This window comes from Liolophura sinensis, chromosome 2, assembly GCF_032854445.1.
Source record: "Liolophura sinensis isolate JHLJ2023 chromosome 2, CUHK_Ljap_v2, whole genome shotgun sequence".
Taxonomy (NCBI): Eukaryota; Metazoa; Mollusca; class Polyplacophora; order Chitonida; family Chitonidae; genus Liolophura; species Liolophura sinensis.
Genome location: NC_088296.1, coordinates 6,975,871 through 7,097,766, shown reverse-complemented (window position 1 = coordinate 7,097,766; position 121,896 = coordinate 6,975,871). Strand labels below are relative to the sequence as shown.

Here is a 121,896-nt window from a genome sequence, read left to right as displayed (position 1 = left end):
GTAAAACCATGACCCCGATCAGTAAATTTGTGTAGGTACCGGTATATGTATCTTGAAAAAGCAATAGATGTTCTCTGTAAGTTAGATTATCTCAGTAGGTTACATAATCTCTGTAAGTTAAATAATATCCCGAACTTGTCTTGCGTTTGTCATTAACTGACTTAGATGGAAAAAAGCTTTACATTTTCAGTTGCCAGCATTTGTAAAATAACATACCTTTATACCTAACTTTGTAGAAGTTGCTTAAACATGTTGGGAACGTGCATGTCATGATATATAGGTAATATAGGTGGAATACATATCAAAACTTTAACTTAAATGCCACATTGAAGGAAAGGTTTAGGTGTTCAGATAACACTGACTGTAAAAGGGGAATCTATCCTTGTCTGTCATATACAAATTAGTTGATTAGATCTATTCAAACGGAAGTACGTGTATGTTGTTTAAAATGTTTAATAATAGAGCTAAAAGAATCGGGGCTGGGGGTGGGGTATATTTTCGGTGAAAGGTGTTTATTTATTTATTTATTTATTTGATTGGTGTTTTACGCCACATTCAAGAATATTTCACTCATACGACAGCGTCCAGCATTATGGAACGAGGAAACAGGACAGAGCCGGGGACAAAACCCACGCCATCCGCAGGCTGCTGGAAGATCTTTCCTCGTACGGCCGGAGAGGAAGACAGCATGAACCGATTTTTGACCTTGACTTGAGCGCTAAAGACTTATATCACTGTTACGAATGTAGCCACTCCTTGCAGTTTAAGTGAAATTAAATACTTTGGCTCACAGCAGCGGGAAGGAACCGCTAAGATGATTTTACATTTGCGGGTAACTTTTTATAAATGCTATTATGTTTTGCCTGTTTACATATTCAAGTAAATGTTTTATATTTGCGGGTAACCAACATTTTACATCTTGGGGTAATGTTTTACAAAATTAGGTGAGTTTACAAGTCCTGGGAATTTTCGGGTGATTATTCATCTTCGGATAGCACAAAAAGGTCATTTACCTGAAAAAATAACAGCTTTCAGATGATTTCTTCCTTTCACAACGACTTTTCCTATCGCTGTGCTGCAGATAGATCAATCCACACGTCTCAGTTGGTCGAAACCTGAACTAAAACGTTGATCCAGATAGCAACTTGACGTCACAAAGGCTGACGTCACAATCACGTCCCCGCACGTGACCGTAAGGTCCAATTGAAACGTCGGTAACGTATTCCCGCGAAATTCATCGCGATTTGACGTTCATAGCCTGGATTACCTCCCTCTTCGCCTCGCCATAAAAATGAGCCTAAGGGTATTGGGCTATCACGTTTGTATAGCAAAAATTTTAATTGATTTGAAGATAAATAGATTGCGATACAACTTATTAACGTCAAACTGTCATGACGACACATGCGGTAGAGATACGTTGTCTTGGTGTATCAGTCACTTGTACTTGAAAACTTTGCCAGATCCACCTGATAATATTATTTAAAGGTCTCTATCAGGTTTGTTAATGGTTTTGTAACCAGTGATTTGGCCTCCATACTCCATGCAAACCAGCCTGTGTTCCGTTAGCGGCCAAAAGGTTTTCATTTACCAATATACTGAATGGTTGTCTCAGGCTTCCCCCATGCTGCTGTTACTTTTGTCAGACAGAAGATTTCGTACCAAACATTAACAGATCATCGATTCTGATTGGTCAATGGATCTTTCATATTCATATTCCATTCAACATCTGGCCAATGACTGTCCACGTAAGGAATGATCTAATCCAGGTATGCAAACAATATCATGTTCCCTCAAAAAACAATCTGTTGAATTTAACTGTTTAAGTCTGTTATCTGAGTGATGCTAGATTGTATTCTGTTATTGTAGCAGATAATTCTGTCAAATATAATACACATATTCTATTAATTCAACATCACAGTTCTATTAGACTAACAGGGTATTATGTTGAATATGACAACATATTGTGTTATAATAACAGAATACAGTCTAGCATCACTCTAACAACATACTTTCTGTTTAATTCAACAGATTATTTTTTTAGTGTATCTGTAACAGTTTGCGTTTGGTTCGCCCTGTTAGACGTGTTTTAAGAGTGAACACTTTTGTTGCTAAAGGAAAAAAAGACCTTTTGTATCGTGTCACTTGTGAAAAAAGTCAGACCACTTTTGTTGACATTAATTTACCGATCACCTGTCTTTCCGTACTTCAGAGATACAAATGACCCCTATTCCTATAGGAACTACTGAAGTTTCCACAAACATTCAGCTCCTGAATTTTCTCCACCGTTTGTCTACTCCAAATATAATAGATAAATATAATCTTTTCTGAAACTTTTATACGCACGCCCATGCGATTAAATATATAATCAAAAATAGCCGCCTTACAAATAACATTTCTGACTGGTCACACGGTACCGTTGGACTTTTCTTTACCTTTTGCGATTAAAGAGTATACTAACTCGAATCTCACTTATTACTGCACAGGCCGTGCACTAAAATAAGTGTGACGCCTCAACAAATCAGTAAAAAAAATTTGTGAATATTTTTTTTATTTCAGAGCATGTTAAGACTAATTATACAATTTGTACAATGTTTGTTCGGTTTAGAAATTGTTAAGCATATATTAGCGCCATGTGGTTACACGTTAACACCAATTTTTGCATACCAAACTCTTTCATAGCAACATGCGTTCATACACATTTTCAAATTGTAATGCTTTACGTTAGGCATTATTGATGTATTTATTTTTTTTAATGGTGTTTTAAGCTATACTTGAGAATATTTCACTTATACGACGGCGTCCAGCATTATGGTGGAAGGAAACAGGACTGAGCCCGGGGGAACATCCGCTGGTTGGTGACAGACCTTCCCACGGCCGTAGAGGAAGCCAGCATGTGCTTGGACTTGAATTCACACTGATCGCATTGGTAGGAAGCAACTGGGTCATTGCGCCGGTCTGGAGTGCTAACCTCCTCGGGCCCGTGGGTCATTGCGCCGTTCTGGCATACGACCCCTCTCGACCACCGTCATGCATTAGGGTCAGTCAGCACAACAACAGTTGTCTGTGGTACATTAATACATAAGCTGTACAGGCAGGCCTATTTCCCAATCATGAAATGTTCAGATATTATGTGTTGTAACAAATGAAAGCAACAGTCATGTGACGCTTTGTTTTCAACTATTGTTCACGAATTTTAAAGCGTTCTCCAGTTAATAAAAGTTTGTGAACGTGAGAATACAATGGTAATGAGGCAAGAATCAAGGGTTTTTTTTAATGCAAGCATGTAGCCATTACTTTAGTACATGGAAAATACGAAACACAAAGAATAAAAGAATTAATTTTCACAGATAATGTATTACAGGAAGAACACATTCAGATAAAGAAATAAAAAGCTGTTTCTTTATATCCTTCATGCCAGGAAAACCCATATATATATATATATATATATATATATATAGTAATTCATATTGCGAATCCTTGAAAACATGGAAGCACAAAATATCAATAAATGTGCCGCATAAGAGTTGCACGTAACTTTTTACAAGATCAGCTCTCCAAACAATACTCCTTATGTTTGGATGCACATTATTATGCATGCACATTATTATGCATGCACATTATTTTGCATGCACATTATTTTGCATGCACATTATTTTGCATGCACATTATTTTGCATGCACATTATTTTGCCAAGTTTATTAAGACAATAAAGTAGTATTGTAAAACTACCAGGGTAAAGGAATAGAATAGTTGTTTAAAAATGGTTTGATTTACAGGGTAAGTAACTAAAATATTTTCAAGCAAAATGGTCAATTGAAACGAAAACAATGGGTTTCAACGTAAAAAAAAGATAAGATACAAGATTTGGTGATCTGCATGGGTTATTACTTACGGTGATAATTGTCAAACAGAGACGTACATAGGTCCATTCAAAATAGCGGTAGAGATCTTCTTGGTTTGGAACTTGTTACGTGGAGCTCAAGGTTTGCAAGAGAAGATAACTCTTCTTTGGGATTTATTTATTTATGGTTTGACACTATCAAACATTTTCAGGGATGGTGGTCAGTCTGATGTGGTGCGTGAAACAGGGCTTGGAATGCCTAGGGAAAACCACCGACCTTTGGCAAATTAATGACGAGCTTTTCCACGTATGACGTAGATTTGCGCGCTATAATGGTTTGGAAGATAAATGATCTTCAACGAACGTTAGACTGCGCAAGCGCAAACAGACACCTGAGCTAAACCGAGTGTTTATAAGCCAGATAGCTGTTTCTATAGGTGCATAAATGCGCATGAGCAAACGAGTCATACGTGGGATAAACAAAAGTACATCGATGCCTACGCTACAACATTACAGACTTGGACAAAAAGACAAATATTCAGTCCAAGTCTAATTTGTATGTGTATCTGCCTGATTTCAATGTGAAACTATGTTTCAGCCCATTTAAAGTCGTTGCTGTCACAAAGACTCGCATAAAATGCACGAAACTTGCTGAAATGTGTGTGACTGCCGAGAGTTATATTGCTTTAACCAATGGCCACATGGCCTTGATTGTCCCACAGCGAAGAAATCTCGGCCATGCGCACTAAATATAGCTACCTGGCTCACTGTCACCAAGGTCCAACGAACAGTGAGATCTGGGAAATCTAAAAGTCAGAGCTATAAATCCCCAATAGAAGATAACCCCGCATCCTGAACAGACCTATAAATATAATCAAAGACGTACAGCATGGAGAGTAAAGCCAGAGTAGTTACGACAGTGTGATAGGTTGCAAATGGGCACACGTAACCGGTGAAATACGGCTACAGCATAGACAGTAAAACCAGAGCAGCGACGACAGTGTGATAGCTGGCAAATAATCATACGTAACCGGTGAAACACTGTCTCAACTTACCTCTGTCAGGGTTTTATTCTAACTGTTCATGTAAATGCATAAATAGCAGCAACTTACACCCCCGCCCCCCACCCAGGCTCAGTACCAAGGCTGAGACAGAATTAGGTTAAAAAAATTAGGTCTAGCAATACTCAAAAAGAGGTCACATTGAAGTATGTACATATGACGTGGGCCTAACAGTACCTAAAAACATTGTAAATGTACACTTATATACTTGTTTGAGTATTTATCATTTAATTGAGACAAAAAAGTAAAAAACAAAATATATCTCATAGAAATTAAATTATTCAAAATGTATCACCAACCTAGAACAAAGAGTTGCAAAAAAGTTTGAGTAATTTTTCACCGTAACGGGAAACTGCGGAAGAATAAATGTAGTACGCCGCATTACACAGCTATTATGAGATTATTCCGTCGACAAAATTGAGCTACATGGCCTCTTTATAGCAACCTTGTGAACTGAGCAAAATATTAAACAAAATGTTTGAAAACGCACACAACATAAAATCTGGTCCTAAATTGAACACTGTAAGTAAACATTGCAAGGTAGTTCCGTTATTTAAAATGTACATTTACATCACTTTAAACTTTATTAAATTCTAAATAGTCGATTCACTTTTTACGTAGTCGTTCGGTACAGACTTCATTGAAAGTATATACAGGCCACAGCAGTTGTAACACGGTGCGATAAGCAGTTCATACCTCCACAGCTAATTCGTGATCTTCACAGTTTGTTTTTCAATCTGGTCCACAGTTACTTGCCTTTTACAAGTCCAGACTGCTTTGATTTCCCGCCAAAACCGAAATCTCCTTTGATAAAAGCTTGAATAAGAACAGATCAGCATGAGCGAATTGGGGAAGGTGTATGTCGTAGAATGCCGACCAGTTCTCAAGACTCAAACTGGAGATAGCATTATAGTCTGACTTCTGGGGTTGACTTTCTAAGTTCTTCCCTCTCGTGATACTGGATGTGTGACGTAAAATGTTTCCCTGGCCTGTGCTGCACATAAACAACTTTTTTCCTGTTGTCTTTCTGCCTGTGCTGGATGTGTGATGTAGAATGACTCCATACTCTATATCGATGTGTAACGCAACTCTGCTTTCCTTGTCCCTATGCCTATAATGGTGTGTGATGCTAAATATTTCCACATCGCCCCATACTGCCTATACATGATGTACGACGCAATGCTGTTTGCCTGTAATCCTTCTGCCTATAATGGAGTGTGATGGTATATACTTCCACATCGGCCCATACTGCCTATACCTGACGTACGACGCAATACTGTTTGCCTGTAATTCTTCTGCCTGTATTGGAGTGTGATGGTATATACTTCCACATCGCAACATACTGCCTATACATTATGTACGACGTAATACTGTTTGCCTGTAATCCTTCTGCCTATAATGGAGTGTGGTGTTAAATACTTCCACATCGCCCCATACTGCCTATACACGTGCGACGCAATACTGTTTGCCTGTAATCCTTCTGCCTGTAATGGAGTGTGGTGTTAAATACTTCCGCATCGCCCCATACTGCCTATACATGATGTACGACGCAATACTGTTTGCCTGTAATCCTTCTGCCTATAATGGTGTGTGATGGTAAATACTTCCACATCGGCCCATACTGCCTATACATGTGTGACGCAATACTCTTTGCCTGTAATCCTTCTGCCTATAATCGTGTTTGGTGCAAAATGATTTATAGGCTTGTACTGTCAATGGGGTCCTACATGACGATTGATACAACATTGGTTTCCTGCGGTCCATCTGTCTGTAATGGTATGTGATGCAATATACCTCCATACCTGCCAGTACTGCCTTGATATGTATGGCGCAGCGTTGCATCCTTCTGCAAGTACTGGACGTACGATGCAAAATCCTTCAATAGGCCTAAACTGTCTATATATCCATGTGACACGCACCATTGCTTTTCTTATTCTTCTGCATATACTGCACATTTGATGCTAAATATTTTGTTAGGCCTATACACTGATGATACGATGTATGACGGGATATTGTTTTCCTAGGCCTGCATACTGCCTGATTTCCGAAGACCAGCATCCTTTCAGCAATGATTCGTTGGGTATTAAGATGTGTGTATTTGAGGTAGAAGACGAATCACGTGATTTCAGGAGAAGCATTGTGACTATGTTTGCAGTCAGAGGTAAGTTTAACATTCCAGAAATGTCTTACTCTGCAGACGAGATTCAACGAGATAAAACGGGAGTGAAGTTATCAGTCAGCAGAGTTTCACAGATGATGGAACACTTTTGAATGATCGAGGTCTAATTACCAGCATTCTCCCTTACAGAGAACCGTCCTACAGTGCTTTCTGACCTAAGCAAATCAAAGTCATTATTATATCCTGTGCCATCACGTTGTGCAAAGCTGATTTTAGAGATTCCAGTGCTTGCGACCAAGAGATATTTTACCACAACTAATTCTGAGAGAGATTAACTTGTCGTTTCCAAGGGAGTGAACTGCTGATGCACATTTGGGGATTCTCTCCCTTGCTTCCCTGCGTTCTTCAGCCTGCACAGCATGGTTCTGTCCCGACAGAGAATAACTGTATTTCCGGTTTCTGCATCGCGCACATGTATTGGCGCGCGATAACCGTAAATTTCTGGTCGACAGGAACAACCGAACGGTGTAAAGGATCCGGAAAAGCGGACTTTCATCTCCCCTTGATCCTCAGCGCTATTCTTGCAAACTACCTCTTCGGGCCAACGAATTCCTGGTTCGCGGAACAACCCATCTGCTGTCCAGTGGATACCGTGGAAATGTTTATCGTTCGGAAAACGAGTTTTCAAATGTAAATCTTCCATAATTCCGGGATGCACATTCTCTTCCATCACCGCGTCCATTAACGCTGATTCGTTGATGACAGCATCCGGGGACTTCATGTAATGTAAAATGGCGTGGATGGCGAATTTCGCCGCTTTCTTGATGTCGTCTGCCCCAGCCAAAATAGCCAACTGGTACTGAAACGCCTCGGAAATCTCTTTGCCGACATTTTTGACAACAGCACCGACGCTGTTATCACCGCCTGAACGGGACAAAGTGCGGTAAATTCCCCGCGCTTTGCTGTGCTGCTTTCGCCCAAGCGTCATGTCGTATAGCTCTTCAAACGCCGTGCCTTCTTCCAGAGAAATTTCCTCGCTTTGTGGGGAGGAGTTGGGATGCGAAGAATCTACTGTGTCTGAGTTACGCTTACTCTTCCTCAACAAAGAATCGTACTTTTTCCTGTGAAGCCAAAACTCCTCCTGGAATTTTTGACGGAAAAGCTCTTGGTTCTCCCTGATCTTGGACTCGTCCGGAAAGGTTACTGCTGTCGACATTTTGGTGTATTTGACGCCAAAGACTTCAGCCCTGATTCTGTAACCTAATGAGCTAGTACTAGATTTTAGTAACGTCCAAAGTCTGCTCATAAAGAGTCTTTCACGGAAAAGGCATCAAAATACTGCGTCTCCGACTAAAGTTCGATGTCCAGCACATGAAAATTTAGGCGCAAGTGTCATTTAGCTAAATGGTGATTTTAAAACTTTTTATGGAATCACAAAAGATATCACTGGTGGCCTTGGGTGATTTTACTATTTGACTTAAGTATTGTGGTAATTTCGCTATCATATATATACACAACAACCCGGTTCAGATTACTTGAAAATATCAATTTAGACCATTTTTCAATGTCAATTTGTCAACATCACATTACTTTAAGATACTAAGGATAATGCGCCAGTAGTTACATATGATGTGAACATACATTTGTCAACAGGCATTCCCGTAGATATTCCGGAACAGGAACTTTCTCCAGATGCTGTCCGTTAGGGAGCACGTGACATTTATCAGAATCGCCAGACGAGTTCTTGTCATGTGTCACGTGAGTCCCGTGATTTTCACCCTGCTCCTCCGCGTCGATAATGGCAGGCAACTTGTCTAAGCTCTCCGCGTAACTGTAAAGACACAAGAAATGTCTAAAGGAACTGATTTACTTAAGACAATGATGTTTGAAATTGCTTTTCACTAACTAAATGTGGACGGACAAAATATTTGGTGATTTGTCTCTTAAGTCAAGTAGCCAGCAATCGCCCTAAATTTCTCGGCCTTTCACGGAACATCGCAAGACGCCAATTCGTCAGAATATTCTTGATGTGGAATCGAATTAAGTCATTTGTATTGGCGCTACCTATTGCCATAAATTAATTACTGTATGTCATCAATAGGTTTTCAAGCATACCCAAAATAAGCTATTTTTAATGAATTTATTGTTTAACGTCACAGAGATAAGAATTTCTGACCTAAACAATGCAGTCAATTATATACACAGAGGCAACAGGAGTGCCTGGTGTAAACCACCGACCTCTGGCAAGTTAGTGATTAACTTTCCCACGTCGGAGCTATTTCTGTGCCATAATGGTGGAAGGTAAGAGGACGTCAATGAACACAGGGCTGTGCAAACTGTCACACGAGCTCCGTCCATCGCTAATTGTCAGCAAAAGCATGCATAACAAACCGTCAAAGTGTGGGAAGGTGGAACGGTCTGCAACAAGCTGTGGACGGTCGTGGGTTTCCCCCGGGCTCCTTCCACTATAATGCTGGCCGCCGTCGTATAAGTGAAATATTCTTGACAACGATAAATAAATAAATAAATCAATCAATTCCTAGTGCTGGGGAGAGGTTGAAAACTCAGAACGTGTGCCGCGTGCATGGTTACGTCGTGCATTTTTCATTTTTGGGCTACATTTCCAAACAGAAATGCAGTTCTATTCCTTTCTTTACAGGAGTCCGGCAGCAACCTGCGGATGGTCGTGGGTTCCTCCCACCATAATGCTGGCCGCTGTCGTATAAGTGAAATATTCTTGAGTACGGCGTAAAACACCAATCAAATAAATAAATAAATCTTTGCAAGGTATTTGAGAATGGTTCTTGAGAGGAGTCGAACAGAGGGGTTTCAAGTTTGAAATATTTTATCCTTGTGAAGGTAAACAAAAGGTCCTGCTGTATCATGTGGCAAATATGTTAATTGGCAACATTTACTATAACATCAGGCGTGTGAAAAAAGTTCACAAAACTCTTTTCAGAGTAGACGAAGATGGAGAAAAATGAGGACCTGGACATTCCTGAAGGAAAGAGGTGTCATTTGTTGCTCCGAAACACGGTGAGTCAGGTGATTGGTATCTTACTGTCAACAAATTAGCCTGACATCTTTGACATGTCCCATGATACAGTAGGACTATATTTACCTTTCATGTCAAAAGAGTTCAAGTTCGAAATTTCCACAATCCTACGTGGATTTCCTACCTCTCGCTCAGGCTGTTTGGACGGTCGTTTCTCGTCCGACATAAACGGAAAGTCGTCGCCTTGAGAAAACTTAAGTCGTCAATTTGACTAAATTCCTGGAAATAAATATAAAAAAAATCAGGCGTTATAATATCTACTGACAAGGACATAGTGTTTTTGCGAATTCATCTGTAGTTTTTGAGACAAACACAATGGCGCAAATTGCATGAAGCAAAAGCGATATCCCTTCTCCTTTCCGTTGCGACTTCAAAATGTTTGCCAAAGGTCGGTTGTTTAGAACGGTTTACTCCACCTATAAATCTGATCGCCGTAACTGTAGTAAAAAAAATCTTGGGTAAGGCGTTAAACAACATTTAATCAAATCCGTCAATCAATCAACCGCAAATTTAACAGTTTAAGTTCATGTGGCATTAAAGAATAAACATCGGCTACGTGGCAATAACGATTAAACAAAGTTCACGTGGCAATAACGATTAAATACAATTCGGGTGGCGAAAACGCTTAAATACAGTTCGGATGGCCAAAAAGATAAAATAAGTCCGGGTGGCAAAGATGATTAAACAAGGCCCAGGTGGCAAAGATGATTGAACAAGGCCCAGGTGGCAAAGATGATTAAACGAAGTCCAAGTGGCAAAGACGATCAAACAAAATCCAGGTGACAAAGACGATTGAGCGAAATCCAGGTGACAAAGACGATTTAAGCGAAATCCATGCGAAAAATACGACTACATAAAGTCTACATGGCGAAAACAAATTAGGTAAACATACCTTCTTAGTTTTTTTCTTTTATTCAGTGTTTTTGTTTTTTTCTCCGTTAAAGAGCATGTTTTGTCACTGGCCTTTACATTAACTTGCCAAAACATGTAACACGTTAATTAATTCGGTTCTCCACATTCATCCACATGTGCGATATATGAATTGTCTCCCCTGAATTTTGACTTACCAAGGGGTCGTCCCGCCTGTAACCGGTCACAGCTATGGACGGGTCTGCCAAAGGTAACGCCACAGATGACTGTCTCCGCCTCTCGCTCTGCTTAGGGGTTATCGCGGGAGTGGAGTCCGAATCTCGTCTGCAGCCGCCACACTGAGGGAAGAAACCAAGGATATGATTTTGTCAGTTTCAGAAATATGGATCCCTGGCGCTTTTACTTATTCATTTATTTATATATGTTTTGGATTATTGTTCACCGTCATGTTCAAGAACGTTTCACATACGATGGCGGGAAGTTTTATAAATGGACGGAGCAGGGTTGCATGGCGTAAACCACTGACCTTTGCAATGTAACTGACGAAGTTATATTTCCACACGTGAAGAACAGATTGGCGAATCATATTGGTTCAAGGCAAGTGCATGGTCCAACGAAGTTTAAACGCAAAGAAAATACTAATATGACGGACGTGTAAGATGCAAGACCGTTAAACATTGTCAGCGAAATTTGATTTTGATTTATTACTTAGAATATTTTTCGACCGAGTAAAATGAGTTTAAAACCTTGGATCCTACTGTGGTCTTTTCTGACCATATTGGGACCAGTGATGTCACTTCAGCTTTTTGCCACTTGACACACATAGACTGCTATATTTCATCATTCAAAGTGCATCTTCATTAAGAGCTGTAAATGGATTTTTAAAAAATGGACCTTGAAACGAACCATTTCAAGCCAAAAATGTTGCTGTGACGTCACTGATACCCTCTGGGTCCCAACAGACCATCATAGAATTCTACGTTTTAATAGATTTAAGTCGGTTAGAAATATTCTAAAAAAAATAAACTATTTTCCCGGGCAATATTTAATGTTCTTTCATCTGATAAATACTTCATTTCAGTGTTTTCCATGCCTTTAAACTGTTGTCCGCCTGCTCGTGCGACCAGAGTCCCACGAGCAGGAAGTGAGAGCGAGGAATCTACTAAATTCCCTGTCCAGTGCCGGGTTTGATCCCGCAGCTCATGTGTCCCATCTGTTGAAAGGCAGGCGCTTCTTACCACTGGACCACGGCGAACAAAATGGCAAAGATATTTCCAGGAAGGGGACTGAATGTCGCGGATAAAACTAAAACAATGGAGTGAATAGTTCTGACTTATTCATCATAGTGAAGGTAGAGGAAAATTACAAACAAAGCGAAAGTCCAGCGTTTTCCTAACAAAATTGGCTGCTTTTGAAGAAAGTGGGGGATTGAAGCCAATTTACCATGCCATTTTTTCATTTACTTGTTTCATTTACACACGCACTGGCGAGAAGTTGGTAGATTTGTAGGTCTATAGCTTGTGCAATGTGTAAATCGAGATTGCACATATTTAGAATCCAGTAAATATACCATATTGGCCTATGTATAAATATTATGTATTTCTGAAATCTTGCGCCTGGAAATCGATTCTTAGGTTTAATACTGTGTAAACAGTTCTCGAAAACATGCCACGAAATCGATAAGCCGCGTTCAAAGAATGAATGAATAATTATGGCTTAACGCTACATCGGCAATTTTGCAACCATGTGGTGGCGACCGCGTTCAAAGAAAACCAGACGAGTGGCCTGTGGTAACTAGGTGTGGCACGTGCATTTTTATGCAGGAATGACGTCATCTGATAGCAATACATGTGGTTAACTAATGGCGGCCAGCAGACAGTTGTTCAAAGTGTATTAAAGTTAAACCAGGCTTAAATTTTAATACCAGTCTTATCCTAATTAAATACCAGGCTAAAATCTTAGCACAGTTTTGAAGGGAGAGGTAAATTTCAAAACTTTTGAACATTAGAAAATTTATTTCAATCAATCACGGCTTTGGTATAGAAAATGTAAGTCGAAAGCATTTGAGACTACTAGTATGCAATATCACAACAAAAACTGCGCAATATACACATTTTTACAGTATTTTATACGACAGTTAAAAGTACTGGGGTAAATCTAGAAAAATTACTGTATTGACGTATAGCCATATAACATGCAACGACTTTACCTGTAACTTTAAATTACATTGCCTATTGGTGTGTAAAATGCGCATCAAAATACGTGATAATCACATTAAGTTCGCACACTAAACAAACGGTACGTGACACAACTTATGTACAAAATTTTATTGCCCGCAGTTTGGGCTGAACCTTTACCGTTACAAGGGGGAGACAATCCAATACGCTCAGGTGCGCAATATGTACAAAGCTATCATTCACTCTGCAGCCTCCAGTTGTAAAGGGCCTGGATATATATTGCACGCGCTATCCTGCATTAATTCTTAATGTCCTATATAGCGCCTTATACATCGCATCTATAAACGCCATTGAACTAGATCGCCGCGTTGTATGAATGAATATTTGCAATCAAAGCGCACCTGAGATACATATTTCATTGCTGACAACTGACACGCTTACAACACTGATTTCCCCATTCGCCTGGAACATACCTCAAACATCATTGAAAACTGCTGACTGCTTCTCTTGGCATGATTCCGGTGTAATTTCATGCTTTATATACTTACTTGGTTCTTTGGTAGTTTGCGTTATACGTCGTTTTGGGATTATTATTATTTTGTGATTATTGACCTGGAACCTTCTTACTGGTTGACGGTTGGTATACTAATGTCTGTTTCGGCGCATAGATTCTATCATTGCATCGAGCATGTGTTTATAGCTTAGCTTGTTTGAGTACCTAAATCATTAGTCGCACATTGGCGTTACTGTATATATTGTACACAGTTACTGTGTATATATATATATATATATATATATATATATATATATATATATATATATATATATATATATATATATATATATATATATATATATACAAAATCTGCATGAAAACTATACATCTCGCGTTCATATATACTGATCCCAGCTATATGACTCTTCTTCCTTGATTAAAATTATCAACAATTACTATCAGTTTACATAATAAATTGATAGATTTTATCACTGAAGTAGTATGTGGTTCAAACCGTGAATGAGGAAGTATTGCAAACGTGCGTGTATATGTGTATCTGAACATCAGTGTTATCACACTAGCACAGTTGTGCAAACACAGTAAAAACAATGGTACACGCGTGGCCCCAGGGATCAAGAAGCTGTCTAGCGGATACATTAAGAGGTACTATAAATCGAAGAGTATGGTTTCAAGGAAAAAGAAGCAATATAAGAAAAAAAAATGAGAAAAACAAAAAACATTCTTAAGGCATATTCTATATTTCTTATTACCCCTCTATTTAATGTATGTTTTCCGTCACTTGTGGAAATAGTCGGAAATGACGTCATCCGTGGACATACTGGTAACGCCAGACCAGCTTAACGCCACCTATTGGGCATCTCCATCAACAAAGTTTGTGTTGACAGATTTCACCGTTTACGTCACCAGAGCAGGCTACTGTACACTTAATTTCCGGACTGACTGCACGGGGCCATGGGAAAACTGTAGTGTAAGACATTGTTTCGCACCAAGAGGTAAGCCGAGAAGCGTTCTTGTACTTTCAAGCAAACCTAAAAACCAAAGCGTTTCTTGTATACTTTAAATCAGGCTTTCGCTTATAATCTGTTGTATTATTTTCTGGGCGAAATTAATAAAATGTCCCATTCTTGTTGTAAAACAGATACATATACGTTATATATGTAAAGATTTAGCTTGGAACCGACTTGTGTAGGCGGGATATAAAGAGCAACCACGCCTACTAATTGCATAGGTCTATGGTTCGAATCCAGCTCTCGTTGGATGGGCCGTGGTAATGATCGTGCTGATACATCAGCCCCAACCTCACAATGACTGAAACATTGTTAGATACGACGCTCAACCCCAAACATTCATTCATTCATCTATACGGTGCACGATTGTTAAACCTAAAGTTGTATGCAATGATACCCACGGCCAGAAACCCCCGGCCACATACCCACCGCCAGATACCCACGGCCAGATGCCCATATTTGTACAGTACCAATGATGATGACCTTCAGTGGGCAATAGATAATACGGCTATATCAGGGATTAAAATCGTCTATCTTAATTCCACGGCTATTTGACCACATGTTAGATAGGTCACATAATTGTGGTCAAAAGGTGTTGATTCAATGATAGTTCATTGGCCTATACATGTCTTATGGTACGTGACTACACTATATATATGCCCGTAATCAGAATTATGGACTCACGGTTCCTACATACGTCCATGAGTTTATAGCCTATAGAAGCCTAGAAATATAAGCAGTGTTCATAACCGTGATACGGCCATCTTCACTATACTTCGTCCCCAAAAGATCAGTTCAACTAAGCCTTTTTTGGTACAGAACGTAAAGCTGCTTGCATGAAGTCCTTAGGCCGAATGTTTGTGCATGCTATATAATACGTTCAACAAAGCCTACGTGTACATGGCTGGCATGACTCGGAGTGTGTAAGTTGTCCATGGAAATCCACAATAAGCCTGATTCTTCATTCAACTCAGTAGCAGAACCTGTACGTAGTTCAAGAACAAGTACGTACTGACCCAGCGTGTCCAAGCAGTGGACATTTGCACTGTACGGTAACAAATATTAAAGGGTCATGAACATCTGTATCAGTCAGTGCTGTCCGCGTAGAAACCAGCCATAGAGAGTGAAGAACACTTGCATGTAGCTTAGCTTAGCTTAGCTTACATCGGCACACTTTAACCTCCCACGGACGAGTATGTGTCAGAGTCACTCGATGATTAATTTATGCGTCCAAAACTCAGTGATTCTTGGCAGACACAGCCTGTACGCTGGTAGACTAATATATAGAAAAGCTCGATGTGCACCGCTTAATTCGCAATCTTGGGCAATGCCCCCAAAACGGCGATGACAACTTACCCGCTTGTAAATCAGGCTTGTTTGCCGGCCTCTTTGTCAAGCCAACTGCGAACACAACGAAGGATGAAGGCAAAGATGACCTTGGCTGCTGAAGCAGATTAGCGGAGAAAACGAGAGTAGAAGGAAGGGCCAACTGAATATGATACTCGGAAAGGGCGCACGCGATCCCAATGGAAGATTTTCTGTGAGGCTCTATTGGAGGGCGAACTTGACCCGCACGAGGCAGAATTATGCGAATGAGGCGCTATTGGGGTGAGGCATATCGATTGACGGGAAAATGTGACCTTGTGCCTGGAATTAAACACTGCACAGAATGCATACAAGTGAAATGCATTAGAATAACAAGTGCGTAGATGAGAGATCGAAGCTGTCCTTTGAATGAGGTCACTTGTTATGCTACACTGGGCTCGATCCACCAGGGTCAGTTTGTTATGGTGATTTATTTCCGTAAATACACGTATGTTTACACTAGGCCTATATATATGTATATACATATGCAATTCATTACCAAGGCAATTAATTGGTGAATGCTAGAAAAGGTCATGCGTTGTTAGAGGCCGTTAGAAGCGTAAGTAAAATAATGACTAAGTGACACACCACGCTTCAGCGGTACACAGACTGATCCCTCTGCATTGTTTTTATGCTGTGTATGAGGTTGACGATGTGTATGATATCATGACGATTTTGATAATGCGCATGATATCACGACGATTCTGATGATCCGTATGATATCATGACGATTTTGATGATCCGTATGATTTCACGACGATTCTGATGATCCGTATGATATCATGACGATTTTGATGATGCGTATGATATCATGACGAATAACACAGCATTAATGTTGAGTAACTTTGAGTAATTGTAGACAAGTGACATCAAATAAATTGCAATTAACATCACTGTATACATTAATTTAACCTTCAGTTTTTCAACAAAATCTACTTAAGTCATGGTGCTATAGGTGGGTGTAAGTTACCATTATTTACAAATTTAAATTAACAGTTAAATTAAAACCCTAATTGGGATAAACTGACACCGGTTACGCGTGACTATTTGTCAATTGTTAACTGTCGTCGCTGCTCTCGTTTCACTCTCAAAGCTGTAAATACTGTGATATTTTGTGATGGTCTGTATTATATGTTGTGTTAAACATATGTTTCAAGTGGTAGTTAAATCTCTTCGTTATTAAGCTTTATTCGTGTATATGGTACTGACAGCATTTACTCAACTTACAGGTAAAAATTCAGACCAACTAATGGTTATGTTCAAACGGGGTCTATATCGTTCTTAACTAATTAAGTCTAAAATATACTCCTTGCTATACCATTTAATCAGCGTAGGTCTAAACACAACTCAGATTTTAGCTGGGATCTGAACATGGCGTAGTAGCATTTCTGTCCCTCTGATACCAAGATATACTCGCGAAGAAACGTGCAGAAATAAATTCACATTAAATGTCTGTCTGTCAGATTCATATCACTGTTTATGCTGACGCTGATACCTATATAGTATATATCGTGAAAAAAGGTAAGAAGTGACATATCGGTATTATAAAACGACTTTCTAATCCAAACAAACAAACAGTCAGAAGTATATGAACTTTGCAACACATGAATCAGAGCAAATCTCGCCTGATTTCTATTAATTAGTTTATTCGGTTGGTGTTTTACGCCGTACTCAAGAATACTTCACAAATACGACGGCGGTCAGCATTATAATGGGAGGAAACCGGGTAGAGCCCAGGGGAAACCCACGACCATCCGCAGGTTGCTGCCAAACCTCCCCACGTACGGGCGTGATTTATACAACACCATATTGCCTGACGAGAGCTTAATGTTGGGGTTTACTGACTGAAGAAGCTGTTGTTAAACCTGTTGCCCAGTGACCCAGCTAAAATCAACAAGCGTCACATTATTGTATTGTTAATATGGGTGACCTGCCCCTGATACCCATTGTGGCCCTGAAAGTACAGAATCAATGTTTATTCGATAAGGAAACAGACGTATACTAGTATATAGGATCTGTAGTGTATTTATCCGCGCCATAGGTAAACTGGAGATACGGATATATACTGAAACGCCAAGCATTACACTCAAAAAATCAATCTGATAACAGAAAGTCTGTTGTCTGAGTGATGCTGGAATGTATTCTGCTGTTACAACAGATTATTCCGCTAAATATAACACACATATTCTATTAATTCAACATATCCATTGTATTTGACTAACAGGATATTATGTTGAATATGACAGTATTATGTTATAACAAAAGAATACATTCTATCATCACTCACACAACAGGCTTTCTGTTAAAATTAGTAGATGATTTTTTTACTGTACTCCGCAAGCAGATAATAAAATTGTAACTTGTTTTGGGCATAAATTTATTTATTTATTTATATATTTGATTGGTGTTTTACGCCGTACTCAAGAATATTTCACTTATTTTACACAGGTTGCTGCAAGACCTTCCCACTTACGGCCGGAGAGGAAGCCAACATGAGCTCGACTTGAACTCACAGCGACCGCAATGGTGAGAGGTCCTGGGTCATTACGCTGCCCTAACCAACTGAGCCACAGAGGCCCCGTTTTGGGCATATAGCCGTCAGTGTTTGAGTATTAGCCATGAGAGCACAACACTAGGCCTAATAATATAATATACAGGGCTGCCGATGCCCATGTGTACAATTCATCAGTTTGGGCTCAACACTGGTGGTACTACATTTATATCAGCTCACATATATAGTTATACCTAAACGAAAAGATTTATTTATTCATTGTTTGCATGACTGATTGAGTCAATTCGCTTTTTAAGTATGCACTTCATGCGCATATTTGACATATTTATTTATTTGATTGGTGTTTTACGCATACTCAAGAATATTTCACTTATACGACGGCGGCCAGCATTCTGGTGGGAGGAAAACGGACAGAGCTCTTGGAAACCCACGACCGAACCCACCCCAAAATAGACAAGACCACACAAACGTACATGTTTATATGAATCGATAGAGTATGCCACAAGGAGTTTAAAAAGCATTCTATATTATTTTTGTAATGTTGCTTAGTCAAGATATCGCAGTTCAAAGAAAGCAAAATTGCAGACATTGAGAAAATCAAAAGTTCCTCCATGTTATCAGTTTTGATCCAACCAGGCTCGAGTTATCTCGACAACCTGAGAACGCAGCTGTTTCCGCTTACGTCACCCGCAACCTCTTTTTTTGAACCATATGTGCGTGCATGGGGTACGAGTCACGCGACATGTGTTTCCGGTTGCTCTAATATTGCATATCGTAAGGCCTTGCAAGAATTCCAGATTAAAATGTATTTATAACGTCAGCAAGCGCGTCACAAAAAATGTCTGTGACTGTATGGCTTGTTAGCTACATGTTGGCCCCGCTACCGTTTGTTCATCATATTGATGATAGACGTCGCACTAATATAATTTCGAGGCAACACATGGGTTATAGGTCATGTAAGACGTCGGTGTATAGACTATCGTGTGGAAGGGGTATAGGGTTGTGATATGGAAAGTGGGGGGGGGGGGGCTGGTTGCACCAGTACTTTTATGAGAAACAGTCGACTCAACGAGAGCTGGATTGAACACGCGACCTATATAGTTAACGTGTGTGATAGCTCAGCATTTCCCACCTATACAAGTCGGTTCCTAGCTGTCTATAAAAACACATCACATCTGTTTCTACCCCTGTTCCTATATAACTCGATTAAAAGTCAAAACAAAGTCCTCGTGGGCCTACACTACTCTCTAAAAGCGACTAGGTACAAATTTGCACACTTACATAGACATGTATGCACTCAAAAAATTAATCTGTTAATGTTAACATAATTGTAACATAATACTGTGTCATATTCAACATCATGTCCTGTAAGTCTAATAGAATTTTTATGTTGAGTTAATAGAATGTAACATAATACTGTGTCATATTCAACATAATGTCCTGTAAGTCTAATAGAATTTTTATGTTGAATTAATAGAATATAACATACTACTGTGTCATATTCAACATAATGTCCTGTAAGTCTAATAGAATTTAATTAATAGACTATATATTTATATTTCACAGAATAATCTGTTGCAATAGCAGAAGACGTCGTAACAACACTCTGACAACAGACTTTCTGTTAAAATTAAAGGATTATTTTTAGTGTCCTCTCTACAAGCGATCATAGGTACAAATTAACACCAAGACATGTACATAGTACACGATTTGTAGAGCACACTTGTAATGTTGAAAACTGTCCATTTTTGTGTAGGCCTACTGCTGGTGAACAAAATTATTTGCGTGTACATTTTCGCTACTCTACTGTGTACCACCCATACATGAATACAGGGGTAGTTTTTAGAGAGTAGTAAAATGAATGTATAGCCTATAACCTTTGACATTTGTATGAAACTCGCATGTGTACATGTACATATTGAACCCTGGCGTCATTGTCGGCCATTGTATTCATGTATATTTTGCGTGCATTTTTTTCCGCTTCAGGAAAGCATTGTTAATCACTTTCTAAGTTGTGCTATGTAAGGCCGGTTACAACCTTCTTAACACAGCCTCTATACGTGTGCATATGAATACTGTCGATGTGTTTATATATACACGTTTAAAACACGTTTAAAACAGCGGATCTTGATATTCTGGATACACTCAAAAAAATCTGTTAAATTTAACAGAAAGTGTGTTGTCTGAGTAATGCTACAATGTACTCTAAAATGAAATTACAGCAGATTATTCTGTTAAATATACATATTTAAGACAGTCGACATGGGCGACTCTTCAAAAGTGAGTGTAAAAATATGTGTACCAATTTGCACAAATGGAAGACGAGTGGTGCTTTGGGATAAAAAAAAACACATCTGAGGTAAACTGACTACAAGCCGTACTTCGATTCGCTCGTAGTACGTGTGACCATTAACCAAATATCAGACTCTCGTGGCTACATGCTCTTGTTTTACTCTCTATGCTGTACAGTGTTCTGTATGCTGTGCCCCTGGTACGTCATCATTATGTAACTACACTTTTAATGTTTACCATATTATGTTCACATCGCGCACTACACAATCACATGTGTAAAAACCGGTACATATATTTGCTTTTTGAAGTAGGTGCATATACTACCGTTTTAGAACTATCAAATACCTCATCGAATATCTACTATATGCACTCCAGATATTGGATGATACCGTTATCAATGAGACAGTATCTACTACATGCAATCCAGATATTGGATGATACCTGTATTAATGAGACAATATTTACTACATGCAATCCAGATATTGGATGATACCTGTATTAATGAGACAATATCTACTACATGCAATCCAGATATTGGATGATACCTGTATTAATGAGACAATATCTACTGTATGCATTCCAGATACTGGATGATACCTGTATTAATGAGACAATATCTACTACATGCAGTCCAGATATTGGATGATACCTGTATTAATGAGACAATATCTACTATATGCATTCCAGATACTGGATGATACCGTTATCAATGAGACAGTATCTACTACATGCAATCCAGATATTGGATGATACCTGTATTAATGAGACAATATTTACTACATGCAATCCAGATATTGGATGATACCTGTATTAATGAGACAATATCTACTACATGCAATCCAGATATTGGATGATACCTGTATTAATGAGACAATATCTACTACATGCAATCCAGATATTGGATGATACCTGTATTAATGAGACAATATCTACTACATGCAATCCAGATATTGGATGATACCTGTATTAATGAGACAGTATCTACTATATGCATTCCAGATACTGGATGATACCTGTATTAATGAGACAATATCTACTACATGCAATCCAGATATTGGATGATACCGTTATCATTGAGGTTTTAAATTCTTCGTTGCTTGGTATCAATATACGTGACAATAAAATCGCGTCGGTTACTAGTATGTTCACACATACACGACTGTGAATCCAAGAGTGAGAATCGAATCTATATGCGTCGAAATAGACATTCGGGTACTCGCTGTCAACCAAGATGGACGTTCTTGGTCAATATCCCTAGGGCCAATTCCCAAAACGACGTATAACACAAACCACCAAAGAACTAAGAAAGAATATGAAGTACAAAAACAGGACGGAATCATACAAAGGGAAGCAGCCAACGTGCAGTTTTCCGTGAGGTTGGAAAGACGCAAGGTATATTCTAGCCTACTGAGTGAAATCAGTATTCAAATCGTGTACCACGCTAGAATATAAGTTGTCGATAATACAATAAGTATCTCAGTTGCGCTTTGATTGCAACTGTTCATATATACAACGCGGCGATTTAATTCAACACGATGAACATACGGCCTCTAGCCCCCAGTAAAGCGGAAATGGACACAATGATGAAGATAGATTAAATTGTGACGTTGATTCAAATTGTCATATGAGACACAGGATCTAACAAATGCTGTCACACGAAATATGTACACGTCATGTGCAGGACACTTCGATATATTGCTGTCCATGTAAGGATAATTTACAATCACAAAATTAAAACTATCCCTCCTGGCGTACAGTACGTACAGCGTACACGTATAGGCCCCGACCGCCTGGAGAGTCTGTGGTTTCCTTTCAGTCTAGCAAAGGTGGATATATATCGAAGGAATTCAATGTAGTTGAGGTTTATTGATAAAACACTCGGAAGGAATAGTCAAACCTCATTGTTGTATAAAGACATTTTTAATGAATTCATTGAATGGATTTGTCACAGAATCCTTGATACCTATATCTACGATTCAGCATACATCTGTTAACTTCCACACTAGTCAAATTTTATGCCGAAAGCGACGTATAACGAAAGTCAATGGGTCAGGTAACACACATAGATTTATTTATTTTTTTTTATGACTTGTTTTCCTAAAATCCCTCTTTTGGGAAAGAATATCAAGATTCTCCGGAACATTCTAGACGCTTGCAGCGTGAATTTTTTTCTTTTTCCTTTGTTTTATATTTTCACAATATACTGAATGTGTGTCTGCATTTCACGACACAGGAAAGTACCGCAAATATTTCATAAAGATAAATGGAGTAGGTCTTAAAAAAAACTCTTACAAATAGATCTTACAGATCGTACAAATGCAATATCTGCTGTGGGTTTACGAGATTGACCTACCGTGCATAATATAGATGTAAATTTGCAATCATGGATGTTGTATATTTAAATGGATTTCCACATTTGAGCAAAAACACCTTGCCTATGTGCAACCAAGCAACTGGATGTAACTTTAGAGTAAGAATTGGTTATCTAGAAAAAAGTTCACTGTCGCGCAAACTAATAGCAAATTTTGCTATACAAAAACATATTTGTTCTTACACCTTAGGCCTTACATAATGGTTGGTCTTTAGTGTGTTTTTTTTTCTCTCAGTTTGTTTCGAGGCATAAATTACACAGCAATGAGGTTTGGCCGTTCCCTCTGGAGTATATTGATGTGTATGATCAGGGCATATAAGAAGGGAAAATAATAATACATAACCTGCCATATACATGTAATAAAAACAAATACAAAAACTAAAAAAGGGAAAACAAAAGTAGCATAACAATATTGGTGTAAATGAGGTTTTTATTAATATATCATGGTGTTTCCCCAGGTGATTTTTTTATACATAAATATATACAAAATGTTAATATTTACAAACAATATGTATATAACAGTACTTCTGTCAGCTCTCACAGATGTTGCCGATACAATCTTGAGACAAGACAGTATTAAGAGTTAAAGATATACAAATGTGGTTAGGAACATTTGCAATATAACAAATACAATAAATGATCACAACTATCATGATTAAATGAAGAAATCAAGATCAGCATTGTTTTTATAAAATAAAAGAGTCAACCTCCTAAATTCCATGGATAAAATATTTTTTTAATCAGCTGAAAATTGATGCTGTCGTGAGGAAGTTTGAAGCTGGCTTTTACCAGACAATGCCGCATACATTACCTTTTAATAATAATTGTTTATTTAGTGTACACTGCAAGATGTCTTCCATTGATTATTATTATTAAAAACAGAAAATACTAAAAATAAAAGAGAGAAGATAAAAGGTAAGATGAAACTGAGGCAAGCTGTTGGCAGAAGCAAATGGAAGATTTTGTTCTCCAGGATAGTGGCTATGTTCGATTTAATGGATTTAAACACAACGCACAAATTCCCCCCCCCCCTCCCCCCAAAAAATCAACCACACCAAGTCATGTGAAAATACACCACCCATGCGAGATCCAGCGTCAACGTCCATTCAGATGAGATGAAGCAATGCCATACGTGAATTCTATACATTCACATGCATGAACCACTTTGATTTTCAAAAAGATAACACATCATAAAACACATTTTCTTCAAAAAAACACGTTCTTCTGCACGCCAGGTATCAAGAAATATTCATCTTTCTAAACATTTTGAGATAGAGACAAATTAAAATACCACAAATGTATTTAATCCCATTATCAGGGGGTCAATACTTTAGTTCATCACATGTCACGGTTGAGTAAACATGACTAGTGGATTATATTAACAAAAACTATCAGAAATCATGTACACTTTACAAAAATGAACTCGTAATTATACATATATATTTTGGATGCAGAGTAAAGACCCCTTTCAACAGAGACAGTATAGCGTGACTGGCTATACTATGCAATTTTGCAACACTATATTTATGTCTTTGCAATTATATATTTACCTTGCAAATGGATTCTCCTCTCTGCAATGGTTTATGTGCATTTACACAGATGGGAAACATGATTTATTGCAACGTCCATTCATGAGTAGTTTTCTTGTTTTTCATCAAGAAAACAGCATAACAGCAGCCTTTTCTGTCAATGGAAGCAGTGAATCCACTTAGCAAAAAATCTTTAAGTAGACATAAGAAAGTCAATCTTGTCCCTCAGTATCTATTCCCTCAAGGGAATTTTCCTTTTCTTTTTAAATAGAAGGCTCTTCAACTTTTCTTGTGACAGAGAGACTTTTTACACCACAAGACGTTTTTTGAGAAAAAAATTTTTTGGCTACCCAGAACTCTTGACACACGAATGCCCTATCCAAGTGACTTCACCACCTACTTGTATGTTATACGTGACTTCGCCACCTACTGGTATGTTTCAAGTGACTTCAAAATCTACCAGTAGGCCAAAAGTGACTTCACCATCTAACGTTACAATAGAATACAAGTTACTTCACCAGTAGAGCCTTTCTTGTCAAAGGTGACTCCAACATGTAAGATTTCTTCAGCAAAAGCAACTTTTCAAGAACATATTTGCTACGTGTCTACCAAAAAACATTCTTTCTCTCCTGATATTTCTATTCTTTTTGTAACAGTTATTGCAACTTCTTGTGTTCCTTAAAAAAGTCACTCTTTGTGAATTTTTGCACAAACAGATTTCCCACAAATTAGGGAACAGAGTCACGAAAATATAGAAAACCATTCTTGTGAATAAAATTTTCCAGAAATTATTTGAATTATTTTCGTAAAAAATTCACCTAATATCGTGTGAAACGATACATAATCCACTTCTGTAAAATTTTAGACAGATTAGTAATGCACTGTCCTGAATAAACATGTTTTAAACCTAATAACAATACATATGTAAAACTGAGCGTACACTGATGCGATATAAAACGAGACAGCAGTGTATAAAAATGCATAGCTCACAAATATATTACACCAAATAGCACTTTAAAATGCATAGCTTCCAAATGTACATAACATTCCATACACACTGAGAAAAAAAAAAACTCTTTTTTATACCATACAAAAAAAAAAGACATACACACTTTATAATACACATTCACACATGCAATCCCATGATATTATACATTTATAGCATTTTATATTGCATTTTATAAGAATAAAAACGATGCACAAAATGAGAAAACAGAAATGCTGAATTATCATTTCAGCATTTCTCGTGAATGCTCCAAAACTCCCAGTAGCAATACTGTGTCGTCTCTACCTCCTCTGAGACAGAATGGATTTGTCCACTTTTATGTTTATACATGCATATTACATGTTGCTCTCAGACCTTCCATTTGCTTGTTGTGGGTGGAAGGAGCTGCTTGTGAATTCTTTTTCTTTGAATGCTGAAAACTCAGTTTCCTGAAGGTAAAAAAAAAACAGTAAAAAATAATCCATATTATTTTACCAAAACAATAAGAACATTATAGCAGGAACAATGGTAAATTGTCTTCTCACTTCATCCCTATTATTTTTTTATCTGCCTTTCTCTGGGTTCAATATTGTTCCAAAAGATCTGGGTGGATCACAAAAGTGGTCTTCTTGTATTAGTCACAGGTCACATTGCAGACATATCTATTGTGCTGCCTCCATAAAGTACCATGTTAATGACACCTCACATGACACCCAAACGAGTCGCAATGACATCAGACATGACCCCTCGCCAAGTATACTGATATCAGACATGACTCCACACCCAGTCAATGTATGTGAATGCTGACACCAGGCATGACACCACAGCTAGTCACTGCACACTCTCACTAGACATGACATCACACCCAGTCATTGTATGCTGACACCAGACAGGATACCACACCAAGTCATGGTATACTTACACCTGACATGACATCCCAACTAGTCACTGCATAATGACACCAGGCATGACACCCCACAGCACACCCTAGTCACACACTTTATCCCAACACAGACATGATACCTCACTCAATCACTCAACATATGAGTGCCAAGTGATGGAAACACCTAGTTTGTCAGTTACAGTTTATCCCTTAAAGGCAAAGATTTCTAAAAATCACAGTATTTATCACTGAATATATCATTTAAAACTATGCATAAAATATACTTCCATTTACTTTTTTTCAGATTTTTGTGAAAAAAGTTAAAGGTGTTTAAACATTTCAATTCTAAGGTGGGCTTTATGGACCATACCACCAGGGTTTTGGAACACTGACATCACACGAAGTTTTTCCACTTCTATTCACAACCCTGAAGGTTGGAATAACTCTTTTTACCCATGAATAAAAGATTACTGAAACATTGTTTCCAAAAATTCCTTCCTTTTTTTTAACATTAAAAACAAAAGGTCATGTGACGTCAGAGTTTCTGGATACCGTTAGTATGGCACATAATGGCCACCATAGTATTAAAATATTTGAATGCCTATCAACACTCTTAAAAAAGATCTGAAAATTAAAATGAGTTTTTTTAAGGCACAGTTTTCAGCTGTCTGTACCATGAACTTTATTACAAATTTTAGCTTTCTTTTACTCTGAGATCAAGCTTGTGATACCAAACAACAGAGGATTGACCAAGGTGACCATTTTCGTATGTTCAGGATAAACCACCGACCTTTGGCAAGTTACTGACAAACTTCACCACATGTGACACAGACATGCACACCATACTGATGAAAGCCAAGTGGCCTTATGACAAACGTAAGACTGCACAAACAGCCACACGAGCGTCATCTACTGCTCATTGTCACCATGGCCCCACAAGCAGTAAGAACGGAGGAATCCACAAATTCCCTGCCCATGTTCCGGTTTTGAACCCTCACCTGGTGTGTCCTAGCAGTTGAAAGGTAAAAACCTTTATTAACCACTAGGCCACGGCCCACTCCCAATATGTATAACAGAATATAACAGAACCATATCAGCAACATTTCCATTCCATGTATACTTACAGCATGCAACAGTCCCATGTAGTTAAGATCATAAAGAAGTAGTTTTATCCTAGGGAAGCAAACAAACATACATTGACGTAAGACAAGAGGCATGCGTGACAAAAACAGGTATGGACATAAAAATACCACATACCACAAAAAACATGTATACACATACAGTATTAAGCTCTGGGTCTACGGTTCAGTGGTTAGGATGAAGACAACCCAACTCTGAATTAAGTGTCACCAGTAGGGTCTTAAAAACATGTCTTTTTCCCAATTACATGTACAATGTATATCATTTACTCTTTTTCCCAATCACACATACATGCATGTCTTTACCCTTTTTCCCAACCACACATACATGCATACCTTTACTCTTTTCCCCAACCACACATACATGCCTACCTTTACTCTTTTCCCCAACCACGCATACATGCCTACCTTTACTCTTTTCCCCAACCACACATACATGCATACCTTTACTCTTTTCCCCAACCACACATACATGCATACCTTTACTCTTTTCCCCAACCACAAATACATGCATACCTTTACTCTTTTCCCCAACCACACATACATGCCTACCTTTACTCTTTTTCCCAACCACACATACATGCATGTCTTTATTCTTTCTCCCAACCACATATACATGCATACCTTTACTCTTTTTCCTAACCACACATACATGCATGTCTTTATTCAAAATGTACCTGTAACCATGTTTGAGTGCAAATGCACGTATATGTTGTTACTGATTAATAGTAGTAATAATAGTTTTACTCTTTCTACAAACAGCCAGGGTATCTCTACTGTTGTTTATCTCTACTGTTGTTTATCTCCCCTCTTGCTTGTCTCTACTGTTGTTTATCTCCACTGTTGTTTATCTCCACTGGTGTTTATCTCCACTGTTGTTTATCTCCACTCTTGCTTGTCTCTACTGTTGTTTATCTCCACTGGTGTTTATCTCTACTGTTGTTCATCTCCACTCTTGCTTGTCTCTACTGTTGTTTATCTCCACTCTTGCTTGTCTCTACTGTTGTTTATCTCCACTCTTTCTTATCTCTACTGTTGTTTATCTCCACTCTTGCTTGTCTCTACTGTTGTTTATCTCCACTGTTGTTTATCTCCACTGGTGTTTATCTCTACTGTTGTTTATCTCCACTCTTGCTTGTCTCTACTGTTGTTTATCTCCACTGATGTTTATCTCCACTGGTGTTTATCTCTACTGTTGTTCATCTCCACTCTTGCTTATCTCTACTGTTGTTTATCTCCACTCTTGCTTGTCTCTACTGTTGTTTATCTCCACTGGTGTTTATCTCTACTGTTGTTCATCTCCACTCTTGCTTATCTCTACTGTTGTTTATCTCCACTCTTGCTTGTCTCTACTGTTGTTTATCTCCACTGGTGTTTATCTCTACTGTTGTTTATCTCCACTCTTGCTTGTCTCTACTGTTGTTTATCTCCACTGATGTTTATCTCCACTGGTGTTTATCTCTACTGTTGTTCATCTCCACTCTTGCTTATCTCTACTGTTGTTTATCTCCACTCTTGCTTGTCTCTACTGTTGTTTATCTCCACTCTTGCTTGGCTCTACTGTTGTTTATCTCCACTCTTGCTTGTCTCTACTGTTGTTTATCTCCACTGGTGTTTATCTCCACTGGTGTTTATCTCTACTGTTGTTTGTCTCTACTGTTCTTTATCTCGAATGGTGTTTATCTCCACTGGTGTTTATCTCTACTGTTGTTTGCAAATAATATTCTAGTATTCTAATAATTGTCTAGTGTGTTTTTTAAATTCAATTATAATGCAATTTCCAAAATTTTCCCAAACGAAACACAAAGAATAATTTTCTTTAAAATTTAAATCTGTTCCAAAATTCTTTACTCATCTGTTTAAATTTATTTATTTATTTGATTGGTGTTTTACACCGTACTCAAGAATATTTCACTTATACGACTGCGGCCACCTGTTTAAAAGGTGTATTTTTAGAAGTAAGCTAAGGTTATCTTAGAAAATTGCTAATGACAAGTTTCAGAGCTAAAGGGGCATAAGACAAATTTTAAAATTTTGTAAACTTATTTTGAAAGCCCAGCATGAATGCTATGTATATTTTTGATCAATTCAGAGGTATTTTAAAAATTTTGGACTAATTAAATACAACAGACAACTTTGGCCAACTCAATCAAATATATCAGCTGAAAAATATCTACTGCATGTAAGATCGCTCAACATTTCTGTGATTTTCAAAGGATGATATTGCCGTCACTGAAAGGATGATATCATTTTTTTTTTAACATTCTGTTGTCGAGATATAACCTACATACTGCATGCTTTAGTAGGCCGGATCGCACTTCTCGTAGTTTCACGCCTCAAAAACTTATCTCTCCTTACATCACAGCTGCTGTCGTATAAAAGGGAGGTAATTCAGAGCAGGCCTATTTACATGTTAATATGTAGACCCCTGGACCAGCAGGATATATGGTATTATCTTAGAACAGTGTTTATTTAACCATCCCCAATCCCAGACATTCAATAAGACAAATCCGCATACCAAACAAAAGCACACAAACATACAGCCATGTTAACATCGTGCGATTTGTTGAAAGAACTTGTTGAATTGTACAACTGGAATAAAAATAGGACAAGTCTAGCCACGTTCAGAGAATGCGATTTGCTGAATTCTGCAAATGTAGCACAAGTCCTATTTTCATTTGACTGGTCGAATTCGGCAGGGTCAAATACAATTGCAGTGTAAACATGGCAATCCACAAGGAACTGTCACAGTTGTGAAACAAACTTATACTGTGCTCTCTGCATGGAGCTCATGTTCACAAGACTTGATGAGGATTTGGCTATAAAGTCTGTTTGTCACTGGTATGTTTGGTTGTCAATTATCCAACTTTGGCTGTCATTTGACTCATTTTGATCTTCATTTTTTCCATTTTGATTTCCAGTTATCCCATTTTGGTTTTCATATGTTCGTTGTTTATTATTTTGTCTCACACTGTTCCTCATTTGTACAAGTGCAGCTTTTATTTGTCCCATTTTGGTTGGCATTTGTCCCATTTTGGTTGGGATGTGTCTTTTTGTTTTTTTTGGTTGACATTTGTCCCATTTTGGTAGGCATTTGTCCATTTCCAAGTGTCACTTGCCCTACCAATTACATGTATATTGTCATCTGTCCTCTTCTGGATTCCAATATTTATTAAATTTTGATTTTTCATTGGCACTATTTTGGTTTTTCCAAGTCCCATTCTGGCAGTTTTTCATCCCATTTCTGTCACTGCTTGTCCTATGTCGGTTGTAATTGTGTCCTAAACGTGTATCTTGTCGCCAAATCCGTCATCTCAAGAAAGAGAATGCACATGTGTATAGTACTGTTTGCACTCAACACAAATCAACATCAACACAAATCAACATCCAACACAAATTAACACTCAACACAAATTATCAGCAATCATCAGCTCCATGCAAGTGTAAACAGATGGTACAGAACCCTGACATTTAAAACCAAGACAAAGCAATTATTATATCACTGCAATAGAACTAGGAGTGACCATAACTGATGACCATAACTGATGACCATAACTGATGACCATAAGTGATGACCATAAGTGATGACCATAACTGATGACCATAAGTGATGACCATAACTGATGACCATAACTGATGACCATAAGTAATGAAATCCTTGAGACTTACCAAGTCACCATTTCGTTTTCCGGCCTCAACATCATCATTTACATACATCCCTTCATTTATGTACGATAATTCTTCTCCACGTCGCAAGTCTTCTGAAGGAACTACTTTATTGGTGTTGGTATCAAAGGTACTGTCCCCATTGGCGGAAGGAGACGGACTATCAGCCCAACTACGTCTGTACCCAATGTCATCTGGGTCAGTGACGGGCAATTTGTACTTTTTATGTGTTCCTCTCTTGCAGCACTGTAATATATAGAGAAAAACAGTAGCTTTAAACTATTTTTTCACTTTATTGCAATGCCACATATTTTGTTAGCACCAATGAATTTTAAAGAAAAACTGACGGAAAGACAATTCTTTTTTATTTCAATATGACCCAATTATCACTGCAATAACATCCACTGATGACAACACAACAATGACATCCACTGATGATAACACTGCAATAACATCCACTGATGACAACACAACAATGACATCCACTGATGATAACACTGCAATAACATCCACTGATGACATCACTGCAATGACATCCACTGATGACAACACAACAATGACATTTACTGATGACAACACAACAATGACATTTACTGATGATAACAACAATGACATCCACTGATGACAACACAACAATGACATCCACTGATGATAACACTACAATGACATCCACTGATGATAACACTACAATGACATCCACTGATGATAACACTACAATGAGACCTACTGATGACAACACAACAATGACATTCACTGATAACACTGAAATGACATCCACAGATGACAACACAACAATGACATTTACTGATGACAACACAACAATGACATTTACTGATGATAACAACAATGACATCCACTGATGATAACACTACAATGACATCCACTGATGATAACACTACAATGAGACCTACTGATGACAACACAACAATGACATTCACTGATAACACTGAAATGACATCCACAGATGACAACACAACAATGACATCCACTGATGATAACACTACAATGACACCCACTGATGACAACACAACAATGACATTCACTGATGATAACACTGCAATGACATTTACTGATGATAACACTGAAATGACATCCACTGCTGATAACACAACAATGACATCCACTGATGACAACACTGCAATGACATTCACTGATAACACTGAAATGACATCCACAGATGACAACACAACAATGACATCCACTGATGATAACACTACAATGACACCCACTGATGACAACACAACAATGACATTCACTGATGATAACACTGCAATGACATCCACTGATGACAACACTGCAATGACATTCACTGATAACACTGAAATGACATCCACAGATGACAACACAACAATGACATCCACTGATGATAACACTACAATGACACCCACTGATGACAACACAACAATGACATTCACTGATGATAACACTGCAATGACATCCACAGATGACAACACAACAATGACATCCACTGATGATAATACTACAATGAAACCCACTGATGACAACACAACAATGACATCCACTGATGATAACACTGCAATAACATCCACTGATGACAACACAACAATGACATCCACTGATGACAACACTACAATGACATCCACTGATGATAACACAACAATGACATCCACTGATGATAACACTGCAATAACATCCACTGATGACATCACTGCAATGACATCCACTGATGACAACACAACAATGACATTTACTGATGACAACACAACAATGACATTTACTGATGATAACAACAATGACATCCACTGATGACAACACAACAATGACATCCACTGATGATAACACTACAATGACATCCACTGATGATAACACAACAATGACATCCACTGATGATAACACTGCAATAACATCCACTGATGACATCACTGCAATGACATCCACTGATGACAACACAACAATGACATTTACTGATGACAACACAACAATGACATTTACTGATGATAACAACAATGACATCCACTGATGACAACACAACAATGACATCCACTGATGATAACACTACAATGACATCCACTGATGATAACACTACAATGACATCCACTGATGATAACACTACAATGAGACCTACTGATGACAACACAACAATGACATTCACTGATAACACTGAAATGACATCCACAGATGACAACACAACAATGACATCCACTGATGATAACACTACAATGACACCCACTGATGACAACACAACAATGACATCCACTGATGATAACACTGCAATGACATTTACTGATGATAACACTGAAATGACATCCACTGCTGATAACACAACAATGACATCCACTGATGACAACACTGCAATGACATTCACTGATAACACTGAAATGACATCCACAGATGACAACACAACAATGACATCCACTGATGATAACACTACAATGACACCCACTGATGACAACACAACAATGACATTCACTGATGATAACACTGCAATGACATCCACAGATGACAACACAACAATGACATCCACTGATGATAATACTACAATGAAACCCACTGATGACAACACAACAATGACATCCACTGATGATAACACTACAATGACATTTACTGATGACAACACAACAATGACATCCACTGATGATAACACTACAATGACACCCACTGATGACAACACAACAATGACATCCACAGATGACAACACAACAATGACATCCACTGATAACACATCAATGACATCCACTGATGACAACACTGCAATGACAAACACCGAGACAACACAACAATGACATCCACTGATGATAACACTGCAATGACATCCACTGATGACAACACAACAGTGACATCCACTGATGATAACACAGCAATGACATCCACTGATGATAACACTGAAATGACATCCACTGATGATAACACTACAATGACATCCACTGAAGATAACACTACAATGACATCCACTGATGACAACACAACAAGGACATCCACTGATGACAACACTACAATGACATCCACAGATGACAACACAACAATGACATCCACTGATGATAACACTGCAAAGACAAACACCGATGATAACACAACAATGACATCCACTGATGATAACACTGCAATGACAACCACTGATAACATTACAATTACAACCACTGATGACAACACTGCAATGACATCCACTTATGACAACACTGCAATGATTTTCCAACAATCTTTTTTCAATTAAAATAACTAACTATTAATTCAGCTAGAGTAATAAATGTTGAGACCAATTTTTAGCTAAAATATTTTTTTCACAATGTATCCTTTTGTGTGTTCCATTTAGTAAATCTGCTGCATTTTCATACACTACCTTCTAAATTATCTGAAAGAATGTTGGAAAATCAAGTTACAAAGATACTGGAAACAAAAAAAAAACATTTTGTGTATACCCAAAGTAACTAAATAATTATAATCTGTAAAAGAAATGCTGTATACCTGAACGATTCAGAGAATCAATGTACACAGTACAAAAATAAACACAATCCATCATTTGGTTTGTGTATTCTCACAACAGTAAATACCCATCAAATACAGTATTCCATCAGTGAGTGCAATATATATACATGAATGCACAAAAAGTGAAATACATAATAACAAAATCAAAAACAAACAATGGAATAAAGTATTAAAACAATTTAAGTGTTAGTCTAAACTATTTAAAACAAACAAAAAAGGCTTTCAGAAGTAGGTAGAACTTTATGGTGAACGCTGAAAGGAAAGCTACAAATCTACGGTGTTGTTGTTGCACAACTACAAACATGTCTCTGGGAGTGATCTCCCTTGGATCAACATAAGTGATCTCCAAAGACGACGTTAATATAGGCCTCCCTTCCCAAATACAAATGATGTCATTAAATCTATAACTTGTAAAACACTGTTTTTTTTTTTTTAATTTCAAAAGTTATGACCCTCAAAACTTTACACATATGTGAGAAAGTGTTCTTCTTTGTGTTAACTCATCGTTAGGAATTGAAGAGTATTAATGATAATTGACATCAAGCAGTTTTGTCAGCAATAAAAGTAATTGATTAACAATAATAGTACTGGGTTAGCAATAATAGTACTGGGTTAGCAATAATAGTACTGGGTTAGCAATAATAGTACTGGGTTAGCAATAAAAGTACTGCATTTTAATAACAACAAAAGTACTGCAATTCCAATACATGTAGCAGGGTACAGGATTTTCAATAAAAGTAATAGATTAGCAATACAAGTAATAGATTTGCAATAAAAGTACTAGATTAGCAATAAAATGATAGTTCTGAACTATGGTTAAAATACACACAGGTATATTAGGATAAACTTATTACTGCTTATATGTGACTGGCGAGTTAAACAGTTAAACAAAAAAAGTTGTTACTTCTAATAATTGACACTGTAATTCTTCAACCTTTTCACATGTTTGCAACATGTTTATTCACGTACATTTCACAGGGGGGATTATTCTGTGTACACAAAATCTTACTTTTTCTGAATCCCCGAAATTTGACTTACCAGCTAATGTAGTTTTGTCTTCGAAATCAAATTAAAAAGGTGTGTAAACTGCACTGAAAGTTTCCCATTCATGTGTGAAAAGGTCAAGGAATTAAGGTATGCTGTGTTATATTAGTGTTATACTTTACTACTGCTATCTCACAACTACAGCTCTGCTTGACTGTAAGCTTATTGGCTGAGATCAAGTTAGTGGCTTTGGGGTTAAAGTGGCTTAATTCCATGACAAGCACTGAGCATTTGAGGCGTTTTCAAGCAGTGAAAAGCAAACTGCTAAAAGTCATGAATTCATTAAAGCCACTGACCTGTTGTCAAGGGGAACATGCATGCCACACCTCTTTAAAGCGATTTATCGCGAAAATTCGCGCCTTTTGTTTCCAATTTTCACGCCTACATGTACTTATGCTGACTTTAATACTCCAGGGCATATAATTTATTTTCCACAGCAACCATGTTACCATTATTCCGGATCAATTCTCGTTTTCTTCAAAAATACTTTTATATGAACCAAATTTCAAATATATCTTCTTTGGAATGCATATGATGAAAGCATCATTAAGTGCACATGTACCAGTATTACTGAGTACACATGTACTAGTATTACTGAGTACACATGTACCAGTATTATCGAGTACACCTATGATATTACCAACAGCACAACTTTCTCAACAATTATGGTGCATCTTCAAAGCGGAAAAAACACTTTACTGATAAATTTTAGCATCACACTGAATTGGATTCAATTACCTATTGCCATGATTTGCAAAATATATATGTATGATCATACTTTTGTAGAATGTATGAGAAGGTGTGACAGCAGCCTGCGGATGGTCATGGGTTTCCCCCAGACTCTATCCGGTTTCCTCCCACCATAATGTTGGCTGCCGTCGTATAAGTGAAATATTCTTGAGTACAGCACAAAACGCTAATCACAAAAATAAGTAAATTGCACAATGTAAACATCAACTGGAGTTAGATCCACTCCCAAACATGCAAATTAGTATCATGAGAACATAACAGTAAATTATCATATTACTGTGTGAATGGGTTATTGGGTTTATACATACACAGTGTTTCATATAAAGGTGTTTTGATTATAGTCCAATACTGTTATTAATTTTACAAGTCTAGCAATTTTAATAATTATTTTCCAGCCATGATATTCCTCTCCCTGAACTTCCATTGAGGAACAGGGGCTGATTCCACAAAGCTATTTCAAAACCTCGAAATTTTGAAAGCTATGTTTTTGGTACTAGAAACTGAAACGTAGACACATTTGCCCTGAGATAACAATGAGTTGACAAACAAAATTTTTAGGGTCTAAAAATTAGCCCTAAAGTTGGAATCGAACCCCTCGGTTTTATATTGTTTTATCAAGAACACTGTGTTCATTTTCCTTAATTAATTAAGTGCAACAGTTTTACATCTATACTTAGTCAACGTGTGTTTTAAACATATCTATAGATATGCGTATGTTGATTTAAATCCACAAATATACAATTCTGATGTATGTGCATCAACTACACTGTTGAACAAAGCCCTTTGGGTCTGCAGCAGTGAGATGGATGTATTTATGTGGTGGATTGGTTTTTTACCCCATACTCAAGAATATTTCACTTATATGACAGAAGCCAGCATTACGGTGGGAAGAAACCGGGCAGGGCCTGGAGGAAACCCACGACCATCCACAGGTTGTTGCCAGACCTTCCCACGTACGGCTGGAGAGGAAGTGATGGCAGTGCACCCATTACATGTGAAGTGTACAGTAAATATGGTACAGATAAGTGTACATGTACACAAATTACATGTGAAGTGTACAGTAAATACAGTAGAGGTAAAATGTACATGTACACAAATTACATGTGAAATATACAGTAAATACAGTTGTACAGTAAACACGGTACAGGTAAAGTGTACATGTACACAAATTACATGTGATGTGTACAGTAAATACAATTGTTCAGTAAATACAGTACAGGTAAAGTGTACATGTATACAAATTACATGTGACGCATGCAAACATTACATGTGAAATATACACACATCACATGTGGAGTGTATATCCAGTACATGTGAAATATATACAAATTATGTGATAAGTGTACACAAATTACATGTGAAGTACACAAGTTATATCTCAAATGTACACATTGTGCATGTGATGACTTCAGCCCAAACAGCACAAAGTTGAGAGCTTACACTGCTGCATTAAAGTGTACCAATACATGCACTGTATCATGCTAAAGGCACAACCATGCCACAACTCATGGCGGCGACAGACAAAATTTGCAAACAAACATTGTAGGTAATAAATGTAATAAACAATGTGACAAAATGAAGCACTGTGCATTATAAAACGACAAAAGAGGACAAAGTGGCATGAGTTTCAAACTTGAAGAGTGCATAACACAAATGTTGTTTTCTCACCATCACATCACCATTTTCCTGTGTCGACATAACCTGATCAAAAATCAATGGTTGATTACTTTCTTTGTGTTTCACTACTATTTTACCTGCTTTCGGTCTTCTAATGTCATAAGCATTATTGTCATAATGTGAAATATTCTTGAATACTGCGTAAAAAACACCCATCTAATAAATAAATTCAACTACAGTATGCAGGTATGCCTGAGTTTTATGTCGAACTTGGCATTTTTTCAATCATATGATGACGAGGAGTCATCAGGTGTGTTTGCACATACTGTGTTTTCCTGTGACAGGGCGATTCCATGCCGCCAAAGTGCTGTGGCCACTGAACTTCCATGCTGAAGACACCAGACATGACACCTGTCACATTATACTGACACCTGGCCAACCAATCCTGTTTCCTTGCTCTAACCTGCACGTGTTGAGCACCAAGTGAGGCACCAGCATGTACTATTTTAAAAATTTTTGGTCTGACTTCGGTAAGCTATATTTTAGACGTTAACATGCGAACATATACGAACAAATTTTCACCCATGAAATATAGGTATATATCAAAACATTTAGATCTATATATGAATAAACATGAGGACATAAATTGGAGCATATGTGAAACAAGACCATATGTGAACGAACATATGTAAACACGTGTTTTATATGTGAACACGTGTTTTATACGCGAACACATAAGTGTTTTACATGTGAACATGTGTGTGTTTTATATGTAAACATATAAGTGTTTTACATGTGAATATGTGTGTTTTATATGTAAACACATAAGTGTTTTACATGTGAACATGTCTGAGTTTTATATGTGAACACATAAGTGTTTACATGTTAACATGTGTGTGTTTTACATGTGAACATGTAAGTGTTTTATATGTGAACATGTGTGTGTTTTACATGTGAACAAATAAGTGTTTTACATGTCAACATGTGTGTGTTTTACATGTGAACACATAAGTGTTTTACATGTCAACATGTGTGTGTTTTATATGTGAACACATACGTATTGCACATGTGAGTCCATTTGTGAAATTTGTGAAACACAACTACATAACACCCAACTGGCCATATGATCACAAAGATATGCAATTGAACAGTTGCAAAATTGAAACTCACTGAAGAGACAGACAATGGTTCATGTTACCAACTGGAATGTTTAAAAGTGAAATATTTCAGAAAATTTAATCTTTGTTTTTGGAAGTCTTAAAGGTGGAGAAAACATAAAAGTGACATGAAGTTCAGATGAAAGTGTGCGAAAAGTTATTCCTAAATGTGGTCAATTTTTTTTCTGATTTTTCCTTAAGGAGAAAAAAACACTTAACAATAATTTTTGTATGGTGGATATTTGGGACCACCTTTACGTATTTATAGCTTTTGTTTAATAATTTCATAAATGAGGATGTAACACGAATTTAATAAATATTTTTGCACTAGAATTTGTTTTTTTCAGCTAACAAATGTATTAAACCTCAATTTGGATCATATTTATATTTTTAATGTGTTCATAAATATTGTCCTAATTTAGGTTAAATGCATATGTTTCGATATAAACAACAAACTTACATTCAAACAAATTTATTAGACAAGCATCACATCCTTATTTAGAACATTAGCAACAACAATAAATACCAAAAGTTGGTCCCAAATACCCACCATACAAAAATATTTTCAAATACCCTTTTCTCGTGAAAAAAAAATTCCAAAAAATATTAAAGCCCATACATGCAAATAAATTTTGACGCTCTTTCATCTGATTTTGGCATCATTTTTATGTTTTCTTCTCCTTTATTTATATTCTTGGAGTTATTGTAAGGCTGAAGTTCACACAAATCATCGACTTAAATTCAACCTAAACACGCTACAGTTTACATGAATTGCCTATACATGCATAAATTAAATATAAACAAAACCAAATATCGAAAATCTCCATCTAAAATCCTAAAACAGAGGACAGAAACGAAAACGAAGAAATGATAGAAGAGGGAAAAAAACAAAAGACAAAACACACAAATATTTTAGAAGAACTCCTACGGCCGTACTTACCAGCATGACGATGAGGTAAATGAAGAAGACAAATAATATGCAGCTGCAGACGATGACAGCGATGGCCCATCCTGGTAACCATGACGACTCCTCCGCTGGCGCCTTTGTGGTGGGTGGAAGAGTTGAGGCTGAGAAGAATAAGAGACTAATCATCAGTAAATATGGCCAAGCCTCCCACAATATTAAAACCACTTACAGTTAATATACATTACATTCATGAAATTTCGTGGCCCCTGGCCTTGTGCCCCGTGCAGAAAAAGCACAGGTTCACAACTTCCACCTAAAAGGTCGTCGTATTTCTCCACCAGGTGGCGCAAGCCTCTACATATGACATAACATGTGTAATGTGCCATGGAGATTAGGTATAGGGAAGTTGCATACTTCTAGGTAATGGACTTCTGGTATTAGCAATTTCAGTAAGCATTGTTATCTCCCCTTGAGGTCCACACAATACGTACTCTTTGACACAAGCTACACAAGCAAATTTCAATGGATGAAAATTCGCTGATATTCTCACCTGTGTAAATGTCACATCTAACAGAGCTTTAAAGTAAAAGAAAGCTAAAATATGAAGAAAGGTTCATCTTATAGACAACTGAATATTATGCATAAATATACTTTCATTTATTTTTTAAAGATTTTTGGAGAGTAATAAAAGGTATTCAAATATTTGAATAATATGGTGAACATCCATAAGCCATACTGACAGTATCTAGGAACTCTGATGTCACATCACCTTTTTTCCTGATGTTCACAAGAAGGTAGGAATTTTTGGGAACATTATGTCAGTAATCTTTCACTCATGAGTATATAAAAATTTTTCCAGTTATTCCAACCTTCAGTGTGGTTATTATAGTTGGAAAACTTCCTGTGAGAGTTCTAGACTTTGATACTATGGTCCATAAAGCCCACCTTAGAATTCAAATGGTTGAAAGCCTTTGACTTTTTTCACAAAAATCTACAGAAACAAATGAAATTACATTTATGCATAGATTTATGTGGTTTATTTCGTCATGCCTACTTCAATCTTTAGGACTGATGTGCATACCTGTGATTTACCTTGGACATTCTGCCTATAGCTGACTGCCATTGTGTAAGCGCAAACGTTCTGGAGAGTGGGGATCAACAATAAGATAAATACTGCCTTTTTGTGTGTAAAATGACCATTAATTTCTTAATGGCCATGACAAAAATTGGACATTGAATAGGCCATTAATTTATGCTGAATTAGCCATTAAAAAAAGGCCATTAATCAGGCACAAGTCCCGGGGCATTAATATCCCTCATTCATGGGTATCAAGATAAAACTGATGGCCATTATTTTTTTTCATGCCCAGAACTCTTGCAGATTACTCATGGCCATGATATTGACTTTCATTCCCATGAATAAACCCACAACCATTATTAAAAGGCCATTATTCAGCTCACAATATGGGACAGCTTCATGGCCATTAAAGTTTAAGTGACAGTCATGACCATGAATTCTGTCCATTACCACAAGTTAGGGTTATTGATAATGAATTAATGACTATGAAAACAATTACAGGACGCAGCATTGAATACGTATATCAGTTTTTTAACCTGGCTAAACAGCCACGCCTTTGGGAATTGTTTTTCTGATGGAATAAAAATTACGTCAATAAGGAGTGTGACCCCTCATTAGCATCAACAACAGCAGCACATCTTCTACCCATGCTGTTGAAAGACCGCAGATGAACCTCCAAGGAATGTTATCGTAAGTGTCAACGACGCCTTGTTGCAGTTGTTGCAAGGTAACTGGCTGCATGAGCTGATGGCGAATGTGACATTCAATTTCATCCCACAGGTGCTCAATAGGACTTAAATCCGGACTAACGGCTGGCCATCCATCGTCTGGATGCCATAGTTCAGTAGAAATGTCAATCTTGCAACGTGTGCTCTTGCATTATCTTGCTGTAGAACACGATTGTGTCTTCGAGCAAAAAATGGAACGACTACAGGCCTCAACACTTCATCGACATAGTGCTGCTTCGTGAGGCCTCTACCACTTCCCTGTCCATTGTTTTGGAAGCTCACAGACAGAACGTGATGTCCCCAGTTGATTGCCCCCAGAAGCATGACAGAAGGCCCTCCCCAACGGTCATTCTCCAATATACATGGATCACTGAACCATTCACCTCTATGTCGCCATACCCTCACTCAGCCGTCAAATGTGTAGATGCAAAATCGATTTTCATCCCAAAAGACGATGTTCTGCCATTGGCCCACTGCGCTTGTTCCGATGACCTGTGGCCCAGTTAAGTCGAGCGCATCTGTGACATGGAGTCAAACGTGAACCAACATAAGGTCAACGGCAACATGAACCGTTGTTTGAGTAGGCGACTTACTTTATTGGTGCTGATGGGTTGGTTTGTTGTTCCAACAGTGTTTCGAGCTGTAATGGCTGCTTTCAAAAACTGATTCGGACGATGGGAATTGACAACGAAACGGTCTTGACGGTTTGACATCACACGAGGTCGACTCCTCCGAGCACAGTCATTAACAGTGTTTGTCTGCTGGTAATGGTCAAGCAGTCTGTGTACAGTGGGCTGATGAGTACGATAATGCCTGGCGACACATGAGACGTTACAACCTGTCTCAATGTTGCCTCAATCAGCGCTCAGACGTGGCATGGTCACTGCTGCATCAAAATGCGAATGCAACAGTTCTGCGATTTGTGTTCCTTAAGAAGCATTCTCAGACCAAGAATCTTGTGAAAACAAAGCACATTCAACTCAACTAGCAAACACTTCACGAGGAATATGAAAATTAAAACCAGTACAACATTGTGCTGCCTGACACCACGGTTGCTGAGTTTGCAGAAAATTCTCATGATCTTTAAAATTGAAAAACACTCTCTGGAACATCCATTACATATCTACACACTTTTGATTACTCAGAATGTACTTCCAATTTGACATTGGAAAAATTTGCGTTTCTTTTAGAATTCAGAATGTTAGAATTTTACATGAATCCCCAACCACAGATCGGTAAGTAATAAAATAAGTAATTAATAAATATCTAAAGAATATCAGAAATTTGGGATATTCAGAACTTAATTACATGTTCAGTTAAATGTAAAAACTTATCCAAATCTGAGAGGACTGTACAGGTGAAATGGTTAAGGATTTGAGAAGTAAGGAAATACGTAGTCAGAACAAACTGCAACATTATATAAAGTGTAAATTGAATATTTTATTAATTTTCTTCTGTTTTCAATTTTATCTGTCAAAATACAAATATATAAACTGATACAGTTCAAATACGAGATTTTGCATCAAAAAGTACACGTACTTACTTACATGTAATAATCCAAGGGAATTCAATACCTTTAACAAGTCAGTCATCAAGCTTCTGCTATGTTAACAAGTGTTAACATTTCAGTGTACAATCGTCAACATGCTTCATGTTCCATTACAGCAAATTAACACGTATCAAATACACATCCTACACATGCATGCGTGTAATTCTTGAGAGCATGGTTAGTCTGCTCCTAAACATTTGTCCTGAACTCCAGTGTATCAGCTCAACATCAGCCAAGGAGTTTGCTTGACCTCGTGTCCTTGACCTCTGATGAATGATACACCTCGCTTGTCCTTGACCTCTGATGAATGATACACCTCGCTTGTCCTTGACCTCTGATGAATGATACACCCTCGCTTCCTAATTCAGACAGGTGTGGATCTGCGGATCAATTTCGATTACATGCGTTACTGAAATCACGAATGTCTCCATTCTCATCACTGAAGGACAGTGACATTTTCCGTTGGCTTGGACATTCCAGTTCTTATGATTTCCGCAGTTTCATTTTCCTGTGGACCAGCTTCATCTCTACGGGAGCACTGGATGCCATTTGAGAAGAATCCATTTTCCACACTCCTTGTATTTCAGATCTTTTCAGCGATTCTGTGAGTGCTTTTCTAGACTTTTCCAAAATATTTCATCACAGCCTTAGTTTCAACCATGCAAACAGATGGTTTAAATTTATCTACAGATCTATCTTTTCTTCAAAGGTTTATCGGCGATTAGCTGTAGGGTTTTCTTCCACATCTTGGCCTGAATAGCTGTATGGTTTAGCCCTCTGTTGAAGAGCCTGTGTGGGCTTGCCTTTTTGGCGCAGCAAAATCTCATGGAAAGGAGCTGCATAACATCAAAATTGTTTTTGAAATCATTGTGAAGGTTGTTGGATTCCTCTTTTTGCGTTGTGTTTCTCCGAGTCTGGATACACCAACTTGCAGCAATTTGAAAGACAAAAAAAAAAAAAAAGAGTGAGAGAAGAGAGCTTATTATTTACTTTGATTATTACTGCTAAAATCATTATACATATATGTATCTACATCCCAAACTATAGATTTCACCTCAATTTCCAACAAGATGTTATACAAAAAATTCTTGGTCAAATGTGCAACAATGTAAAATGTTAAAGTTCTTTCATTTCAGGGAGATGGGACATGGCTTTGGCAACTATTTGCCTTAAAATGTGCATGTACAAAAGAGGAAACTGTATGTCATACTCATCATTTTGACATTTTTAGCATTTCTGAAGTAAATTCTGAACATTTCTCTGATGCATTTTTTGTATAAAGACAAATTCCTCCAAAAAGAGCACAAATCTCATGAATGAAAATGAATCGCTTCAACCCTAAATCAGAAAAGTGACACCACGGTCGCGCCAGCTCAGTTTTGTTTAAAATAATTTTCTCTCAGATGAAAGACTGTTTCTGTACAAACCACAGGAAATTAATTAGGCTAGTTGAAGTTGTTTAAAATTTCAAGAGAACACTGTTAAGAGTCAGAAAAAAAAAATCTTAATGTCTTACACATCTCAAAAATCTTACTAGACAGCCAGCCACATGTATGGGTAGTAGCTTGATTGTAATATTAGTACGGAAGCTATCATTTTCTTATTCTCTGGGTTTATTGCGTTTAACCATGAGTTATCTCCCTTTATATTAAGTCTTCTATGTCTGCCAACAACCTGCAGAAGGTCATGGGTTTTTCCAGGGATGTGCCCGGTTTCCTACCACCATAATGCTGGCCGTTGTCATATAAGGGAAATATTCTTGAGTACGGCATAAAACACCAATCAAATAAATAAATAAATAAATATATCAAAACAACAAAGATTTTACTCAGACTGTGTGGAGAATTGGTAATATTCGAGAACATTTTTTTTACAGAGAATACTGACGAAATCAAACTGAAAGAAAATCAGTACACGGTACCGTAAGGTTATACTGGTACATTGGCCTACAAGTCAATAGTCAGAAAATTTATGATTTTATTTATTATAATAATAATTGTATATATACAGTATGTATATGGGGATATATAACTTCAAGATAAATAAAACAATTTCATGCTTACTCAAAACACAGTGTTTAATTCGCGCATAACTTACCTTTTTTTCGTAGCAGAACCTCCATATCCATCAATGCCGATCGTCGGCTTGTGTTCGCATTATGCAATCATCACTGGTAAACTGTTTCCTTCTCAACTGTTTTTCCCCCGCAGACAACTGCCTCACGGCACACACGAGAAAAAGGCGCGTTTGGTCGTGCACGTAAGTGGGGTCAAGATGTTGACCTTAGCATTTATTTCTTTATTTCTTTATTTAAACCCCTATATTTATGTGAAAATTTATGTGAAAGGGAAATTTCCAAAACGACAAATTCAAGGTCCATTTAAATCAATTGTTTTCTTTTTTTAACAGAAGCATTGGTGATAAAATATATGACTTGGGATAAAATGACTCATGCAAACAAAATTCAGTGGTTACAGTTGAATTCAATGGACGGCTATCCAAAAAATTAATGGTTAAATTCATGAAAATTCATTAATTAACACATATTTAATGGGATTTGAATGCATTTTAATGGGTAGTTTATGGGTAGTTTATGGGTAGTTTATGGGTAGTTTATCCAGTTGAAAAACAAGAGTAACATTTGATCTGCATAAGTCTAACATAATTCGTGAGGTTCCAAACCAGTGTGAGTTACCTTCATGTCGCACTGAGTCCACATCAATGGTGTATTTGCCGAGTTTTTTCCCATCCACAAGACCATTAAGGAATGTTTGCTGAACATCTTCAGCTGTTGCGGACATTGAGCTGTTAAAATTGGCTTTATACGACACTGCCACGCTGCCTTGGCTGTAGAACAAGAAGAGGGATAGAGCGGTAATGCGAAATTCCATTTTTCCATGTGAAGTGACATAGCGACCAAACTTGCACATTATAATTGTCTGTACATGTATGTTATCAATTTGGGATCTTGAAAATTTACAGGCAAAACTTTTTCAAGTTTTCAAGTTTTACAAAAATGCAGTGCCATGGAAGTATTTGATTCAGAATGTCAAAGGTTTGCTGACGAGTTCAAGCCCGATTCTTTTCTCACCTGAAAGCCATGTTGTTAATTCCAAGAAGAGGGTATGTAGGGCTATAGATATCTGTCAGCTAGAGACACAAAAAGATAAAACAGAAATTTAATAACTGATCGAATGCAATACCTGATCAAATATAATAACTGATCAAATGTAAACACTGATCATATGTAAAAACTAATTGTATGTAATAAATGATCAAGTGCAATAAGTGATCGAGTGCAATAAGTGATCAAGTGCAATAAGTGATCATATGTAATAACTGATCAAATATAATAACTGATCAGGTGTAATAACTGATCAGGTGTAATAACTGATCAAATGTAATAAGTGTAATATATAAACGAATGTTATAGCTTATCAAAAATAATACCTCTTCAAATGTAAATAATTCATCCCAAATGAAAGGTTTACTTCACACATACACCTATTTGTTTGATACCACATCTGACTTCACTTTCAACTTGAACATGCAGACAGCTAAATTTGTAGAGTAAATATTCTTGCATCAATTTTCCATCCACACGAAATTCAGCCGAAACATTTTATACCTGGTTTACCCATCTACAGTGATTTACAGTGATTTACCAAATGAAGGGAGTCACACAAAAGTCGGCCTCAGCCTCTTCAAGGGTTAACGGTCTAGGCCAGCTTGCACGAAGCCTTCTTAGCATTATGACTACTGTACCATGGCCACCAGCAATTTAGGCATTACTTCACTGTGATCGTTCCATGCTCACAACGTTATGTAGGATTCATACAAGTGGGCACAAGCTTCCAGCCAATATTACTGACGGACAGCCACTAAGCTTCACCAAGTTTTTCATTGGAAAGTTTTTTGTAAGTCTTACCTCTGTGGTTAAGTTATTGTTAAGAGTTTTATAAGCTGTTGAATCTTCACTACTCAAACTCTCCTCCCAAGTAGCTCCTTCAACGATACGAAAAGATCCCAGTATCACCACCTCCGTTACTATGGGAACGGTTGTTGTTGGTTCCACAGTAGTGGTAACTGGGATGACCACAGTTCCATTTGTTGCCTTGGTTGCACCAACAGTTGTCAAGGTGACGGGAATAATGACATCAGTGGTAGCGTTGGTACTTGCTTCGGTGGTTGTTTGGGTTACGTTAGTTGTTGGGATCACATCTGTGACATTAGCAGGTTTTTCTGTAGCATTAGTAGTGGGTGCAGTGGAGATTTCAGTGACATTTACAACTGATGTCGATGTTATTTCTGTAGCATTTATTACTGGTGTTGTCATTTCTGTGGCATTTGTAAACATTTCTGTTGCATTTGTAAACACTTCTGTGACATTCATTACTGGTGTTGTCATTTCTGTTGCATTTGTAAACATTTCTGTTGCATTTGTAAACACTTCTGTGACATTCATTACTGGTGTCGTCATTTTTGTTGCATTTGTAAACATTTCTGTTGCATTAGTAAACACTTCTGTGACATTCATTACTGATGTCATTACTGGTGTCGTCATTTCTGTAGCGTTTGTAAACATTTCTGTAGCATTTGTAGACATTTCTGTTGCATTTGTGAGCACTTCTGTGACATTCATTACTAGTGTTGTCATTTCTGTAGTGTTTGTAAACATTTCTGTAGCATTTGTAAACACTTCTGTGACATTCATTACTGGTGTTGTCATTTCTGTGGCATTTGTAAACATTTCTGTTGCATTTGTAAACATTTCTGTAGCATTTGTAAACACCTCTGTGACATTCATTACTGGTGTTGTCATTTCTGTAGCATTTGTAAACATTTCTGTACCATTTGTAATCACTTCTGTGACATTCACTACTGATGTTGTCATTTCTGTTGCATTTGTAAACATATCTGTTGCATTAGTAAACACTTCTGTGACATTCACTACTGGTGTTGTCATTTCTGTTGCATTTGTAAACATTTCTGTTGCATTTGTGAACACTTCTGTGACATTCATTACTTGTGTTGTCATTTCTGTAGCATTTGTGAACATTTCTGTAGCATTTGTAAACACCTCTGTGACATTCATTACTGGTGTTGTCATTTCTGTTGCATTTGTAAACATTTCTGTAGCATTTATAAACACTTCTGTGACATTCATTACTGGTGTTGTCATTTCTGTTGCATTTGTAAACACCTCTGTGACATTCATTACTGGTGTTGTCATTTCTGTTGCATTTACAAACACTTCTGTGACATTTATTACCGGTGTTGTCATTTCTGTGGCATTTGTAAATATGTCTGTGGCATTTGTAAACACTTCTGTGACATTCATTACTGGTGTTGTCATGTCTGTTGCATTTGTAAACATATCTGTTGCATTTGGAAACACTTCTGTGACATTCATTACTGCTGTCGTCATTTCTGTTGCATTTGTAAACATATCTGTTACATTTGTAAACATGTCTGTGGCATTTGTAAACACTTCTGTGATGTTCAACACTGGTGTTGTCATGTCTGTTGCGTTTACAAACACTTCAGTGACATTCATCACTGGTGTTGTCATTTCTGTTGCATTTACAAGCACTTCAGTGACATTCATTACTGTTGTTGTCATTTCTGTTGCATTTACAAACACTTCTGTGACATTCATTACCAGTGTTGTCATTTCTGTTGCATTTGTTAACATTCCTGTGGCATTAGTAAACATGTCTGTCGCATTTGTAAACACTTCTGTGACATTCATTACTGGAGTGGTCATTTCTGTGACATTTGTAAACATGTCTGTTGCATTTGTAAACATATCTGTTGCATTCATAAAAGGAGTTGTCATATCTGTTGCATTCATAAAAGGAGTTGTCATATCTGTTGCATTCATAAAAGGAGTTGTCATATCTGTTGCATTCATAAAAGGAGTTGTCATATCTGTTGCATTCATAAAAGGAGTTGTCATATCAGTTCCATTCATAAAAGTTGTCATATCCGTTGCATTAAACAAAGGTGTCACATCGGTTGCATTTGATGGCATTTCTGTTGCATTCACAACTGAAGTGGTAAATTCTGTTGCATTCACAACTGAAGTGGTAAATTCTGTAACGTTGCCCTCAGGGGAGGCAGTCACATTCACACGGGTAACAGCCGAAACTGTTTCTGTAACAGTCACAACAGCTGTAGTCCTTTCTGTGAAGTTATCTGGTACTGTGAAGTCAGGAGTGATCAATGTGGAAGTGGTGAAAACATCTGGCGCTAGAACAGAAAAAGAAAGAGAATGTATGTAATGAATTTGATATTATAAAATAAATTGCGCAAAATTCCCCTCCACATAGTGTTCCCCTCAAGTGCATGATTCCCACAAGGAGTCTAACTCAATCAACACGCTGCATGGCGCAATAACCCAGGAGCCTCTTTACAATGCAGTCGCTGTGAGTTCAAGTCCAGCTAATGCTGGCTTCCTCTCTGGTCATACGTGGGAAGGTTTGCCAGCAACCTGTCAACAGTTGCGGCTCTGCTTTGTTTTTTCAAACCATAATGCTTGTCGTCATAATATAAGTAAAACACTCTTGAGTAGGGCGTAAAACACCAATCAAATAAATAAATAAATTAATCAACGTATAACACAATACATGTACCTGTCAATCTTATAGGTAGCTGACAAACTGTACCTGCTTACAAACTGTGCCTTCTTACAAACTGTACCGGCTTACAAACTGTGCCCGCTGACAAACTGTACCCGCTTACAAACTGTATCTGCTTACAAACAGTACCCGCTTACAAACTGTACCTGCTTACAAACTGTACCTGCTTACAAACAGTACCCGCTTACAAACTGTACCTACTTACAAACTGTGTCTGCCAAACAAGAAATGGACAACCAAGACTGACTCCCTAAGCTATTAGGAACAGCACAACTTACGTATGAAAACCGTGGCGGTGCTGTTCATTACATAGCCCCCGATGTTTTGACTGTTATTTGTGCCTTGCTGAAAAGCTTTCACCAGAGCTTCTAAGGTCACATTGGCTGATTCTGTTAATTTGACATCGAAATCTACAATCACACTGCCTTCTCTGAAATAAGAAAGGACAACAGCGTTTTACAACACTGACTGTGACATTTTCCTGCTTTTTTTCCCTTTCTATTCATTCATTCAGTTTCATTTTTCTACAGTGCTTACGTGCTTTTACAAAAGTTTGTTTCAGGAAAAGTTTCGGAATGGCACATTCAGTTTCTCACACCACAGGCACATTCAGTTTCTCACACCACAGACACATTCAATTTCTCACACCACAGACACATTCAGTTTCTCACATTAAAGACAACAGTTTCTCACACTAGAGACTCCCAGTTTCTCATTAACACGTAACACATTCAGACTCTCACATTTGACAATTTCTTAAAAGCTTGAATTTAGAAATATGTGCAGGTTGTTGCATTCATAAATGACAAGAACGAGAGCTTACCTGAAACTGGTGATGAAAATCTCATCCACACTTTCACTGACATCTGATTTCCGAAAAATGCTTTCAAGCTGGAAAACATAGAGGGTAACAAAATGAATAATCATAGAAACTCCGGAAAAACTTAAAAGTGTTTTTAAGCAGATTTTTCTTCACCAAACAATTTCTGGTTATTTACAACACCCATCCCCTGCTATTTGTTTATTTATTTTTTTGATTGATGTTTTACGCCGTACTCAAGAATATTTCACTTCTACGACGGCAGACAGCATTATGGTGAGTGGAAACCGAGCAAAGCCATCTGCAGGTTACTGGCAGACCTTCAAGCGTATAGCCGGAGATGAAGCCAACTTGAGCTGGACGAACTCACAGCGACCTCATTTACAAAATTTTGGCCCACCTTTAACCCTGTAGGTTTTGGTAAATCAATATGGTTTCCATCAGGCCATCATCAAAAAAATTCTGATAGAAGTATTAAACTCAACCGTATCAGATGAAATAGCGTACAAGTAAGTAAGCAGGAGATTTATGTTTCATTATTCTGGCAGGTTAAAAAAAACACGAATTTTACATCAAATATAAAAAGGACAAATTTCACACTGCATAGGTTGAGGAATAAATTAAAATACATCTTCAGGGTTTATTTCTGTGTTCTAGAAATCAATAATTTTGTCAATCTCATAAATGTTATTTTAAGGCAAATGTGTCCAAATTTCAGCTTCCTGTACCAAAAATTAAGCATTTTGACGAGGTTTTAAATTTTGACTGAACTCAAAACTTTGTGAAATTGTCCACTTTACTCAACAGTGTACTCACCTCTGACGTTATATTGGTCGACAATTCCCTGTACTGCGTGGAGTTGTCGACTGCATATTCTGCTTGCCATTCCAATGAAATTATCTCAATCTCAATGCGTAAGGAGTCATACGGATATCGTTCATACACAGGAATTTCTACTGTTGTTGCTTCAACTGGCCTCGTTGGCTGCACAAATTCTGTTGTTGCATTGTACATTTCTGTAACGTTCGCTACAGTAGTTTCGACTGGCCTTGTTGGCTGCACAGATTCTGTTGTTGCATTGTACATTTCTGTAACGTTTGCTACAGTAGTTTCAGCTGGCCTTGTTGGCTGCTCAGATTCTGTTGTTGCATTGTACATTTCTGTAACGTTCGCTACAGTTGTTTCGGCTGGCCTCGTTGGCTGCACAAATTCTGTTGTTGCATTGTACATTTCTGTAACGTTCGCTACAGTTGTTTCGACTGGCCTCGTTGGCTGCACAAATTCTGTTGTTGCATTGTACATTTCTGTAATGTTCGCTACAGTAGTTTCGGCTGGCCTTGTTGGCTGCACCAATTCTGTTGTTGCATTGTACATGTCTGTAACGTTTGCTACAGTAGTTTCGGCTGGCCTTGTTGGTTGCACAGATTCTGTTGTTGCATTGTACATTTCAGTGACGTTCGCTACAGTAGTTTCGGCTGGTCTTGTTGGCTGCACAGATTCTGTTGTTGCATTGTACATTTCTGTAACGTTCGCTACAGTAGTTTCGACTGGCCTTGTTGGCTGCTCAGATTCTGTTGTTGCATTGTACATTTCTGTAACGTTCGCTACAGTAGTTTCGGCTGGCCTTGTTGGCTGCACAAATTCTGTTGTTGCATTGTACATTTCTGTAACGTTCGCTACAGTAGTTTCGACTGGCCTTGTTGGCTGCACAAATTCTGTTGTTGCATTGTACATTTCTGTAACGTTCGCTACAGTAGTTTCGGCTGGCCTTGTTGGCTGCACAGATTCTGTTGTTGCATTGTACATGTCTGTAACGTTCGCTACAGTAGTTTCGGCTGGCCTTGTTGGCTGCACAGATTCTGTTGTTGCATTGTACATTTCAGTGACGTTCGCTACAGTAGTTTCGGCTGGCCTTGTTGGCTGCACAGATTCTGTTGTTGCATTGTACATTTCTGTAACATTCGCTACAGTAGTTTCAGCTGGCCTTGTTGGCTGCACAGATTCTGTTGTTGCATTGTACATTTCTGTAACGTTCGCTACAGTTGTTTCGGCTGGCCTTGTTGGCTGCACCAATTCTGTTGTTGCATTGTACATTTCGGTAATGTTCGCTACAGTAGTTTCAGCTGGCCTTGTTGGCTGCACCAATTCTGTTGTTGCATTGTACACTCCTGTAACATTTGCCGTTGTCACTACAACTGGCACTGTAGTTAAAGTTTCATTCATACGACTTGAAACTGTTGTAATAGGTTGGGTTGGTGGAACAGAAACTGTTGTTTCATTGCGAGGAGAGGAAACACTCGCTGTTGTCTTCACCGCTGAGGAAGTTGACAGGGATGTCAATGTTGTAGAACGAGGGCTGACCGTGGTTGCTTTTGTGGTTGTCGTTGTTGTTGTAACAGGAACTGGAGCAGCTGACAAAAATACAAAAATATTTATGAGAATCAACTTGTTTTTTGAGTTTTTTTTTTTTTTTTTCGTAATATATATTTCTTCAAGAAACAACAATTAGACCATTAAACATCTAAACACTGGGCAATATTCTGCTTATATTTACTGCACTGTTAATATCCCACACTAAAGATTTTCACCTAAACGATGGTGGTGAGGTTTGTGGATGAAAGAAACTGGTCATGATTAAAAACCCAACACAACTAAACCGAGGTGTGGAATCGAGTTGTAAGAACACATGTACAATGCATGCACAATAACGATTCGTCAACCGAAATTGGAGCTGTAGTTCAACCTGAAAGTCAAACCCACATAGGCAGCTCCAGGGTTCAAGTTGGTACGACCAGCTGAGTAGAGCTGATGAATATAACATTGTAAGTAGGACTTCATCTTTGTTTTTAGAGCAGGTGTGTGACCTTCACAGCCCATGAAAAAGACCAGGGGCCGGTTTGCCCTTAACTACCATGACAACATACGTTACAGAGATATAAAGTGCACCTAGCTAAGGGCAACTTAACACTAAGTTAGCCTCAAGAGACCGGACCCAGGAATTGAATCAAGCGTGACATGCACACCTAAACTCATTCTCCCCTGAGCTTTGATTTTGTCAGGTGTCGTACTAGCACACCGAGACTTTGTTTTAGGAGTGCACTAGGTGTGGTAGTTTGCTAGCACACCTCAAATTCGAAGGTTTTTTGTATGCTCATTCGCAAGGGTCCAACTCAGAACAATCAACTGAGTTTTGAAGAGTCGTGTCTTAAGCTCTTTTGCCTAGAATATTGAAATCTGGTGCTGCACGCCTCTGTGTTTCATGCTCACCTTCAAAAGTGGATGTTGCAGTGTCCAGCTCAAGTCCCCCCAGCATCTTCCCATCCTGCGTGGCATTGCTAAATGCTTCAGACACTTGGGTCAAGGTCACACCTTTCTCCGGATGTAACTCAAGGTTGTAGTTAGTTATGATACTCCCTGGGCTAAAACAGAAACAGGTGGACTTTTACAAAAAAGATTTACCTACAGTCTTCATATCTAGTGGACTTTTACATGAGAGATTTATCCACAGCCTTCATGGCTAGTGGACTTATACAAGAAAGATTTACCTACAGCCTCCATGGCTAGTGGACTTATACAAGAAAGATTTACCTACAGCCTTCATGGCTAGTGGACTTTTACATGAAAGATTTACCTACAACCATGGCTAGTGGACTTTTACAAGAAAGATTTACCTACAGCCTTCATGGCTAGTGGACTTATACTAGAAAGATTTACCTACAGCCTTCTTGGCTAGTGGACTTATACATGAAAGATTTACCTACAACCATGGCTAGTGGACTTTTACAAGAAAGATTTACCTACAGCCTTCATGGCTAGTGGACTTATACAAGAAAGATTTACCTACGGCCCTCATGGCTAGTGGACTTATACAAGAAAGATTTACCTACAGCCCTCATGGCTAGTGGACTTATACAAGAAAGATTTACCTACAGCCCTCATGGCTAGTGGACTTATACATGAAAGATTTACCTATAACCATGGCTAGTGGACTTTTACAAGAAAGATTTACCTACAGCCTTCATGGCTAGTGGACTTATACAAGAAAGATTTACCTACGGCCCTCATGGCTAAGTGGACTTATACAAGAAAGATTTACCTACACCCTCCATGGCTAGTGGACTTACAAAAAAGATTTACCTACAGCCTTCATGGCTAGTGGACTTTTACATGAAAGATTTACCTACAACCATGGCTAGTGGACTTTTACAAGAAAGATTTACCTACAGCCTTCATGGCTAGTGGACTTATACAAGAAAGATTTACCTACGGCCCTCATGGCTAGTGGACTTATACAAGAAAGATTTACCTACAGCCCTCATGGCTAGTGGACTTATACAAGAAAGATTTACCTACAGCCCTCATGGCTAGTGGACTTATACATGAAAGATTTACCTACAACCATGGCTAGTGGACTTTTACAAGAAAGATTTACCTACAGCCTTCATGGCTAGTGGACTTATACAAGAAAGATTTACCTACGGCCCTCATGGCTACTGGACTTATACAAGAAAGATTTACCTACAGCCCTCATGGCTAGTGGACTTATACAAGAAAGATTTACCTACAGCCCTCATGGCTAGTGGACTTATACAAGAAAGATTTACCTACAGCCTCCATGGCTAGTGGACTTATACAAGAAAGATTTACCCACAGTATCATGGCTAGTGGACTTATACAAGGAAGACTTACCCACAGCATCATGGCTAGTGGACAAGACTCATACTGTTTAGAATTTTTTTATGCCCTACTCAATCATATTTCACTTATACAGCGATGACTAGCATTATTATGGGAAGAAATGGGCTTCGGAAACCCATATAGTGCAGGTTGCTGACAGACATTCTCACACACATCCGGAGAGGAAGATACCATTTAACAATAATTTATTTATTTATTTATTAATTTGATTGGTGTGTTACGCCGTACTCAAGAATATTTCACTTATACGATGGTGGCCAGCATTATGGTGGGAGGAAACCGGGCAGAGCCCGGAGGAAACTCACAACCATCCGCAGGTTCCTTGCAAACCTTCCCATGTACGGCTGGACCCTTTAATATTAAAGTGCCCATTGTTACAGTAATACTGACCAGTGATAACTAAATAAAACCAATGAAAATTTCAAAATGTACAAACGTTATGGTACAATACTGAGTAAACTTGGGTAACACACATACAAAAAAATCTAACCTGAAACTTGTGATGTACACTCTGTCCACGTGTTCATTAATCGCTGATTCTCGAAATACGCATTCCAACTGCAAGTAAAACAAATACAATAGTCAGACATAAGTCAGCATAAACAATCACCATTGGTTTGTTCCTACACTGTAAAATAGTGCAAATGTCCTTGTATGTCTCAACTTGCACATAATGACAAGGACACCACGACCAGTTAAAACACCCTGACACCAGACAGGACACCACACCCATTCATATCAGTCTGACACCAGACATAACACCTCTCAATTACAGTCTACGATACCAGACAAAAGTCTCTAATCAATCTCTGGAAATATGACCCCGCTTCCCCCCCACCTTCCAACCCAACACATCAAAGTAGTGTTACATCAGACATGACCCCACCACACAACATCACAGTAGTAAGACACCAGACATGACATCCCTCACTCCACCACATCACAGTAGTGTGACACCAGACATAACACCACCCCACCCCATCACAGTAGTGTGACACCAGGCATGACTCCACCCCACCAGGTCACACCAGTGTGACACTAGACAAGACCCCACCACACCACATCACAGTAGTAAGACACCAGACATGACACCCCCTAACTCCACCAAGTCACAGTAGTGTGACACCAGACATGACACCCCTCACTCCAACGCATCACAGTAGTGTGACACCAGACATGACACCAACAATCTTTGTACCTACATGAAGCATGACACTGTTTACAATACATATGTTAAACCTTACCTCTTTATACACATACGCATATATAAGTAAACTTTGTACATGGAGCAATTAAAGTCTACACAGTCTACCAGATTTTTAAAAAAGTAAATATTTCTGCTCTGTAGAAGAAGGACATGTTAGAATTTCATTTAAGTCGGTCAAGACAGACTTGTGGATTCAGCTATTTCGCATTTATTTGGCTGTACTTGTACATATATATGCAGCTTTCCAGCCCTATGCTGTTTGTCAGTCCCCAACTTAACAGATTTTGTACAGACGTTTTGTACAGAGGTTGGCCTTGGGCTTAGGACCAGTCCACTCAATTTTGGTTGGTGATACAGGTTGAAAGTTTTTTTTTTTAACAAATCTGAATTATTAAGAAATTGGACAAAAATGCAGATTATTATCCCTTTGTCTGTAGAAGGTGAGGAAATTGTTCTTTTAATACGATGACTCAGGAGCCTCCTACCAATGTGGTTGCCGTGAGGTCAAGTCCAGCTTATGCTGGCTTCCTCTCCCGTCATGGAAAGGTTCTCCAGCAACCTACGAATGGTTGTGGGTTTCTCCAGGCCAGTTTCCCCTCCACCATAATGCTGGCTGCCGTCGTATATGTGAAATATTCTTGAGTACAGTGTAAAACATCTGATACATCAATAATCTTTTAATAGGAGCTAGGTTTGTCTATTCAACTGATGCTTTACCACAAAACTGGGCAATAATAATAATATGACCAAAAAATTCCACCACAAAAGAGCATTTTTGGAGGCAAATAAATTTCATGAGATATTATCCCTGTGCCAAAAATTACATTTTCCCAGGATGATATCATTTTCCAAAGACCTCTCAAAAGCACCTTTCTAAAATCACTACTGCTGAGTAGGCAGCCAATGTAAATGATAGAATGTCCAAGACAGGCAGAGTAGTTTGCTGCAGATAAGAAAGAAAAGCAAAAAAAAACACAAAATGGGTGTTCTGATGTGGATAAATGGTACCAGAAAAACCATGAAGCCTTATCACTTTCGAGGGTGAACAAGACCCAAAGACTACATCTTCAAATGCATTTTAAAAGTTGTGCCTGAGGTTTTAATAAAATTAGAGGGAAATATAAATTCAAAATGACCCCAACAAAAAATGTAATATACTGGTCCTATGGCCCTTGCAACCTGTGCACAAAATTTCCTCCAATTACATAACATTTTCTATAAAGTTGCATACAGACACACAGACACACAGACAAATAAATGCTGGCAAAAGCATAGATACACACTGTATTTCAGCTCAAGATTTGCCTGTAAACATGCATTTTAAGAAGAACATAAATGGCACTTTGATGTCAATTATTATTATAGTTATTTTGATACGAAATTAATCAAACATCATAAAAACATTTGAAGTTTTAAATTTAAAAGCGACATGGTCTGACAGTTAGCAAAAAAATTTTACTTAGAAAAAAAAAAGTAAAAAACACTGACACCACTTTCAAAGTGTTAATTATGTTTTTGTTTTTTTTTTTGTAATATGTAATAATACGTAATTATATAATATTTTTTTGCTCACCAGATAAATGACCAATTATAATTATGTCGCGGCACACAAGATCTTTGTTAAGTCATCTGTACGACTTATGACCGGAAATCAAGCTGGCATGATCTGAGCTTAAACTCACAATAACTGCCTTGGTGAGAGGCTCCTCAGTCATTGCATCGCGCTGGCACACTAACCGCTCAGCCACGGAGGCCCCCGCAGATGTTGCAGAATTCAAACTGAGGCTAATAAAATTCTGTATCAGAATTCAGCAATATCTTACCTCCTCTGTCAAATTTGTTGCCAATTCTTGAAACAACGGTGATGACTGATTGGCATAATCTGGAATCCAAATAAGGGAGACAATCCTCAGCTTGCTACGACGTAATTGAACAAAAGTGCCTCCGGTGTTGCTTGTGACACAGTAGTGTCTGTCATCGGTGTGCCAGCCTGGAGCGTTGTAGTTGCAGACGTCAACGGCTCTAAGGGATCGGTGGATGTAACGGGCATGGCTGTTGTCCTAGAGGTCACCTGTGTCATCCTTGTTGTGGCCGACTCTGTTACAGTTGTGTTTTCTTGCGCTGCAGATGTTGGGATGTTACAGGAATAGTAACTGGTGTACCTGGAGCTGAGAAAGGCAAGATTTAAAATTAATATTAAAATTGCTTTTAATTTGTGAAGGACATCACTTGAAAAAAGCTAAACTTGAGTTGAAATGCAGTGTTACCAGCTGTCTGGCCTAAGCAGAGTCAAGGCTGATCCACATCCTTGGTTCACAAGGATGTTATACTAATTTATTTAGTTGATAGGTGTTTTATACTCTACTCAAGAATATTTCACTTCTTCAAGGCTGATGATCAAGGTATTTGTTAAATTACCTGCAATTTTAAAGTCTATAAGCAACATGCCCCTTTTTTGCTGTTTTTTTTTTTTTTTCGGGCCTTTCACACACAAGTACACATAACACATACGTTGTAATGTAATAAAAATGTGATATACATGTAATATCGCAGCGCAAAGCAATTAAACTACATGTACCAAAGGTAAAGGGGTTTTATCGGGCACCACCCAATTTCCTATTCAAACAACTTTATGACCCAGATATTCTCTCAAGTACTTCAATAACCATATTCAGTAATACCTACACAAAAAAATTAATAATCTTTCAAAACTTTTGAAATTAATTTACACACATTTCCATTCTCATTTAATGAACAAAATACCATCTTCAGCAAGCTTCAAATAAAAAAAATTTTGGACAGGGTGGCTGTTTAGTTGGCACATGTAGGTTGGGGGGATATTCAAAACCAACAACTTTTTGGATAGGGTGGCTGTTTAGTTGGTACATGTAGGTTGGGGGATATCCAAAACCAACAATTTTTTGGACAGGGTGGCTGTTTAGTTGGCACATGTAGGTTGGGGGGATATCTGAACCCAACAACTTTTTGGATAGGGTGGCTGTTTAGTTGGTACATGTAGGTTGGGGGATATCCGAAACCAACAACTTTTTGGATGGGTGGCTGTTTAGTTGGTATATGTAGGTTGGGGGATTCTCGATACCAACAACTTTTTGGATAGGGTGGCTGTTTAGTTGGTACATGTAGGTTGGGGGATATCTGAACCCAACAACTTTTTGGACAGGATGGCTATTTATTTGGTACATGTAGGTTGGGGGATATCCGAAACAAACAACTTTTTGGATAGGGTGGCTGTTTAGTTGGTACATGTAGGTTGGGGGATATCCGAAACCAACAACTTTTTGGATAGGATGGCTGTTTAGTTGGTACATGTAGGTTGGGGGGATATCTGAAACCAACACTTTTTGGATAGGGTGGCTGTTTAGTTGGTACATGTAGGTTGGGGGATATCCGAAACCAACAACTTTTTGGATAGGGTGGCTGTTTAGTTGGTACATGTAGGTTGGGGGATATCCCTATCCAACAACTTTTTGGATAGGGTGGCTGTTTAGTGGGTACATGTAAGTTGGGGGATATCCAAAACCAACAACTTTTTGGATAGGGTGGCTGTTAGTTGGTACATGTAGGTTGGGGACATCCGAAACCAACAACTTTTTGGATAGGGTGGCTGTTTAGTTGGTACGTGTAGATTGGGGGATATCCGAAACCAACAACTTTTTCGATAGGGTGGCTGTTTAGTTGGTACATGTAGGTTGGGGGATATCCGAAACCAACAACTTTTTCGATAGGGTGGCTGTTTAGTTGGTACATGTAGGTTGGAGGATATCCAAAACCAACAACTTTTTGGATAGGGTGGCTGTTTAGTTAGTACATGTAAGTTAGGGGATATCCAAAACCAACAACTTTTTGGATAGGGTGGCTGTTTAGTTGGTACATGTAGGTTGGGGTATATCCAAAACCAACAACTTTTTGGATGGGTGGCTGTTTAGTTGGTACATGTAGGTTGGGGAATATCCGAAACCAACACCTTTTTGGATAGGGGTGGCTGTTTAGTGGGTACGTGTACGTTGGGGGATATCCAAAACCAACAACTTTTTGGATACGGTGGCTGTTTAGTTGGTACATGTAAGTTGGGGGGATATCCGAAACCAACAACTTTTCGATAGGGTGGCTGTTTAGTTGGGAGATACCCGAAACCAACAGCTTTTAATTTACGCCTGGTACTCTTACCAGAGAATGAAGTGAAGGCAGGGTCGATCGTGAAATCTCCTAAACTCTCGCTACCCCAGTGTGATTCACGAACACTTCCTCCAAACGTTCTGCTGATACTCTGTTAGCCGGGTTCAACATGACAGTGAATTGTACAATAACACCCTCACCATAGTTCTGAAAAACACACAATTTATTTATTTATTTCATTTGCATGACTTCCGGCAGCATGGACAGGTGGGAAGGAAACTGGCAAGGGATACATCAACCATTCATAGGTTAAAAAACTTAAAAGAAAAAGAAATTAGAAATTTCTAGATTAGCAATTCTCTGATTATTGATCCTATCTTCTCTATGTACTGTATCTCCCTTCAAAATTCGCTCATAAAAGTGCAAATTTCAAAGCAAATATTAAAGGTCATGACATATAATTTCTGGTGCCAGACCCTGTATTTTTAGAAATAGAATAGAATCCTGCCTTCTAGGAAAACCTCAATGCACATTTCTGAGATCAAATAGAGCTCTCACAATCGGATAAAAGGAGTAATTTCATCATGCACAAAACAATAGGCCAATAAAGGCTATGCAACTAAGAATCAACCCTATAGCTCTATATGCAGATAACTATAAGGTACATGGTTCCTATCATAACACATGCATCTTTATTTGAGACTGTGTCAGTTTCAAACTAAAATCCCTTTCTGAAATCATCCTTCTTCTACTAGTTTTAATTGGGATTTTGATAAAATCTTTTTTTCTCCTTTGGATTTAATTTTAAAGTTAATTTCTTTAAATGCCTATCTTTTCCATTTGCCGAATTGTGATGAAATTAATAGACATGCATCATGTCTTCATTTAGAACAAGTTTTTCAACTACAAAATATATCAAATGTTCCACGAAATGGTACCAAATACCCATTATACAAACATTATTTTTAAATATCCTTCTTTCCTTTCAGGGGAGATAACTGGTACTTACCTGAACCCGTTAATCATCACATTCACTACACTGTCATTAATAGCAGATTTTCTAAAAACACACTCCACCTAAAAGAAGAATGATAGATCCATTACAATTTGCCACATTAGAAAGATGTAAATGAAACAACAAATTCATAATATTTAAAATTTCACAAAACACTGTCAAAATATTATGATAGCAAGTCATAAATTCAGAAGAAAAAAGCTAAAAAATCCCAGTATCAAAATTTCGCTTCTAAAATTTAAAAATAAATTTGTATACATGACACTAGTGCCTAATTTAGCTTACTGGAACCATGAAGATTAGCGTACAATGTCTGATGGTGACAAATGGTGACATTTATAATGTAAGCTTGTCAAGACTATTTAGTTATATGATTGGAACTTTAACACTCAAGAGTTTCTCACTTATATGAGTGCCTGCTGTAAAACCACTAACTTTTGTCAATTTACTGACAGACTTTCTCACATGTAGTGTAGAGATAATATGAACACCATATACTGGTGGAAGAAAAATGGACATCAAAGAACATTAAGATTCCCCGCAGATGATCATATCTGTGTCAATGACGACTTTATATTGTCACCAAGGCCCCCGACAAACAGTGAGTGTTGTGAATGCACAAAATCCTTATCCAAGGTAGGGATTGAGCCCGTACCTGGTGTATCCTAGCAACCAATGAAAGACATGAGTATCAAAACAAAAGTGATCAATTTCTTACCTCATCCGTCACGTTGGTTGCGAGCTCCCGAAATTCTTGTGATTCGTACATGGCCAGCTGTGGTGACCATGGCACTGAGGATATGTGTATAGCAGCCAATACATAGTCGTAACTAACTTCTGATGATGCAGACGATCCATTGATGTGGTTCTCTACAGACGATGATGAGGATGAAGGGGGAGCTGATGAATGAAATGTTGTACTATCTTGATGGCTAGTTGTTTGACTGTATGGCTCTAATGTTCCTTCATCTAAAGCATTGGGATCAAATTGTGGGTCTCCTGAAAAGACAAAAGAAAGAGAGAGAATATAGTCAATGAGGGCGCATATCCTATCACTGTTTTATAATTCACAGCTTTGCAGTGATGTTACTGTCATAACTGCTCTGAGCCTAACATCAGTATGTTCTTAGGTCACGTGACTAGAGTACTAACGGTGAAAACAAAGTGAATCTAGCTCAGGTCAGGTAGGCATTGAAGAAATTAGCATAAAACATGAAAAACATAGCTTTCAGGTAAGAAATTTCTTTCTGGAAACGTAATCAGAGTGTATATGGCTTTTAGCTATGATAGTTTCAGTGTCGTATAGTACTTTAAAGATTACGATCGAATCAACAAAAAATTTCGCCAAATTAGCTTCACTTTATCACCACCTGGTCCTTGCGAGGAACCCGGGTGTTCGAAACAGCGAATCCTTAAAAACGACTTAAAACTCCATTTTTGTGGGTGAAATAGAGTAGCCCTAAACAAGGGCAAACACTGAGGGTTATTTGCAACAATAGAGATATTCAGTTAGAAGTTACAAGTTGTAACTTCTAACTTGTAACTTCAAACTGCAATTAGTTAACCTATTCTAGTTTGAAATTACAAGTTATATGTTGAACTTGTAACTTCTTACTAAAGGTCTCTATTTTCTGACATTGCAGGTAAATATCAGAAATTGTTGAAAATCAACCTCAACGTTTCATTTAACTGAACAAAGGCAAACTGAAATCCAAAGAAAAAATCAGTTATTTTACGATAACTATTTTCTTGTGCTTTCGTTTGTTACTTGCTGCCACAAATACTGAAAAGAAACGATACTAAACCAAAAGCAAACACCTATTCCTTCCGCTATAAGCCTTCAAGGTCTGCCCATCAATCAAAGTGAAACTTTGTAATACTGTTTCTCGCCTTCAAAAACAGAAGAGCGGTGATAACCTGGACTACTTCACATCTAATTCTACAATAATTCATTGACATGCTGATAATGCACCGATCGAATTCTACCACAATTCAATGAAATGCCGAGAGTATAAATATTTGATCTCCATAATGGGGATTGCTGTTGTGCAATTTTCATCATGAAGGAAAAATTCAAGGTGTTTTAGAGCAAGTTATTAAACCTGCATCGACCTGATCTGTCCAGAACTTTCCTTCGAAAGGCCACTCAAGTACTTAACAGAAAATTACCATTTTAATTTTCAGATAAAGATTTACATTAAGAAACAGGCCAACACAGCACCCCTATCTATACTACATGCTAGCAAATACATGTGAATTAAATATCTTTTTAGTCCTCAACTCTATTTTTTCTCGCCATCACAATTTCAGTAATTCTGAAACGGTCCCCTTTATATGGCGCTTGATCTCTAACGCCGAACATGCCGGTTTAACACTGCATAGTCGGCAGGTCATGCCATGTGTGCGTTTCGCGTTTCTTTCAACACCATGTGTTTATTTTTGTTGTTTATCCACACTTTGAATTTCTGGTGGCGTCAACTCAGTAAATTTGCCCCTTGTGTCTCTTGTTTGGGACAGTCTGTATATCGTTCAACATAAAACTGCCCTCCACTTTTCCAAGAGTTTTGTATGCAGCCGAGCTACAGAGAGAAAACCTTTTAGGCTCTAAAATCATTGTTTCCTCGAATTACTGACGTTATTTCTCGTAAAACGTTCTTTGAAACTGTTTTATTTGATTTTACTGTTTTTAACGCCACATACTCACTTTTTTTCCATTTAGGCCTATAAAGACGATGGGAGTTAGTTTTATGCAAGAATGGGTTAAAAATAGCTAATTAAAACCATCGTCCTGTGACGAATTACTGACAAACTTTTCCACGTGTGACGCAAGGAAAGATAACGCAAAGGGTCACACGTACCCGCGTCGTCGACAGTTTATCGTCACCAGGTCTTCCAGCAACTTACGGGTGATCGTGGGTTTCCCCAGGACTGTCCCCGGTTTAATTCCACCCACCATAATGCTGACCGCCGTCGTCTAAGTAAAATATTCTTGAGCAATGCGTAAACACCAATCAAATAAATATATAAACAAACAGTAATTAAGAGTGGTATATAGTCTGCTCAACTTCTATAAATAAAAGCTCTATAACGAAAATATTTCATTTATACGACAGCAGCCAGCATTGTAGAAGAAGGAAATCGGACAGAGACATAGGAAAACCCACGACCGTCCGCAGGTTGCTGGAATTCATCGTGGGGATATGTTCTAAAGATACAAATACCATGGAGGAGTACAATATTCTACCTTCATGAAATGACTTTAAAAGTGATCTTATAGTTGGTTGAAAGTAACGGTATCAAAGCTTGCGAAGAGGTATTTTTTCCCTAAGGCCTTAGTGCAATGTTACATGATTCAGGCGCTTGTGGCTTTATGCCTGTGTTTGTCGTTGAACTAGTACAGACAAATGTTTGACGTGTCAAACCGAAGTGTTTGTGGACCAATGTACTCAACGGCAAGCCAGTAAAAGCCAGCAAAGTCGAAGCAAATAGAACCTTGACTCTGAAAAGGTTTCCGTTGTTATATATGCATGCGTGTTGGCGTGGGTTTGTGGGGGGGGGGGGGGGGGAATGCGCCTCAGTTTTATATTGTTGAAGCTTTTAAATCCCTAAAAAAGCAGAGCGTCTTCAATTTAATTCAATATCTTTAGCGGTCATCTGGGAAGAGCTCGCCAAAAAATCGCCAGTTGTATTTATATTAAGATAGATGCCTGCCCACCGTGTTTGTTCGTTCAATACTAAAGGCTCTGCATAGAACAGCCGAAATGCTGCATTCTCTCCGTACACAGACAAAAACGAGGAAACTTCGGTATACGTTCATGATGACGGATTACATTTTCGTCGCCCAATAACGAATTAATCCGTTCCTGATTACGGGTTAGATCGTTATCAGAAACAGATTAGGTCGTAATCACTAACGGATTAATTCCTAATCAGAAACTTACTAATCCCTTAAAGGGATAACAGAGAATAGTAAATTTGTCAAAATACAGAGAACCTCTACAAAAAGTGATGTACATTCCAACTACCTGATATATGTTTACAAGATTGACTTACCCTCTAATTCCATGTACATTCATTCTACCTGTAACTTTACATCAAGCTGGGTGCATTCTGGATTAGTGTTTATACATTCACAGAACTTTGGCTGCGAAAAAGCACCAGGTGAAGTGCATGGAACATTTAGAATATAGTAAAAGACGTGCAGTACAGAGAGCAAAACTAGAGCAGCGACGACACTGATAACTGGTGTATTGTCACACGTAACCGGTGAAATGCCGCCGCTTGTCTACCTCAGTTAGAGTTTTGTCTTAACTGCTGATGTAAATGCTGAACAGTAGCAAATCACACGCCCCTAGCACCATGACTTAAGTAGAGTAAGGCACAAGAGTGCAGTACCGTTAACTGCACTAAACAAATTGCGTTTGTGAACTGCTCAACGTAGGGTAGGGTGGGGCAAGACGCACACCCTAAGCGCAAATGGCTCTGTATCCACAACATCTCTGCTAAATGAAAAACCATTCCACACAGAGATAGCCTATAGCGTATCCTGTACGTGCCCAATGGCATATAGGTAATAGCCTTTCTTTAGGCGGTATAGAGACCTGAACATTATCAACACAAAGTGGGCGTTTTGCCTCAGGTGTTGAGGCAAAACGCCCGCAAGCTGGGGCAAAATGCCCACGGTGGGCGTTTTACCCTTCAACACCCCAGACTGGAATAATCATTCATCATAAGCATACCACTCTTGTCGGATACAATACCAGTATTTTTGCTTTATTCAGAAATCCTCAGGCATTACAGGAAATTGTATCTAATGGCGGTCTTGTAATGACAAAACAAAAAGTACATTCAGTTCATCCAAAAAAACCCCCAAAAACTTGTTGAATCGACTGAAAACATTCTGGTTAAATTGGCTGAATCTCGTTTAATCACTTGAATCTTCTGAATCCTGGTCAGATTCACAGTTCGGACATAAAAACACCTTTTCCCCGTTTGTACATTCTTCATGTGCCCATTGCAGACATGTTACACACCTCACCCAAATTTCCCTTGATTTGGAATTGGAGAAAGGCTCCCCACAAATCAAACAAGGCCATACTTCGTCTTCGTTGCTGCTGTCTTCACAGGCGTCCTTTGTCTTTTCCACAGTCCCTTTTCCCTTCACATTTCCCTTGCCATTCTTCTTTCCTGAGCTATTGACGGCAGCTCTCCTACCCCTCTTACCCTTGCCATCTTTTGAAGATGGTTTCTCTTCCAGCATTGCCTTGTACGGAGATGAGGTTAACAGTGCCGCACCTTCAGCTTTCCTCTTCCTTGCTCGCGAGGTTGCTAGCTTTGGAGTCGGTGACAAGCTTCGAATTAAGTTCTGCAGTGCTGTTGAGCCTGAAATAAACAAAGGCGCCCATTCACTCTCAAGACAACAATATAACTTTCAACAATATATGAACCAGACAAATTAAGTATAGTTTAGAATAGAAGACTCCCTGTATGTTGCAAAACACAGTCATTTAGCAGGCCTACACACTTAGTACAAAATACACTGTCATAGAGGTTAATTACCAGGTACATCTTGAGTGCTGGGGCCTGGTACAGATGGTGGTGGTAACTGTGTAGCTTCTTCACTCGAAGAACCAGAAGTTTCTTCCTCGCCGATGGCCGCGCTCGGCTGTTTTTCGGTAGAACGGACAGTCCCTGTCAATTCTGTAATGGGTGTATCCTGTCCATTAGCTGTCTCTCTCTGGGGTTCAGGTTCATCTGTCACTGCAGCTGCGGCGAACTCACTATCTGGAAATATGTTCTCATCAAAAGGCCATATTCCGCAACATGCGAACCCCCCAACAGCCTTTTCAGGTGTTGCCGACTTCAGGTAAGCCTTGCCAAATATAGCAGCCATTTCGAAGAATGAAATTCGCTTCCCAGGGTTGGCAACCATCCACGAGTCACATGCTGCATTACACCCACTCTTGAGGGATTTGAAGTACGTCCTGTCTAACGGCTGCATCTTGTGTGTACTGTGGGGTGGCAGAGTTAGAAGATGCAAGCCATGCTCCCGTGCGTAGGTAACTGCCGCCAGTGTTTTGTGACTGTGGTGACCATCAAGAATAATTATTTGCTTAACATCTTTTGAAGCATTTGTAAAGTTCACAAAATGCTCCAACCACCTGAGAAAAAGTTCTGCGTCAGTCCACCCATTTGGGCTTGCATAACCGACTGCTTGCGGAGGTGCGCCGGCCATCAACGCATCGACCATCCTCTTTCGGGGGAAAATAAGCATAGGGGGTACATACATGCCTGCAGCATTCATTCCACAAATCACAGTCACCGTCTTGCCACGCTCTCCACTTGTCATCCGGCTCACCTGTTTCACGCCCTTGGTGGCAAGAATTTTCCCTGGCTTATGTACGCTTGTTATCCCAGTCTCATCCATATTCCAAACACGGGCAGTTGTAAATTCCTCAGATTGAAGCAACTCCTTGTACACACCGAAAAACTGTTGAACTTTAGGTTTGTTGAACCCAACCGCCCTGGAGAGATTAGTTCCTTGAGGTTCTCTAATGCTCAAATTTTGATGGCGAGTGAGAAATCCTGAAAGCCAGTCCTTCCCAGCCATTTTGCGATCATGACTGAATGGGTGTTGCAATCCAACTGCCTCAGCCAGCTCGTAGGCGAGTCTTCTAACGTCTTGTGTGGTCAGTCCGTAGAGAGACTTTTCCATATACTGAATGTGGTCATTTAGTTCTTTCTCGAGATTTTCTGTGAGGATAACACGATGTCTACCAAGACGTGAAACACCCGGATTGGCCACCAGTCGATCCCTGTGGCGTCTTATGGTCCTACGGGGAATATCAAATTCCTTCGACGCTCGCAGGAGTGGCATACCCCCTTTCACTGCTTCCAAAGCCAAAGTAAGTTGTTGGTTCCCGTATTGTCCCCTAGTGGATTTACGTTTGTATTTCCTCACCATAGTGAAATCTGAAACAAGCGTGAGAAAATATTTTCCCATTATAAGCCGTATCACACATCCCAAAATACATGTTATATATATACACGTATACCATAGATAGATTTTATTAGACGGAAAAGATGCCTTTGATACCATTTCATCAAATTCAAAACAGTTTAGGCTTTTTTACCAATCCTCGCAAACTAGCTGCCCCGTTTTATCACAAATGTCATCCAACCGTAGAAATTTGTAAATATGTACATAGATGTATATCCCTAGGTAGTGGTTATACATTACAAACTACTGGTATTTACTACACATATTATTTGCGCTAACGTTAAAAACTTATTAAACTGGGAATACTGTTGATGGGGCAAAACGCACATGCACTGGGGTAAAACGCACACAGTGGGCGTTTTAGCCCCAGACACGCATGGGCGTTTTGCCCCAGCCACGTGGTTCAACATTTTTTTCAATTTGCGCAAGGCCAGTCAGATATTTCTTGCTGTGGAGCAGCTGCGTGCGAAGCATAATTACAAGGGTTTATTGCACACCAAGTGTCTTGTTAATTGGACTTTTCCTTCAGTCTGTATCTCGTAATATATCATGCTATGTTTTTACAAAAAATGTGTCAATTTTCACACTCACCGTGACGAAGGAAAACTACGCCGCCTTCAAACCTGCCGCTCCATGAGACTTTCAGCCTTGACGACCTCACTTGACCTGAGCAGTTCGCGGGCTGGAGGATGACGTCATTACTTCCAAATGTGGGGTGGGCTTTTTGCCTCGCCTGGGCTTCTTGCCCCGCCCTACCCTACTGCAAATTTACAGCGTAAAGAGAACTGCTCATGTACATAAAATGCCATGCACATAACATGCACAGCATGTATAACGGAGGAAAACAAAAAACAAACACTGTTTGTTGTGACAGACTTGTAGTGAAGACGATCTCAGTGATCGTACCAAATCTGCTTTGTTGAACACGGAAATACCATGTGGGATATATCATAAAGTTTCACACGACATGAAAACAAGCCCCAAGCCAAAGGGCTAAGCAGCAAAGAAAAAAAGAAACAAAGAAAAAAATACACGACGCTTCATAATTAAAAAAATGTCAAGAAAAAAATCCATTCATTTTTGGCGTTATATGCAGAGACAGTTATACGTATATTAATTTAGGTTTGAGACCTAACGTTGTTCAAGGATGAATCATATCTGTTTGTGTGTCAATGGTCTTTTAATCTTGGGAACAGTAAACTCGCTTAACAAAGTTTATGTGCAACATTTACATTGATTGGCCTAGGCTGTTTGATTCGGCGTAGTGAGAAAGGAGCAACAGGTTGACTTGTTTTTGGCAGAGTGTCGCAATATTTTCACCGGAAGTCATAACATTTGCACGTTATTTTGCAACAAAAATACGAAACTGTGGCTAACATGGTGCAGAATGCCATCTGTGGAGAAGCAGGGTTGAACAAAATGTTCGAAATTCCGGTATTGTCTGTTAATGTAATTTCTGATGCGATGTTGAAAAAAAGGACACCTAGTGAGAAGATTTTTGAACAAAGATGTGCTTATTGAAAAAGTTAGACTTCTCAGGGTTTCCTTAAACTGTTATCTTGACTCGTACTTGGCATTTGAAAACAAAAATGATCGACAGATGTGTTCTCATATAAAATGGCTGAGGAAGAGAGAATAATAAGAACAAGCTGTTGCAGTGGGAATTGAAAACATCCACGAGCGCTACACTATATAGTAAGAAACGGATTAGCATTGTTTGGAATGCCGAAATTCTCAGCAATTTCGAACTTCGAACTCTCAAATCAGTGTGAACAAAAAAAACAAGCTTTGCATAAAGAAATAGGCAAGCAAGCATCCCAAGATATACTCGAATTTGGAGGCAAGACAGCTTGGTGCACTTGGCAGCATATTTCCTGCTTCACGTACATTTATGTCATTCCACGTTTATGGAATTGTTCATTTGAAAATGTAATCAGTCATTTGACATATTCTTTTGTCATCTGTGTTTTGCTTTTCTATCTGGCCTTTCCACCTGTTCTTTTAGTGACAGATGATATGGGTAAATGGACTCTTGTCCAAAAGCATGCCAACTTTCAACAAAATGTGCGCATCACATTTCTAATGTCTGAGCATGCGCTCCCGAGCACACAGATCCAGCACGCAAAGGCGGCCATATTTTATCCTCAGTCAGGAAAATTAGCATACATCACTCGTGACTTCAATCGTCCTCGATCGCCCTGTGGGTGAGAAGTATAAAGCGTGGGAAACATAAATTCCTGGGTCTCGTATTTCAGATAGAAGCAGCAACAAACTAAGCCTGTATCAGGTTCAGGACCCATCTGGGCTAAGCGAGTTACCAGCGGCATCTCTGCCACAATTGTAAGTCATTTTGGACGAAACGTTTATCTCCAAACCACCCAAAATGCCAGTCAAATGACCGTCATTGTCACCAGAGTTCGTTCTCATTGCGACCATGTCCTGTCGGGCTAGAGTGCTTGACCAGTTGACCGGCGTGGCGTCGTTCCGGACAATACCTTGATGGCCTCCAAGGTCCGAGGGAGTGAGTATCTCGTTAATGTGTTTACCTTTGGCTTTAGGATCACAGGGTCAATGAGGTACGGGCGGGGCTAGCAAGCTTACCACTTGTAGAATTAATACACATTCACGATAGGGGCAAGTTGCTTCCGAAATGGGAACGAAAGGCTACAAATAAGGGACCGCCACTGTTGCCAGTATAGAGATTTGGCGTAAAATCGTCAACTAATTTTACGTTCTAGACACAGATTCCACAAAGCCATTTCTGTCTTACGTCGAAATTTAAAAATTCATCACAACGCTTATTTTTGAAAATGGCAAGTTGAAATTTTGACAAACATTTCTTACTAAGCATCAATGAGGTTGTCAAAATTTTAGTTGATGTATAAATGTAAGTATCTCTAACCTTCTCTAGTCATAACCGGCTTTGTGCATAGTGTCAGACATTGATGAATAAGTTGCGTCCAACAGTCCATCACTCAGGTTTACTCAGATGTCTACACTCTAAAAACTAATCTGTTACAATTAACACAATATTCTGTTGTCTGAGTGATACCAGGATACTTTATGTTATTGCCGCACCATACACAGTTACACCAACAAAATATTCTGTTGGAATAACAGAACAAGACTGATAAACAGGGTTTCTCAGAAGTTGTGCACCATCCTGATTTTCATTTTTTCTGTGTTTCAGATTTAATACTGATTTTAATTTTTTTTCTCTCTTTCAGAGTTAATTATGGCTAATAAATTAACAGTACAAGAAAGAGATGAATTGATTTTTATGTTTGAAAGAGATGAATTGATTTTTATGTTTGGAAGAGATGGGGCAACACACCACTCTGTAGCTCAAGCATTCAACCTCAACCTGGATGGTGCGAGACTTCTGGGACACTCTGTATAACATAATAATTTGTAACAGTTACAATCTATTTTGCCATTGTTCAAAAACATTTTATTCTGTCCCACCACAATGCTGGCTGCTGTCGTATAAATGAACTATTGCTTAGTATGGAGTAATTGAAACAAAAAAAGATAAAATTTGTCAGTTTAACTGTTTTGCAGATTAGTTTTTGCAGTGTAGTTAGCATTCCGTGAGAATGGACATCAGAAAACGAGCTGGACACTAGAGTACAGGCCAGAGGTTCTTGGGCGGCAGACCAGACACGGTTTATTTGTTTAAAATTTGCAAACAATTCCGTGTCTTAAACATAGCCGTCTAGAGTAACTCTTGGACAAACAAGGCTGCCCTGAAGGCAAGGGCATTTTTTTCTTCTCTTTTAGGATTGGAGGCCCAGCCTAGGGATATTCCCTAGGTTGAAAAATCGCCAAATTCTAAAGAACTCGTCAGAACGGATTCTAGCATTCTTTGTCTTCAATCAAAAGGATGATCTCGTCTTAATTCTCGCGGTCAGCGAGATCTATTTGACCAGCGAGGGCATTCAGCTTGAGTAAAGCTTGCAGAAAAGTGAAGATAGCGTATTTGCATATTGTCTAGATGTAATAAAATGTATTGTAATGTAATGTATGATATATATGTTGTCTTAGCAATGGTTCTGTCGTCACACAATCATGATTTTGACAACGGAAAGAATTTTGTTTATCCATAAAACATGACGCATTTCATTTTAAATATAAAATGCAGAGAAATGCAGAGTAAGAAACTTTGAAATAATTTGAAACAAAAAATATTAGTTTGTATAATAAATGAAAAGAATATTTGTGTGTAATAAAAAAACGTAATATATACAAATATTTACAGAAACGCTGGAGAAATGCAAACAGCTAATTTCCTCATTACTTAATTTGTGTATTAAATACAGTTATGTAATTTTACCCCCCCTCCCCCCCCCAAGCCACATTGTAATCTTTGACCAGGGAAGGCCATGTTAACACATCATCCTTGGGGTATGGATCTTTGGTCGCAGTTTGGAGTGCATTTCTCAGAATGCGAGTGCCAAGGTAAAGCTTTTCGCGGAAAATGCAAACTTTCCAGTCAACATGTATTTTGGTCAGCATTACGTACATATAGCTATAAATTATCTTCGATTGAGACATAGATCCAAACACAGGGTTGTTTACAGTGGAAATTCTTGCAAGCAGCTTCAAATAATGTGAGCAATGCGAGGAAAACAAAAAAATGCGAAATCTTGGAAGCTCGTCAATGTATATATAATAAACAAAGACACACACACAAAACAGAGGATTGAAATTTAAATTTTCTCCTTAACTCTCTTCACTAAAGTGATTTCTACGCGATTTTGTGTGGAATAAAAACTTATAAAATAAATAAAATAAAATCAGTCTCATTAAAATTCAAACTTGAACAGGTGAGCATCATGAGGTCATTGAGTGCAACTTATAAGGTCAAATTCCTTTTAGAGGTCAGTCGGTTGAATGGGTCCTTCTTTACGTGATCCAAAAGATGGCGACCGCTATATGTACCTACATTCTGCAAGTATGTACTCTTCAAAATTAAATAATGTAAATATGTAGGTATATATTGTCTTTTATTCCCGAACGCTGAATGTAATTATTTTAAGGCTAAAATCCGCCCGAGGGTTCGACTTAAAACTATCATAGGGACCATACTCACACAAAATGTACGCCCAAAGTTAAAGGTAACCTGTTCCTGTTTACGCATGTAGTCTACCTTTCCACAAAAATCTGTTTTATATCACACCTTTTTGTCACGACAGTCTCAAAATAGGTGACAGGTAAACGCTAAACGCGTATTTGATTCCTTAAATAAAACGACTTCCTTTGACTTCAGCGACGAATTGATTGGGGTGATCCTAAAATCGCATACCAAGGAAACAAATTCAGATATCACGGAAATGTTAATGAGTTTAATTTCTATGGAACGACAGAAGGGTATTCTTGTCAAACTTGGGAGTTGTTTGGCGACTCCCGCAGGAAATTGCACAATTTAAAGGATACATGAAAAGGTACTACAGAACAAAGAGGATGACTTTAAAGAACATGAAGAAAGATATAACAATTGTCCGTCAAAGAGTCTGTCCAAAACATCTTCCAGGTGCATTTATAGGGGCTGGGTGGTTATAGAAAAAAATGGTATTTTTTAGGAATATCAACTCCTGTGTTTAAAAACTGGTAACATTTCGATGTTAGTCCTAATACCATTTAAAATTCAAGTGAATAAATGTCTTAGTATGCGTGCACAAAGTCGAAACGTTACTTTTTTTTTTTACTTTATTTCAGAACTTACATACGAAGCCCAGTTACACACCTGTCTGCTAAATGCTATAAGAATCAGGTATATAATGATTTTATACTTTATGGATTCGTTCCAGAAAGGTCGTATTGATTTATTGATTTATTTATTGATTGATTGATTGATTTATTTATTTATTCTATTTGTTTGGTGTTTTACGCCGTACTCAAGAATATTTCACTTATACGACGGCGGCCAGCATTATGGTGGGAGGAAACCGGGCATAGCCCGGCAGAAATCCACGACTATCCGCAGGTTGCCGCCAGGGCAAAATTAACTGTGGACATGTACGAGTAGCTGTTCTGTGCACTATTTATACCTTCAGCGCTAGAGAGTTGGTCGATTTATGTGCATGAATATACAGGGCTATGAGCTGAGAAGAGGATTGTTTACGTATTTGTGGAATGTTGTCAGTCCGGACAAAAACAATAGGCACAAGTTCCATTATGATGCAAGCCTGACAAACTAAGAATGACAACGATTCATGCACCGGAGCTATAATATATAAATATAATAATAACGACATGCTGGGGCAAGCTTACTTACTTAATCTATCTACTCAAACAGAACTACAAACAGGACTACGTTCAGCCTGAAAACTCATGTATATTTCCCACAAACAGGACTACGTTCAGCCTGAAAACTCATGTATATTTCCCACAAACAGGACTACGTTCAGCCTGAAAACTCATGTATATTTCCCACAAACAGGACTACGTTCAGCCTGAAACTCATGTATATTTCCCACAAACAGGACTACGTTCAGCCTGAAAACTCATGTATATTTCCCACAAACAGGACTACGTTCAGCCTGAAAACTCATGTATATTTCCCACAAACAGGACTACGTTCAGCCTGAAACTCATGTATATTTCCCACAAACAGGACTACGTTCAGCCTGAAAACTCATGTATATTTCCCACAAACAGGACTACGTTCAGCCTGAAACTCATGTATATTTCCTACAAACAGGACTACGTTCAGCCTGAAAACTCATGTATATTTCCCACAAACAGGACTACGTTCAGCCTGAAAACTCATGTATATTTCCCACAAACAGGACTACGTTCAGCCTGAAAACTCATGTATATTTCCCACAAACAGGACTACGTTCAGCTTGTAAACTTCTACATATACTTTGCACAAACAGGACAACATTCAGTTTGAAAACTCCTCGATATACTGCGCACAAACAGTGGATGAAAGTGTGCCACCCGAGAGCATCAACCGTGCAAGATGTTAGAGGTTCTAGTCGTTAGTGTGTTTTCATTGTCATCTTAGACTTTTGAAGCCGCTTCGTTCGCATACAGCCTTAAACGTTTCTTGAATATTTATAATAATGAAGTCGAGGTATCACCACATGAATGTGAAAGGCTTCACAAGCTTTCGACCCACACCTGATAAAATCCCGGCATGTGGATCGAAAGCTTTTGAAGTCTTTCATCTTTACCTGGTGATTGCCTCGACTTCATTATTGTTAATACTAAACCCCCACGTACGGTTATGAATCTAAACCTGTAAATAATTTCTAAAACAGGTATATAGAGCACGTATCTTTCTGCACCATTGACCACTGCGGCTTCGCCATACCGGCTGGTTAATGTGACTGCTCTCCAATGCAGTCACACAGGCTGCAGTCATGCAGGCATGTGTGGCATACCTTCCGTTGCAATCACGTAAACCTTGTGTAAATCCGTTTGATTTAAATGGCTTTTTCTCCAACCATAACAGTGTCTAATTGGGAATATAGCAATTAGACTCATAGCATGACGTCGTAAACAAGTTATGGTAAAATGACCTTAATTTCACCCATGGGTAAGCTGGAAAGTTTGCTTGATTCTAAGAGCTCGCTTCCTCTACAAACAGTCTGTAAATGTTCCTTTACTTCAGGAATTCTGGGGCGGCTGAGGTCATTTTTGTGCGTACGGGGTCAGATGCATCTTGTCTCTTTCGTTGATCAATATCCGATACCCTTTACAGTGTACCTACACATATTACTGCAACCCGCTTATCTGTGTGGAAAAGGGGCTTGTATCTGAAAATTCCACGGTTCACTATTTTTGCCTACTATAGTAAACTTCCTAGTCTTATGGACATTCTCGTGGCTTCATTACAAGTCATATTTCCACCACGCGATGTGTTAGTATTGCGCATGCCCGAGGGCATGCAATTTCGCGGGGTGATAATGGGCGGGCTAATAGGAAATACTGCCCATTCAATATTTGTCTGAAATACTGCCTATTCAATATTTGTTTGAAACACTGCCTATGTGGCGTCAAATCCCAGTCATTCATTCACTTATCTAATCACTAGTTTAAAACTGTTGAGGTACCAGAACGATGCTAAGCCGCAACTAGGCACTGCTATTAGTGACACACAGGCCTCAGTAACAGTTGCTCATTAAAGTGCATTTGGCGATATAGCCGATATGGTGTATAGAGGAGAATGAGCGTTGTTCCGTTTTCCACCTGAATCGCATTTGTGGGAGCAGAGAGGCGAGCTTTAAAACCTAACCTGTCATCCAGAATAGCGCTAAGACTGATGTCAATACACGGTTTTCACTTTTATGAAGCTGAGAGATCCGCCTTTGCAAAGGAATCTCCGAGATTCTTTAAGTTCATATTTTAAAAGGTCGCGTTGAGACTTTCAAAAGCGTTGTCAAACATCCATACACAGTTTTTTGTATACAAGTATCTATCATCCTTGAATATCCAAGAGGCTATGTCGAGTGGTTGAAAGCGTTTGACACTGTACACCGACAAAGGCCACATCACGCATATAATAACACCGTATTAATACGCGTGAAGTCCGTGACACATTGCTGTCGTCTGCTACTCTCTGGCAAGCTGCCAATTCTGCATTGTATCGCTTAGTTCACGCGTCCCGAATTCAAAAGGGTTGTTTTTCTTTTGCACTGAACCTCGCCTATCTTTTGAAGACTTGAATGAGCTAGGCGTAGGCTAGGCCAATATCCATGCAGATTTTATGAGATGTTTGGTAAGTAATATAGCGGCAATCTCATTTACGTTCCTCAGTAAATGTTATAGCTTTATATTTATCCGCACACACTTGTACACAACACGCGCGACGATGCGAGACGACAGTTACTTTCTCACTCTCACGATTTAGAACCATGAGTCTTTATTTTTTTAACCATTCACCAATTCCTTTTGAAAAATCCATGCCAAGCCACATTCTGGGCTTATTAGAGTTCATGAAATTACAAAAGGGTGAACGACCATAAAAACGGGTGCTTCACACAAAATTCTTGTGTGTTAGAAAACAGCCACTGGATTACAACACACTTTCTGGCACCAACTACATTCCTTTTAACCCAAGCGTCAAGTCGGACATGTATATACTACTTGAAAGCCACATATGGGGTGTTCCAAGTCGATAGTGACAGACCTAAGGTCAACCTGGAATCCAGTCACGCCTGAAGTTTTATTTAAAAAGTCAAAAAGTATTATTCATGTATCAACGAGATGAATCATTCCACCAATCTGCACAAAAAACCACTGCCAAATACCAAGGTTATTTCTATTTTGATTCTTTTTGATTTGGTATTTTGCATCAAGTTATAACGTGCATGGTTGAGTGAACAAACTTGAAGCAGCTGAACATATAAGAAAACACCTGCGTACAAATCTGAACGTCTTGCCGCGTGTTACATAGCCCTGCATAATATACTAGTACTGCGTAATCAAGAATACGTAATTCACTTCGATGCAGATCAAGTTTATGAGAGAAGAGAACAGGGTGGCCGGTTCTATACCAACTGAGGTTGGCTCTACAAAGCGTGTGTTGATATTGTCGCGAGCGTAACTGCTGGAATCACATGGAATAGTGTCTTCTGTTTCTTACATACAAGGGTGGGTTTCTTACATACAAGGGTGTGTTTCTTACATACCAGGGTGTGTTTCTTACATATGTAGCAAACTCTTGACTTAAATGAATACAGAATAGATTCTGAGTGGCTGACGTGAGAGATAGCGAAGTCCAGGCCATGTCTTGCCTTATCTGAATTTAGGGTATCGTACATTTCTTCAAGCGTGACCAAAGTTGTAATATTTTACCCAGGAAAACTTACCTCCACGGTTAGCCAATCAGTATTCCTTTATAAGCTAAGGAATCAAATACACAAGGTCACACGCATACATATAGGCCTTTGCATGTACACGGACATTTTATGACAGTCAGGCCGGATATATCTATCTATATATATATATATATATATATATATATATATATATATATATATATATATATATTCAGATATGCTCCTAAAAGCATGAAATGACATATTAAATTTTTCTCCCTTTAATTCATTTCGTAGATTTATTTTTATGACAAATTGCGCGCATGGGTGATATTCATTAATCGTCAGAAATTCTCAACAAAGCACTTTAAAGGCTATACAGAACTCTGAGCATTCTTCATCCTGCAAGGTAAAACACCACGCCCGATAAGTGAAAAGGACAACCACAATTAAGTTTGTGCTAACAATGAAACTATATATACCGCTATTTTCTTATATGTTTTTCTTTCTTTTTTCGGGATGTATACATTTTACTCCCAATAAGGCCCGCATTAAATCACTGACCGAGGTGACTGACCTTGAGACGTTGTACAGGATGTGGTACTAAATCTCATAGATGTACGTCACTCTCCGGCCGTATGTGGGAAGGTCGGTCAGCAGCCTGCGAATGGGTTTTCCCCGGGTTCTGTCCAGTTTCCCCCCATCATAATACTGGCATCCGTCGTAAAAGTGAAATATTTTTGAGTACCGCATAAAACACCAATCAAATAAATAAATAAATGTACGTCACTGATCTATTTGTTTTATTATTTGATTGGTGTTTTACGCCGTACTCAAGAATATATCACTGATAGAACGGCGGCCAACATTATGTAAAGTTACATTATGAATCCAGCATGAGTTGGATTTGAACTCACAGCGATCGCATTGGTAGGAGTCTCATGGGTCATTCCACCGCGGTGGCGTGCTCTCCCCCTCGGCCACGAAGCCCCGTGTATATGTATACTGAGAGGCACCAACCTGCATGGTATACAAATACGACTCTATTTTGCCAGAAAAGCCTTAATCCAGGGCCTTATGCATTTAATAGATCTGCGGTTTGCATGGAACCTTACCGACAATGAAAGCACCACTGACCTTGGCGGTGCTCAATATTTCTGTACGAAATTTGCTAGCGGTAGCGTTGATGTACGGCTCATGCACTGTGAGGAGTATGCACAGGACCCACAAAATCAGCCTCCATCAGTGTATGGCGGCGACGGAACTATACTGGGTGTGGAGACTGGTTTCGATTTGAATAAAAGTGTCGCACAGTCACTAAGGACAGGCTGACATGATGGCACTGTAGTCACCACAGCTTTTAATAGACACTGGCCATAGTTTGTGCAAACAGACAGGGGTTTTTATTAAAAAATACGAGTATGTTTACTTTCACGGCTTAAGTTTGTTAAATAGCCCACCTGTCATACCACTTTAACATTCGCAACGTAATAAGGGAAAAGACAGAATAATTCAACTGGAGACATATGTACTCAACAAAAATACAAACGCACGAAACAATTTTATATTGTTTTCTCTCGGTATTGAATAACGTGTTAACAAAAGAATTCGTTATCAATTGTGGTTTCAATTTCCAACATATTTTCATATTTTAGGGCAATATTCCAGAAGCTAGGGCAGTGTGAGAACAGAGTGGTCGGTATAATCACAGTTCACAGTTCACAGCAATCAGTACCGACTGTGTCCACCGTTACCATCACGATCAGGGTGAACTGTGAATACCGACTACTCTTCTTTTACGCTGCCATACCTTCTGGATAATTGCCCTAAAAATATGGTGGAAAATGATGCCACAACTGAAAATGAATACTCACCCTATTTTGTTGAGTAAATACGTCATTTAATACTGAGAGAAAACAAGATAAAGTTGCTTCGTGCATTTATATTTTTGTTGAGTGTATATATAATTTCTTAAATGTCAAGTTAACTTTTCCTTCATTTGTTGCAACCATGTCTTTTCTTTCAAATAAATCTCCACAACACAATCCCTTCGGACAAAAAAAGTTCTCTGCACAAAAAGCTTGTGACAGCTTATACAGAGCTTATGTTACGACAACAGCAGCCCTGACGCCACGTATTGTACCCACTTGTACACAGTCTGCTATAGTAAGGGACAGGAGCATATCTCTCTATTCTGTGTGCTTTTGTTGTTCAACAGAATACCCGAGATTTTTGTGACGTAACCCAAAACACACAACCGTGAGAACATTCTAAGCGAAACCCGACGACTCGTTTCCGAATGTTTGCTAGGTTATGTAACTGAGTCTTTTTGTTTGCCGAGAGCACGAGCGTGTGTTGTGACGAGCATGATAATGACGCCACAGCGTGTGACGCCTGACGAGCATATCACGCCCTTGAACGGCTTGGGGTCACTTGATACGCTAATAATTCAGTATAATATAGTTATTCGCAAAGTATAAATAAGACAACGTTACAATCTGACGCATGCTACAGGAAGCATATATATATATATATATATATATATATATATATATATATATATATATATATATATATATATATATATTGACTGACTGATTGGCGTTTCTGGTGGATTCTGCTGGTGGACTAAGCATCCCTGATGCCTAGTCCCTTCGCTTTGTTTTAATGCGATTGCATAGTAAATGTAGTGAAAACACAGCATTTTGAGGAATTCCGGACCAGTCACGTCTAAAATATTGCAATTAACATCATCGTATATGTTTTCTTTACCTAATTGTGCTTAAGCTATTGTGCTAAGAATCGAGTAATTGGTTACGTATTTCACCGGCTGTACATCTATCACACTGTCGTCGCTGGTCTGGTTTTACTCTCTGTGCTGTACGTCTATCACACTGTCGCCGCTGCTCTGGTTTTATTCTCTGTGCTGTACGTCTATCAAACTGTCGTAGCTGGTCTGGTTTTACTCTCTACGCTGTACGTCTTCAGTTATATTTAACATGGCTTCCCACATTATTCAGTTGCAGATCTGATGGGCAAACGCCTGTGGCCAGGTGGAGCGGATGTGATATCGCGAGAGTTTGGCATTTCAGCGTCAATAGCCGCAGACGCCCTCAACAATACCCTGTTACCCGAAAGCAAACCGCGTTTCCATGGAAACCGTACGCGGAAGTCTGGCGGGATTATACCGGAAGCTGCGGCAACATGCGTTCGCTAATCTTAAGACAATGTGAACAAGGACAATTCTTTTTCCTTTTCTCACTGAACAGTGAAAACTGAGGACAGTTCAACATGTATTACTAGAAAACCAGGCGGGGGCATGCATACGTCCTCAGATTTGTGACCAGAGGTTGAATCTGACCGAGATATAACGAAGCTGGTGTTGTTTTGGTGGCTATCTTGGAGAGATTTTCCACCTTTTTTGGTAGTACCCACATTCAAAGCCAACAAAATCATAAAACTTTGTTATAGCATGATGAGAGAAATTCAAGATAATGATAATAAAATAGAGCGCCCATTTCAATGGATAAGCTGTCTTTGCTCCCGGATTTGACCAATCAGATACAAGATCTTGGGGATGCTCGTGCGGTTCAAATTTGAAAGCACTGAGCACATGACGTGACTCTTCATGCACGCGAACTCCTTAAGAGGAACAAGATTGCCATGTAAAATGCGAGGGTCGACGTGTCAGGAAAGTCAGAAGGGGGATGATCTTTGCGATTGTGAAACCAAACGCACTTGGTCTGCACGCAGGGAGCACAAATAGTTAACATTGGGACAGATCAACTGTCTCTGTAGCTTTAACCTATATGACATGCACCAAATTAGTCTGATGTCATTTGGTTTTGTTGTTCGTTGACAATGGTGGCAATATCATGCAGGTCTGGCGACGTTTCAACTTTATACATGAATAACAGATTGTATAACCTCTATTTTCCGAGTCGGCACACAGCAGCGACTGCACAAACATTGCTATGAATTAGGATAGATGACCCTGGTTATATACCAAAAAAATATTGTCTCCGGGAAAGAGGAGTCTACAGTATTCCGTCGTGCCTTAATATCTTATATGCTTTGTGAGCATGACTGTAAAAATAAAAAGAAAGACATAATGTGCTATAACACATTGCAAATACGCTATGTAAACGCATGCAAAGCATCATTAAACTGCAATGTTGTCCGCCTAATCCTCTGTTGATGCGAAAATCTTCAAAGGCAAATTTATTCCAAGCAACATATCTTCACACACTACATGCACAGTGCATCCGTGCAATGTTTTGTATGCACGCTGGACCCTCTGTGTGTGATACAACGCAAGTGTAATTGAAATGCCTTCACGCTGAGTAAAGCAGAGCCATTGAAAACGGACCCTGGGATCAGGCAGGGTGACTCACTTATCCTTGCTTTTTTGTATGTAAAAGAATTCGAACATGTTTTTTTTTTTCTAATTTTTTTTTATCCTTTGTCCATATAGTGTCATTGTTCGTACGAATGTTCCTCTTAGCTTTACAAACAATTTCAAAGAACGTGTTCGCCTTATATTCTTTAGCGGCGTACAATTTCACTTATTTCGTGCAATTTCGAGCTTATTTCACTCTATGTCACCGGAACCAAGCCTTATCCAAAGAAAACTGATGAGGCATAACTTTATTTTGGTGACAAATCTTGCATTTTTGGTATCATTTTAACAAAAGCGACGGGATCAATTAAAAATCTCTACATGTAAAAGGCACCTTGCGATCTTTAAACACAAAATTCCAGTGTCGTGTAAAGCTAGTATTTACACTTTCATGACATTCAAGTGAAGCTAATTGGCAATAAGCTACTTAACCTGAGTTATCAGAACTACCCAACTGATAACCTGTTACCTGCTACAACGGATTTAACGAAGAATACATTTTACCGCAGTATATGTATAAGATTCAAACTCCGGGTTAAAACGGTTCCTAATAAAGGCAAATATCATGTGTAAACACTGACTAGCATTGTCACACACATTTGTGGCGCAAGGCTAACGCATTGCTCCCGGTATTTCTACCAGCCTTTTACCCCCAGGAAGACATAAAAAGCCTATAGCCTATCCTATATGTGCCAATTAGATTTAACAGTAGGAGCAAGTGTCCTCTTACAAACACGTGTCATGTAGAGATGTCTCGAAGGGTCAATCATAAACAAAGGACCCGTTCTTTCAAGTCTTGTTCCTTGTTCGTGTCTGACATGCTGCTCATGGGGAAGTCGTTATGTAACACTTTTTGCCAAAATAGTTTAACTAAGTGCAGTAAATATCTTTAAAAACACGTCATCAGGCAGTTTTTTAATAACCACCCGCACGTATATGGCACAACGGGTTGATATCCAGAATTCCAATGCTCAACCTAAGTTTTTTTTCAGGAAATCTACATCTAAAATCTAATCTAAAATTTAAAAGGTTATCAGAGGAAATGGGGTGTACGTACAGACTAAATGTTGCCGCCCAATGTATAGCCATTTTCTATCAAATGACAGCATCGAAAGACAAATGGCAGGGTTCAAACCCAAATGGCAATCTTGGAAGACAAATGGCAAGGTTGGAAGACAAATGTATGATCCAAAACGTTACACTGTGTGCAATTCAAAATGAATACACCGTATGCGACTCAAAGTGTGTACATCGTGTGTCACTCAAAATGTTACACCGTGTGCCACTCACAACGTTACACCCTGTGTCACTCACAACGTTACACCTTGTGAGACTCAAAACGTTACACCGTGTGTCACTCAAAACGTTACACCGTGTGTCACTCAAAACGTTAAACCGTGTGTCACTCAAAACGTTACACCATGAATGTCGTATCATGAGCGATGGGGTACATACAGAGGGCAGATAATACATACATGCTGTCTGTACTTAGTGTCTGAACCCTACGCTATTTGCACTGCTCGCCTGTTTGCTGTAAATTAATTAAAAACAACATTGTTTCAAACCAACCACGTTTGTGCCGTGATATAGGTCCTAACGCATTTAATTATCACTCAAGCATGACGTTAAGAAGGACCGACAGATTTACCTAATGTGTTGAAGCAGATGACCTTACTAATGAGATTTATTGTTTGTTTAAAGGTGAAGTTAACAACGATAACGGATTCCGGGTAGACATTTAAATACAATAATGTATCAGACTAAACTTGACAAAAGCGTTCATAGATAAGACAGGAATGCGTATATTTATATATAAATAGGCAGACAATGAGACAAAATAGAGAGGTAAAAAACGAAAACATACCTGTGAGTTAACTTTGTTTACAATTAACATTCGCACATTTCATATGCCTGTGCAAAATGACGGTTAACTTTCGTAAATAGTCGTCTAAGGTCATTCTAAACACGCGTTGTAGGACGAGAAACAGTTGCTGTACCATGACACTTTCGTCGCTTGAGGAGAAATAGGCCTACTGTTACAATCGTTGTTTGTGCACAGTTTGAATAGCTGACGCCTCTCATTGAAATCCATTTTTGCTTTTTTTTTTCGACCATTTGTCGTCAGCTTTAGTTTCCGTTATTTTGCATAACACATACTCTTCTAGTTCATCAATTATATTCGTCAAATCGGATTATATTTGTCATTATTAAATATATTCACCAATTACACAAACAATTCACATATGCACTACTTATATTTCCCTTAATATCCGTATGCCAGTGCCTCGCTTTGCATTTCCTAAAAGTTAAACCACCATGAAAGCCTAATGCCAGACATGGTCATACTGACAAATCTCTCATCATGTGAACAAAAGATGCCTTTTATATTTGTCTCAGATAAAGCATTTTTTCGTGGGCTGAGGGGGACTCGAGTGTTTGTCAGAGATCGGGTATTCAGCAAACGTCTATGTTTTTTTTTCCTTATTTTTCTACTTACTTGTCAGGTCATATCTGATGCTGCATAATTATGACGAGTTATTCAAGTGCAAAATCTTTCAGCTTCTCAAGGGAACGCATGCTACCATGTAGGCCTATGTCTATGCTTCAATGAGAATATGTTCCACCATTTGCAATTAAACCAGGGATAAGGCTACACCGACAGTTCATTTACTTACATCTGTATCTGTACTGTCATATTGTTTGGATACAGATCAAACCAGCAGACTACACTAGTAGCACATAAGCTTTCAGTTCCCATCCTATCAATATTGTCGGGCTGTGTGGAGCTGAAAGTGTTGTATGTTTGAAGACGGCGAAACAACAGTTATCAAATGAAATGAAATGAAATATATAGCCAATGATCCATCTATATCATCGAGAAATAAAGTATTTGATGACTATGTGTTAATTCATCCTGAAAACAGACATTTGCAACGTGTTTTTTGAATATGAAAAGAGGAGATTTTACCTTCGTGACTGGAGAGTTCCACGTACTGGTAAATCGAAGGATCGACGGGTGGCTATATTCACATAGGTAGGGCAAAACGTTTCATTCCAACATGTAATACATCTTTATGTTACCCAGAATTATCATCAACACGCTATTGCAAAGATGAAATCTTCCCCCCAAAACCCCATTAAACATCTCTGTGGCCTAAATTGTCGCATTTTAAAATCAATTAACTTGCAATTTGCATACATTATTCATGCATTCCGCAATCTAAACAGGAAAAACTGCCGCGTATGATACGGGGGTCTCATTTCAGCGGATCTGTTAGATGTTACCGGTAAATTGATAATGGTAATGCCGGTATTGCCGATTAACAGACACAAACACAACAAGCCTGATATGCAAATGAGGTGAAGATTGATTAAATGATACGGCAAGTCTGTGAATGCAGACGGCGTGTAGGATTGCATACAGGTAGCCCAGCATTTACTAAAACGAATGGAACAAAAGCACGTGAAATCTTAAGGGTTGTATTCTAAATGTAAAGGGCCTAAAATTTCGTCCATGACTTTCAGTTGCACATTGTACCCAATTCTTAGAATTCTAGTGAATTCTATTGAAAAGAAATGTCTTTTGATTTATATATTTATTTATTTGTTTATTTATCTGACTGGCGTTTAACGACGTAGTCGAGAATACTCACTTACACGACGGAGGCCAGCATTATGGTGGGAGGAAACCGAGCATAGCCCGGGGGAAACCCACGACCATCCACAGGTTGCTATCAGACTTTTCCACGTACGGTCAAGAGAAAGGTGGGGTGATATCTCGCTTTAAAGAGTGAAGTTTTAACCCCAAATGTAATTATTTATGGACATTTTGGGGCATTTGCCCTATTACTGTCTATCACGTATAAGTACCGTGATTAAGTGCTGCAAAATGTCTATGCATACACCAGACCACACCTTACTACGTTGCATAAATAGTACTGTTTTAAATAACGAAGGCGAAGTCTGCATTTACATATAGACTATTCTGATTATAAAGTGATATGAATGAAAAATATTATATATATACATATATACATACACACACACACATATATATATACATTATATATATATATATATATATATATATATATATATATATATATATAGAGAGAGAGAGAGAGAGAGAGAGAGAGAGAGAGAGAGAGAGAGAGAGAGAGAGAGAGAGAGATAGAGAGAGAGAGAGAGAGAGAGAGAGAGAGATGATCCGAGATACACGTTGATGATCTAATTAATACGAATTATTATATCTCCAGGGCTATGAAGATTAAAGATCAGATTAAGAGATTAATTTATACTTGTTAACTGTGAGTAATCTTGCACGCACAGTCATTATGTGAGCGCACTGGCTGAACTGTACATGCGATCCAGTGAAATCCCATGGGGCTACAGGTGATCAATACATGTAGCGAATTTTATGCCTAATCCAATGTACTCAGGAGCCAGTTCAATAAATGAATGGTACATGTAAAAATATTCACAGTGAGTGAGTGCTTGGGGTTTAACAATTTTTCAGTCCTATGACGACGAAAGGAATCCTTAGAGTGCATGTGATGTGCCTCCTTGTTGCAGGACGGATTTCCACCCCTCTTTTATCTAGTGCTGCTTCACTGAGACGCTTTACCGGAGGGAAGTAAGCCGTCCCGCCCGAGCCATTATACTGATACGGGTCAACCAGTCGTTGGACTATCCCCATCATGCTGAACGCCAAGCGAGGAAGTTACAACTTCCTCTTTTAAATTCTTAGGACTAACTCAGGATTGACCATGGATCTAGAGCTCCCGGAACGGACGCCCTACCAACTGTTGTATCGGGGCCGGTCGAAAATAGTAATATGCCTCCTATTGATAAGCTTGCAAAGAGTATATTTTAACCTTTTGACCAATACCTTCACATGTATAGCTGGAAACATCTTAGTTTCCAATTCTGCTATCCTGTATAATAAACCACATTCTTCGACAGTTTATATGTTGTGGTATTTGAGGTTCCGCTTAAGATGTTGAACATATCAATAGTTTCGACTGCTTAATCAATTATGTGAACAGTCAGAATAAAACCCTAACTAAGGTAAAAACGACAAGACGTCTGACTTCATTCATCGGTTCTCATTTTCCTGCATGTCGCCATGGAAACCAAGACAATTTGTTGTGTACGCATTAACAAAAGGACCAATCGAAAACGCAATGCTACTTCTGACTTTGGCCAGAAATGTAATTTGTTGAGAAATTAGAAACGTTGCTGTAAAGTCAGATTGGTCATTGGCCAATCTGTGACCAATGCGCTTGCGTGTAGCTCAAGGTGCCAAATGGCGGTATCCCAAACGTTGCTGTCGTTATTTAAAACAGTACTATTTATGCAACGTAGTAAGGTGTGGTCTGGTGTATGCATAGACATTTTGCAGCACTTAATCTCGGTACTTATACGTGATAGACAGCAAATATTTTCAGCTGTCTATAGGTTTGGTGGGAAAGGATATTTTGACGCTATACAAAGTACAGGAGACCGTACAACTTAGCCCTAGAGTGTCAATATGTCATCTGTGACCAATGCGCTTGCGTGTAGCTCAAGGTGCCAAATGGCGGTATCCCAAGGTGTGTGCTGTATTTGGTAGCCATCTTCATACAATTTAATACACATCTTTGACAATGTCTTTCTTCCATATATTTTAATTGATTTGACTGGTTATTTATTTAAACCACAGATCTCAACTATAGGTAAATACCTCACAAATAATGCCTGGCTTGTCGCTCAGCACTGAGAGGTTAGAGCAAGGAAACATGGCTGGTTGGCCCGGTGTCAGTATAATTTGACTGGGTGGAGTGTCATGGCTGGTGTCTTCAGCACGATACTCCAGTAGAGGCAGCACTCTGACACCATGGACTCACGCTGTCACAAGAAGGCACAACATATTTACACAATGAAAAATTGTAAAGTACGACATAAGAACCCAAGCCTATATACAAAATGCTTCAAAGGCGTTTCTTTAAACAGAACTACCACATAGTTCTACATGTCGAGACTGACCAATCAGGTGCATGATAAGACCATTTGAATTTGAAAATATGTAGTTTTTTGACACAAGCTTTCTCTGGACTACTTAGCTGATGAATGTAAGTAAGTAAGCATAATGAATCGGTCGCTGTCTCAACGTATTAAGCAGTATGGTTCGAGCTATATTAGGATGGGGAAAGGCATAGGGTCAATGGGTCTCTAGCCAATAAACAACCAATGAACTTTAGAGGTCTTTAGCCAATGATTTTGACCAAGCCTGTAAAAACTCAGTCTACATAAAGATGTAAAACGATCAGACAATACCCGATATGAGAATTTTGTCACCACAGCGCCGGGGGGTACAAAGGGAGCCAAAAAACTGGCCTCATTAAAAACAATAACGAGGAAAAAGCCAAGCTGCATACCCTGGGGTTGGTCTGGGTAAGCTGCGTGTATATTGTATATACATGTACGTACACAGATAAGTTTTGCACACAGCCTTATGACTCAGTCAATTTCTAAACTTAGGCAATTTGGGTCCTGCAATAATTCATTCGTGAACAAAGCTATCTTTGCCCCAGTTATCCATTTCAGAGCCTTAATCTGAGGGAGAGGTTACTGTTCACACAGGGACATCGTATAACGTACAGTATTGTGTGACTTAACCGATAGCAGTTTAACGCCCTATTGAAGCATTTTTTCACTTACACGATGGGAGTACGTTTTATGGGTGGAGGAAACCTGGAATAAACCACGGACTTTCGGCAAGTTTAGGCGGGATAAATTCCTGATTTAACATTAGTTTTCTCATCCAAGAGCTTTACAGAGGTTCTTCGCGGCTGATATATAAAATACCGCATTTCAGCAAAACACACTGTTCACCGCCATTATAACTTTAAAAATCCACAACATTGTAACACGTACACTTTACACAATCGTTCTATGGTGGTTGTACCCGCCTATATACGGCGAGAAGGCAAATCCCATTGAAATGTTTAAATCTAGCCTGGGATAAAAATAACAGATAGATCATTCATGTAAACCAACGTGTTGAAAATTGCAGTTTATATGTCCAGTAAGACAAGACATATCTAAGGACAAAATTAATTTACGGTAAGAAAAAGCTTAAATATTGCAGGTGAAAATTTCCTCGGGGCTGCCAATTTTAAGTTTATTGTTTTCCAAGCTAAACATAATTATTTAGTTTTTAGGGACGTTAACTCAAACATGCCTTTTCAACGTTAATTTTTTTTAACTTTCCAGCACTTTTAGCGTATTTAAGAATTTGTATTTTCAGGAAGAAAAAATGACATACTTTGTAAACGCTAAGAATTCTAAGCTCTGCAGTGTTGTTTTGTGTTATAATAAAAAAAAGTGCTGCAAGACTGAAAAAAAATTCCCTCCATTCATTACAACCGGCGGGGCGTAGCGGTGCATGTCACCCTAAAAGACGATGGAAGGCTGTAAAAAGAAAACAGAATGGTGGCTGACTGTTAGAAGTTAGATTTATGTCACAAAATATAGCCCAATCTTTCTAGACCTCACATCGAGAGAGCAAAAACACTACCCTAAACGGCAAAGCTAAAATGGACAAAAATAATCTTATTTAAACGTAATGTATGTATACAGATTGGATCAAATCATTCATGTGTAGCGCTATATCTCATACAGAATAACAGCATTGTCAGCAAAGTTCATCTCTTGGAGAAAGACGGCAGTAAAAGTACGATCTGCGCCAGATTTCAAAAAACCACTCAGCTTAGGAAGCGTTGTACATTCATCACAAAATAGCGACCCAGAGACACTGCGCATGTCAGTTGCAGCTATGAAACATCGCGCGTGATTTGTGACTAGACCAATACCATGTGATAACGTCACATACGTCATATACGTCATCAACTCGTACAATAAACGTCAATGCCTTAAGACAAGTCCGGTATATATCAGGATGTACACATGGTGTGCATCTGTATTTCAAAGTTTAAATGAAAACTGTAAATCCTTGATAAAAGTGTGTTTTTTTTGGACAGAAAATATCATTGTCACCAACTAGGTCATCACATCCGGACAAAAATAGATCCTTTAACTACTGGTCACCAAAAATCCGGTACCTAACAGAATGCAGAGAGCGTGTATTTTTGAATTTCAAAACTTAAATGAAAATTATAATATTATTATAATCATTGATAAAACAAAAAAGCCCTCGCCTTATGATAAAAAACTGACCCCACGTCCGATCAGAATGCACAACATAAATACAATTCAAAACTTAAACTATGAACCCTTGATAAAAAAATTTTTTAAAGAAAGTTTCTGTATTGAAATTATATCTTTGTTTATCGCGACCTTAGCGTGTCCTGACATTTTCGCTCTAATAAAAGACTGAAGTCATTACGACGGACTATTTTTAATCGCGTAGGTGTTGTGTAAAGTGAAATCCTGAGCTCACACCACACATCTGAACTTTTCAGACATCACGAAGACATTCGACGAGAAAACATTCCCTATAAATTCTAATCCTATTAAAGGTCTCAAAATCGGAAGCCATGTAAATAACACCTTTCAAAGAAAGAAAGCGGTGCTTCCGGTGCAACGGGGTTCACTGCTAAAGTGGAATACCCGGTAGTCTGTACAAGGATATGCCGGGAGGGATTCCGATAACGTAACACAGGATACGAACTTTTACCACTGCTTGAATGCTCGGAGGTATTCAAAAGTATACATATACAGCCGAAAACCCTACAATATTCCTTTGTAAAAGATTTAACAACGATATCTGAAAATATTTAAAGCAACCAAATATAAATAAAATAATTTATATATAAAAATATATGTTGTCATGTTCTCCGACGACTGTGTGTTATGTTGTCATGTTTTCCGCCGACTGTGTGTTATGTTCTCGTGTCCTCCGCCGACTGTGTGTTATGTTGTCATGTTCTCCGCCGATTATGTGTTATCTTCTCGTGTTCTCCGCCGATTGTGTGTTGTTCTCCTGTTCTTCACCGACTATGTGTTATGTTCTCGTGTTCTTCACCGACTGTGTGTTATGTTCTCGTGTTCTCCGCCGACTGTGTGTTATGCTGTCATGTTCTCCGCCGATTATGTGTTATCTTCTCGTGTTCTCCGCCGATTGTGTGTTATGTTGTTATGTTCTCCGACGACTGTGTGTTATGTTGTCATGTTCTCCGCCGATTATGTGTTATCTTCTCGTGTTCTCCGCCGATTGTGTGTTATGTTCTCCTGTTCTTCACCGACTATGTGTTATGTTCTCGTGTTCTTCACCGACTGCGAATTATGTCCTCGTGTTCTTCACCGACTGTGTGTTATGTTCTCGTGTCCTCCGCCGACTGTGTGTTATGTTGTCATGTTCTCCGCCGATTATGTGTTATCTTCTCGTGTTCTCCGCCGATTGTGTGTTATGTTCTCCTGTTCTTCACCGACTGTGTGTTATGTTCTAGTGTTCTTCACCGACTGTGAATTATGTCCTCGTGTTCTTCACCGACTGTGTGTTATGTTCTCGTGTTCTCCGCCGACTGTGTGTTATGCTGTCATGTTCTCCGCCGATTATGTGTTATCTTCTCGTGTTCTCCGCCGATTGTGTGTTATGTTGTCATGTTCTCCGACGACTGTGTGTTATGTTCTCCTGTTCTTCACCGACTATGTGCTATGTTCTCGTGTTCCCGCCGATTGTGTGTTATGTCATCGTGTTCTTCACCGACTGTTTGTTATGTTGTCATGTTCTCCGCCGATTGTGTGTTATGTTCTCATGTTCTTCGCCGACTATGTGTTATGTCCTCGTGTTCTCCGCCGACTGTCTTATGTTTTCGTGTTCTCAGCCAATTGTGTGTTATGTCCTCGTGTTCTCCGCCGACTGTGAGTTATGTTGTCATGTTCTCCGTCGACTGTGTGTTATGTTCTCGTGTTCTTGGCCGACTGTGTGTTATGTTCTCGTGTTCTTTGCGGACTGCGTGTTATGTTCTCGTGTTCTTCACCGACTGTGTGTTGTGTTATCTCTTTTCCCCCACCACCAATTTGCCTACATATAGATACAGACATGATAGGTCACATGTGCAACGATGCCACCAGAGTTGCTAGGAGTAGAACCTACAAAATCACATGCAAATCACGGACTACGTAATTTAATTAAGAACGATAAGAAACTAGATAGTATACACTTTCATCAGGTGAAGCTGACATTTCTGATCATGACGGAATTATCAGCCCTGCCTTCCGCTGACATATAATCTGTCATTTATCATCAATAATTTATGCACCCCTTGAAATCAAATTATGAGTAAATTATTACAGCATTATGGTACGAGGAAACCGGGCTGTTTATTGACAAATGACAGTAACCTTTTTATGATTGATCAAGTTAGTTGGGTTTTTTTCAGTATAGGCCTACATCACTTACGTATATCTGATTAAGATATTTATTTGATTGTTTATTTCATTACTCAAGAATATTTCACTTATACGACGGCGGCCAATATTATAGTTGGCGGAAACCAGAAAGAGCCCAATAGAAACCCACGGTCATCCGCAGGTTGTAGGCGGACCTTCCCACGCATGTTTCTACGTATAAGGTAGGTCTGTCAGGTACCTGTACAAGATAAGCCACGTGCGTACATATACTTGTCAAAGAACACGTAAACTTGGGCAAGCTTTACATTTTATAATGAAAGAAAGCTGGTCGACAGAGAACTAATGTCCTAACAGGTGTCAGAAAATTCTCTGGTTTCAATGCAATAATGCAGTAATGAATGGCAATCGGAAACCAGATTAAACACTCCTATCAGATCTGGGCTGTATGTCTCCGACTACTACACCCGATTAAACGGTGAGAGGTTTATTCATATGATTAACAGTGTATGTATGATGACCTTTGTTTGTCTTTTCCAAACACACCTCCAAATTAACTCAGAGAAGGAATGCTGACAAATCGTGTCCAAAAGTTGTCACTGTGTCGTAAGCCATGAGGTTGTCAAGCAAGTTGGGTAATGTTGACTTTGACGGAGTTCGGAATAAATTTCCCTGAGCAGACGACACTTTGACGCGCGTAGGCACTGAGTATTCGCGGTCCATACATCGTGAGATCATTCGAGGTTCATATATCGTGAGATCATTTGCTTTAGTACGAACCGTATCGATCTGTTTACACAGTCGTCACTGAAAACATGTGAACAATGTTAAAACACGGAGGAGAATGGATGTACTTTGATCCAATAATTTGACCCACACTGTCAACCAGAATCTGACAAGTACTTGCGGTCACGGGGTCACATAGATCTCAACAATTCTAACACGAGGCTACTGTATAGAATAAGAGGACCTCCATGTACGTCTGACAGCTTCAATACGTTAGGAAATATAACATGCGGTTTGATGTTATTTGTATAGTATTTGAGAATCTTTCCATTCATACGATCATTTCCAATGTAACATTTGACAAATTTAAGCATCAATTTCCGACAATGGCATACTCTCGAGAAAAATAATCTGTTAAATTCAACAGAAAGTCTGTTGCTTAAGTGATGTTAGAATGTATTCTGTACTTGCATCAGATTATTCTATGAAGTATGACACACCTATTCTATAAATTCAACATAAGGATTGTGCTAGGCTAACAGCATATTATGTTGAATACGACAGATGGTTATGTTATAATAACAGAATTCATTCTAGCATCACTTAGACAACAAACTTTCTGTCCAAATTAACAGGTCATTTTTGTTTAGTATATAGCACTTGTTAACCATGAATCGGCGTTCCAAGTAGCATTTGATTTTTTTTTAAAAATGATCCTAAATACAACCATGTCTGGGATCGACTTCAGTCTGTTCAGTGATATTATAAAATGCAATTGGGCCTTAAGTCTTCAGGACAAACAAGCTATCAACTTTCCCACGATGCGAAATCTATCTTTGGAGCAATATGACAATTAATCTTTTTTCTAATTAATTTAGAATTAAATAGGAAATGTGACTCACGTACCATCTAGTTACCAATTTGTCTCCAACGCCACAGAGGAAGTATTGAGCTTACAGGCCTGTTGACTCACAGCACAGACATGCTAGTGGTAGGTATGTTTGGCTGAGGCAGGCATATAGTAGGCATGTTTGGTTAAAGTAGACGCGTGTATAGTATGCCTATTTTCTTAATATGGGCAAATAGTAATCCTGTTTGGTTAAGGCAAACATATACTAGACATGGTTGGCCACGGCAGGCATATAGTAGGCCTGTTTGGTTAAGTCAAGTATATAATAGACATGGTTGGCCACGGCAGGCGTATAGTGGACCTGATTGGCAAAAATTGGGATATAAAAGACATGGTTGGCCACGACAGGCGTATAGTACGCGTATGAGGTCAAAGTGGGCACAGATATAGTACGGTAGGCCTTTTTTTTCTTAATGTAGGCAAATAGTGTTCCTGTTTTATTAAGGCCTATCGGGCTATGATAGGCCTATAGTTGGTGTACAATAAGCTTAGCTGATTGGCTAAGGCATGAGTGAGTGAGTGAGTGAGTGATAGGGGATTTAACGTCGTACTTAACAATTTTTCAGTCATATGACGACGAAGGAATTCTTAGAGTGCATGTAATGTGCCTCCTTGTTGCAGGACGGATTTCCACCGCTCTTTTATTTAGTGCTGCTTCACTGAGACGCCTCACCGAAGGCAAGCACGCCACCTCGCCTGAGCCATTATGATGATACAGGTCAACCAGTTGCACTATCCCTTTCATGCTGAACGCCAAGCGAGGAAGTTAAAACTTAAGTGTGACTCGACCCAGGATTGACCCTGGATCTACCGCTACCGAAGCGGACACTGGCTAAGGCATGAGTTTGAACTATTCTTACGGCTCTCAAAGAATATCTGGGGCGTGCTCAACGGTAGCAGAGACCACCAGAATCGCCAGCGACGACCATCTTAAGTTCAAAATTATAGGGTGCAGAACTTCAGTTTTTGAATCAGATTTTCTCTGATGTACCGCACAGTTTTTTTTTGTCTGTTATGGTCAAAACCTATGATTAATGTGCTGTATGCCCCGTTAACCCCTATCCCCAGCCCCACCCCACCCTTCCCACAATATGTGTATATGTGTGACACTACTTACGATATGAGAGTCTATGAAAGCACCCCCTCATCCAGCCGTGACGGACAGTAGGCGTCCCACAGGTGAAACCCTGGATAAGCCCACTGACCGTGCTACTAGTGTACTATTAGCAGTACCTACGCACTACCGTAATCGACCTAAAATTTCGTACATATCTAAGTTATTCATTTCGCCTAGTTCGGAGAGCTCAATAGATCGCAGAAAAATGTTTTAGGTCTGGCTAGAAGATGGGATAGTATCCTACTGGAAAATGTATTGTTCAGTAATAATGGTAATATTCTATGACATTTATTGGCCTCTAAAAATGCACCCATTGGGTACATTCTTGATTAATGCACTGTGGTTAGCAAATGACCAGACGCACAAGATTAAAAACTTGATTGGCGTGAAATGCATGCAGCCGAAGTAGTGCCAGCTGGATTCGAACGCGCGACCCCATTGGTCATGGTCATGACAATGGCAACGAGGAAGTGTTTTAACTGCGTGAGCCAGTGAAGACCGGATACTTTTCAATACGTTTAAATAGGTATGTGATAATACATGTGTATGCTTTAGTTTATTCTGAATGGGATTCTGCAACATAGACAGCCCCAGTCCCGATACCTACACCACGTGATGGGCGTGTATATCGAATCCGGCGTGTATTTCAGTCACGTAAGGTTGATGTCTTCTTATAGTTTTTAACTTGTTACTTAAGGTCACCGGTTAAGTACCTGCACCCTTATTAATATAAAATACTACAGTACAGAATAAAACCAGAGCAGCGACGACAGTGTCATACGTAACCAGTGAAATACACCCTCTTGTCTTTTAATCTCGGTCAGGAATTTACCCCCCGAGAGAAGTTCAGGATCTGACAAAAATTCGAATCTGACGAAGTACAACGATTATCACATCTAGATTTACAGTAAATGAAACTCGCATTCACTCGCTTTTGCATACTGAATACTGTATTACGAGCTTGGACTTTGTGTGGTTCTATCTACAGCTTTATCATTTAGAATATGTTATTTATTTTGTGTAGGCGCGTGCTGTACTAACCTACTTAAGTTCAAGTGATCGTACATTCATGCACACATAACGATACTTCTAATCGTATCTCAGGTTTATTGTGGATTTGAATTTCACTTGCTTTTTGTCTCTTTCTCTTTTGGTTTCTAAACCTGTTAACTGTATTTCACGCTCAAGATGTTCATTGTATAAAATAAACGAATGTCACCCCTAAATTTTGCTGGCAGTACGGGTGACAGTGCATTTCTCTACAGAGAGAGACAGCTGCTGTAAATTTACTGTAAGTGTGCATGATTTTCCGAAGCTATCTGTGCTGTGAAGGTACAGAGCACAAGATGAATGTACACCTAACTTGATGTACAGTTACAGCTAAAACGAGCCTAAGTGTGAATCGATGGAATGTCGATAGAACGTCGATAGAACGTCGATGGAATGTCGATAGAATGTCGATAGAACGTCGATACTGTAAGCCAACATCATGTACTTGTTCAAAAATGGTACTTGCTGCCGCCTCGCTGGGCGCTCATCACTGTGAGTTTAGGGCAAGGAAACAGACTGACTGGCCCTTTGTCAGTATCATGTCATTGTGTGTGTGTGTGTGTGTGTGTGTGTGTGTGTGTGTGTGTGTTGGAGGGTTGGGGGGGGGGGGGTCATGCCAGGTTTATTTATTTATTTGATTGGTGTTTTAGGCTATACTGAAGAATGTTTCACTTATACGGCGGCCAGCATTATGGTGGAGAAAACCCACGACCATCCGCAGGTTGATGCCAGAACTTCTCACGTACGTCAGGAGAGGAAGTCAGCATTGTGAGAGGCTCCTGGGTCTTTACGTTTCACTAGCGCGCTAACCAACTGAGCCACGGAGGCTCATTTGCCCTGTTTGTCTTTGTATAGTACTTACAATACCTTTGTCGTAAACTGCAGAAAAACATTGTGTACGTATACAGGGGTTTGGTTTTCTTAATTTTTGTACTCCGTGGCTCGTTCACATGTATCACCCCCCTTGAGTCGAGGGCGATACTGATAACATACCATAAGTCATGACAGAGGTCGCTATAAATCAACAACCCGCCCAATCCTTGGGGGTGGGGGGGTGGGGGGAGCAAACGTTTAGTGGAAACCAGGCCCATATGCCCTTAAGGTAACGATCAACATGGCTGCCGATAGACTTCGGGCTATCGGACACATTCAAATGTTATCTGTATAAGATAAATTCACTGATTACTGAGTCTTGGGATTGCTTGATGACTCGGAATCTGTAACTGGTCGCTGTATTTTTTCTTTTTTTTTTTATCCAGAAACCTTATAGTACGACATAAATATGGGTAGTTAAACTAATATGGCCATAGGTGTTGACCACACCTTCCACGCTGCTTGAAGTGTGAAAAAAAAAATCAGATTCATAAGATTAAAATCTGACCGGAAACTGTAAACCGTTCATGCTCCATAAAATTTATTATTAATACTTATATATTTTATTCTTAACTTCCTCTACATATTCAAGAAAGAAAAAAAAAATAAGACGACGACTAAGCAGTCACGCATGCTAGGGATTAAACCTTCACCAACTTCGGTCAGATAAAAAGGAACATGAATTTGTATAAATGAGAAAAATTACTCGGTAATACCTTTACAGGTATAGTCAAAAATGTGGCCAACGTGGGGATCGAACTCCCACCAACATCTGCAAGATAAAAAGCAATGACTGGACAAACATACCTGTTGATTCAGGCCCAAACCAGACACCCACGTGTACATGTAAATATATGCTACATGTAGAGGGAAACATGATGAATTGCACAGTGTTCCTATGAACAAACTGGCTTTTGTTCTCTTTCTTTTATTATGGATATAGACAGAAAGGGAGAAAGTCTTAAAATTCACCCAGCTTCAAAATCAACGGCATCATAAAGCCACGTGCGAATCCACTTCCGGAATTTTCGGATATGGGTTTTGCATACACCATGTGTTGTGGTGACTTTGTAATATATCTTCAAATGTTTAAACATTTCTCTGCGTATAATGTTTGGAGTTTAAAGGAAAGTTTGACAATTTTACAACAGGCCATTTGAAAGAAGTTAACATCCATGTTATACAGAACTGCAACAAGGGATTCATTGTCTCCATGGATTTTTGATACAGATTTCCGGAAGCAAAAACGTCTAGACAAATTGACACAAGAGGTTTTCTAACACACTAGGATGCAAACGACGTTTGACGGAAACAAAGCAAAGCCAGAACTAAAACGATCCGTAGCCGGATTTTAATGTTTCACATTTGGGCAATGCTGGGTTATGCTTTTGATTCTGTCGAGATCCTCTTTGACACCGCCGAAAAAATTGTGTCAAGGAAAGTTATATAGGATGACACAACGCCAAAAGTTTCTGCTACACATCTTGACTTTGTGGTAATGTTCAGAGCAAAGATTTATCTTTGGTCCAAACAAGCTGACAACAATTGCGAATCAAAGTTTTGTTGACTGTTCTGATATGTGATAATGTCGAGAATTCTTTGTTGATGACAGCTAAACTTAAGTAACTTTATAAGAAGCAAATGCATCAGAAAAATATGTCACACTCTTAGCGCCATCAGAAGAATGATTTCGCGCCAAAATGTACGTTTTAGCGTCAAGAAACATTTTCTACCATCAAAAATAGAGTAAAAACCGAGTTTCCACTACAAAAACCAAGTTTCAACTACAAAAATCGAGGATCGAAGTCCAGGCTTATCGATTATTAATTCTTAGGTGAGTTTGGTCACGTGACATAGCGGCCATCTCGAAGTTTGATCAAAGCCCTTAAAAATCTTTTTATCAAGAACCAACGAACGGATTCTTTCAAAATTTTGTACACTTCTAGAGTGATCCCAGTTTAAAAAAATTTTGAACATGCATGCTCGCCACTGGTCGAACTTGTCACGTCATAAAAAGTGTCTTAGTGTGATAATGTCTTGATGTATTTTGGTGTATTTGGCAACGCTGATTCCGAATCTCCTTCCTGTTTTTGCCTATCTTTGTAACTTTTTGGGATATGGTCGAATGGTGAAAAACTTTTTTCAGTCACTTAATTCCAATGGCATTTAACTTGAGAACTACGAAAGCTACATATCTGAGCCTTCCACCAAATTGTAGCCAAAGACGTGTAGTTTCTGGTGCATGCCAACGGATTTGAGCTACGATCTCTAGCTCTCTCGTCAGAAATATTTAAATGACACCACCCTACTTCAGAAACAAAAATATAAGCCTGTGCATTTAAACATAGACTTTGGGGGTAACTGTGTATTATAGTACATGTGCTGCAGGTAACCTACACCATAGGTCGGGTGCCTGTCACTCAAACCGAGGAATGAACAATCCTGCCTCCTCTCCACAGCCATCAACGGACAATTTTCAATGTTTGCACGTAAAGCCAGCCCTGTCCGTAATGCATCACGGGTAATTCTCAACAATCCCGACGATATTCCCCCATATCCCAGTGCTGTGAGGAATGTAAGTTCAAAGCCATGGCAAAATATACGAAAAATGACTATCTAATGTTATGTGAACCACATAACCTATAGTCAGTACACGACCAGCAGCTCAAAAAAAGGACAAGAACAAAAATCTCATTACTATACAACTTCATCATGATCTGACGTTAATGAATACCTAAGATTAGTAATCAAGACACCTATGTTAATTCATTATGCTAATAGACCAGCTCTATATACAGCTCTTGATCTCTTCCGTGTGACTTTCGCGAACAAATCTGTCCAATCGTCTGTACACGTGAGAGCATTCTACAGTACGTCTATTTAGAGGTGTTTGTTTTGTTTTGTTTTTTTTCATGCAGACAGTGTGAATGACGTCTCCAGCGTACAGGCTATAGTTCTACTCCCACTTAAAATGCAGACGTCGAAAGAGATCGTCACTCTATGATACATTTATTAACCTGTGCTATCTTTCACCGGATTCCACTAAGTTTATCAGGGTGACAAAGACCTGACGGACCGCGATTTTACCAATAAGCTAATAGTTTAAAGAGGCTATACGGTAAATGTTTGACAAAAATCTATATTCGCTAATCGAATCGATCAACATTTTTTCTATTTACGAAAAATAGCTGAAATTCATGGCTTCCAAAAATACCACACTTTTACCTGTAATATTTATAAACATTGAAATGATTTTAAAATTTGAGTTATAAAGCGTTATAAACTCATGATATAAAGTTTACAAGTTTTTTTGTCGATTTTGAATTGCAACAGGCGCAGAGCCGGGGCTGATGTTTTGTTAAAGGTCATTATTTGGCCTGTGCTAAACTAATCGCTAAAATTCGACTGAATTTCCTCTGATCGATGTTTTGGCCAAACTCTCCGGTATATAGTCTCTCTAAGGATGAGCGCATTTAGCCTGTGTGCGTGTGTGCGTGTGCGTGTGTGCGTGTTCATGTGCGTGTGCGTGTGTGTGCGCGCGTGTGCGTGTGCGTGTGTGTGTTATTCTCTTCTAACTGGGTTTTAGGTTATTGATTCATTTATTTATTTGATTGCTGTTTTACGCACTCAAGTATATAGTTCGGCTAGGTGGACTTACTAAGGGCTCCCTGACAAAACCTCTCTCCATCGTCCGTCGACGTGAGGTTTTCGAAAGCAGCTATTTCTCATGTGAGCTGCAGGTTTAGAGCACGTACCCTTTGGGGTGGGGGGGGAGTGGGAGGTGAACTTATTTACCGTTACACCCGGTTTACTCCACCCATAAGCTTGGCAGCTGTCATTCAAGTGATATATCCTTGAGAACAAACTAAGAAATGATGAGAAATTAATCATATCGCATGGGCCCTGAAAAGATGTTGGTCCCGTCTTTTTTTTTAAAATCACCACGCAGTCTGTTCTCAGAGTGCATGCACATGTATGTAAAATACATACATGGGAGGAGTACATAACTGTGTATAAAATGACAAGAGACCGTATTTCACCAATAACGTGTCACCATTTGTCACACGGTCGTCGCTAATCTGCTTTTACGCTGTATGTTGTAGCGGTATTTCACCAGTTACGAAGGACCATTTACCAACTATTACACTGTCGTCGCTGATTTGGTTTTACGCTGTATGCTGTAGCCGTATTTCACAGGTTACGTGTGACAATTTACCAGCTATCATACTGTCGTCGCTGATCTGGTTTTACGCTGTGTGCTGTATAAGTCTAATATATTTATATTATATCATTTGGAGAAAGTAGAATACAATGTAAGATACAAACGAATATTGACGTATATAGGGTTGAGTATGGTATTTCAGAATAGAGCCTTGGTCGACGCACCTCAAGTAGTATGTGCACTTGGCGATATTACAGTAGATATATATTGCATGCCTACATTTCATTCGGAGTACAGGTATATAGGCCTGTAGGCTCTTTGAGAAGAGATAAGACTGATATCAAGTGCAGTAAGCCGGAACTGAAGTTACATGGCTACAGGCAAATTAGCTTGCATTAGGCTCACCTATGAACTCCACCCTTGCTTTATCAAGTTCTCAAGCACACGGGATAGGCACATGTCTTTACAGTCATTTGAAAAATCGCACCCACGTGGTTTAATAGTCCACTGCCGTAAACTATTTCGAGTTCGTGAATTATGTGTCATCGTTTTACAGCAGGCCCGACGTCAGCGCACTGGGCCCAGCCCTTCGTGGTCTTTATGAATGAGTTTGAACTTTTTGTGCCACTGTTTGTGGTGAGCTGTACTCTTTTGATTCTGCTTTTTTCATTGACTAGAAAATATTTCTGGTAAAGCTTTTAAAACGACCTCGCATTCCGGCATTCAGATAAATGTATAAGATTTTATATCTAAGTGTTCCTGGGATTATAATATGAGATAAATGTATAAGATTTTATATCTAAGTATTCCTGGGATTATAATATGAGTCAAATTAATACATATAAAGGTAAAACTTTTATGATTTTTTTTATATCTAAGTGTTCCTGGAATTATAATATGAGATAAATGTATAAGATTTTATATGGAAGTGTTCCTGGGATTATAATATGAGATAAATGTATAAGATTTTATATCTAAGTGTTCCTGGGATTATAATATGAGATAAATGTAAAAGCTTTTATATCTAAGTGTTCCTGGGATTATAATATGAGATAAATGTATAAGCTTTCATATCTAAGTGTTCCTGGGATTATAATATGAGATAAATGTATAAGATTTTATATCTAAGTGTTCCTGGGATTATAATATGAGATAAATGTAAAAGCTTTTATATCTAAGTGTTCCTGGGATTATAATATGAGATAAATGTATAAGCTTTCATATCTAAGTGTTCCTGGGATTATAATATGAGATAAATGTATAAGATTTTATATCTAAGTGTTCCTGGGATTATAATATGAGATAAATGTATAAGCTTTGATATCTAAGTGTTCCTGGGATTATAATATGAGATAAATGTATAAGATTTTATATCTAAGTGTTCCTGGGATTATAATATGAGATAAATGTATAAGATTTTATATCTAAGTGTTCCTGGGATTATAATATGAGATAAATGTATAAGATTTTATATCTAAGTGTTCCTGGGATTATAATATGAGATAAATGTAAAAGCTTTTATATCTAAGTGTTCCTGGGATTATAATATGAGATAAATGTATAAGCTTTGATATCTAAGTGTTCCTGGGATTATAATATGAGATAAATGTATAAGCTTTGATATCTAAGTGTTCCTGGGATTATAATATGAGATAAATGTAAAAGCTTTTATATCTAAGTGTTCCTGGGATTATAATATGAGATAAATGTATAAGATTTTATATCTAAGTGTTCCTGGGATTATAATATGAGATAAATGTATAAGATTTTATATCTAAGTGTTCCTGGGATTATAATATGAGATAAATGTAAAAGCTTTTATATCTAAGTGTTCCTGGGATTATAATTTGAGATAAATGTATAAGATTTTATATCTAAGTGTTCCTGGGATTATAATATGAGATAAATGTATAAGATTTTATATCTAAGTGTTCCTGGGATTATAATATGAGATAAATGTATAAGCTTTTATATCTAAGTATTCCTGGGATTATAATATGAGTCAAATTAATACATATAAAGGTAAAACTTTTTAAACACATGTAGATACTTGATGACGTAGACAACGATTCCGAATAAGCAGACTTAATAAGTCAAACATTAAGCTGAATACTTTAGAAATATGACTGAAAAGTTGCAATCAACACACAGCTGCATGAGATTGGCTGCACATTTTCATTAACAACAGGTTGCATACTTAGTCGAGCGTGGTACACAATTTGGATATAATCCAAAAATTCCTCAACCATTTCGCATATGAAAGAGCACGTTTCAATGCTATTTGTGCATATTTATGATCAGAGACAAAACTACATCAGTAGGATTGGCCAATTTCAGGGCTTCACAAAAAGCATAATTTTTTTCAGCCTTCACAGAATAATGCCTCACAAATATACGAAAAGGTTGAAGAATTAAGGTAGTTAACTTTATACGCCTACAGAAAATTCTTTCCGTCTTTCAGGCATCATTGAAAACTGTTGAATGCTTCTCTCTGCACTATCATCCGTAACAATGTCTTACTCCCTTACACTATATTTTTTTTCTTTGTCCTTTGGTGGTTTGTGTTGAGCGGAAATTGGCCTTGCGATTATTGTCAAGAAACATTTATTATATGGTTCATGGCTGAGTATGCAAAGTTCCGTCTCAAAGCCTATGAATTATTACATATTTCTTTGGCAATCAGGGTTACTTGATCAGGAAATTTTGAAACTCTCAACACTGTCTTTTTTTTCCTCACAAATTTTTTGACAGAAGATAATTTCCATGCATATTGCCACCGGCCAGACTGTCCAGGGCAGCTTGCACAAAGCGATCGTAGGCACAGTTGATTGTAACTATCATTTCGACACATGTTAAAAGCATATGTGACCATGGTTGTTACAGTCAGCGTAGGCTACGATCGCTTTGTGCAGGACGCCACTGTTCGTCATTTGACAAACACGATTTTAGTAGCAAGTTTTACTAGTCAATACCTGCTAACAAATACAGGTATGCAGTTAGATACAACACTGTAGATCAACTGATGAGCTGATGGATGGAGAGCTACAAAAAGCAAGAGCTGGCGAAATGGGGCGCGTTCCATAGCATCCAAACCGAGGCAATATGGCGGACTTCAGTCAGAATTGGAGGACGAGAGTTCTATAGCATTGCACTTGAATTTATTTGTCGCCATCCATGTGGGGGATGATTGCACATAAATATTAAGTACATATATGTAAGTGCTGGTGGATAACGATACCTACAAATGAAGCGAAAGGCATGGCTTTGTTTTCAAAACCGTCATTAATACTGTTATTGAAGGGTAGGCCCTTAGATTTTTCTCTGTAATGTCTGGCCAAGTATCCGTGAAAATAAACGGATATTACTGTCCCACTTTCGTTATCTTTCGCTGCATACCTCTCTTTCAGTAGAAGAGCGAAAGTACCATGTCTAAGGTACATAACTTTGCTATAGATTTTAACATAGGGCCTGCATGAGTTGTGACCTTGACCTTGAAAGGCCAGTGTATCTTGTTGGTTGTTTTGGAAGCAATGGCTGAAAACGTATCTGTTTGCTGCATGCAGCGAGGCGGACAGACTCAGTCAAATATTGCATTTATATAAAAAAATTCGATGTTACTCCTAAGTTATGGAAAAGTGAACCTCAAGTTTCCTTCTATATATTCATGAAATGGCTACATGTATTTATTTATTTACTTATTTATTTGACTGGTGTTTTACTTTGTACTCAAGAATATCAGCAACATATACATGTGCGCTGTGTAAATTAAGTTGTGGCCATATAGTTTTGTTTTAGAGTTATTGAAAAGATATCAATCGAAGATTCAAAAAGTCATTCCTGACTTAGCAGTTATAGCAAATGGGACACAATCTGATAAATTTAACCAAATGTCTGTTGTCTGAGTGATGCTAGGGTACATTCTGTGTGAGATCTGTGTGAGCCAATTGGCCAATTACAAGGAAGATTCTATACGAAGTAGTAGGCCCGAGTCTACACGTAAAGCCGCAAATGATTGGTTGAATCTAAATTTTCATATAGACTGTCCTCTTGAGTATGATTAGCTAACGCCCTAATGATTACCTCTCTGCACGTTTGTTGCAAGGTATATTTCCTTTTTTGGTGGGCACTTGCGGAAAGACTCGCCCAGATTTGTATGATGTCATAAGCAAATAAGCGTTCAGCAGTAATTAAAATAACTGAAAAGATATGAAATTTCCTTATTTCCTTCTTCGCCGAAAAGCCTTGGGGGGGTCAGTATGAGAAAGCGGAAGGAAAATACGACCCTTAATTTTAGAAAAAATACAAAAGACTGCATAACATGGAGAGTAAAACCAGAACAGCCACGTTAGTGTGACAGGTGAAATAGGGGTACAACATACAGCGTAAAATCAGAGCAACGACTATAGTGTGATAGCTGGCAAATGGTCACACGTAATAGGTGAAATACGGTCCCTTCTCCACTCACGCAACACTAGAATATATACACTCAGCTGAATTAGAAGAAATAAGTTGACACAAGGCGACAAATACATGACCTGTTTTTTGTGAAGCATATATATATATGGGCATGTACACGGGGTGCACGTTCATTGATTTGTTCTATAGCCTATATACATGCATGTAAGCATCATCAGTTTCATTGTGCAAATCCATAGGCTATTTTTGGATGTAGGAAACGGACAAATGTAACCAGGTCAAAGGTCAACAAGTGTGCACTGCAGAAAGCAAGTTACGTCAACTCTTGCCATGCACTGGATAATCCGAGAAAGCAATTTAGTTATAAGTGTAACATGTTTTTTTCTTTATGATTTGTCAGGGAAACTTCAATTTTAAAGTTTAAAATTAAAATTTTGTCAATTTTAATAAATATCTGCACGTCTAATGTGTGCAACAGTTATTCATAAGAAATACAAACAACGCGAAATCAACCATTAGTAGTTGTGTAACATTTAAAACCATCCGAATGATAATATCGAAAGTGAAACCGGAAGAACCAATACACCCAATACATGATAAGCAGTCGACATCTGATTTGCCATGCAGTTCCTGCTGGCTTCTTCTCCAGTAGAACATCGCAAGGCCTGTCAGCAGCTTGTGGATGGTCGTGAGTTTCCCCCAGACTTTGCCCGGTTTCCTCCCACCTTATTGGTGGCCGCCGTTGTGTGGTAAAATACATGTATAAGAAACATAAAATGCTAATCAAATAAATATTGATTAGCTATGCATTATGTGTAAAGCGGAGCCCAATATCTGTGAAGTGAGTATGCGTCACGTTTGTCACTGATGTCTGAGTCTAACATTGGGGAGTTCTGCTCGGTGGGTATACAACTGCAGAGTGAGTGAGTGCTTGAGGTTAAACGTCGTACTTAACAATTTTTCAGTCATATGACGACGAAGGAATATTTAGCGTGCATGTAATGTGCCTCTTTGTTGCAGGGCGGATTTCCACCACCCTTTTATCTAGTGCTGCTTCACTGAGACGCCTTACCGAAGGCAAGTAAGCCCCACCACCCGAGCCATTATACTGATACGGGTCAACCACGCAGATACGGGTTTCATGCTGAAAAAAGTCTTTAAAACGGAGCTATGTTATTTGCCCGCACCAATGGGAGTCATACTTTACGTCACTCGCGTTTTCTTTGTATAAAATATTCCTGAATGGCGAGACTGTTATTTACACTTTGTAAATTAACATAAGCCCAAAGTGCACTGAGTAATATATGTCCTCATCATTGTATAAACATCCCTGTACAAGAACTTTGTAATATGTACAACTCCATCTGTACCGTGTGAGTTCGGACAATATATGTAGGTTATGGTTAAAGCGTTGGCTCGCTGCGAGTATCACTAATCCCGTAACCAATGGGATCGCTTGTTCGAATCCAGCTCTCGCTGTTACCGATGCTGCTTGAAATCAAGAGGTTTGTCAGGTGCCTAGGTCAGAGGACCAGCATCAGTAAAGGTGAGAGGACCAGCATCGGTCACACCCTGCCAAGCAATATATCACCTCGTCAGGAGGAGATGAGAATACAAACCTTGGCAGTGCTAAAATGTCAACACCACCAGCATCACTAACTGTGACAGCAGACCAAGCTAAGTATCACCTCGTCATACAAAGATGACATCGCAACCCTTGGCCGTACTAAAATGTCAAGAACTAGAAGATGTCAATACAACCCTTGGCAGTACTAAAATGTCAAGACCTAGAAGATGACAATACAACCCTTGGCAGTACTAAAATGTCAAGACCAAGAAGATGTCAATACAACCCTAGGCCGTACTAAATGACAAGACCTAGAAGATGTCAATACAACCCTTGGCCGTACTAAAATGTCAAGACCTAGAAGATGTCAATACAACCCTTGGTCGTACTAAAATGTCAAGACCTAGAAGATGTCAATACAACCCTTGGTCGTACTAAAATGTCAAGACCTAGAAGATGACAATACAACCCTTGGCAGTACTAAAATGTCAAGACCTAGAAGATGACAATACAACCCTTGGCAGTACTAAAATGTCAAGACCAAGAAGATGTCAATACAACCCTAGGCCGTACTAAATGACAAGACCTAGAAGATGTCAATACAACCCTTGGCCGTACTAAAATGTCAAGACCTAGAAGATGTCAATACAACCCTTGGTCGTACTAAAATGTCAAGACCTAGAAGATGTCAATACAACCCTTGGTCGTACTAAAATGTCAAGACCTAGAAGATGACAATACAACCCTTGGCAGTACTAAAATGTCAAGACCAAGAAGATGTCAATACAGCCCTAGGCAGTACTAAAATGGCAAGACCAAGAAGATGACAATACAACGCTTGGCAGTACTAAAATGCCAAGACCACCAGCATCACTGGCGACAACAAATGTGACAACAGGACAAGCAAATATCAGCAGGTTCTGTCGCTATGGGTTAAATTTGTTTGATTTTCCTCTTCTAGAAACTTCGCAAACATGACCGGCACAGGCTTGCTTTCTTGCATCATTATGCATAGTTGCAGTTGCCGTCATCACTCCTGATATCAGTGAATATACAGCCGTATGCAATTGACAAAGACACGGAAAATATTGAGGGACTGTGACCACAGACATCTGAGATCAATATTACGCGCAGAGTTATACCGGTATGTACATATAGACAAGTGTCCACTGTAGAGACGCTTCCTGGCAGAATGTCAACTCGGTCGCCTTAAACATGTTGCGTCGGGTAAATCCTACTGATTAAGCTCGACCCTGAAAGTCACGGCGTACCTGAAGGATTCGTAGACATTCTGCGTCTCACCCTCCTCCCTCCCCGCCCGTACTCTTCCCCCCCCCCCCACCCCACCCCACGCTATCCACCCCACCTTCCAAACCTCCAATTGCCTTTCTGCACTTCCACTATTAACTTAAAATTTTCCTGGCTATGTATATTGTCTTGTCTAAGGACTCTGTGGCAGTCGTTAACGTTTAATCTTTGTCATTTTCCAAGCTATAGCACCAGGCCCCGGGATCTTAGTGCCTTGATTCTTGACACGGGTTTGAAGCATACTTCACAGCAAGGAGACGACGTGTACTTAACATAGAAAATCAACCCATTCTACTCATAAAGAGAGAATCGCTGAACGCATGTGTCTATACCGCAAAATGAAAAAAGTACTTTAACTTTTGTATACTATATAATATGACCACTTCAGCGTTTTTGCCCCACTGAGCACTAGTATGATGATATTGAAACTACTGTGGCCATGTTTTGGCCAATACCTAGACGTCAGACAAAAAAGGTTGCTGTTCAACCTGTCTAGTTGAATCGTTCTTCATGCGCAAGACATGCGAAATGTTCACAACATAAACACAGGAAAAGCTTCAAACACAGTGACTGTAGTGTTATGTTCAAGGAAAGGGGTTATAATTCAATTATACACCCGATGAAAGCTAAATGAATAGACGAATAAATCGACGACCGCAACAGATATATGCGCTAATGTGCAAACTGCTCACCGAAGCGTGACTGGAAGGCAGAGCTTCGTATGTATATGTATTATATACGATATTTCATTGGCGAGAGGCCTTTTTCACACGCCAGATAATGCATTAGCCATATCAATAGGTCTATAAATGTATATAGACTTATAAATAGATAACAGGTATGCATTATACTGATAATCAGGCTTAGGCGTTTTGTATTAATCAATAATTTTTCGATATGGATCAAAAGAAGCGCTTTTATTAAGAGAACGGTAGACATACTCGGTGACATAATCTTTACACAGGGTTACGTAACAGACTCTATCACATCTGACATTTATTCATCACTTAGCAATTACCGCACGATGGACCTATCTTACGGGGTGAATAAAAACGAGTTTTACGTCGTACGTGACAATTTGTCATCTCATGACGGCGAGGAGTCATAAGGTATCTGTTCATATGTACTGTGTCTGCTCTCGCTGAAGTATCATGACGAAGACACCAGACATGACACCACACCAACCAGTACTGTGTCCTTGCTCTAACCTCTCGGTGCTGAGCGCCCAGTGAGGCAGCAATAAGTAACTAGACCATTTTTAAAGTGTTTGGTAAGGCCTGACCCAGGTTAAATTCCAGGTCTCCCAGCTTTGAGACAGGTGCGGAAAGGCTGAGATAGTGACTCAAAGACTGACCGAATGGATGAATGTGAGGGTGTAGGTAAATGATTTTTTCACAGATTGAACGACTAGTCATACGTAGATGTCTGACGGATTGACCGATTAACAGGAATTAGGGTAAAGTTTGGGATCCGCGTGACGGACTTACTGACAACAGTACAGAAACATGCACGTGGTTGATTGCTTGATTTATTCATTCGTTTATTTACTTATCTGAATGGTGTTCACGCTGAGAGGTTGATCTATTGATTATGTGAATGATAGACTGAATTCATGATTAGTTGACATCTAAATACAGCTTGCTCGCCATCATTCCCACGCCCAAACACTGACAAACACTGTCGGTTAGAAGGCGATACGTGACAAGCATATATAACAGTAAATACTTACAATCACGTGACAACGTGTCATCACAACAAGTAATCAGTATTACAACCGCAAATTTGTGGCAATCATCGGGTTTTTTTTTTACGACAGCGTGATTGAAAACGCAGAGCAATTAGTACCCTTGGTTAAGGGTCCGCGGTGATCTTAAACCGATGTTTAACCAATGCATGACATAACCGTATATAAATATTTCCATTTTTGGCATTTTTGCACAAACTGGTATTCAGTTATTCTACTACAACGTGGACTGGGCCCGACCGCAATGGCAGGCATGCGAATGTGGTTTGGCACGGTAAGACGGTTTGGTATATGGTCGCCAGGGTATTTGGTCGCCAGGTCGCCAGGGTATATGGTCGCCAGGCTATACAGTCTCCATGGTCTGTAAAGACTGCGTGATTGCTGTTGATTTATTGCCCTTAATGGGATTAAATTTTAGGATTTCACTACACTTAAAATTCCTATGTTGGCGAGACATCTTGTGCCATGCCGATTCAAGACTGCTTCATCTCTACAGTTCAAATCCAGCTTCCTCTCCGGCCGTACATTGGAAGCAACCTGCAGATGGTTGTGGGTTTCCCCGGGCTCTGCCCGGTTTCCTTCCACCATAATGCTGACCACTCAATATTCTTGAGTACGGGGTAAAACACCAATCGAATAAATAAAAAAATAAATCATCTCTACGGAGGCGTATATAGATGGTGTGTGTTATTTGCATTGGATTTAACGTCATTTTGAACAATATCAAACATTATGTCACTGGATCAGTCGCTATGTCGATATATAGGCCTAGCATGCGTGCAGATTCACTGCAACGCTATGCCAAACCCACCAGATACTTGGCGCGTGCGTTGCAATTATATGCCCATGACACTTTGGTGTCCAATACTTGGCTTCAAATCCCTTATGATGGCTTGCAAGTGAGAAAGTACCAGAATGCACGGAACATCAAAACAACCTTCTTGACCCCGGGATTAGTATATGGTACACAACGCATATAAAGAACACACCTACGAACTCATGCTAAACAGATGGATTTCATTTTCAAAAATAGCATGTGCACATATAGGTTTAACATTCCTGCAGCCTATATACAATAATAGTAATTCGAACACGCAAAATTCGTCTAGTTCTCACCGAATATTGAATACATGACATATCCATGTTTTATAGACTTATGTGAGCGGCTCAAATAAGCATAAACATCAGGCCCGTATGTAGATAATATATATAATACATAATTATGCTAAGTCTACTTATCATACAGGCCTTCAAGGATGCATAATCCGTATAATTGATGGTTTCGTTATCGCAAATAGATCGGCAGACTGAACTGCCTCAGTGCACTGAAGGAGGAAATAAATGTGTTCTAGGTATAGACAAGCTGCTATGCAGTACAATATCAGGCGTGCAAGTGTGTGAGTTTAATAGATTTTACAGCAAAGAGCAGTTCAGTGTCTTACACACTCGATCTTCTATAGGTGTTCAAAGAACATCTTGGTCGAGCGTACAAAAGGACGATGTATACATCTAAAATAGTTTAGATATTTCAGTGAAGGTTTTGAGTTTCGCGCAGAAATAGTTTTGTAAGATAGTGCGACTATAAAAAGAGGGAAATTTCACACACCCTTCGCCCTCCCCAACACCTCTCCCCACTATATCAATCTTGGTTACCTGACCCAGAAAACCCGCACGCATACTAAAAGCCAGTGTATTTTATTTTCATTCATTATGTAAGGTCTATATACTAGGTTTTCAGTTTATGCATTCGCAAAGACACTAATGACAGTATGCAACAACAGCAAGTTTTCATGCTGGGATGACAGATAATTCAAAGACGAGTAAAACTCATATTATACAAACTTACTTCTGAAAGAAAATCCACTCGCATTCAGGAAGTTGCTCTGAGGAGATGTGTAATATGGAACACAAATAGGCAATAAAGCGTCCACGGTTTTGGCGTTATTCAACACCTTGAAGTGTTTGTTAAATAGTAAACGCATTTGCCCTGTTAGTTTCTAATTGTTAAAAAAAACCTTTATACGTGAAAGATAGGCCGTGAGTGTAAGCCTACAAGTGTGTCCTGAAATATAAAACTACAGCACAGAGAGTAAAACCAGACCAGTGACGACATTGTGACAGTTGTCGAATAGTCTCTAAGGGGAATTTGAAATTTGAGGTTGCTGTCACGAGATAATGTGACGTTTTTTAGAACGGGCAACTGAAGAATGGGCAAAAGGGCACACCTAGCATTTACAAGAGCCCATATAAGAGCAAGTTATACAGGCCCCTAGCACCGTGGCTACACCAGAGTTAGACCAAAACAAAAATGCAGTGACGTTGATCACAGTTTACTGGATGTCACTCGTCCTAGAAATAACTCAAGTGTTGTGTTGTCATCACATCTAATGAAGGGCATAGCCGAGAGGTTGAAATAGGGGCGAATGTATACGTGCAATTCTAAATACCGGTTTATATCCTGACAACGTAATCGTAAGAAAACTTACCTGTCTGAGCTGTGACTGAAAAAGTTGTGCTGCATATCAGCCAAACAACTGCACAAGATCGTAACGTCCGTAATTTGGCTACTGTATTCCGTGATAATTCCACAGCCATTTCGTTGAAAATTCCTCGTGGCCTTGAATTAATCCCCATTACCTTTTCTACCAGAAACCAGGAAGTCCGTCAAGAGGAAATGGATACGCGGACTCCGGTATAACCGCAGATGATGTCCCCAGAGAGGCCAAGAAGATTTATGTGCTTGAATCCTTCTTCGCGAATTCCGTTTAAGTTCAGATTTTTAGGCGAACCGTCGGCCCTGAAATGAAAATCCGTCTCAACAAAATCGATGTCAACGGGCGTTGAAATCTCGGTAAACTTTCCGTCCACTTCAAAACTTCAAACAGAAAAAAATTCTGTGTGGAGAAAAGATAATCGAAAAGTTTGAGAGGTGAGATCAAATTGCCCCTGCCCTATAGCTCCGTCTCTTATAGCGCTAGTTCCTTACAACTTTCAAGCTCACCGGCACTGAAGCATTTTTACCTGGTCGAAAATATCAACAAGCGATCGACTGTGCAGAATGGGAAGCCAGGCCTAACTTGTTAAACTACCGGCCTAAGACCACGAGTCGCTGTCACTCCTTCCCGTATTGTAACGTCTTTAGAGGACCTGTCGCTCAATGGAAAAAACGGGCGAGTTGAAAACTTACCTGTGCAGGGGTGATCAGCTCCATATCTTGCTCAAACCGCACAGACGACCCAGACGAATTCAAGCGAAGCCAAGTTGAGTCCCTGGCAGTTCATTTCAGTCTACACAGTCAAACCTCTCGCCTGCGTGCCCTACTTCCACAAACAAAGTTTGTTGATTTTCTGTCTTCATTCTTTATTTTCCTTCTTCTTTCTTTTTTCGCCTGTACCCAGTTCTAAGTTGTCAAATATTTGAACAATGATTATAGGGTGACGGTTTTGAAATTCATGGCTCTAAATTCGGCACGACTCGCTCTCTAATTTTAACTACACTGGATTGCCAGTTATTAATTGGAGCACACGTCTTATTTAAACCAGGCCTTAACTGTTACTTCCTAATTATATATGCCGAAGACGCACTAGGTGCTTTCATTCTGAAATATGCGCGCAAAGATTTATTGGTTCATTTGATAGCAGAATTTTACACCGTTACTTATTACCTTAATTGTAAGTGAGAAGGTCTGGTTGCAACCTGCGGATGGTCGTGGGATTCCCCAAGGTCTGCCCGGTTTCCTCCCACCATAATGCTGGCCGCAGTCGTATAAGTGAAATATTCTTGACTGCGGCGTAAAACATCAATCAAATAAATAAATAAATATAACGTGAAGTAAAGCACTATACTATTTCATGCGTAGGCCTACAGTTAATGTGACAAAAATAATACCGGACAAAAATACAAGACGTCTGTAGGGCTTATACCAGACGTTTGTAGGAATTATACCAGACGTCTGTAAGGCTTATACCAGACGTTTGGAGGGCTTATACCAGACGTCTGTAAGACTTATACCAGACGTTTGGAGGGCTTATACCAGACGTCTGTAAGGCTTACACCACGCTTGGGGGGTTTATATCAGACAACTGTGGGGTTTTTAGCAGACGTCTGTAGGGCTTATACCAAACGTTTGTATGGCTTATACCAGACGTCTGTAGGGTTTTTAGCAGACGTCTGTAGGGCTGAAACCAGATGTCTGTAGGGCTTATACCAGACGTCTGTATTGCTTATACCAGACGTCTGTATGACTTATACCAGAGGACTGACTGGCCGTTGAAATCCTGAAATTACTTGAAATTTGGTGAAAGGCTTTCAAAGCCCTTGAAAAATAGATCAAACCTATTCTATAGTAAGATCTTGGAAGCATTTGGGTTAAATAACATATAAATTTGAAATAGACGGATAAATACAGTATATCCACTAATTTATTTATTTTATTTATTTATCTGATTGGTGTGTCACGCCGTATTCAAGAATATTTCACTTATACCACGGTGGCCAGCATTATGGTGGAGGAAACCGGGCGGAACCTGGGGGAAGCCCACGACCATCCGCAGGTTGCTGGAGGCCTTCACACTTACGGCCGGAGAGAAGGGTATAGCCCTTAATCTCTACATTAAAGTTTGTATACTTATTAAATTAAATAGTCCTTGAAAGTAATGGAAAACATGTAGGATAATTATGTCCTTAGAAGTCCTTGAAAATTGTGTTGTTTTTTTTTTTCATGGGTCTATGGAAACCCTATAATAGACACCTTTGTCTGACTGAGCCAGTTTGTAAGTACATGTATATAATGTGAACAGAGCCACGCAGTAACTGTGTATTTAATTATGCTATATGAGGTCTAATCATTAGGCATATCTCTCCGTCTTATCTCTGAATAAACTACCTTTGGTCCTTTCCAGAGTAGGCCCTCGAGTGCTCAGATAAAATCTACCTACACCGATAATTTTTGCGTTGAACTCCCTGTTTTTCAGGTACATGCATGTACCGGTATGCATTACATCGACTTGTCCCCCCTACAGCTGTTGAAATGGTAGCGCCTACGTGAAGGTGCTCGCCTCCTTCGGGCGACTACTTGTCATACAGAGTTGTCAGTTGGGATATCGCTGACTGAGGCATGCCTATCCCAGAACGCGGGGGCTGCCTTACAACTGCCATGTAGACATACAGGTCGTAAACATGTATTCCATTGTATATATATAAGTACAAAGTATCAAAAATTGCCCATTAATTTGAGGTTACTGACCCATAGTTTACTATACTAATGGTCTACCACCAGAGGCTGTATTACCCCTAGAGGAGAAAAACACTTATCATTAAAAGAAATTATGGCGTCGTCTAAAGATAAATGTGTATATCGACGATTTTATCGAATTTCATATTATGAATGCAAGTAGCGCAGCCTCCAATTAGAGATAAATAATACTGAAAAAGAAAAAAATCATTCGTGAATTAATGCAGGGTTTGGGGTTCGAATCCTGGGTAGGGCATTCAAGAATTTTTTTTTCTTCAGGTTACTTAAAGCTACAATAATTTGCTAAATGTTTGAACATAATCCAGCTTTTGTTGCTTTCTGCCACAGCTTCAAATCAGGAGATTTGTCCGGTGCCTGGGCGAGCGGACCAGCCACAATAACTGTAGCAAATGGGTAAACAAACTATCGTCTTGTCAGGTACCTACCAAAAAAATCGATGACTTACTCAGGGCCCCCTTCCGGGTAACTGGATTCGAACACGCGACCCCATTGTTCCAGGGAATGATAAAAGCAGTGTTCCAGCGTTTCAATCATCTGAGAAAGCGACTGCTATGCCGTTAACTAGGCAGCAGATCTAACACCTGACGTATATGCAAAACGGCCCATCCTTGATCTTAGCCTACGGTAATGTGAACGTTCCCTCTAATTACCACGTCATGTAACATGTTGGAGGATAGGACTGTCCCTTTTCAAATGTAGTTTGTCATAGATGAAATGGGCAGTGCACTAAAGGAGCTTGAACTGTGTCAGTGTGGAATATACTATCGCCATTCTTGCTGTATCCAAACTTATGACACCAGCAGACATATGTCAAATTTTGTCAAAAAAGAAAAAAAAGCCCCTAAAAAACGGTGTAGGCCTCACTGGTGCAGACGTTTAAAAGAAAAGACAACAGTAGACCAAATGTGTATATCGATAAGGTATCCATAAAGTATCCCTCATAAAGTTTACAATGACTTTGTATTTTTGTAATTGAATTTCAAAGCCAAAACACGCACACTGAGACATGTGCCGCCATTTTATCACTTTTATCCAATCAGGCGAGAATTATTTGTGTAACCCGAGGATGCGTCTATTTCCGCTCATCAAAGCCCAATATAGACTTTTAACCATAAAAATTCCTGAGCACGGTTTTAAACAAAAATCAAACATATGAACGAAATGTAAACAAGACAATCCTGGATCAGTGGCATATGTGCGGCGCTGTGGTGGCTAGACTTTAAAAAGTACTGGTAATCTGTTAATTCTAACAGAAAGTATGTTGCCTTTGGTGATACTGGAATGTATTCTATTATCATGACATAACCATGTGTCATATTTAACGTAATATCTGTTAGCCTAATACAGTCTTTATGTTGAATTGATAGAATACGTGCGCTATATTTAACGTAATATCTGTTAGCCTAATACAGTCTTTATGTTGAATTGATAGAATACGTGCGCTATATTTAACGGAATATTCTACTGGAATTATGTCTTGACAGTAGAACTTTGGTCTATCCCAAATTACCCTAACCATGATGTCGCGTGTTCTAATACAGCTTCTGAGACCAGCTGTGGCCTTATGTCAGGAGGTTTGTTTGGGGCTTTGGTTTCCTCCACCCACGCATAAACCTGACAGCCGCCATGGATTGAGTAAAGCGGAAATGATCCGCTACAGAAATGTATATCTTTTGACCTCAGCACGCTTTTGTGCACGGCCATAGCCGATTTCAGCACTCAGAAATGCAAGGTTACAAAACTTATTTGTTTGGCACTTACTTGACGTAAGGCAGGTCTATGTTTGAAAGATTTCTTTCAAACCAAATATTCACGGAAATAATTTTTCAGTAATATACGATGGCGGTATATGTGGAGGGTGCTGGACGTGGGTCACGCAGTAATACGTATATATGCATAGCATATAACCACTGGCCTGACCCATTGCTGCATGCTGTCATTATAACATGCAGATCAGTTCCTTATAAGTGACAGGAAAACGACATGCATGATAATAGCTTAGCACGTTACCGTAGTCTCTCATAACAACATTGTATTATATACGTGTTGGCGGGCTACTGAATATTCATCCCCGCAATTCTATAAAAGGATCGTCTCGGACAAAACGACTGCACGATTGTCATTTTCCCATTTTTTTTAATTTTTGCATCAAGAAAGCGGAAAAACTAGATTTGGAAACAATATTTGCTATATTAGTCACCTTTCAGGCCAGAAAACTGAGCCATTGTTTTCTCTGAGGTCCGCGCGTCTAGACAGGGAGTTCACGTACACTGCAGAAAATCTATTCTAAAACATACTGTGAAGTTAATGTCAAAAATAATCGCTTATTTACCGAGCAAGGGCCGTGAACTGTATCCATCAGTCTAAAAATGATATATTCGCTGCAGGCAGACTTAAAAATAATATTTAAAAGATTTTCATAAAAAAGGTAGAAATTATTAATAATACTTTTTGTAAAACATGCAACGACCACAATGCATCCTGATATTTTAGACAAATCCAAAACGGCGGCTTCATCTGGTCACTTGGTATATAGATAGTCAATTACACCTGAATTATAGACATTTTTAGATCTCCAAGATTAAACATGAAGTGAGCGAAGATGGGAAAGACAGAAACGTAGCGCATTCTAATTTTAGCCCAATACTGTGGCATATATAGCCTTACATGAAGACAGCCTGTCAACGAAAAATCGCACATCTCCACTAATACGCCAGTAGGCCACAGCTCTATGACCTAGAGGCACTGGACTTTCTCGCAGATATAGCACAGTTGGTAGAGCGTCAGCTTGGAGAGCGGTAGATCCAGGATCAATTCTGGGTCGAGTCACAACTAAGACTTTAAAAGAGGAAGTTGTAACGTCCTCGCTTGGCGTTCAGCATGAAAGGGATAGTGAAACGACTGGTTGATCTGTATCAGTATAATGGCTCGGGTGGGGCGACTTACTTACCTTCGGTAAGTCGTCTCAGTGAAGCAACACTACATAAAAGAGCGGTGGAAATCTGTCCTGCAACTAGGAGGTACACTGCATACACCCTAAGGATTCCTTCGTCGTCATATGACTGAAAAATTGTTGAATTGGTCATTCACTGAACCAGCATCAAACATCTGACCCTGAGGAAATCGTTAAATGAACTGTGCTAGATAAACGCGGCAATACATCCATTTGCAGGGATATCAAATACTTCCATCATTCATCGCAGGCATTATTATGTGTTTAACGTCCTCACAAAAACCTTAAATATAAAAGAAAAAAAATGGAATACGGTATGAATATGTCATCTCTTCAAAAGAACTTGTTCCCTAAATACAAGGCCTTAATGTTTGGTATTACAAATTACCGACAAACCTACTTTACTTGTACATTTATCACTTTGTAGTCATTCATTCGTAATAACTTTTGTTATCACCGAGCGGGTGTCAATGCCTGCATCCCGCAGCGAGCGGACCCTTTCCATGCTCCACGGACCATCTTTGTACTGTTGTCCAAATTGGTCGCCTATAAAGAAACAGCTAGCTGTGAACAGAAGCCACCTGGTGTGACAATTAGATTGGGCGTTAAGGTACCACTTACAATGAAGTATTGTTAAGTTTCTGACCTTAGTTTGCTCCATTAAAAGCCGACATGACCACTTAGTTCCGCTTAAAGATCTTTGAACTTATTTTCCAGCAACCGACAATTCACGAATCAAGGCCAGCCCTTTCAAAGGTGACATTATAATGAAGTGGTTGCCACTGGTGACATCAAAAACGGCATTTTCTACTTTCGTGTCTGAAAAAGCGGTATCTCTCTGACACCATGATCCAAAGACACGCTATTAGTCTCACAGTATTCTTTACGCGAACAGTAGACTAACACAGGTTTTGAACAGAAACACACAACTGCTGTACGGCCTGGTAGCTAAATTCCTAACTACATCATTTATATAGCATGTGGGAGGTCTATGTATAATAGCACTCAAGTTCACTTTCTGCTCTCGCCATAAAGTGAAGATGTTGCCAGTTAACACGCACGATGGTGGCGAGAGTTGGACCGCATACATGACACCACAGACAGTCACTGAATACTGACAATGGTCCGACACAATGATCCGACACAATGATCTGACAAAACGGTCTGACACAATGGTCCGACACAACGGCCCGACACAATGATCCGACACAAAGGTCCGAGATCCGACAGACGTAGAACTAAACCTTACTTAACCACCAACAGGTTCTTTCCACATCATAAATCTGCAACTTTTTCTGTATTCATTTATTCGATTGGTCGTGGTATTGTGATCATCGAAAAAGATATCTTTTACCACAAAAAGTGGTTTTACTTTTTACAGAGCCCGGGGAAACCCACAGCCATCTGCAGGTTGCTGACAGACCTGCCCACGTACGGCAGGAGATAACTCTTTCCTACTTTTTCATCATATTCTTGTTTCGTCATACACTTCTGGCCATATTCCCATGTGGCCCCATGCACTTGTCTTGATGTTTCCCTGTGCTTTTACACTCCTGTCGGAGGACCCAGGATCAAACCTGGGTGGGGTCATAGAAAAGACCATAATGTGACTGAGTTGGGTGTCACGTCTTCCGCGTGATACTTCAGCCCCGGCAGGATGAACTCGCCGTGCCACAAGAAGACATAGTATATGTACACATAAAATAACTCTTCCTGATCATATGACGAAGTTTGACATTAAACCTGGGGCATTTACTCATCCTATACTCCTTCTGCCCTTTTCTCCTTCTCCAATGTAATATCCCACGTAGTCCTTTGTACTGTTGGCACTTTTCTTCTGTTTGCCCTATTCTGCATTGACCCTATACTCCTGTGGTCATTTTTTTCTTTTGCTCTTTGTTTTCTGCTCATTTAAATCATCACCTTAAGTTTAGACAACTGATATAACAAGCTATCATTTTATACTGACCCGGGCCTCTCACCAGTGGGGTCGCTGTAAGTTCAAGTCCAGCTCTTGCTGGTTTCTTCTTCGGCAATACCTAGGAAGGTCTGGCGGCAACCCGCGGATGGTCGTGAGTTTCCCCCGCCGTCGTATAAAATATTCTTGAGTCCG

At 38.9% G+C, this 121,896-nt stretch overlaps 3 protein-coding genes across 3 annotated transcripts; all 3 read right to left on the bottom strand.

The window, feature by feature from the left end:
- Positions 1 to 3,643: 3,643 nt before the first annotated feature.
- On the bottom strand, positions 3,644 to 16,593 carry LOC135462918 (uncharacterized). Its single transcript, XM_064740226.1, has 4 exons — positions 16,004 to 16,593; positions 11,144 to 11,284; positions 10,201 to 10,295; positions 3,644 to 8,852 (listed from the first exon to the last, which is right to left on the bottom strand). Exon 4 carries the CDS (start codon positions 8,325 to 8,327, stop codon positions 7,353 to 7,355), a length of 975 nt encoding a protein of 324 aa, XP_064596296.1. The 5' UTR covers positions 8,328 to 8,852; positions 10,201 to 10,295; positions 11,144 to 11,284; positions 16,004 to 16,593; the 3' UTR covers positions 3,644 to 7,352.
- Positions 16,594 to 24,267: 7,674 nt separating this feature from the next.
- On the bottom strand, positions 24,268 to 61,367 carry LOC135463070 (mucin-2-like). Its single transcript, XM_064740389.1, has 15 exons — positions 61,218 to 61,367; positions 58,853 to 59,197; positions 56,313 to 56,380; positions 54,392 to 54,543; positions 51,941 to 53,535; positions 51,128 to 51,195; positions 50,583 to 50,734; positions 47,592 to 49,915; positions 46,755 to 46,813; positions 46,359 to 46,510; positions 40,342 to 40,469; positions 38,296 to 38,328; positions 31,393 to 31,635; positions 27,709 to 27,757; positions 24,268 to 26,150 (listed from the first exon to the last, which is right to left on the bottom strand). The coding sequence occupies exons 4-14, from the start codon at positions 54,435 to 54,437 to the stop codon at positions 27,737 to 27,739; spliced, it is 4,821 nt and encodes a 1,606-aa protein (XP_064596459.1). The 5' UTR covers positions 54,438 to 54,543; positions 56,313 to 56,380; positions 58,853 to 59,197; positions 61,218 to 61,367; the 3' UTR covers positions 24,268 to 26,150; positions 27,709 to 27,736.
- LOC135463069 (uncharacterized) lies at positions 58,939 to 114,662 on the bottom strand. The gene is made up of 4 exons (XM_064740388.1): positions 114,063 to 114,662; positions 62,900 to 63,180; positions 62,176 to 62,243; positions 58,939 to 59,191 (listed from the first exon to the last, which is right to left on the bottom strand). Exons 1-4 carry the CDS (start codon positions 114,208 to 114,210, stop codon positions 58,939 to 58,941), a joined length of 750 nt encoding a protein of 249 aa, XP_064596458.1. The 5' UTR covers positions 114,211 to 114,662.
- Between the last annotated feature and the right edge of the window lie 7,234 nt (positions 114,663 to 121,896).

What these genes read in the sequence shown, in the direction of transcription:
- LOC135462918 (XM_064740226.1), bottom strand. Translation starts at nt 8,327, where the DNA reads ATGAGCAGACTTTGGACGTTACTAAAATCTAGTACTAGCTCATTAGGT.
- LOC135463070 (XM_064740389.1), bottom strand. Translation starts at nt 54,437, where the DNA reads ATGCTGGGGGGACTTGAGCTGGACACTGCAACATCCACTTTTGAAG. An exon ending in GGACTCAGTGCGACATGAAG is followed by an intron (nt 40,470 to 46,358) that starts GTAACTCACACT and finishes TATTCTTCTCAG; the next exon opens with CCTCAACTCTTCCACCCACC. An exon ending in TTTACCTCATCGTCATGCTG is followed by an intron (nt 38,329 to 40,341) that starts GTAAGTACGGCC and finishes ATTTTTGATCAG; the next exon opens with GTTATGTCGACACAGGAAAA.
- LOC135463069 (XM_064740388.1), bottom strand. Translation starts at nt 114,210, where the DNA reads ATGGGGATTAATTCAAGGCCACGAGGAATTTTCAACGAAATGGCTGTG. An exon ending in TTCAGTCACAGCTCAGACAG is followed by an intron (nt 63,181 to 114,062) that starts GTAAGTTTTCTT and finishes TTGTCTTTTCAG; the next exon opens with GAGACCCACAATTTGATCCC. An exon ending in CAACCAACGTGACGGATGAG is followed by an intron (nt 62,244 to 62,899) that starts GTAAGAAATTGA and finishes TTCTTCTTTTAG; the next exon opens with GTGGAGTGTGTTTTTAGAAA.